We start from the raw sequence: 144,179 nt of genomic DNA, 5'->3' as shown, positions 1-144,179 counted from the left end.
ACACCGATCATAGAATGGTACGGGCTATAATGGCAGGCACATATCCCAAGAAAACAAGGCAATTTCATAATAAATATGCAGTTGTTCAGTATACTGGCGACACAGAATTATTGCTAAAAAATCTTAAAACATCATTACAGACAAAAGAACATTTACCTATAGAAGAAAAATATAACATGCTACTACACAAACTAAAAACTGTAACTAAGAAAACAAATACAAACACCAAGAAAGAAATCTCATTTGAAAGTAAGGCACTACTACAAAAACGCAAGGAACTACTACAAGATAGAAAAACAAAGGAAAACCGAAAAAAAATATCTGAATTAAGTAAAATGATAAATGAAAAATTACGCAAAGAAAGAAAGACAAAACGAACCAATACAATGAAGAATTTTATAGAAAAAACAGGAGGAATAAAAAAGGCAATAAAAGAACTAAATTGCAAAAAGGAATGGATAACAAGTATGAAAAAGAAAGACGGTAAAACTACAGAAAAGAGATCGGAGATACTAAAAGCTGCTACAGACTTTTACCAGAACCTATACCAAAGCCAAAAATATAGACAAAGTGTAAAAGAAAATGACACATTAACTGATGAAGAGGAAGTGCCTGAAATACTTACAGAAGAAACCATAAAATCGATACATACACAGAAAAACGATAAAGCTCCCGGATCAGATCTCGTTACAAATGAACTACTGAAAATAACATTACCAGTGATTGCTCCGAAGCTTACAGATATATTTAACGAAATTATCATAACAGAAAATATTCCCGAGGATTGGACAAAATCAACTATTATATTACTACACAAAAAGGGCGATAAAGGAGATATATCAAATTACAGGCCCGTTAGCTTAATGTCGAATGTCTATAAGGTTTTTTCAAAAATCATATTATCAAGAATTACAAACACCCTTGAAGAAAATCAGCCGAAAGAACAGGCTGGCTTTCGTCGAAATTTTTCCACTATAGACCACATTCACACCCTTAGACAAATATTGCAAAAATATAAAGAATATAACAAGACTTACTATCTAGGGTTTGTTGATTTTAATAAAGCATTTGACACGCTAGAACACGACTTTATATGGATGGCACTAAAAACGCAGGGCGTACAACCAAAATACTTACGAATTCTCCAAAACGTATACACCAAGAGCACAGCGCAAGTTAAGCTTGAAACTATTGGCCAAGAATTTCCCATCAGAAGAGGCGTACGCCAAGGAGACCCTATTTCTCCTAAATTATTCTCAGCAGTCTTAGAAACAATATTTAGGAAAATGGATTGGAAGAATCAAGGATTAAAAATAAACGGCGAATACCTGAGCCACTTACGTTTTGCAGATGACATAATTATTTTCTCGGAAAGCCCAAAGACATTACAAGCAATGCTGCAACAATTAGCTGAAGAAAGTGCAAAGGCAGGCCTAACGATGAATTTAATGAAAACTAAAATTATGTCAAATTCTACACAAAATGATACCATAACATTAGACGGAGTGGGAATAGAATATGTACATGAGTACGTTTACTTAGGACAACTAATATCTACCGAAGACTGCATGAAAAAGGAAATAGAAAGAAGAATAGCTAACACCTGGAAAAGATACTGGTCGCTAAGCGAAGTTATGAAGAACAAAGACATGCCAATGAAAGAAAAAAGAAAGGTATTTAATATGTGTATTTTACCATGTTTGCTATACGGGTGCCAAACATGGGCATTGACAGAACAACTGGCAAACAAAATAAAAGTTTGTCAAAATGGAATTGAGCGAAGTACAATAGGGGTTAAGAGAAAAGATCGAGAAAAACTAAAAGACATTAAAAGTAAAACTAAATTCAAGAATGCATATATAACATACAAACAACTAAAGTGGAGATGGACAGGCCATATGATAAGAGAGAAGAAGGATAAATGGACTAGGCAAATAACAGAATGGTACCCGATAGACTGCAAAAGGAACAGAGGAAGACAACTTACAAGGTGGGAAGATGGTATTCGAAAAATAGCAGGTCCAATGTGGACTCGAAAGGCTAGGGACAGAACAGAATGGCGATCTTTAGAGGAGGCCTTTGTCGGAAGACAAGTTGAGGAGTAACTACCGTTTGCCGAACTGAAATCACTTAAATATAAATTAAATTGTTGAGTTTATAAAGTATAATTAGTTAGTAAATGTTAGTAGTAATTAGTTCTGAGGCATACTTAGAAAAGTTCTGTAATTTAAATTAAGATCAACAATAAAGGCTTTTTATTTTATTTTTTTTTATTTATTTTATTTTATTTTATTTATAGGTACCTACTGTTGGTTATACTCTAGCAAGTAGCATACTTCTTGGAGTTTGGAACGTCAAATAAACTGAATTAATTTTTCACAAATGAAAACAGAAAACCGACAAAAAAGAGTGAATATCGTATCCTAAGTCAACATGTGACAAAATTAATCGAATTATAATAAAATAAAGTTACGAAAAAGTCACATTAAAAGCTCTTCAATCTTTCGAGTTTCTAGATAATTGCTCTAGTTTGATTCTGCGAAGACGGGACATTACTCAGACGCTTGTGTAAGAGTCGACCGCATTTCTTATTAAATCGAATAAATATTAAATGCTATGGATTCCGTTGAATGGAATGTATAATGAAATCAATATCATGCCATTTCTACACAGCAATGCATGATGAGATAAAATGAAATTAAAAATTAAAGGTTTGCATAAATAATAGTGAACGTGAATGTAGTAATCTGTTTTATCGTTATAGTAGTAGTTCTTTTAAAGCACTGCATTCATGCGAAACTATAAGAACATGTTATCAATACTTTCCTGTTATCTCTTCGTAGTAAAATATAAATAATAGGTTTTAATGCCTGAAATGAAAATATCAAACTGAACAATGATGCTCTCATATCCCGAGATAGATGGGGTGAAGTTTCCCCTTGGACTCTACATCATTTTGTAAGTGTTAGTAAATCGTTTTAAGTGTCTAAACTTTAAACACTTGTAAAAAAGTATGACACAAATTCGATCACTGAGGTGGGATCGTGACCTAGTTGACACAAATCTTGTAAAGATCTACAATTTTATCCTATTTTCGTATACTGTATTACTACTAGCGCTTCGAAACACGGATCAAGCTACGTAATTAGCCTGGCCAGCCGCCTGAACAAAGAAAGTATCTTATTTATCAGCATACCTCGTGCTGGAGCCGCAAACATCTCCTGTAATGATGTTTGCATTGTCTGTATCGCGGCTCGGCGTGTTTGCTCGACTCTTGCCAAAATGCATTTCACTTTACGTACAATAACACGAATTTTTACTGCATTGCAGAGACTTTCCCATAAATAACCACGGCGTCTTTGTTGTGGTGGTCGAGCTGGCTGCAGCTGAGTGGAAAAGGACGTTAAGAAAAGTTAATAAAAAGGATATGGATTCATTTCAAATATATGTTACTCTCAAAGACTAAAATCAACCGTACGAATCGACCTAGATGAGTTGTGGCAATTGAAAATTTCATGAGGCGTACTGAACAATAATTGGTTTACCATGATACGAAGGACAGGAATTTATTATGTGAACCAATTTTACAAAACACATCTTTGTAAATAGTAATAAGAAGAATAGGTATATTCATGGTATATAATGAAATAAAAATAATATGTTTTTATAGCTATCAAATACATTTAATTGAAACAAAATATATTAAGTTAAGCACTGTAGTTCTGAGTAATGTATATTGTATTTTCTAACCATTTAAACAAGTTACCAATCTAAACAATGCGTCGGGTGAAAATACGAAATAATGCATAGAGAATAAACTAGATGCAAATGTGTGGTTGTGTTCACAATAATGATATAAACAAAGAACACGGAAGCGGCCGCGCATTAATTCGCGACGCGCGATGGAGCCCCAGCCACCACAAATAACAGTTTTGTTGTTTATTTTAAATGCACTTTCAAATATATTCTGAGATAAAATGTTATGTTTATATAGAAGAGTGCGTTTTGTATGGTAGAGCCGATGTAAAATATTGTAGAGAAAGTCTTTCATGTGCTTCAATTATTATTATTTAGGATTCGTTAAGTTATTTGAATTAATTTTAAATTAATCAATTTTTATATAAGTTTAATAAGATGTTTACAATAATACAATTCTTATTAAGTGCACCATTAAAAAATGGTTGATCGACATAAAGTTTGAAACTTCTTTAAAGGAAAGATTACTTATAATATACAAAGTCATACGTTACGTGGTCATACGTTTTGCTACGTTCCATCAGAATGTTGGCATCTTGTTGGCATAATACACTCATTTATTCCCTAATGGGGTATTGAATGTTTGCATCCTCATCCGTTTTTTCGAATGAATCGATTTTAATTTAGAACAAGTAAGACCTATGTATATTCTTATTTCATGCAATTGTTATTTATTAAAGCTCTTAGAAGTTCACACATTCCCTAGCCAAACAAGAGGTGGTTTTAGTTACATGATCGGTAAATTAAACAAAGTTTATTCGTATTATGTTTGTAATATTAACACCAAGTACAAGATAATATCTACTTTGATACGACATAATGTTTTTTCGCCACCTTCCTCAAAAAAGATTACATTATCCTAAGAATAAACCACAAACGCGTAATCCATTTCTTTTATCACAAATTCAATAAAGACAACATGTACGTACTACACAGTACACACGTAAAGGAATACAAGCTCAAAGCGAATCCCTGCGGCATTAAACTCGAGTATTTTATTACACAAATTACTTTAACAAAAAACGAGCAAGTTTTTATTACAAATGCCGTTTAAATAAGATCCCCCATAATCGCATTTCTTGTGCTTTTGAACGCGAGGCGACGGACCGACAGACCGCTTTCATTAATACCTCCGCTCATTACTACGGGAATGTCCTTAGTTTGTTCGCACACGGTCCACTGCAAGCAACATTAAGTAACGCAAAGAAATAATATTGTTATTTAAACATAATTGTGCAGGCATGATTAAACCGATAAGTGTACTACAACAGTGATAGAATATACTTACCTCTGTTATATGCTTCAATTGGATTTATCTCGAATGAGGATTTGAGGTATTCATTTTTGTCAATTTTCTTCAAAATTCACTCAATGTGGTGTAGTGTTTAAACTAACCTTTCTTAGCAACAGTGCGTCAATGGCTCGTGTGTGAAGGGACTGAGGCTCGCAACTCAGTGAATATTTCAACATTATTTTATATTCAACGCGAATTTCTGATTCCCTTTGCTGTCTTTCTCGAAGCTGTATTTCATAATCAGCTTTTGCGTCTGCATGACTTGCCGTTCTGACCCCTGCGTGACGTCACTGATAGATTACGTGGCCATTTTATTGTTATGGAAATATACAATGATATATTATGTAACGTGAAAAATACGATATAGAATTGTTGTTAGAATGATTTTTCTTGGTAGAGACACTCTAGAGTCTAGATCTTGTCGGATATTGTCATCATATATTTTTAAAATCGAATTCTTTATCAATTTCTACAATTTCACAAACATAAATCTACCTTTTAAACTATAGATCGCAATGACTTCAATGATAATTATTTCTCTACATTAAAATATTAATGCTATTTTACATTGTGTAATATTTTTTATTTTCATTACATTATTATTTTTACCTATATCCACTGGCCTTAAAAATTCAACAAAACAAATGCGTGAACATTGAAATTGAAACTGAAACTAATTTATCGTGACGCCGACGCGTTCTTTCGCAATTTTCCTTATAAAATAATTTGGTCGAAGCAACAAAACGCCGAGCTCCGAGCGCGTGGGAAAATTTCATTTCATTTTGTTAGACTCACCTCCGACTGCCCGCTGCGGACTAGCATAGGCCTTTGAGACACCACGCGGTTTCTTTGCTGTTCATAATGTTCATAATGTTTGTTTCTTTGCTGTTATTATGTACAAGCTGAAAATACATATTAAAAGCTTATCAAATATTTCTACTTCATTTGAATATACTTTTATAAGATAACATACATAATATAATCTTTGGTAGAAGTGAATAGTGAAATTTTTGTATCTATTTTACAAAAAAGAAACTACACATGCACATGGGCTCTACTTTTAATCAAATTTGATATCTCATCTTACTTTAAGGTTGCAACGTTTAATGTAATAAGTTAAATAATTAATGATGAATTCATTTTATAAATGAATTCGATATCAAGTGCACCGACCAGACTTGAATGATAATTTATAACTAAAAAAGCGTTGCAAACATCTTCGTGTATAGACAACCTTATTTAAATCCAAACGAATTATTAAAACATTCCTCTGCCTCCCTCGCAGATAACTAAATTTCCTTTCGTAATCGAGTAAAAGATTGCAATCGGCCTGTTTAATAAACGTCAGCGAAAAAAATTAATAGTCTCAAGGGCGGTACTCTAGCAGTCATTACAGAGCACGCACAGCGCGGGGGGTGAGGTAAGGTGGCTCGAGGGGGCGGGGGAAGGGGAGCTCGTCAATCACAGCGGACGACTACAGGATAATGTGCATTGTACATACGAAGAATCTTCAATTGATGAGTCAGCTTAATCGGTGGCCAGTTGAAATCCTTGAGATGGAAATAATGATTATTAATGAAAACTGTCTGCTTTAGATTCGTTGCCGAGTAAGACGTTTTGTCTAGGTAATTAGCACGATTATGACCTATTTTTTCCAGTCTATAGGAAGGGGTGGAATAGACTTTTATATCAAACTATAAATCGGAATATTTTTTTAAAGTGAAACTTTTATTACATCGTCTCAAACTTTTTGGTCTGTGTAGCGCGTGTCGCGTGTATCGCGGCTGCCGAGTAGGTATACCTACTCGGCAGCCGACCGTCACGCGACATGCGCTACACAAAGCAGTGTTCGGAACCGTTCGAACAGTTTCACTTTTACCGTGGTTTCATAAAACCACACAACATTTTTTTTCTGTTATCATTCAAACAATTTGTATTCAGTAATCTATTTTTCAATCAATTTTTATATTTAGATGTGTAAACTTATCATATCGCATTATTTGTTATCACCGCATATAACAAAATATATCGCATGATTTCAAAGTGCACTAACCTATGTATATTATAATCAATGTGTTATGTGAGATTGTATCCTATTAGCAATTCGTATGCTTCGCAGAAGGCCTAAGTCGCTGCAGTGACCTTAATTGGCTGATGATGATGGATTATACTACAACTGGTTGCGCCCAGTTTCACTGGCATGCTTATTTGTGTCATATTAATTTGTTTAAGATAGATTAAAAATTACTATCACTATTGATATTCTATTCTGATACTATCTTTCAGCGTAAATTCCGTAGTCGATGTTTGCTTTATGGCATAAGCATACGAATGTAAAGTTTTATTTATTTTATTTTATATCGTTATAATATTATATGAATAGATAAATATATGAATACAATTCGTATATCATTGGATAGTTAAAAAATTCGCTCTAGTCTCTGTTGTATATTTGCTATAAACCGTCTCTCAGAAAACAATTAAAGGTGATACAGAGCGTATAACCGTGAGATAATACGGTGTGATATTGTGGCGGGATTGTATGTCGATAATCCCGGGACATTCCCCGTAGTGCCTGCATTTCTGCGACGGAAAAAATATCAAGAATTAAATATTATTTATCAAAATATCAAGTTTAAACTGACTAAACTATAATAAATAATGGATATAAAATGTATATTTGCTGGTATTTACAAGTGATTCGTTTTCCAAATGTAGCAGAAATTTAAGCAAAATGACACAAGGAATACTGTTAAGTGAAGTATTTTAGAAATTTCATACTAATGCTCCTATTACTTTGCCCTTAAGACCTCTTTACTTAGTTTTTCCCTCATTATATGCACAACTGCTCGCCCTTATGCCGGTACTAACCAGGTTCACTGCGAGAGAATATAAATACATATTTTTCCAATGAACGCGAAGGTCAAGCCCATTGCTCGCGCCGTGGGCACGGCGCTCACACGTACACCCGCGTAAGTAGCAATGTATTAAACGCCCTAGTTTTTTTTCGGGCCACTGCATTGCGGTGTTAATCATGAGAATACGCTCTCAATGCGATCATTTGTTTCGCCTTTTTTACAGTAACGGTAAGGTTATAAGCGCAGTGTATGAACGAGAAGATTTTGTACAAGGTACAGAGAAAAATATTTCACGTACTAGGCTTTATGAATCTTCTGACTGTCACAATTTTAATATCAACGTAGCAATTACCAGCCTTAGCAGACGCCGAAGCCAGCAGCAAATCGTAGCACAATATTAATCCGTAGCAGAGCGTAGCACTTCGTAGCACTACTATTTAGTAGCACGTGGTAGCAAGGCGTTGTATCTTCAATTGAAATTGTTATTTTGCGTCGAAAGTTAATCTACTAAGTCGAATTATTACACGAAATCCTTAAAGTAACAAGAATTAATATCGAAAACGCCGAAAATTCATTATATAAACAGGCCATAAAATTGTACGACACGCTGTTCATTATTTAATGCTGCATGCAGATTTTTATTTATCACCACAATAAAATAAACGTGCGAGCACTTTACAAACAGCGATAAATGTAATTTGAAACAAAGGCTCGTCCCCACTCTCGCCTAATTTATGTCCCTCGGTGCCTCCCGCCACATTAACGAGAATGTTGACACGCTCAACAACACGCCTATTGTGTAATAATACTCATACACCTTTATAACATACTTGGTAATATTATAATAAGACATCCAAGAACACTTCGCACAGCGCCATCTAGTTGCTACCTAAGTAAAGCTATAAGTACAGTAAACACAATTTTATAAAAATCTTAATTAACATACATATCGACGCTTAAACTCTGAAAATAATTTATATTGTTGTGTGTTAATATTCAACTAACTTTAAAAAAATCATATTTTAACAGATTTAATAGAAGAGTATAATACATTTGGCTTTGGTGATACTTGTACAATGTACATACCTTAAATATTGGAAAAGTCATTTACAAAGGAATTATTTTAGGAACCTACCTCAAATAGTCTATAACAAAAGGTTTAAGAGCTTCTTTAGTAATCCAACTCTGGTTTTCAGACACGCAAGAAGATTCGCCATATCCAAGGATTAAACTATTTTCTGCAATAAGCGGGAACAGTCGCGGGAAAAATGTATTCTATGGAGCACACGATTGTTTTAAGAGTGCTTTTTCATGTTTCACTTTATGACCATTTGAAGGAAGGATGAAGTAGTGTTATAAAATAGTTTTACGAGGAAAGTGCGTCAAGTGTTTCAGATGTGCCATTGTTTGGGCAACTTGCAAACAATTTTCAGGTTTAATGTTTAAATTATAAAATTATGTTATATTGCTTTGGGCTACAAAGTACCACCATACACTTTTATCTATAAAATAGGGGACTTATATGTTACAGTCGTTGGTTACAAACGTGTATATTTGGGAAAACAGAAAAATAAGTGAAAAGTAGAGCAATTTGGACCGATTAAGATCCAACCTTATAAGTAAAATAAGTGGTTGCATGTATGCGTTGTATGTGTATGCTATGTATAACCGTATTTTTCACAATAATAAAATATTGTAAACAAATAAACTCTACTTTAGTAAATGGTTAGGTAGGTATGTAACGACACATTTCTATCATTACAATTATAATACTCACTTTAAAATTTATAAGAATTTCATATAATATGCACGTTGTGCGTAAGATTTTAATACATTTCCAAATGAACGATTAACCATAACTCATGAGTAAATTAATAATAATAGCAACCTTACTCGCATTATAAAACCAATAACAATTTGATTAACATTCGCGTTAAAATTTCATCTGAGCGTTGAACTTGATAGGTGCGCCATTTTGGAATTTAATTCCAATGGTTATGGCCGTTATAATATTATCTCCACACGTTGGCTTTTAGCCGACTGGATCTAGGTAATTAAAGTTCTTATTGTTCTCTGAATTAGAACCACTCTGCTTAATGAATATTGTGGCTAATTATCTCGAATTCTGTGGAACTATGTAACTAGTTGGCTAAAGCAAAGTAAGGGTAATTAAAAATTCTTTTGTTGTTCTGGACCATATACCTTGACTACGTGATATAATAAATATGCATATTGTGAGCAATCTTACGTAAATTATGTTTTTTATGAGAGAAAGGATCAGAATCATGGTAGTGAAGGTCGTGGGTATTCATTGAATATTATGTTCTCTACAACTCTAGGAACTCTAGGAAATAATGTAAATAGTTCAAAGCAAAGAAAATCAATATTTTTGATTTGCCGTTATTTATATTTATCGTATTAACAAGCATTGTCGAATTTGCGAATGACCTGAAAACATGGCCTGCCTACATAACACAGATAACACCTCAAACACAAACTGGCTATTCACAAATCCCATCAAACGAAGTATTGAAAATTACAGAAAACGTGCAAAAGATTCACAGAACCATTGACGTGAACGATGTGCGATTTATCATAATCTGTCAAAACTTCGACTGGTACAGATTTATACAAGCAATAACGAGCCGAATGCGAAAAACCTCACACATTCGTCCAAGCTCGCAAATTGGAGGCCGTTTGTAACTGAGATTGTACCGCGAATTCCATGCACCTTCCTAATTTACTTTATACGCTTGTGATTTTAATTAAATTGCGATATTACCGCTCCTATTGATCCCCGCTGCATGTTTCCAATTGAATTTGTTCATTAATTTCTGATTGGATTAACGTTTGTTGAGTAATTTAATATTTTAATGGCGGTCGTAATTTGAATAGATATTCATTTTATCGATATTGAGAGTGTGTTCGAAATTACTGTTTGAATGATGTGGCAGTTATTGACGGGGCTTATGGTTATATTAACACATCAACCTTATTATTAAACTACATATTATTATACAATATATTTTATTGTATTCCTATTAACGAAGTGACGCAACATCATTTTAACGTATATACATATTATGTTTCTCAGACATAAAACACGATTAACCAAGTGATTTCATACAGTAATTTGCTTTATTAAACTTCGTTTGTTTACGGAATTACAGGGTATCGAATATTATATGGATATTGGATAATATGTTGTTGGATATATTGAGTTACTATGTACTACGTAGTACATACATAGTAACTCAATGATAAACCTTCTTTTTCATCCAATTTTCGTCTAACGAAACTGTTTTGCAGTTTCAAACATAATCGCAGTTTTAATACTTCGATACAAAACCGATAACACTTTATGTTAAAGAAGTTCTAAACGAAATTCCTCTCGACAGAATTCAAAAGGTCTTTTGATAAATATGAAATTATAATTGTAAAGCAATTTCAAACATTTCGCTTGCGAACGATGTGGGTTGGAATCCCGTCTTCCTCTTACCCTTTAAAATGAAGAAATACTAATTGCAGTTATAGCTATAAGATGCAAACAGACTTAATATTTAAATAATTTTTAATCTGTTAGTTAAGCAATATAAGTTAGACAATAGCAGTAGCCTTAATTATCATCGTAAACTGTTCATCTACAACAAATATGTGTGCAAATGTATAAATGATTCCGCGTTAATTACTAGTCAGTTTATTTAATCCACATTTAGACCGCTAGTGACGTACGGAATTAACAGTTATAACGATGTTATATAAAGGGATAGTTGTTTATTATTCTGAACATATAAATATTATTGAAGTGTCTATTGTTAAAATGAGAACTGTTTATTAAATGCATATGAAAGCATTTTATTATACTTTTATTTATTTATTTATTTTGATTTACCAACGTTTCTTTACATCACAGATAAAACATCAAAGTTAAAATACAATTTTATATGATCAATGTAAAAAAACACTTATAGGTAAACACAGCATGCATAAAGTAAGTTTAAAAGTATACAAATAATGAATTAACTACTGAGTATCTTAAACAATGAAAAAATTACAATATATATTATGCACTTATCTATTTTAATCGTTAAAAAGGGAATTAAAAATTTTGCGGAGTTTGTTGGGGGAATCTGTGAAAATATCAAACAACTCACTGTAGTCATTTACAGTTTTACAAATTCTCGCAATGGGTGAGTTTCGACCCGATACGGTTCTGCGTTGAGGAGGACACAGCGGCAACAAAACCTTACGAGGGTATCTAGAAGGCACCTTTAAATTTAATTTTTGAAGCAATTGGGGGCAATCAATTTTACTATTGAATAATTTCAAGGCAAAGAGTAAATCAAGAAGAACCCGACGATTATCAAGAGATGTAATTTTGAAGTGACATAGTTGCTTTTTATATGATGGTAACTGTTTCTTTGATTTTCCACTTGCATAAACAAGGTGCAAAAGAAATCTTCTCTGTATCCTTTCCAATCGTAAGGAATGGCACGCATAGTGAGGTCTCCAAACCACAGAACCGTATTCCAATATACTGCGCACCAGGCAGTTGTATAATGATATCTTCGCCTTGACATTATGTACATGTTTAACATTACGTATTAAAAATCCTAACATTTTAGCCGCCCGTGTAGCAACTTGATTTATGTGTGGCACAAAAGTCAATTTATTGTCAAAAACAATTCCCAAATCTTTAATATGATAGAGCTCTTTGATACTCTCGGAGTTTACATTGTAATTGTATTGTATCAAGTTTCCTTTGCGTGCGAACCTTACTAAAAAACACTTCTTAGGATTTAAATCCATTTGGTTAGAGTTGCACCAAGCAACAAGTTTATTTAGGTCACTTTGCAGCTTATGAGTATCGTCAATGTTGTTTATTGTACGACAGAACTTGAGATCATCAGCGTACATGTAACTCTGGGAGCAAGACAATAAATCAGGTATCTCATTAACGAATATATTAAATAATATAGGGCCTAAGTGAGAGCCCTGCGGGACGCCGGAAGTTATATTTTGCGTTTGAGAACGGAAACCATTTACAACAACATAAAAACTTCGTTTCGTTAAGTAAGAATCTATCCATTGCAAAAATTGATTTGAAATACCGTGCAAAAACAGCTTTTTAAGTAATATTTTATGTGAAACCTTGTCGAACGCTTTACTAAAATCCGTGTAAATAACATCAATCTGTTCATTGCGATCTAGGGAACTAGAAAGATTTTCGCAAAAATCTACCAAGTTAGTAGAAGTAGACCGAGATGGCATGAAACCATGTTGACTGATATTAAAAAACTGTTTAAAATGATAGTGTAATACTGGGCAAATTAAGGACTCCAACACTTTACCAAAGGACGACAGAACAGATATAGGTCTGTAATTATTAATGAATTCCTCATTACCGGTTTTATAAACGGGTACAACTTTAGCAATTTTCCAAACTAAACTACTACTAACTATACGTTACATAAAACAATAGAACAGTATTTAAAATCTGTCTGGTGATAATTTGCTTTTTGCTTGGTTGTCTACGAATGAAATGCTATGCACATCTTTTTTAACTTGGTGCTAGTTTAAAAAGTTACTATCACTCTATATAAAAAGTACGAGCTACAGAAAATATTCTGTTCTTAAACGTGAGATAACCAAGCGATGCGATTCTGACCCAATTCGGAACCATCGACGCCCACTATCAATGAACATAATGAGATATATAAGGGCTCTTGAGCACGTTTTGGAAAAATTCCATAAATATATTGGCGGCTTATAATTAGACCACGACAGTCTTGCGAGCCGCGGGTTGGGGCTCGAGGACGCTAAGCCCCTTAAGAAGCGACCCTTAAAAACCAATAAAGCCCTAATTAAATCTTCTATAATGATATACAAGAGTACAATGGTTCGTATCTTGTTTATTATTTCGTGATATTTTTACATTAAAAAGACGACTCCAGAAGAATGTCACAATATCTAAAATAGCTAACCGCATGTTGACTCTCTTTTATGTAACATGACTAAAAATCAATAGAATACGTATGACTTACTTCACTTCATGCCAATTTAACATACGCTATAGAATTCGTCGTAAATTTCTCTACAATTGAAATACAACACGCTCTACAATTGCCAAATATTCACAATGTCATGTCACATCTCTACATATTCTTAAGAACGAACGCAATAAACCGAGCCGGCTTGTTCTCGCGGAATTCTCATAAGCAAATATCAGCCTTCGAAACCTCCGCCTAACGAATCTGAGCACGCGAATTATAACTCTATTGTAAAGCGATAAAGACGTTAATTGTGTAGCGCAGCCTCCCCGATTGTACTTAAAGCGATCTCATCTGGTGTCACGGAATCAAGCTACTCGTGAATATGATTTCAGTTATAAGTTAAGCAGCTAAAGCATTTTATTTGTTACAGTCGAATTGTCTCTTTGGAATATTTATATTTTGGTTAACTATAGCAGGCTTACTTTTTGGTGGCTAGAATGTAATAGAATGAATTCACAGAAGTACCAACATATATACCTAAATATATTTTTTACCTTTCTATAAAATAACTATAATACTTCCTCTGACCTAGACCCAATTTTTTTAATCGATTTATTTCAAAAACTATTCATTGGTTAGTTACTATCATAGATAGTAAAAAAAGAAGAAAAAAAGTAGACATTTTGTATGTTAGTGAACTTAGCAGATCATTTTTAGCAGATCAAAAAAAAATGTGAGTTCTTATCGCGTGCAGTTGAGTTCTACAGTTCCTGATACTTTTTAGAAATAGTTCTGGCGTTTTTACCTTAAAAAACGACATTTGAAAAAATGATCTGCCAACTTCCCGTAGCAGATCATTTTTAGCAGATCAAAAAAAAAATGTGAGTTCTTATCGCGTGCAGTTGAGTTCTACAGTTCCTGATACTTTTTAGAAATAGTTCTGGCGTTTTTACCTTAACAAACGACATTTGAAAAAACCCAACCTGGACCCGGCTTGATGCTAAGACGTAATGCTACGACGTGATGCTACGACGTGATGCTACGACGTGATGCTACGGCGTGATGCTACGCTGTGATGCTACGGCGTGATGCTACGGCGTAATGCTACGGCATGTGTTACGGCGTGATGCTACGGCGTGATGCTACGGTGTGATGCTACGGTGTGATGCTACGGCATGATGCTACGGCATGATGCTACGGCGTGATGCTACGGCATGATGCTACGGTGTGATGCTACGGCATGATACTACGGTGTGATGCTACGGCGTGATGCTACGGCGCGATGCTACGGCATGATGCTACGGCATGATGCTACGGCATGATGCTACGGCATGATGCTACGGCATGATGCTACGGCATGAAGCTACGGCATGATGCTACGGCATGATACTACGGCGTGATGCTACGGCGTGATGAAATATGACATAAATAAATTTTCTAGTGTTTCATTTTACGCGAGTATTTCTAAAAAGTATCAGGAACTGTAGAACTCAACTGCACGCGATAAGAACTCACATTTTTTTTTGATCTGCTAAAAATGATCTGCTACGGGAAGTTGGCAGATTATTTTTTCAAATGTCGTTTTTTAAGGTAAAAACGCCAGAACTATTTCTAAAAAGTAGCAGGAACTGTAGAACTCAAGTCTCAACTGCACGCGATAAGAACTCACATTGTTTTTGATCTGCTAAAAATTATCTACTACGGGAAGTTGGCAGATCATTTTTTCAAATGTGGTTTTTTAAGGTAATAACGCCAGAACTATTTCTAAAAAGTATCAGGAACTGTAGAACTCAACTGCACGCGATAAGAACTCACATTTTTTTTTTTGATCTGCTAAAAATGATCTGCTACGGGAAGTTGGCAGATCATTTTTTCAAATGTCGTTTTTTAAGGTAAAAACGCCAGAACTATTTCTAAAAAGTATCAGGAACTGTAGAACTCAACTGCACGCGATAAGAACTCTCATTTTTTTTTTATCTGCTAAAAATGATCTGCTAAGTTCACTAACATACATTTTGTCCACAATTCTGCTAAACTATAGCCTACTTATTCAATACCTTTTTTACTCCAAACAGTTTTCAGTATTACCATAAAACCTTTACCTAAATGAATATAATAATGAACTAGAAGGCATAGACTAGCACAACGAGCTTATGAGCGCTAAATCTATGGTCGTCGCCTGCCAATATGCGAACATCCGCATTGCGTAACCATGTGATTCGCAAGTCATGTGCTGCGTGATTGCATTGCCTTATTCTTGGGATTATTAATGAATTATACTGGTAATAGGAGTTATGTATTCGTATTGAATTGATCTACGTAGAGATTTGGAACTCATATGCTCGCATATAAGTTGTACCGGTTATTCAATATTGGCTTATCTATAATAATTTTTGAAGCAGGCTTATAGTGGTCGACAGATTAATAGCAAAAGGTATGTAGACTACAAGGAATAGTTATCAATATACCTAACACCGCTTGAACTCTTGAGAAAATAAATTGTAAATGCGAATATCTTTATTTTAAAATCGTAAGTATCAATATCTTAAGCTATGGAAAAAGAGGATAATACCTTTATATATTAAAACTTAAAAGGATATAAAAACTAGTTTCAGTTACAAGGTTAGTGAGATTAGGCCCTGAGTATTGTCTTGAATACAAATGTAAAGAGGTAGAATAAAAGCATTACCTTTATTGTGAACTAAGCAGTTTCAATAATAATATTTTAGTCCTTTATACACGTTTCATATTATATTATAAGAATTAGTTCGTTCTTTTTAAGATTTACTAGTATATTAAAGAGAAAACGACAAAATAATTGCAATCATTAAATTTAATTTGTAAACAATGTAGTTATTTGATTTAAAGAACTTCATAGGTTATCACAACTTTATAGGATTTATGTGTAACAATAGTTTACTTTTAAAAGCAATCCCGAAAATGTAATAAGAAACACAATAGATATTGTGTTGATCCGAGCGATGTAACCGCAGAGCGTATCTGGTATCGCTAGACATGGCTTGTTCAAAGAGTTTCAATTGTTACTTTTCGGCTCCATTTTAAAATTCTCATTCCATTCTCTGTAGTTAAATTACATGAGAAAAATAAAAATTAATGAACAAAACTGACTGCCTCGTTAGTACAGTGGTTATTATGTTTCGTAGCGTTAGGATGGGAATTCAAAACGCATGTAGTTAAAAAGAATATTAGGAATATTACAAGAATGTTTGTACAAGAAATAGTTCCAATTTATACGTATTATAATAATTATTATGAGAATGGGTACCTATCTTATTTCGAAAATTGACTACCAAGTATAACGCAATTAGGTAAACGAAATGATTTTACAAACTGTAGGTACTTCTGCTTAGTTTATGTACCTACTGAAACTAATCCATCATTTAAGCTGAACATTTGTCCAGAAATATTCGAAACCAAATCGAGGCGCGGCCAGTAAATCCAACGATACATCATGTTTACGAGACACGCATAAAACAGAATGCGAATCAAGCATTAACCATTAATGGATGACGCTCACTTTATGGCTCACTAGTTTTACAAGCCATTTTTATCGTTCACACAGTACGAGGGTTTTGTTTAACAACCTTATAATAAAGTATCATTAGTATCAATGTTGGTTAAGGAAGAATTGGTAACGTAATAAACATGTAATGAAAGTTAATTTTCCGTTTTTCCTTGTGGTTGATAGAGCAATATGATAAAATTGGAATTTAACAGTTATCAATCTTCTTTGATCGATGGTTTAAAAAAGGCTAGGTGGCAATCTGCGTTAACGTGTCAACATTAATAAACATAATAATATTATTATGAAACATTGCTGTTAATTTTCTAGTCATACGAGCATCAAGAGATCTTAATTGTCAGAATTAGTATTCCATTAGGTATCAGTAATTAAGTTGTGAGGTTAGAGCTGGTCGGGATTGAGGAGTTAAATTGAGAGGCTCCAAAGTTTTAATGCGCAGAAAGAACTCTTTGATTGCTTTTAGCTGTCGATTCTGGGAAGCATCTGTGGTTACTAGTTACTAGCTATTGTTTTATACCTATCTGTAGTTTATGTTCTATAGATTGGTTTCTAATAATAAACATTCTGAGGTGCTCCTTGGGTGTCTATAAGAAATGTCTATGAAATGTGTATTGAATTAGGAAAGATTATAAATAGATGTTGGTTATAAATTGTTACAAATGAAAATAACATTTTCCATCAAGATGCTTTCAATCTCTTGAAGATACATTATATTAAAAGACAAAATTAGTTTAGGTAATTCAATTAAACAATAAACATAACAAACAATAAATATATTTTATTCATATAATATGAATGAAAGATTACCTAAGCGTGTCCAAATTATTAATTAACGAATTAATTTGAGCGCGTGTACCTACTACCTAATTATTAGGTATTATTGTACATTTTGTTGGCGCGGAATATTGAATATAGCAAGATTGCATTTTATTACGAAATATCGCTTAATTAAATGCGGGCTATGAACTTTATAAAGCTTCTGCTGTAGCTACAAGGTACTGATATTAAAACTCTGTTTCTTAATTTAGTTTATTTTGTTTACAGCTGTGCTAATCACAGTTTTTCTGAGAAATGAAGCTTAATATAAAAGATGATGAAATTAAAAAACCCTGTCTGATTATTAAATAATTGAAAATTACGACACGGCAATGCCTTCTTAAATACAATAGATATACTACGATTATATTATATGTTACCTATACGTATGTTGCATATAACAAACAGATTCGAGCACGGATAACCAACAGACTGAACTGAACGGAGAACTATGCAAGTTGTATGAAAGTTAGAACAACTCTGATGAAGCTTATACTCTATGTTATTCCTATAAATGCTAGTGCTTATTGTTGCTGTCCACAAAGCGCCGGGTCAAGCGGTAGCGATCGTTTTGCGTTAACATGGAAATATAAATAACAATGGAGAAACATTTTATGATAAATATGTTAAGTGCTTACTAAAGCTGGGTCCACATTTGTAGCATCTTGACGTATCACGATCAGTCGTATCGTATCGAGTATTTGTATCATAAATATGGACGCTCATTTGTCCATGACGTATTATAAAGGCGTATCTTGCAAAAAAACGCGTCCATACTTATCAAATGCTGTATCATGTCAGTGTATCGGTGGCAATGGACGCTCCAGTTTTCATCCGATCCTCATATCTTTTCCTGATACGCGTTTCTTTCAGTGTACCTTCCCCTCTCGTACGGTTCAGTAACTCTAAAACTGTAACTCTTCCTCCAGCTCGTCCCAAGCGTCTTTCTTAAACACTTTGTTGAAGTAATTCTTGTGCTTGGGATCCCATAACACTTCTTTTCTTTTATAGGCGTCGATTAGTTTTATAACACTTTCGTTATCCCAGCTCATCTTCAATGTTTACTCCTCTTTCACAAACCACGAAATGGCGGGAACACAGGCAATGATCGCGTATCAATTGCATTCACGTCCAAACTTGATCGATACGATGTGTATCCTCTTTGATGATTGCGGAAAAACCGACACACGATGGTTCGCGGTGTATCACGTATATCGTATCGTAATACAGTATCAAAATACGTCCATACCACCGATCGTGATACGCGTATCAGATACGAGGTGTATCATGATACACGGTTAGTGCGGATCGGGCCGTATCAGATACGGCGTGTATCATCAACGGGTATCATCTTGCGTCCTAACTAGCGATCATGATACGCACCGAGGCCACGCAATGGAGATACGATACACCGAAATGCTACAAATGTGGACCCAGCTTTACATTCATAAATACCGCATTTGCTCCTGAATATTGAACAATTCATTTAATATTATACCATTTGCTGACGAATAGAACGTAAAACTGAAATTTTTATCACTTCAAAACTCTTTGAACACCAAATTGATTAGCTTAAAGAGCTCAATAAGAATGAGGTCAAAACGAAATCTATAATTAAAGAAGATCTGTGGCCTGATTCGCGGCAAACATTAAAGGGGTCGGACTCAAACCGCTCGTATTTCTTAAATACACTTTGGTATACGAATTTGTGAAAGTGTTAATCCTACAGAGCTTAGTAGTTTATCCCTTTCGAAGCAATCTTTCTTTATTTATGTATTAAATGGACTTAAAAAGCGGTTGAATAAAGTAAGATTATCGATATAACAGCTGATGTAATGTGTTTTTTTTTTTCACTCAATGAATTTATAGGCAGGTTCATAAGGTATACTATAGCTGAAACAGTTCTTTATGAATGATAATTCCAATACCTACTTATATCAATAACTTAATTTATTAGTCATATTATGAAGTACTCACTCTTTTCAATATTAAAGGAAAAAATAATAAAAACATGAATTTCCAACACTCACAAGTCACAGCGGACCATAACCACAAACAACAAACAAAAACGAAATAGTGACAGCAAATGGGCTCGCATTATTCACGCCGGTTTGTGAGCAAAAGGTAAAAGGTTTCGTTCGTACACAAAGAAAATTACAAACAGTAAGTAATCGAAATACAAAGGCTGATAGAAAAGCGAAATGCCGATAGCAGATATTCTATGAATATCGATGTCCCACCGCGACCCGAAACTTTTTGATTGTATTATAAAAACCCATTTGGAACCCTTCACTGCGATAGGCCCGATTAAACTTTTACATACCGATTCAATTTCATCTCGCCGAGATTCATTAAGTTCCCGGCACTTTGACCCTCGTCGTTAATCATATTCCACTTTTTCACAGCCCTAGTAGAGCCCGGCTTTTTGGAGTGAAAACTTTAGACGTGTTGAGCGATATTTCGTGATAATATGATATGATCCACGTCATACTGTATAAGAATAGCAGGAAAAAGTAAAAAACGAAAATGTTAAATGAATGTATGTTAAAAATATCTACATCAATGCATGCCGTAGTTTCCCTCGCGCGTGCATGACCCAATTTACATCGAAAACTTCCATTTAAAAACACAAATTAGATTACTGGGTCATTAAAATCCGTAATAAGGCCTTTTCGATACTTGAAAAGAGCACTTTCAGTGTTGATACACCAACATTTAATTATTGAATATCGCTCAAGCAATATTCCTATTCGTCGCCCTTGTCAAGTTCAGTTTAACTTGTCATAACTTGTACAAAGTGGTGTTAGTTAAAGCAAGTTGCAGGCAACTTTAGCCTAACTAGGTACTAAGCTGGTCCTTGCGTACACTGCCGCAATGTTATCACGATTACAGCTGCGACCTCCGCTTTACGACTTTGTGAGGAACACGTTCAAACAATCTTAATATCTTCATTGAGCATATGTCTGGAATGTTACTTTTGATTTACCAGATGGTAATTTAACTTGGTTGGTTATGGTTATGTTCAGTTTATTGTATTCCCGATTGATATTTTTAATATGGTGGCTCTAGAAAATAGAGCTTTAGCAAAGCACAGAATAATAATCTTACTTACTTGCCCTTGCTCTACTTAAAAGTATGTACCATAAACTTATTCACCATTTTGTATGTTATTAAATTTAAATAGTAAATACTAAAAAAAGATAAATAGTACCAGCTATGTAACTAGTGCTGAGCTACAAAAATTTAAAAAAATAAACTACAAATTACTGCTGTATAAACCGAATAAACTACAGCTACGAAAAATGTAACGTTTATTAAAAATCTCCCATGAACCAGCCACAAATAGGTTTAAAGTTCATCGATCCCACGATCAATTTTGCTCATCCAACCAAATGTATCGTGAAATTGCAATCAATATCCGATGCGAATCAAATATCGTGACAGGGCGGAGCGCTGACCTGTAACAAATGCAGCTCTGCCCCGATGGTCCCCGTTTCTCTTTTATTTCACGTGTTAGAAATATTAAAATAACATTATATCACTGGATCTGGGTTAACTTCACCCCGTATCGGCGTAATCTGCGCGTTAGTCTTAGAAGAAATAGCTACACGTCGTAATTTAATCGAATCGAAGGTTATAGAACATTTATTAGAAGCTAGAATTATTTTTAATGTACAAATAATATGTAATAAAAAACTTTTTCTCAATTCCAATAAACACATTCCAATAAACTAAAGTGTATTGATAAATCCAATAAAAATCTGTGAGAGAAAAGTTCTCTATAAAGGTGGTAAATATTATGAAATACGAGATGTTAGCGCAAGTTTAGTTTCAAAGTACAAACACACTTTAGCCTCACAGAATCGATAATCCCGAATGCTGTTAAATAAATGGAGCGAACTCCATTGCCAGGTTTATTGCTACAAAAATTTGTAAACGGGTCAAAACTGCGTAGCAGGTAGTGAACAATCGAAGAAGCTTGGGTCCGCGCCAGCGGCCGTGACACCCCACGAATTAGGGGTAAGACTACACGTATATAGGTCAGGACGTATCAAGCCATGGTGAGCGACTTCATAAGCGAGCTCTTTGCAGCTTTGCCCCCTTATAACAACCTACATATACTTCCGGTCAAATGAACAGGAAAAGAATCTTTATTAGAGCGCCCAAAAAAGGAAACAAGTTTGATGATTTTTGAAATGAAAACTTCTTTAGCGGCGTTGGGTATAAAATCTTAAACTCGCGTCAGGACACGTGGCTTGATCGAAAAAGCGTAAGACGGATGTTTTTTTTTTTTTAGCCCTTATATTCCATGCGTAAGACGGATACCATTCCAAAATATCAAACAGTTTTCACTTCTGCCGGCACTCCCGGAGTGCAACCCGTCTTTTTTTTCAGATAGGTACTAGTAACTGTGATCCGGTATTTAAACGTTATAACCAGATACGGTTTGAAATAGATCCATCCTGCGGCAAAATAATAACGCTGCATTCAGAAAATTGACGTCAAATTGTGGTTAATGACAGCATTTTAACGCATTTCGAGCACGGAATAGGAAAACTGATACCCTTTTTTTTACCTTTTTGTTCTACTCTCATCTGCATAGATGCAAATTTATAGTGGTGCAGTTTTTAGGCTAAATTTTTTTTGTATATTTTAATGAACGCGTTGCTAGGTAGAAATGAAAAACAAGATTAGTGATATACCTAGATGAAACGGGTTTCCGAAAATTACTGTCGATTAAAATATTAATTAATTACCATTTCAAATATTATTAAAACTGTTCATTAAAAAAATCATATTGATTAATAACTTGTGTGTCGACAGGCAGGCTGCAGCACAAATAAATTAAACATGGATGGAATAATTGAATAAATTCCCAGCAAGGCGTAGCTACGTTTCAAAAATTAAAAGTTTCTTAATAAGCAAGTTACACACGCCCTTCGAAACTTTCCGTACGAAAGGTAACACGTTAAAGTTAATAAGAGTGGGTTCGTGATGAAAACGAATTAGGCGCTTTCTCGACTACTTTGACGTTTATTTACGTTACGACGTTACGAGGTGACGCTACGGCATTTTCCTCAAGTATTACGTTATGTAATATTGGCCTAAAGCCTACATACATACTCATTCGTTAATGGATGGAGCATGTATTGTATCGAGCACTTTTTATTATGAATTCTTTTATCAATTTTGTACAGCGTAAATATAAAATTGGACTCACAAGCTGGAGAGCTTTCATAGCATAGAGGTGTTCTAGCGAAATGTTTTTTTTTACAATAAAAAGAGACAAATTTAAGGTCCAATAAAATTGTAAGCCCAACTCATAGTAGACATATTATGTATTATATTCTATATTCCTAGCTTTTAATAAATCCATAGTTTATTTAATTGTATATAACAAGGTATTAATTTAAATTTATATCCACGAGTTATTGATAAACATTTCCCACGTCCCTATCATTACTTAATCCCTTTCCTATCACCTACAAGCAACACAAGCACACAAACCGAAGAATCAGTAGCCCATTATTGTCCATAAAAGTGTCATATAAAATATTCAGCACAAACGAGCGTAAAACTCCGACCCTTTCCGAACCCTTGGACGTGAAACGGCCACAATAGCGGTGGCCTTGGAGACGCTTCCCTATCGATTGGGTGCGTCCTGCGTAGAATATACTACCTACGTTAAGAAATCGTCACGTAGCGGCGAACGAATATTTTTATATAGATAGGTTGAGCTAATGCAAAAATAAAATAGCAGTAAGTTATTCGCATTTCTGTTACTTATTATGTGACAATAAGACAGTAACATTTAAAATAAATACTATTTCTAAGACAGTCCCTTGCTTGGACGTACAAAATACAAATGCACTGTTCAGAACTCCGATTGTGACTAGGTTGTATAGATTAGTAAATAGTATCTAAATAGGTCAGCAGTAGTAGGTACCTACTATTCACATTTTCACACACGTGAATAACACATAAAAATATGATTTACAATTATTTTGAAAGTATAAGCGTCGCGTCTTTCCAAACTATACAAGGCCAGTACGCAACGGTGTGAAACTAATCACGTATAGTTTGGAAATATCTTTTTTACAAAGTTCTTCCAATCTATACAACAGCAGTACGCAAATACTCGCATATGCTTTGTAGTGAAGTAAGTAAGAATAGCGTCCCAAAATATACAGCGCCAGTACGCATGCGGACTAATCGTGTATGTTTCGGAGTAAGCGCGGCGTCTTTCCATTGCTCGCGTTTATATTATTGTATTGCTGTTTTGAAATCTATTATTAAAATGCATGTGTATTGTATATTATGTAATGTTGCGTACTGATCGTATATTTTTTGTATCGAGGATGCTTGTTTCTTCGTTCCCGACTATACTACACGACTTACAATTGACAATAGTGCTAAAATGTAAAGTCCAGAAGAGGACGGTTGCGAGGCGACGGAGACCCGCTTCGCGGGGCTCCTATATTTGTGTAGTTAAAAAAACACGAACCTAACCTAACTCATAGGTAACCCTTATATCTGTTACCTATTTATTTTTCTAAGGTTACCTAATAATATTTTTATTCCATATTTTACTGAATCAATCAAGAAGAATAAAAGTAGATAGATATAGCTGTACAAGTATTTGATTGCCTATATATATTTATTATTTCGCTCACGCGTAAGTTTTGTAGTAGGTAGGTATATTTAGTTATATTTTGCGTACTGGTCGTGTATAGTTTGGAACGAAGAAGCAAGCAACCGCGTTACAAATTATACACGATCAGTACGCAAAATTCGTGTATATATTGTAATAACAAACTTAAAAACAGCATTACAAAGTATACACGAGCAGTTTCCTATGGTTGCGTTCTGGCTATGTATAGTTTGGAAATAATAATAACGCATAAGCGTCGAAATAACATCGTGACATCATAAAAAATAACTTCAGGCGATATCGCAAAGAACGCAACTTTCCGAGAAATTTGCAGCAATATACAGAGTTCAGAAGCGAGTTGCAATCATTATGAGAGCAACAACTTCATAATTATTTCTGGACTAGCTGCAGACGCGCTTATAAAAGTTGAGCACTCGCCGGCGGCGGCGCGGCGTGATGTAACTAGTTTTGAAACGCTGCTTTAATAACTTACAATATGCAATTAAAATACGGTTCGGATACGATCAAAGCGTCTCTCGAGAGTTCGAGAACAATTTTGTTTTGTAACATATTGGAATGCCTCGTTTAGTGTCAAGTTATTTGAAATTTATGGCTTCAGTAGGTAAATCCCTAAATAACGAATTAAAATCTATTTCATGCTCTAGGTATTTTGTGCTGCAACATAACCGAGTATACTAAATTCGTTATGGCATACAATAAAATTTTGTCTATACATAGGTCGACGTTCGACGTTCTACTTATCATGCAGAATTGCAGAGCTTGCAAATTTTAGGTAAATTTAAAGCACATTCAAAAGATAAAGTTTGTGGTAGAGAAACTTTAATAATTGTATAAAATTTAGAACATGCAAATTTTTGCTTCTCGACGTATTATTCATAGGAAATTAATATATAATTTTGGGATCGATTTAAGTTCATAAGATAATGTCTTTCAACATTACGCTACTTTTCTACATATCTGAGCAATAATTAGTTTGTCCATTGCTTTTCACTTTCATAACCAGTTCAAATAGGGAATTAAAATAATAAAACAAAAAATATACAAATAAAACACCATTTGCATTGATTTATTTATTGAATACAGATAATACAATAACTATTACAACTACACAGGTCACAGATCGACACAGAAACGCAGTTGAGATCCAAATTATCCTTATAAAAACTTACCCTATGACTAGTTATGTTCAGAAATACTGAAATCTACAAAATAGTAGTATAAATAGGTATACTGTAGCTCAGCTACGATCGGCTAGGTCTTCTGGACTTAGCCGAAGTATCGCCACGTAAATATAAATAGGAAATTTTTCAACGATCGAGATCGAGATCAATGTATAGACGGAGCCGGGGCTCCTCAAGAAATATTTTTTGACAAGAAATTACAAAATACTGCGATATTATCCTAACATTAACATTACATCTATCCGCTACTTGTGCAAGCCTAATCCGGTTTAACAGTCTTCACGTCATTCTTACGATTCTCGTTGGTTTTGGCGTCATTCGAGGCGAGCAGTTACGGCCATATCATAACGCCCACGGTTCTGGTAACAAAATTAAAATGGCGGGTTTTTCTTTATTTTTACATACTTTTTTTTCGCACCGATATTTAAAATTGGTTCCTTTCCCGTGGGTCTTTGTTATCGCTAAATATCCTTATAAAATAAATACTGAAATGCTGTCAACTGACAAAGACAAAACATAATATGTGCAAGAAATTAGTGTCGTGCAGAAACTTAAGTGAACTTAAATATGAAAGTAATTCTTTAAGCTATTGAGAGGTGAAAATAGGCTCGTAAAAGCTTATGCATACGCTTATAGAAAATACTCTTGTCCTGAGTAGGGTTGCCATTGAAAAAACGCCAATTTACTTACTTAACATTTTTTATCTTATTGGAATGTATAAAACCTCTCGAGACGCACGTTTAAACGATAATATTATAATTATTCATATTATTTAAAAAATAACTTCCTTTTCTTAAAAATACGGCAAATCTCTGCGCTACAGGAATGTCGAAACTGCACAAGTTGTGCATAAAATATTTTTCACCACCTCTCCTTTTATTAGAATCCACTCGTTTTAATTAATTAGTCCGCATAGAAGCACAGCACCGAAATACAACTAATCCGCATAGCTTAAAGCTCCATTCACAAATTCGCCGAACGTTAAACGAAAACAAAGAATTGGCAACACAAGCGCTCATGTCGCAGAAACTCATCGGGTGGCAACCCTATCGTTGACAGCTAGCAAGCGAGTCGCGAGTGAAGTTGTCGCGGGTGTGATCTAATGCGCGATGTTCTGGTTGATCCAGTCGATGTCCTCGTAGAAGCGCGGGTCCGACACCAGCAGGGACGCGCGCTTGTAGAAGAAGTAGTAGCCGGGGGCCACTGGAATTAGCGAAAGTGTACAATTATTCACACGAAAGGGGGTTCACTGTCACTATAAAATAAATACATATATCAATATAAAATTTATTTATTTTTATACCTACTTTTAATTAACTATGTAGACACAATAATGCCTTTGATTATTTTATACAATTTTTTTTTTTAATATATACTGAAGATAGGAGGTAGAGGACCTAGAGGGCTATCCGAATCACCCCAATGTATGTTATGCGATTTTTCGTATTTTCGGAGTTACGACGTTTTTTTTTTAATTTTCACCTCCGCGAGTACGATGAGATTTTATTTACGGTAACGTGACTTATAACGGATACTTGACTCTTTGTGTGCTAAGCTGAATAATAGGCCATTTCAGTATGGTAACATTCAATATTTATTTAGCCTCTGGCTCCAGACACAGTATTAAACTAGTTCGGGAGCCGAAGGATCCATTACTTTGACCTGTTAGTCCGGGATACATCGCCCATTTTTGCAAGTGATTACTATCAAGCTAATTTTTCGTGAGTAGCTTTATTTTGATGAGATGCCCAATAATTTCATGTATGAAACTCTCGATTGTGGTAGCTACCAGAGGAAACAAGGATAAAATATTTTGATTTGATGGTTCTCAAATATTAATTACTAACTGAATGTTTTTTTTTTGTTCAATCTCAAGATAATTATCTAAATTATTCGAAAAAATATTTGTCCTACAAAATCTATGGTTTGATCAAAGAGTCCCCCTTTCCAATGTGTATCGATAACGAAGTCATCATAAATGATTAGTAACCAGCTGATTTTTTTTATTTTCACTTATTTAATACTTAAATAATTCAACAGACATATTGTCCTACAAATTGCGTAATAAATATTTGAGAACCGTCAAATCAAAAAAATTTATCCTTGATACCTCTGTAAGCTACCACAATCGAGAGTTTCGTTCATGAAATTATTGGGCATCTCATCAAAATAAAGCTACTCACGAAAAATTAGCTTGATAGTAATCACTTGCAAAAATGGGCGATGTATCCCGGACTATGTGTAATTATGTCAATAAAGATTTTTATTATTTTATTTATTTATTTAATATCGTTAGATCTTTGAATGGAATAAAAAAAATCCAATGCCAAGAAAGACAAAATTACCCAGTTCACAACTTCAAGGGCCCGTAAAAAAAATAAAATCACATAAAAAAGATTTCCGTTTGGCTTTTAAAAACTTGCTCTATCTATCAGGTAGCTACCCTGAAAATTTCATTTTATTATTCAAAAGGCTTCAATCGAAAAAATTAAATCTAAATGTGGTAAGTGCAAAATTTTACTTTACATGATGATTAATTTAAACAAAGTAAAACCAATTACAAGGTGTTAAATAACAAGAAATATTTAAAATGGCCCCCTGTTGCCTAATGCAAGTGCGACATCACCGGAAAAAGTTATTTTTTTAAACGTCTGAATGCCTTCTATTATTAATGGTTTCTTCTGCTACTCTCAATTTCCGGGTTAATTCGTCCAAATTGCGGCATTATCTCTTACAATGTGCTTAAATTGATGTCTGAACTTTAATGGCGGACGGCAGTATTTTAATGTTTTATTTTTTGATATCTCAATAATCTTAATTCTGTAAATAAAACAAAGCAGGTATTTTTTATTCAATTTACATTTGTTTCCCCTAAAAACTCTTAATTCATCCACCGATTTATTGGTATAGTCGTAATGTCTATTGCAAGCATTGCAAGACGAATATTTACATCTTCCATAAAAACAATTAAAACTGTGTCTATGGAGCGGCAACGTCACGTCAGCCGGTTGACATTTGTGCGTCGTGTGGAGCGGCAACGTCTCATCAGCCGCTCGATATGCGGTGGTCGTGCGGCGCGGCACCGTCGCATCAGCGTCTCGTCCATGTAGTTGTGCGGCGCGACAACGTCGCAACACCCTCTCGCCCATGCGACTATCGAGCGGTGTGGCAACGTCACCTCAGCCTCTCACCCATGCTGTGCCCATGCGATTGCAGCACGAGCGACCCCACTACTCGACCGACTATAAAGATGCTACCTCGTTGAAAGAAACTAACACCCAGTTTCTGCCGCAGCTTCTTTGACCAATTTTCATGAAACAAGAAAACTCTCCACCAATTCAACACCTTTTGATCAAAAATTATGCATGGTGTGAGCATGCGTGCATGACGCACGCTCACACACCTTATATTCCACTTAACAAGATTTGAATTCAATAATATTTACAATATTATTAAATTCTGTATGAAGAAGGAAATCAGATGAGAAACTGTAATATTATTCCAAAAAAACAATAATTGAACGCAGTTCATTCATCAACAAACACCAATTACGCTATGTTTCCAAAGCTGAATTATGATTAAACATACAATTTTAACTGTGATCAATGTTTTTAACATCCATGGAAAACAGGCCTAACTTCAATTCAGCTTCTACCAGTAATAATATTTATTTTATTAAAAAAATACAAAATACAAATGCTACTCACTGCAGCGCTGCAATGTGAACAGCACCATCACGAGCGGCTTAGAGATGGACTCGGACTCCTCCCACTTCTCGATTATCCATGCTGACTGCAGCGCTATGGAGACCAGGAAGTATGCGAGCGTCACCGCGCCGGCCACGCGGAACTTGCGAATCAGCACTTCGATTAGACCAGCCTGCAATTGGAGAATAAGATTTGTATGTATTACCTGTGGCTTTGATATCATTTGAATTGCCAATACACCCGAAAACAAACAAAAATATAAAAAGATGTCATAATCAACTAGCATATTAAGCCATTAAAAATCTATATTCTCAATTAAATGGTGCTGTTTAATTAATTTTCTCAATTATATCCTGAATGTTCAATCAGTAAATGAACATTTCATAAACAACAAGGTAAATAATGAAAATCCCCTTGCCTAGACAAATCATTAAAATTTGCATGCTTTATGAGTCACAAGGTACCATATTGATATTTCAATTCATATAGTTTTCATTCAAATACAAATACCTTGTAGTTCCATAACTACCAACTATACAATATGCCATATCAAGCATATAATATTCATAGCAGATTGTATTGAGTTCCTTCCTAATATCTTTTCATACATCTAATAGGCCATCTACATGTCTGCCGAACAACATGACAAAAAACGAACACATAGGGACGGCGCTATATAGAGAAGCGAGAAGGAAATAAGTACATTTCTTTTCTTTGTATAGTGCTGTCCCTATGTGTTCGCTGTTTGTCACGTTCGGCAGACGTGTGGATGGCCTATAAAGTCTAAACATTCAAACTGTCACAATTAATATTAATTATATAGGAGTGTAGAGACAAATTCACAATCTATTTCATGTGTATAGAATACACAAAGAAGCAACATTTTAATAAAATGTTAGAGTGAACCTGCCCTGGCTACACATCCTGACCATGGGTGTAATGCTGTTCTTTACGAATAAAGCTTAACAATTTTTTTGTTTGAATAAATAACTTAATGTTATTATTAACTATGGGTCCAAATGCAAAACTTAGATAGCCCATTTATCGAGGAAGACAATATTGGGTTGAGAGTTGAGTTGGTCAAGTGGCTGGCCCGGATTGGCGTGAAAGGGTGTGGGTTTGAGTCCTGTCTCATGATCGATTTTTTACTATTCTCTATAAATTTATAAGAAAATCGTATATCATCACTAGGAGAGATGTGATGCAGGTAAAACCACAGTGCACAGCTAGTACTAAAAACATTATACTGAAGAGGAAGCCACTTTTTTTTAAACTATGTACTGAAGTATACTTTATGTACAGACTTTTTTCTCCCTTTCCCTCCATATTAGGAATGCTTTTAATGTTAATACACCATAGTTAAATTCATAACTATTTGATACAATCATTGAAATTTCAATCAATACAAAACAAATATCTTAGTAATTAGATTAATTAATTGAACTATACAGTTATGGACAGCTAACCTATTTATAATTGCAATGAAATGGGTAAGTACTTACTTGAAATAAATATGTTGAGAAGAAAGAGATGAGTATGGATATTATAGCCAACACGAGACAAAGGTCCTGAAAGCTACAAATAATTTATTAATACAATTTGTTTCCAGTATTAAATTAATAACATTTTAGAGCATAATCCGTCCAATGAGTTACATTAAAATTTGAAAGAATATTGTAAAATACTTACAAGAACAAAAGAAGCAATCCCCCTCGGCTCTTCGGGAACAGACTCCAACAGTTGAATAATAAATCGCAACACATAAATAGCATTTGAAACACAAGACATGTTGAATATCTCGGCACTGATACTTTCATTTTCACGCGTTTGCTGAAAACGTGTTTTATAGACGAAGTTTTCCTTATTTTAATTAAATTTATTTAAAAACAAAAATCTCGCAAAACAGTTTTGTTTCAAATGTGACAGTGACGTTTCAAGTACCAAGTATCGTCAGAAATCAATACCATGTATCTTCGCCTCAGAACAAAGAATCCTATGGAACTGCCGTAATTGTTCAATTTGACGCGGAAATAATAATGATATACCCATCTCTTTCTCACAACAGTGGTTTTACCTTAGAAAAAGCATCTACACTCTTTTTATTAGCGCCCTCTTCATTGGCATCGATGTACCTTTGCTGCCACGGACGCCATCTTAGTATACGGTTTTGTTTACATGTGAGAAGATGTCATTGTGAAATTTTTATGATTTTCCAGTGTTTTTCGACCATAATCGAGTGTAATAAGTATAATTGAAAATAATAATAGGTACCATGAAGTGTTATATAGTAGGTTGTGGCCTATGCCTAAGCAAAAACAGGCCGAATCTAACCTTTCAACGGTAAGTGGCTAACATTTTGTTAAATTGTTGCTTATATTTAAGTGTATTTATTATCAAGTGTATAGAAATCTTTTAATCATTTTACATTTAATCATCTTAGTTATTATGAGCTGTAGAAACCCGCAATATTCTCCTTATTTCATTTGCATCGAAAACATAAACATGAGTGCTAGTGTCGAACATCATCGCATAAACACCTTATCGATAAATTATTAATTTGTTTATTAATTACGTGCGAAGTTATTTATTGTTGTATATTTTCTCGTTTTAGTTTACCAAGTAACGAATCCCGGCGAAAGGCATGGTTGGAAAAGATTGGCATAGAAAATATCCGGCCAGGAACTAAAAACATTAATGTGTGCTCATTGCACTTTGAAGAGAGCGCATTTAATAAGACTTTAAACATTGTTTGATTGAGAGATGATGCTATCCCAACAGTATTTGCAAAGGTAAATAATTCATCAATCTTTTTATTAAACAACTAGCTGCTCCGCGCGGTTTCACCCCCGTGGCTCCAATACTGTTGGTCGAAGCGTGGTGATATATATTATATACCTTATAGCCTTCCTCGATGAATGAGCTATCTAACACCGAAAAAATATTTCAATTCGGACCAGTAGTTCCCTAGACTAGCGCGTTCAAACAAACAAACTCTTCAGCTTTATAATATTATAGTATAGATTTTATTTAGCTCATCCTGTTTGTTTTTTTAGGTACAAGGTAGTAATTGAAATTGTACCCCCTTACTGTTGACCGATTAATCTAATTGCTATATGCTTCACAATATCTTTTTTGACTTATATGCTCTAGAGACCTAGAGTGTCATGAGACAAGTGGTGTGATGACTGGTACTTAAAACCTACTGAGTTATTTTTTAGTTTTTAAGATATTACCTACATTATTAAAATCTTTTAAAGTGAAACTTTTATTACATCGTCTCAAACTTTTTCTATACTTAATATTGTAAAAAAGAAAGATTTGATTGTGTATGCACAAAAAGACCTCAAAACTACTGGTCCAATTTTTTTAATTCTTTCGTTGTTGGAAAGCTACACTTTCCATAAGTATATAATACACTATGTTTGTTCAATAAATTATTTTAATAAAAAAAAAAATACTAAAAGTTTTACAATTTACCAAACATTGAGTCCATGTTTCTGTAGCAATCTATTTATTATTACTTGGGACCATATCTAATGTAACATTTTTATCACTTTCAGGCATCCATCTCAATTTGCTTTAATTGACATATCAAATACTACTGATCAACCATCATGCTCAGGTTATCCACATCCACAAGATGCCAAGGATCTTGAATTGGTAAGAGCAGTTCTTGAATAGAAAACCTATATGAAATAATTCTTGTTTAAAAAAAGGGAACTTCAATACGTAAATTTTTCATAGTCTTAGTCATACATGCTGAGATTCATGTGTATAATAGGCATGACGAAAGATTTTGAAATCCTCTTCCATAATGTGTGTATACGTTTACTATACAAGAAAAACCCTATATTTCGGTAATATACTTAAATTTAACGAAGATAAAAGCCATTTTTCAAAAAATATTTATTAACTGTGCCAAAACAGCTCGCAGGTGTCATGGCGTAGGCGTGACGTCAAACTTTGGTAAATACGTAATTATTTGTACGCATTGCGAAGAAAATTAAAAAAGTCTTTATTTAATATGTGTTATAGAAACGAATTTCAAAGTTTATGAGTGGTGTGCAGTATTGCAGTATGAATCCACATAAAAATAATGCACAAAAATGTGTTAGTAATTATTTCAAGCGAGAAATAATAAGAAATGATTGTATAAAGTTGGTGCGGAGAACCCCGAACCACGTGAATTCGCAATTGTATTTCTGTTCTGAGTCGATAAAGCATACGTGAAACAATAGAAAATAAATAAAAATGCGTATTCTCAACATATTCATAATAACAAAACACATCTGACGCGAGTTGTTTACTTAAGCGTGACGTCACGCGTGTTTTAGTCAAAATGGCTAACTGCAGAATTTCAATGTTTTATTTTATTGATAATCTCATTAATCTTAATGGTTTTAAGATTTCTAAGTCACTATATTGAATTTATTTATTGTACATTTTCCCTTAAAAACACTAATACGATCATTTATGGATACTGTCGTCATGCCTATTATGAGAACTGTTATCAATAATTAAAATTTATTTAATGTTTTAGGCTTCAGCACTCGAAGAATTAAAAAAAATAGAAGAAAAAGTGGAGAAACAGAAAAAGAAAATGAAATATTTAAATGAAGTGGTCCGTCAACAAATTTCCACACTGTATATGGCCAAGCTCATTTGCCGCATCTGTGACTACTGTCGCATGTACCTAAACCTTAGATCATTAAGTAATGGATAACACACGCAGGCGTTTCCCCTTTTGCCGAGGTATAAGATTATTCGAATCGAAAAATCTTATGCTTTCATAAAAACTACTTGCGTAATCGATTACGAACACTCTGCGTATTCGTAAAACATCGAAAGGACGTCTGCGAGTGCTCCGCTAAAAATGCCGTTTTGCACTGTCAAGTCTTGCAGAAGCAATTCAAACATGTCGAATATTAAAAAAGATGGAATAACCTTTCATTTGTGTATATTTTTTTATTTTTTTAACGTACATTTCGAATTAAATGCAATTTCTAATAATCGTCGATGTATCGTTTAGCGATATGATCAAGACAAATAATCGAGTCATGTGTGTACTCGATCATTGATGCGGCCTCACGAGACTATCATGGAAAGAAAATATACAAATTTAATCTTTATGAACTAAGCGATAAAGTTGAATTTAGAACGCGATATTGAACCGCACTCCCCACGAGACTATAAAGTGATGTAGCGAGACTATCTTGAAGAGAAAATATACAAATTTAATCTTTATGAACTAAGCGATAAAGTTGAATTTAGAACGCGATATTGAACCGCACTCCCCACGAGACTATAAAGTGATGTAGCGAGACTATCTTGAAGAGAAATTCAAATTTAATCTTTATGAACTTAGTGATAGAGTTGAATTTAAAAACTCGTCGCTTAAAAGGTCGTTAATTTTTACGACTTTCTTAGTGACGGACTGCTTTTAACTTGAACGTCGATAAAAAAATATTTTTCTAAGTATAATTTGAAATGAGATGAGAATTAATCTTTATTATATTAAAATTTTACACAACTGCATAAAAAGGAGTATAATGTTTATTTTGTAAGTCTTGTATATATTTATTAAAATTTACGCTCGGTTACTTTTAACTGGCAGAACATTTTAAATTTTAATGGTACGGAACCCTTCGTGCGCGAGTCCGACTCGCATTTAGCCGTTTTTTTTGTAATGTTAATCTTGTAACCTTTCTATTATGTAATCTATACTAATATTATAAAGCTGAAGAGTTTGTTTGTTTGTTTGTTTGAACGCGCTATTCTCGGGAACTACTGGTCCGATTTGAAAAATTCTTTCGGTGTTAGATAGCCCATTTATCGAGGAAGGTATATATCATCACGCTACGACCAACAGGAGTGGAGCCACGGGGGTGAAACCGCGCGGAGCAGCTACTTTATTTATATGTATGTACGAATATTGCGTATATTTCAGATTTACAAAAAATCCTGCTTTAAGGCTAAGGTGGATTGAATGCTGTGGGAGAAAATCAGAATGGACACCTCGGTACAGAAATAATAAAAATTTCTGGAACGATATTTATTTTATTGAATATAATATGTGATGTGTTGAATAAATACATATTCAAATACAAATAAAATGGCGTTTTATTGTTTTTTCGTATGCATATAATAATGATGAAAACGTTACAAATGACCTGTGTAGTTTTTTTTATGAATACAATATTAATGTTATTTCTAATTTCAACAAAATTATTATTTTTGTAATATCGATATGGTTACATCCCTTTAGAGCGATTGTATTATTACGTATATGTATAGAGATTTTTCTGTGTAATCGATGTATGTGTGCAAAAACATGCTAGTCTGTCCATTTTGTAATAGTTTGAGTTTGTAAAGACACAAATTATTTTTGTGAATGTGTGATTGTGTTTCAAAGTGTGAGTTACCCTCCCCGCACCAAAACCGGCAGAAAGTTTAGTTAGAACATTTGCCAGCGTGCTCCATCCATTACTTAATGATCTAAGACCTAAACATATATAGTAACCACTATAACTTAAATAAATTATTTTATGAAAAAATTGTGTTTGTTATTTAACTATACTTGCCCTTGAACATCTGCTTGAGTCACTCACATGTATTTTAGCCAGTGGCTCTGCTCTTTTTTATTTTCGTACATGCGAACGAAGTCGCGGGTAAAGAATGCTCTTATGATCGAATGGGTTGCTTGGAAGAAATTGCTTGGATCAATAAAGCCGCCTTTTGACTAAATATGTCCCATTAAGTAAAATTTGTATTTTCTGTTTGTGTGCAATAAAGCTTATAAATAAATAAATAAAGTACCCTATGGATGGCTCCAAATAAATAAAGTACCCTATGGATGGCTCCATGGTCAAATAAAATCCGATGTTAAATTTCATCAAAATTGGCCTATCCGTTTTAGCGTGAAAACGGAATATACATACATACACACTTTCGCATTTATAATATTATAAAACCTATCTTATGTGTTAATTCAAGTTACCCTCAATATGTGTGCTAAATTTCATTGTGATCGGTTCAGTAGTATTTGCGTGAAAGAGTAACAAACTTACACATCCATCTTCACAAACTTTCGCATTTATAATATTAGTAGGAAGTATGATAGGATAGGATTAGTGAGGATACATAGGTATATAAAGAAAACCCTGTCAATCGCGAAAAAAATCAGCTGTTTCATATAAAACTGCAGAACGAAAATATCAAAATGTATTGATTACACACTACAGCTATCCCTAGTAGGTAGGTACAATTGCAAAATGGTTAATCCGAATCACGAATTACCGAGTAACGATTGCCCGATAGAAGTAGTTATCTTTTTTTATTTTGTTGAAAGAAGTACCTCTTACTAGGTAAGCACCTACTGCATACTTATCATTCAAAAAGACAAAATTCTTATTACCTGAATTACCCATTCTTAACTCTATCATCAATCGATACAATATTATCGACTAGACGAACAAGTGAACGTCCCTAGCCCGCCATGTTTGTTCCCCGATTTGTTTACTTAGGTATGCAGGAAAAGTACATGCATATGGCAGTTCCATATGATCGTTGTTCAGAGATCTTCGCTGTGTGGCTGTAATCAATACAAAACACCGTAGATTACAGAGAAGCCTTCAGGATGCCCTTGGCCCTTGGCCTTCGTGGAAAATTTCTTGAAATTATTTATAAAGTCTTTATAAAGTCCATAATGGCCTTTAAAGACGAAGGGTGCAATTTTGTAAATTGTATGTTTATTTTTCTGTAAGTATATATCGAATCAAGATTCTTTAATCTTTTCAATTAAATAATTTTGCCATACTTTAGGAACAAAAGAATTGTATATATTAAGTATAAACGAAGTTACTTATTATTACTCACGTAATAAGTTAATATAAAATATTATATAAAGAAAATAATTTATATGCGTGTAAAAGGAAAGTAGCTTTAATTTATGATTAAAAATGAATAAAATACAAATATATTATGTTTTCATTGAACCCATTTAACTGTAAATAAAATAATTTTCACACTTCCCTGTTCTGAAAAGCAAAACAGCATAAAATTTAATGAAAATTAATGTTTAACTTATTCTAAAAAATGACGTTTATTTTCGCGGCATAATGTTGAAGTCGATACTCGATAAACGACCTATCACTAAAATGTATAAAATATGTTGACATTTTCCTCTGGTGTGTAATATCATTTTAATACAAAGCTATAATGTGTTTATAAGCTCGGAATATTTTTGTAATTATTAAAAGTAAGTTTAATGCTCGCATCATTAAAAAAGAAAACCATTTCTTACTAATAAAATAACTTCCGTCGACATTACGACAGGAAAAGGAAGTATCTCATATTGAAAGTGCTTGGCGCTCGCTCTGATTTATCCATATCCTGTTATAAGTATGAAATAGAAAAGCAAGATATTTTTATTATTTCGTACAAAATGTTTATTCTACAGAAAGGGCAAATTATGATTAGAACAATATTGTCTAAATACTTCACGGTGACAATGGATATAACATGATTGTGGTTATAAATATAATTTGTATTTAGTTTTTGTTTACACGATTTTAAAACTTGGAATTTTAATGAAGTTTAATTCAATAATTAATTTCAGAAGAAGTGAAAGGTCAAGATGACCTCAGAGTTTTGTGCGGACGATGTTTTGGTTCAATTAACATCACCACCAGTTTTTGTAAGTACTTACATTTTATTTTATTTTTCATTATATTCTTGTGGGTAGGTTAGCAAGTCCTTATTAATGTTTTATAGCACATGCAATTATCTGGTATAAAGGCTGCTACATATTATTAGATTTTATTTTAAACATTAAGAAGATACAGTTGGATAGCCTTCAATTAATACAATATTATATTGTATAGAATCTATAGTAACAGATGTTTATCTTTTACATCTCAATGTCTTTTACTCATTTTGTTAATGTGTTTTAAAATTGTGTTTAAAATATTCTAATGTTTTAAAATTGTGTTTAAAATATTTTATTCAATGGTTGTCATTTATTTACTATCAAAACTGGATGTTATATTAAGCCTTGCTGTTATGGACATCTTCTATTATGTAGGTGCTTGAATAAGAACATGTAAAACTACATTAATTATGAAAATAAGATTTTTATTTAATGTTTCTAGCGCTTATATAGATCTACCATATTTGTGCCACATAACATCAACGCTATGCAACATTAGCTAACAAAATTGTTATCGTATTTGACTTATAATGTATTTAATACACTTTAGTCAATAAAAATCATGGATAGCAATCATATTGTTGTTGCATATAAATGTTTTTATTAACTGATAGTTACATGTGACATATAGATTACCGTCTAAGAGAAATTGAACAAACTTTAATTCAATTTCACAGTATACATATACAATATACAATTACTTAACCAATGCAAACTATTTCTATTTTTATGAAAACAACATATTTATTTTATGTTTTTTAGCAGCATAAAATCCAAAATATCAAATTACAATTTCAGTCGGAAGCAACATGCAGCACAAGTGCAACACCAACAACAACAAGGGTACAGACTTCTTCAGTAGCGGTGGAGCTTGGTCGGAGGCTGTTACTGGCCGCTCGAGCTGGCGACACCGCTGAAGTACTAGAATTGATGGCTAAGGGCGCTCCCTTCACAACCGACTGGCTTGGCACCTCGCCCTTACACTTGGCTGCCGCTAACAAACATGTGGAAACTTGTGCAGTGTTATTACGTGCTGGTGTGAGTAGGGACGCTCGAACTAAAGTGGAAAGGACCCCATTGCACATGGCCGCTCATGCTGGCAATGCATCGGTGATCACTCTGCTGATTAATCATGGAGCTAGTATTGACTGCCGGTGAGTGTTGTTTTGTTATAGATATTTAAAGTTTAAATTGAAAATATCTTAGAAAATGTTAAAATATAACTTTATACATTTTATTTGTATTCCGTGTGTATTCCTATGTATAAAATGTATGTACAAGATAGTTCATTCTGCTTGTCAATTCAAATAATAATTTGACAAATAAAAAAAAATCAAATAATCACATTTCATCAAATAATAATTTTAATATTTTATTAAGAAATTATTTCAGTAATACATACTATAAATTAGTATGATCAACAAAATTTGTATTAAAATTAAAATATAATAGGAATAGTGAATTGAAACAATATACATAATATTTTCATTAACAGTGTATATTATGTTTTACATCATGATGTCTAGTTGTAGTGAATAAATTGGGTACTTTGGTTTTGTGCGATATCTCAGTGCATCTGTACTGGTATCTGCTGCCATTAGATCACGCCATGAATCTGATGGCTGGAGATACAATATTATAAAGACTAGATACCTATAATACTGAATACAGCATAAATAACATTTAACGACCAGCGATAAAAACAAAGTTGTGAATGGGCCTTTATCTCATTGTTATGAGGTTGATTTTAGTTTGTGTATATTGATCATCTCACTTTGGCTGTTAAAATCCATTTCTATCCATTGAGATACTATTACTACGTATGAAGAAGACACCGCTTAAATCACATAGGTTTCGCTCAACAGAGGTCAACCGGCCACACTGCACTTAGTGATTAGTCGCTTTAGCACGAAATTAGATTAGTTTGTTTTAAAGCAAAAAACCATGAAACTCATCAAATATGCCCTTGAGTGTGTTACGATATTGCACTTATAATTCAAGTAATGCGGCAAAGTGCAAAGAAATAACTTTTCATCGGTAATTAACTAGATAATCATTTTTAAACTTTGTTCGAGCAAAATTTTTGGCGGGCGCTATTTTGCGTCATTTGTTATAGACTAAAAATTTAATAAATGGTATTGGGTATGAACTCTAATAGACTGGGGTAGAAGCCTTTAAAAATAATGAAAAGATAAAAAAAATCGCAGTCGGATAAAACCCATTAGAAAAGGAGGGGAATATGATGAAAATAAAAGGAAAAATAAATTACGGTCAATCCGAGTTCGGGAAGTGGGAGGGGGGAGCTTTTAAGAGAAAAAAATGGTTTCTCTCGATTTCCGACAAAACTACAAGTCCTACAGAAAAAAGTTCAATTTCAAAGTTGTAGGTAATTAAAAGTTCTACAACTTTTGTATTCACAATTTTTTCACGTAACCTGAAAATTCAAAAAACCAAGTTTTTGGTCTTTAATTTTTATCTACTTCAAAATTTATTGTTTTTCTACGAAATTTGGTGGAAACTTACTTTATTATGTCCCAAATACACTGTAATTTATTTGATTGAAAATATTTATTTTTTCGCCTTATTTTGAATTAATACCAAAAAAACAACCTAATTTTCAATCGAAAAGTCACCCGTCAAAATATCAGCTTTTTTCAAAAACTGGGGGTGCCTTTTATTCATAATTGAAATCTCTACTTTCATATGGTGTAAAAAAAAATAAACACCACTATAGTAAATGTTCTCAGGAAATGCATACAAACAGTGTGATAATGAGCTTTTACTAAATCAGGCACACTTCTCGAACTCTATATCTTCTCTTGTATCGGCTTTTCGGTAATATTTCAAAAGAAAAATAATTATCTGTTCTAAGTTTAATATTTTACAGCATATTCAAAAGCAAAATGATGTCGATAAAAACATTTCAGGTAGTTCGAGAAGTGCAGGCACACTTCTTTAGTAAAAGCTAATTTTCACACTGTATGCATTTCCTGAGAACATTTACTATGGTGGTGTTTATTTTTTTTACTCCATATGAAAGTAGAGATTTCAATGAATAAAAGGCACCCCAAGTTTTTGAAAAAAGCTGATATTTTGACGGGTGACTTTTCGATTGAAAATTAGGTTGTTTTTTTGGTATTAATTCAAAATAAGGCGAAAAAATAAATATTTTCAATCAAATAAATTACAGTGTATTTGGGACATAATAAAGTAAGTTTTCACCAAATTTCGTAGAAAAACAATAAATTTTGAAGTAGATAAAAATAAAAAACCAAAAACTTGGTTTTTTGAATTTTTCACCTAAATTTTGAGGTTATGTGAAAAAATTGTTAATACAAAAGTTGTAGATCCTTTTATTACCTCCAACTTTGCCATTGAACTTTTTTCCGTAGGACTTGTAGTTTTGTCGGCAATAGAGAGAGACCACTTTTTTCCACTCGCTCTTTTTTTCTCGAGATAAACGTTTGGTTTTGTCACGATAAAAGTGGTTTATCGCAGATAAAACCAAAACTAAAAATAATTACACAAAATGCTCTGACAAATATCTTGCAAATGTTTTAATATAATTGTTAATGAAAAAAAAATCATAATAAGTATTACCATGTCAAGTAGAAAACGTAAAAGTGTGAAAATTAGAGCTAACTTGGTGATTTTTTTTTTATCGAGTCAATTTTAATATTTTATGTTTTTGATTGAACAGAATCGTTGAACATATCATCTAGTTTGATATATATTTTATTTTTTAGATTTGGTCTTGAATATTACACGTATCATCTAATAGAAGATTGGTAATTTTGCTTTATACGCACCCCTATGACTCACTAGCCGCCCCGCGCCGCGGCCGCCGCGCTTGTAGTACAGATTTGTTCGTGGTGTCTTCTCTATATGTAGTAATAATAGCTCAATGTTTCTATCATTATTTTTTGAGAAAGAACCTTAAGTTGACGCTTATAAGCTTACTAGCAATGCCCTGCGGTTTCACCCGCATAGATGATATCGTTACAGTGAAAAGTCTACTATAGGTCGGACTATAGGTTTAATTTTTAATCACATGAAAATCACCTTTACCCCGGTCCGCACTACGGCCTTTTTTTTTTGTTTTAGTGGGGAAATCTTTCATAGATACCCACGGCCTCCGGGGGAGGGGCCGTGGGTTATGTCGGATTCCTACCGACCAAAACCCCACTGTGTTCCGTCAAGACGTATATTGGTAGAATTCCTCCGTGACCTCCGCACTACGGCCTGCTCGAACAGTATACCTACTATTTTCTGTAGATTGACACTTTTAAAAATTCGTTATATCTTTTGAATGGAATATCCAATTCTTTTCATTTAAAAAGTATTTTGCTGGTATTGAAACAGTCTATAATAAAACATCATTTAATGGGATAAGGATTAATATATGTATGTGTATGGATAACATGGTTTGATTACTGTCGGCACTTCTATTTACTTTGAAAACGTAAAAAAGTTGTTGTAGTAACATAACTACTGAAGATGGACATATGGTATCGCGGACTTTCTTGTAGATATTGATCCATTCTATAATACCGTAGAACATTTTTTTGTTCTATCTTCAATAGATTCCGCAGCGCACGCGATGACAGAAGTTTTATTGAGGATTTTTTTACACCTTGGGTTACATTACATTATTGCATTTTTGGTAAGGATCTCTAATTTTTTTGAAAATGCATTATACCTAGCCTATGTTGCTCAGTAAAGATGCAGCTTTCTAATGGTGAAAGAATTTTTGAAATCGGTCCAGTAGTTTATGCGTGAAAACCTGGGTTCGATTCCCGGTGGAGACGAAGACAAATGTCTCGGTCTGGCAGGACACAGAAGGCTGATCACCACCTTGTCTCTAAAGAAATTCGATCAGTGAAACAGATGTACAATGCATCTGCCCCTACGGACACGGGACACGGGACTTCACTTCACTTATTGATCAAAGTTTGTGTATGATTTGTTACGGTGTAGTGACATGCTGCAAATGACGCCGCTGCACTGGGCGGCAGCGCGCGGGCACCTCGCGGCCGCGCGCGAGCTGCTGCGGGCGGGCGCCGACCCGAGCGCGCGCTGCAAGTTCCGCAAGACGCCGCGCGACCTCGCCGCACGCAACCGACACGCGGACGTCGTGCGCCTGCTCGACCGACACAAGGGTGAGTTCCACCCACCCCCACCCAGCGCACACAACCGACCTTTTGTGAACGACCAATATGTCACAAATCAATCGATCGAATCGAAACCGAGATCACAGAATACTTAATAGTAGCTAACGCTACAAAACGGAGTCCTAATGTATAATTTTTGATTTAATAGTGTCACTTACTTTCAGAACAGACATCTGAAGAACCGGTTAAGGAGCAGCAAAATGAATTCGCCGTATTACAAAGTAATTTCGTTTAATTATAAGTATTTTATACATTTAAATCTGTGATAATTTTAATGAATGAGATGGTCTTATTTTTAGAAATTGCTGAAACGAAAACAACACCAAAAAAACAGCAACAGGAAAAAATGATAGAAGTAGAAATCAAGCCTGAGGTGAGAATATTTTTTATATGAATCTAAAATTTATGTGATTTAAATAATGGGCCCAAAATAGTACATCTGTGGAACACCAAGGTGTATTATTGACCTAGATAATTTTTGATGATGCTTCAGACTTTAAAAATTTATCAAATACTTTTATTTCCTAAATAACTAACGGTATTGCATATTATACAGACGAAAATTTTCACATTACACATGACCAAGTTTTGTATATGTCACTCAGTCAGAAGCTTTAGTTAAGTTGACACGAGAAAGTGTTGTAGAGTTTAATATAATATACTCATGTGTAAAATCAATATTGTTACAATATTTAGGGTTTTCACGTGTTTATCTTTCTATTGCAGAAAGTTTGAGGTTTTTACATTTAGAAATTATTTAGAAATTATAAACATATTCCTAATTTGAAATATTGCCAAAAAATTAACAAGCTTTTGTATCACAGTTTTGTATCTTATGAAATAAAAACGAGCGATATCGTTCAGTCACTGAAAATTTCATGAGATTTGCTCCAGCCGTTTCGGAGGAGTACGGTAACTAACATACGAGAATTTTATATATTTATGTTTATATCATTTAAACAATTTATTTATTCATCAGCATCACGGTGTGGTTACAAGATTTGGAAGGTTAAAAATCTGTAGTACGATAGTAATATATAGAGATAACAAATCATATTTCTTTCTAATACTAATAAATATACGGATGAAAATGTGATTTAAATTAAATAATATATAAATTTTACCTTAAAATAAAATTTGTATTATGTTTCCTAAGACGTCCGTAGTCCATTATGAGAGAGTACATCGCCTTTTTCCCCGTGAAGTCGCTAGATGGTGCTAGTTTTAAGCCCGTCACGTGGTACCGCCGCCAGCGCCGCGAGTGGTGGGGGACAAAACTCACCACAGTCCCAGCAAGCCACCAGAAATATTCTCATTGTTCGTCTCATAAATGATACGGAATGAATGGTGCAAAAATAACACCAGGAAGACCTTATCTGGACTACGGACGTCTTAGGAAACATAATACAAATTTTATTTTAAGGTAAAATTTATATATTATGTGTTCCGTTTGACGTCCGTAGTCCATTATGAGAGAGTTGTTTGATATCTCCTGGTGGCTTGATAAATAAGATGCAACAATGTGATAGAGTAATGCCCCAAAAAGCTTATATACATCCTATAAACAAAGTATATAATGTATAAAATCATGACTTTGATAATTATTGAAAATTTGTCTCAATACCATGCATAAAATACATCCATAAATATACTACAAGTATATCTTGTCAACATTTTAATCAGTATAATATGCACATAAACCTGAGTAGGCTGAAAAATCTCGATTGTGATTACTAATGACTTCTATTTTGATTAGTATTAGATACACTACGACAATAATATAATAATAATTCCACCCTGTGGCGGAAAGACGGGGGTTAGAATCCCACCTTGTGATCGAATTTATTATATTCTTTAAAAATTTGTAAGTAAATAATAATGTTTATAAACCTATCTAGATATAACTAGATATTTCTCCAAACAGATTGATGATGCTACTATAACTATGTAACATTACCCAGATTTCAAACTTGACTCTAAAAGAGCTCACTTTACCCTGCCACCTATGATAGCCGCTGTAGCTGGTCTCACCGGATGCTGTGTAGTAATAAACAGATTAGTCAGAGAACCTCTTATGGATTGGAAAATGCGCTTGAAACTGGATTCATATTTACATAATATGTGACAATAATTTAGCTAACTTGCGGAATGCGAGGTAAACGCGTCTTCACTCTCGACCCATTGTTTCGAATTGCAATGTAAACAGGAATAAATAGAGAACACGTCCAAAAGCTAATAACAGTATAGTAGCGGCGCGTTAATAAATGCAAACAATTTTTTATTAATTTTATAAATCACAAAGTTAAATAATTATTTTTTTATTATGCTGATTTATTTTAAAAATATCTCGATAAGAGTTTTTGAATAACCTTCCTTGCCTTCCGGATTTGTAATTTTGAAAGATTTGTTCTAGCTAAGGAAATACCCTAAGGTAATGTTTGCTTAAATGATCAGATGAAATTTTAATATAATTTTATTTTAATACAAACCGACTGATTTTATGTATAAGAATAGTGTACTAAACCGTCAGTTATACATAATTTAGCTAAGTATTTAGCATCCTTTTATAGCCTGGTCAGTGGCCACCAGCAGTCTATGTATGTTTATTTTTTTAAGCTGTCCATCAAGGTGTACAACAGGTTGACCTATTCAAAATGAGTCATACTTTCAGCTGTAGGTTCTGTATTTGCGTTGGAGCTGAACCTGTGCGTGTTTGTCAGTGAACGATTAAGAGGACTTATCCTGATAGTAGCACGCCTCTTGGGGTCTGGGTGCAAAGAGGGTTTCTTCCACTTGGGTACTATTATAATGAACTCGAGGCAATAGAGCCGGTTGTTTAAGACTGTCTTACTTGAAATAACGTAAGCTGTTTGAGCTGTGATTAAAATTTATTTGTAGAATTCCCCTCTGAATGGAAATGTTTGTGTCGACTGTTCGAGCACGTTGTAGTAGGAGCCGGTGCAATTGCGCGAGAATTCGGCTTCCTAGCTGTACAGCCCTAGAAGGTTGTGAAGTGTTCAAACGTTCAAACTAATAACTCTTGTCAAAGAGATTTCGTTCTGCCTTTGAATGAAATTTTTTACTACCTCGACAGTCAAGATTAGGAAAGCTATTACTGCAAACATTTCAATGGCACTGGGTCCAAGGTCCTTTCATTCACTGCCAAGACTATCCTGTGAATTAGGTACGGCTGGTAGATATTATACTTGTTTTTTTCACTTACTTGCTTTTAAAAGATGTTTTTGAACTAGATCTTTAACAAGAGCGGCAGTTCATTCTTCCCCGGAGGGAGACAAAGGTTTCAAAGTTGATTAGCCCAAAGAGGCGTTCCTGTAGCGCTGTGGCGTGTGTCAGTACATCCTTCCCCGGAGGGTAATAAAACTTGCAACGATGTCAAACCTTGATAGGCGTTCCTGTGGCGCTGCAGCGTGCGTAAGTGCTTCCATCCCCGGAGGGTGATGAAGGTTTCAAAATAAAAGGCCTGAGAGGCGTTCCTGTACCGCTGCAGCGTGCTGCGCCACTGCATCCATCCCCGGAGGGTGATGGAGGTTGCAAAAATAATAATAAGCCCGTGGGGCGTTCCTGTAGCGCTGCAGCGTGTTCCAGTGCATCCTTACCCGGAGGGTGATAGAGGTTGCAAAAGTGATAAGCCTGTGAGGCGTTTCTGTAGCGCTGCAGCGTGCGCCAGTGCATCCTTCCCCGGAGGGTGATGAAGGTTGCAAAGGTAATAAGCCCCGAGAGGCGTTCCCTTGGCGCTATAGCATGCGGCACTGCATCCTTCCCCGGAGGGTGATGAAGGTTGCAAAGTTGAGAAACCCTAAGAGGTGGTATGCCTGCTTGAGGGACCAACTGCCTGCTATTAAGCCTGTTTTTAGGCACTGACACTTTCAATTTAATTTCCATCGCCAATTTCAAATTTGCTTCCGTGCTCCAAACCATTCGTAGAAAATCTTAGCAACGCTCGGGTGTCAGAATAGATTCTATCGGATTGATATTCCAAAGTAGGTTAGAGACGAACTTTATTTCGAATTGAATTGAGTTGAATTGCAATTCCAAAGTCTCTGCAAGCCAATCAATTGACGAATTGTGCGGAATAATGAAACAATATAACATATGTAAATTTTTCACATTTCTTGCAAAATAAATCATTTCATTTCATTTCATTTCGTTTCAATGTGGTGTACATGCTGTTCTGGTGAACGCAAATCATTGCCCATGTAAATCACCAAGTAAAGGCCACAGTCCCTTGGTTCTTCAGCAGTCCAGTTTGTGACTGTTGCAAACATTCTTTGAGCTGACGCTAGCCCGAAGGGCTGATACGTTATCTTAAGTAATTGACCTTCGTTTATGATGTATTTATAGTAATTATAATATCGATATGGTATACAATAGTGATACAAGGATATAGGAGGCGTCGATACGTACGGGTAGTCGATAGCCTCGCAAATACAAAATTTTTTGTTGAGTATGTCATGTCACAGTTAACAGTGGGTGTGAAATTGAAAATTACTCTGTATTTGCAGAACTTGCTTTTCTTAATTATGAAAAGGGGTGATTAACAATAGTCATGGTGTTCGTTTGACGAACCCCTGATTTTCAATAGTGACTTGAATCTTCAAAGACATAAAGTATGATGTGAGAGTTAAAGAATAAATAAGTATTATTACTTCTTAAGTGAAAACTATGGCTGGTTTTCGAATTACATGGTAATTGAGGGTGACGAGATTAATTTGAGCTTTTATTTGTTGAAAATCTCCCCCCCCCCCTTTTTTTATTCTTTTGGTGTTTCCTTTTGTATTCATGAAATGATTTGAAACGATTTAAAAAGTCGATCTTAACGGTTATTGAATGTACTGGTAAAAACTGATTGTGACGAGTTTTAAACCAACTTATCAAATCTGCCTATCTGCATATGCTACTAATCATGTTAGTAAGTTAAAAATTCTTTCCACAGCGGGAGGAATTTTATATGACTTTAAACTTATCAATAATCCCCTTCAAAGCATCTCTATTAATTCTTAAGTTTATTTGTATAGAGAATAGAAGTCGCATTTAAATTTAGCAGTAATTAGGCACAGAGTCGCGGACTAATTTAATGCGTCAGGCAAAAATTATTAATAAATTTGTAAGAATTCGTAATAATTTACCTATTTCTATTGTGCTTACAAGATATAGGCTACTACATTCTACTTGATTCGACTCGTATCGGATGAATTTTCTAATCCAACGAGATTAAGAATTCGTTTTTGATATTTACCCTCAATTCGGAAAAGGAAGGCACAATTCACATACATTTAGAATGTCCGCGTAGCGAATACGATTCAAGGAGGAATAAAATCAAAAGATCGAAACACGTTTCGAATCTGCTTTCGGCAATTAATATACTATCTTAAAACCGATATTTGTGAAAATAGGTTATCTAACGCGTAACATCCAGTAATAACCATGAACGTTGAAAGATTTTTATTGAAATCATCGTAAATCACGTATAATGTATTAATAACATGACTCACCGTGTTGAGACAAAATCTCAAACCTGCACACGAGCGGCTGAACGCGCGCTGGCGGCGCCATACACGCTGCGGCGGCTCCTCGTCGTCGCTGGACCCCGAACAAGAAGAACTCAGCTCGAAACACGTAGAAAACGCGCTGTTAAGACGCTCGACACGATTCAGTAGGCCCTTGGCCTGCGCTATAGACTTATGGTCGCGATGCCACGCTCGTGGTTGCAGATTTATACTTCAAATAAATCCGATTTTCGTTATTCGTTTGAAATAACGATAACGCAGGTAACACTTGAATATTCATTTCACTATGAAACGTAACGGACTTAAATAAAAACTATTTAAAAAGAAAAAACTGAACTTTCTACTTCAATCTCGAAAGTTCGTATAAAATTATTATTTAAATTTAAATTATGTATATATGTAATTTAAAATACAGTATTTTAAAATTACATATAATCTAACGACTTGCGTACGGTTTGAAAAACGACGCAACAATGAGAATATTTCTGGTGGCTTGCTGGGACTGTGGTGAGTTTTGTCCCCCACCACTCGCGGCGCTGGCGGCGGTACCACGTGACGGGCTTAAAACTAGCACCATCTAGCGACTTCACGGGGAAAAAGGCGATGTACTCTCTCATAATGGACTACGGACGTCAAACGGAACACATAATAATGAATTGCAGCCGCCCCAACAAGCAAGACAAAGCAGTGAAACAGAAGCGAGTGACGCAGCACAACTACTAAAACGTCACGGCATCACCTTACTGCCGGCCGACCCGGGCGGGACTGTGCTCACTGCGCTGCAGAGCGGACGGACTGTTGTGCTCTCTGGTGAGTGCAGTTACACAACTACTAAAGCGGCACGGCATCACCTTACTGCCGGCCGACCCGGGCGGGACTGTGCTCACTGCGCTGCAGAGCGGACGGACTGTTGTGCTCTCTGGTGAGTGCAGTTACACAACTACTAAAGCGGCACGGCATCACCTTACTGCCGGCCGACCCGGGCGGGACTGTGCTCACTGCGCTGCAGAGCGGACGGACTGTTGTGCTCTCTGGTGAGTGCAGTTACACAACTACTAAAGCGGCACGGCATCACCTTACTGCCGGCCGACCCGGGCGGGACTGTGCTCACTGCGCTGCAGAGCGGACGGACTGTTGTGCTCTCTGGTGAGATGCTTTTAGCTGCGAAATGTACTATTGAGATGTTATTAGCTGGGAAATTAACTATTGAGATGTTATTAGCTGCGAAATTTACTATTGAGATGTTATTAGCTGGGAAATTAACTATTGAGATGTTATTAGCTGGGAAATTAACTATTGAGAAGTTATTAGCTGGGAAATTAACTATTGAGAAGTTATTAGCTGGGAAATTAACTATTGAGATGTTATTAGCTGCGAAATTTACTATTGAGATGTTATTAGCTGGGAAATTAACTATTGAGATGTTATTAGCTGGGAAATTAACTATTGAGAAGTTATTAGCTGGGAAATTAACTATTGAGAAGTTATCAGCTGGGAAATTAACTATTGAGATGTTATTAGCTGGGAAATTAACTATTGAGATGTTATTAGCTGGGAAATTAACTATTGAGAAGTTATTAGCTGGGAAATTAACTATTGAGAAGTTATTAGCTGGGAAATTAACTATTGAGATGTTATTAGCTGGGAAATTAACTATTGAGATGTTATTAGCTGGGAAATTAACTATTGAGATGTTATTAGCTGGGAAATTAACTATTGAGATGTTATTAGCTGGGAAATTAACTATTTTAATCGAATGTTCTATTAGAGAGTTCTAAACGCGATTTAGTCGTTACTAAATTGCGTTTAAAATCCGTTAAAAATCTTTAATTTCTAAATTTACTTATCCCCCAGACGCAGGCAAGCTAATGCTAAAGGAGAGCACTACGCCCCCCTCCCCCTCCCCCTCCCCCCGTCCCCGCGCTCCCCCCCCACCGCCACGCACACTCAAGGTGCTAACACTCAACAATAAGGTGCTAGCTGTTAACGACAGAAACCCGCAGCAATATCAGGTATTTGTTTGTTTACTAGCTTTACATGTTTATTGCATAATGCGAAACATTACAATGGCCGTACACGGACTGCTCGAGCAGTTAACGGCTGTACGACGTACACGGACTGCTCGAGCAGTTAACGGCTGTACCACGTACACGGACTGCTCGAGCAGTTAACGGTGTATGACGTACACGGACTGCTCGAGCAGTTAACGGTGTATGACGTACACGGACTGCTCGAGCAGTTAACGGTGTATGACGTACACGGACTGCTCGAGCAGTTAACGGTGTATGACGTACACGGACTGCTCGAGCAGTTAACGGTGTATGACGTACACGGACTGCTCGAGCAGTTAACGGTGTATGACGTACACGGACTGCTCGAGCGGTCGGTGTCGCTACAAACCGCGCAGTTGACGGCTTGAAGCGGTTTCGACTGCTCGAGCAGTCCGCGTAAGGCAGTGAATGAATGTCCATAGTTGACCGCGCGGTCGCGGCTTCAAGCCGTGGGTCTCGACTGCTTGAAGCAGTCCGTGTACGGCCGCCCGTAGAGAGTGCTGTGCGATCGAAAAATTTGTTGTGTCGTGGTTTTGCAACTATTAAATGTAAATTAATACCGTGACTGGTAAAAATTGATTCAAGAAAATTAAATTGAAAAGAAATTTAGAAATATAAGTAAACGAGAAAATTCCCGTCAATCAACACTAATTTTCGGTTGAAACCCGGTGTTTAGCTTGATAGCTCGGTAAAACTTAATTAATTTAATCGCATTATTTTTTTAGTAAATGGCTATATTTAAATTTTATCATATGTTTATATTAATACTAACTTTGCGCCTGTGGCTTCGCCTGCTTAGTCAAAGATAAACCCGCATAGTCGCGTTTCCATAGGTCATGTCCTCTCTCAAATCTCAAGCTAAGTATCTCTGTACCAATTTTTAACCAAATCGGTCCAGTGTTTAAGGCACGAAGAGGAGACAGGACACATTTACTTTTGCAATAATAATATTAATTTGGATTATTTATCTTAATATATATAAATCTCGTGTCACAATGTTTGTCCTCAATGGACTCCTAAACCACTTAACCGATTATAATAAAATTCGCACACCATGTGCAGTTCGATCCAACTTGAGAGATAGGATAGTTTAAACATGTAGGTACCACGGGCGAAGCCGGAACGGACCGCTAGTATTACTTTATGCTAGTATTAAATTGATATTGCAGCAGGTAAAACTAGTCCAGCTGAGCGACAGCAAGGTGCCCACGAAGTTAGTGACGGGGAAGAAACCGGTCAAGATTGTGTTGAATAAAGAGCACTTTCAGAAGCTCGTCACTGTGTCCAAGCCGAGCAATGGAGCTGCGGTAACATAATATAATCGTATAGGAGCTAGCAACGTTGACAAGAAAGACTTTTAGTATTGTAGTTGGTTCTTTGATATACTGTTTCTCTTCCTATTTCGGTTAGTCCGGGCTGTCTGGCTGGTCGCTGTGGTTGCGTTTATTAGTGCGCATCTTATCTGCACAGGAAAATTAAATTAAATTAAATTCACTTATTTCGATGACATTTTAATTATTTTGAAATAAAAAATTGCGTATGGCACCTATTTAACAACGAAAGAAACGTCTTGCAATTAAAAATTTATGACTGACTAGATTTCCGCCCGCGGCTTCGCCCGCGTTTGCAAAGGAAAACCCGCATAGTTCCCGTTCCCGTGGGATTTTCGGGATAAAAACTATCCTATGTGTTAATCCAAGTTACCCTCTATATGTGTGCTAAATTTCATTGTAATCGGTTCAGTAGTTTTTACGTGAAAGAGTAACAAACATCCATACATCCTTACAAACTTTCGCCTTTATAATATATATTAGATATTAGATATTAGATGGATCTATCTAAAGGCAAAATTTTAAAAATTACGCGTTAATAAATGACTTTAAAGTTAAGTATATTTTCCTGTGCGCACTAATAAACGCAACCACTGCGGCCAGCCAGACAGCGCGGACTCTAACCGAAATAGCAAGGGAAACAGTATATCAAAAACCCAACTATACTAAAATAACTTTTTTTAAAACGTTACTAGCTCCTGTACCATAAGACGATATTAAATCTGAGATTTTTTACTAGAGGTACATAATGAGGTATTAAATGGACCAACTTCATTCAAACTTTCATGATGTCATTAATGTACACAATACAACGATTTCTTGAGTTTTTTATTTTTTATTAATTATCTAATTTGCAGGCCAGTACGAGTCTCCCGAAGGTAACAGTGAAAACGGAACACACGGAGGCAGTGGAGAGAGAGACAGAGACAGACGCACCGGCGGCGGGCGCGAGTGAGCGAGACGGGTGTATGTCGTGTGTTCAGCTGCGGAGCGAGCTGCGAGCTGCACGGGCACAGGTCGCCGTGCTACGGGAACAACTGGACAGAGTTGGTCGGTAGAGACGGGGTATATCGTATATAGTGTGGTGCATTAGGGGAATTCCAATTATCTAAATATATCTATAAAATTATACTGATAAAAATAATGTTTTCTGATTAGAATATACTACGATTAGAAGCTCTATAATTTCATACAACTCAAAAATGTATATTGTATTTGTCTGTAATTGGATCTACATCTTGCTATGCATGCTAATTATGTCACATTGTCAAAATATATTATAAATATAAGATGTACATCTGTTGGCAAATCAAATAAATAAATATATACTAATATTATAAAGCTGAAGAATTAGTTTGTTTGAACGCGCTAATCTCAAGAACTACTGGTCCGATTTGGAAAAATTATTTCGGCGTTAGATAGGAAGGCTATAGGATAAATATCATCACGCTAAGACCAACAGGAGCGGAGCCACGCGGGTGAAACCGCAGCTAGCTGTTGTGAATACCATTTCAGAACATCGTTTTATTGGGAGTATCGTGAAGGTATCGCATGAAAATGAAAAGGTTTTGACATAACAATTTTTGTTATAACAATAGCATTCATATTTGTTTAATCAGTCACTATAGTTACATCGTAATATAACATTATTGCATATTTTATCCCGTAATCCCTAATGCACCATCTAAAATAAACAGTCAAATGTAGATAATATACCGTTAAATTAGGGTGATAGACAAAAAAAATAAATATATGAGAGAGATGTAAATAAAAAGTATAGTGTGTGTTCAAGCTGTTTTAAACGCACACTCTGGTTTTAGGGTTCCTCAAGGAAAAAACGGAACTCTTATAAGATCACATGGTTGTCGGTCTGTCTGTCTAAACCATTTTTATCATGAACGCGTTGAGGTTTCAAGCTGTAAACGGTTTTATATGAAACCCTCGGTGCACGAGTCCGACTCGCGCTTAGACGGTTTCATTTTATTTATATCTTCAAATATTTGGTATTTATTTCACGAAGTAAAAACTTCAATAGCCACAGTGACGTCACTCCGCCGAGGAAATAGCGTATATGCTGACATTTTTCATCGTAAAATATTGTAAAAAAACAAAACGGAAGAACTTTATAATATAGCTAATTTTATTAAGTCTGGTCACACGCTCGTGTACCTATGTAAATAAAGTAATATATAACTAAGTTTATAATAATAATTAATAAAGTTTATTATAATAATAATATCATTAAGATGTAAATAAACATTAAGTTAGGTGCTCTGTGATTTAACAACGAATAGTTGCTTTTGTTGGATATTTTATACTTTTATATTACTAATAGGTATCTATCCGCAGCTTAGCTCGTGTATTTCAATTTAACATCGCTATGTAACTAATTTTCTTCAACGATTTAACTCCTTTAGGGTTAATTGAAAAAGTTACCCATTATTTAATTTGGTTCCTTAAAATTTCATAACAAAAGCTAGCTAGCAAATTAACGAAACAAATACGTGAAAAATAGATTTATGTGAGTGCGAATAACATTTGCAAATATATTTTAAGACCAATTTTTTTATAACAAAGTAAAAAAATTGGTTCTGTCAGCCAAGTCCCACTGTCAGCCAATATTATCAACGTAAATAAAAGGAAGTTATAAATAATGATTGGGAAATCAGCTCAATAGTTAATCAACCTTATAAAATAAGTACAAAGTCTATTTTTTTCATAGAACAGAAAAATATGATATTTTCTTCTAACAATTACTGTTACGATTGTATAATTTGAGTTTTTAATATTTCGTGTGTAAAACAAAACGATTACCATTGTTGTTTAAGTGTGAAGTTGTTATAAATAAAACTATTTTTCCAAATTATCTTTTATTTATTTCGTATTTACATATTTCTTACAATACTTTATACAAAAAAAAATCAACTCATACTGCGTATTACACTATGTCTATTGCCTATAATCAAAACAATTAAAAATAAACTGTTTTATACTTGTACAGAACAATACACTATTCTGAGACGATTCAATGTGTATTTATGTAAAGGGATGTGTAATATATGCATTTAAATTTATATCATACAATATTCATGTATATCAAAATATCATTTGATAGGATTTATCCCTGTCCCAATATTGTATATTCAAGTAATTATTGTACTTCACTTTAAATAATTGTTTTAAAAACGATTGATATTTTGTATTGCTTATTGTTTATTAAAATAAAACTACCCATTCTCTACACTTAAAACACTTTTATTATTTATTTAAAGTCATTTGCACTTTACAAGTCACAATCAGAGGCGGCTCGCCCTAAGGAGCGCTGGTGCAGTGAACTCCCATAAATAATTATAATAAAATCATACTCCTTAATTTAATTATTAACATTAATTATTACTATTTAAAATCAATCGTAATCTTTAAAACTACTGTTAATACCAATGAATATATCCATCATTCCATCATCCCATACACCTGTATAATACCTCTACTGTAGGTATTTTGTAACGCGCGAAGCGGAGCGCTCACGATTGCGCTCCAATGAAAAAAGATTTAGTACATTTCCTAATACGAAATCCAATAGGAGTGAAAGAGAGGGTTTTGCCAGAGCCCTGCGCGTGAAACAAAAGATTTTCTATGGAAAAGTAGCAAAATTCGGAGCGCCGTACCCGCAAACGGTTGCCGGTTCGTTTTTACCGCCCGGCAGGACAGCGATTGCGCGCGACCGCGACGTTGCCATTTGCCACTTCTATAATATTATAAACAAACACTCGAGTCAACTTCAATGCACGCGCGCGATTCATGCAATTTTCTAATTAAAATTATAAAATACGTGTTGAAATAGCCTGTAGTTATCAGTATTACTTGTGAGTGTTAAAATGAACAATAATTATAATGTGGCGTTCATTAAAAAGTGTGATAAAACGTTACAAATTCGGCTTGAATGTAAAGCTATGGGACCGCCACGGCCTGAACTTGATCTTACGCAAAAATGTACGACAAAAACGAAAACATATACGCGTGTGTTTAAATCTGAACAATATGTGAAAACACCGTGGTTGTGTGGTTGTGATGAAAGCAACAAACTATTTTGTTTTCCGTGTCTTTTATTTAAAGCGGGCGCGGCCGGCGGAGGTGAGAGTGCTTGGACTGAAACGGGCGTTGACGACATAGCTCATCTTTCAATCAAGATGAAAAAACATTCACAATCTCGGTACTATTTGTTGAATAAACTGCAATTGGCGTCTATCGGCTTTAAGTTATAGATATTTTTGCACACCAAAAAGAAAGACGTATCACGTATGCATCTCCTTTATAAGTAATTTTTTTGATAAATTGTACTGCTTTACACCATGTATTTTCAGTGTTTTATTTCAAGTGAACACCCATAAAATTTTGTCACGAGCCGCCTCTGGTCACAATTCATTCATACTATTTAATTGTTAACCAGATGCAATGTGTTGGTGAGTCTTGTTGCAGTCTAGTCCTGTTAGCGTATTATCTAATATATTTCACCAGACTATTCTGCCAGGCATATACATGATTAATGAGTATGTCTTAGGGCGGCCGTACACGGACCGCTTCAAGCAGTTGAGACCGACGGCTTGAAGCGGCGACCGCGCGGTGAACTATAGACCGCCCTTATGTTGTTGGAGAAATAGTTTTGCAGGTAGGTCCTTAGCAGGTAAGTTCCATCTACCATTGACAGGTTACTCTCATTAACAGGTAAGTCCTGTTAGCTGGCTGCTTATATTAGCAGCTAAGTCCCACAAACACCAAAGTCCCACTGTCAGCCAAGTCCCAAGTCCCAGTCCCACTGTCAGCCAAGTCCCAAGTCCCAGTCCCACTGCCAGCCCAGTCCCAGCCCCACTAGTGCTGCTGCCTGGCCTGGAGCACGTCGCGGAACTGCGCGAGGATGGCGTTCTCCCGCTTGGAGCGCTCCTCCTTGCTGAAGGCAGCGAGCGCTCGCTTCTCGTCGGCCGAGTAGATCTGGTTCTCCTTGCGTATGCGCACAGCTTCCATGCGACGGTGTCTGCAATACAGTTATTTTTATATTTAACAGATCAATTGAGTAAAGTTTGGCTATACAGGAAACTGCAAAAATTTAAGCAAAAAAAAATTGGTTGCCTGTAAAGTCGGTATACGGGCGAAAGTTTTACGTGACAACGACTTTTTATGTCTGTCTCTCTCGCTCTTAGGCGGGCTAACCATGCCCGCGTGCCTCTCACTCGCTCTCATTGTGAGTGCATAACGTGAGCGGAGCTTCTTGAAGTGTCACCCGGCAAACCAATTTATAAGACGTTGTCACGTCAATAATACATAAACAAAACCCACCTGCTTCCACTCATGACATATCCGACAGACTCATAGGACGCGATCTCGTCCGAGGTGAGTCCAATCTCTCCCCTCCGTGGGATCCTCTTGCCCTCCGCGACGTAGGCCGCCATCGCAGCCCCCTCGCCGGGCAGCAGAGCCCTACCGAAGTCCTTGTGCCCGAGAGCGGGACCCACTCGAGGGGCTGGGCCTATAACTTCATCGGCTAATTCCTCTGTCTTGCTTTTGCACGGCTTAGCCACTTCTATCTCGTGTTCTTCTGCAATTTAGGTGTTATATAATATTTAGAAATTAAAAGACTTAACAGATTTTAAACGCAAATAATTAATTATATTATTAACCCAATGTTTCACACACTTCACAGCGAGCATGGTCAGCAGGAGATGACTTTCTAGCTATTCTCTTGAATAAATTGCATTAAAATCTTTAAAAAGTCTAAAGTAGTTAATTGTTGTAAAATAAATTGATTATATTATGTGTACATTCTTAAGAATGTTTGTTATAATTAAATTCTGAATTCTGATTAAATGTAGACCAATCTTTTTTTATGATTTTTTCAGATATCAAAAAACTGTACACTCACTTCCTTTTTCCACCCACACCTCCTCCTCGCTGCTGCTGCTGGAATCATCGCTCGAGCTTTTAGACTTTTTCTTGGCTTTCTTGCGAGCTTTCTTTATCTTTTTCAGTTTTTTCTTTAATTTTTTCAACTTCTCTTTTGTGCCTGCTTTTGATTTTTTGCTCTTTTTCTTATCTTTGCCCTTTTCTGATGTATTTGATTCTAACTCTTCTTCAGAACTGTATAAATGTGAATAATTTGCTTTAGAAATATGTTAACTTAAACAATTAGCCCATTAATTATGTATAATAATATAAGCTAATTTTTAGTTTTAAAATATGTATAAGACTGCCATTAATTTACTTATTAAAAACATATTATTTGCTTGCTTAACCAAAATAGTTTATAGTGAAAAATATATATTTAGGTAGATTTTATGTGTATAGTTAAACTTTAGTTAAATATTAAAAAATAAGCAGCTCATATCCTTACTCTGGTCTCAATGGTGACTTGCCCCAAACTGAAGAAACACCAATTTCACCAATTCTCTCCCGTTGTTCTCGGCGAGCATCTAGAAACTCTTCCTCTTGTGGCTTATAGCGCCCTCTTGGGGCTGAACTTGTACTGCCACTGCCAAGGCCTTCAATATTTATAAATAGGCGATTATTTTAGCTATATTACAGTCTACATTAACAACAGAAAATATATATGGAAATTGGAAACTATTGTGTTTGAAACATTAATAATAATTATGTTATGTATGAAGTAGGTATACTTTATTTAATAAAATTCTAGAATAAAAGCTATGTAATAATATCCTTAAAATTTAATTTAGTTTGCTACTACTGTTTATAATACTATTAAGTCACAAAAACTGTTGTTAATATTTGTACAATGTGTTAATAAATGATTGATAGTTAAATAGTTGTTTTATTTCATAACGTATGACATATCTTACCACCACCAAGTCCCCCGCCATTAAATTGTCGAAAAGAACTCCGTCCTCTGTCCCCGCCTCTCTCTGAGCGCTCTCTGCTGCGGCTTCGGTCGCGATTCCTTTTCTCTTCCTTGTGGCGGCTCCTATCTGTATATCTGTCCCTGCTACTGGCACGATGCCTTTCTGTGCTACGATCTCTCTTCTCTCTTTCACGACTTCTATGTCGATCCCGACTACGACTACGACTTCTATCTTTACTTCGATATCGATTACGATCTCCACCCATTTAGAAGATAAATAATGCTATAGAAAATAATTTATAAAATTATCTTTTTTGGATCATTTGTATCACAACTTTATGTTTACAAATTACAACATTTTTGACATTTGTCAGCTTGACAGTTGACACCATTTTCATACAAAACGTGTGCATGACGCATTTAACTTTTGACATTTCTGACCACAGAGCTTCGACTCGAAGGTGCACAGATAAAGAAAAAATAAATCTCTGATTTCTATATAGTGTCCCAAAAAAAATAATTTATCCCCGTTTTCCAATTACAGCACTAGAGCGCATTATGCGGCATAATCAAGAAGCTTATATCGAATACACTGGAGATTGCACTATGACCATTAACTTGTCACAAGAAAATATAACCTTGAATGACGTCAGTGTTGTTTTTTGTCTCTTTCTGTGGGTGACCACACTGGTTTGTATATTCAGGATTTTACGAAATAAAAAAAACTAATAATCATGGTCTATAAATAATAACGACATATATTTTTAACAGTATTTATATTATAATATTACTGGTAAACTTACATGAATAATTATCATCTTTATAGGTACATACCATTTTAATTGGTAGAGAATGATAGTCTGTTTTAAATAACGCTTGATAACTTTTGATCTCATACTACGATTTTTTAATTAAAATGAGTGCTACATACATTAAAACATCGTTTTGGTTACTCAAGCTTCAGTCTAAAACTTTTCAATATTCCAAAGGGAGAGTTGCATCGCTAGTGTTGATGTGTGGTAACGATATTACAGTTCTCAGAAATTCATATGTCTTTCAGGAGCTGTACTTACGGTTACTAATGGTTTCATGGTGGTTAATTATAATATACATAATTAAAATGACTTTATCCACAGTTGAGACGCAGTAACAAGAATGTGGTAAATAAAAAGGTATAGCACTTTTCAAAAGGTATTTTTTTTCTGGACCGTAATCCTCAGGCTTAAAATGCAAACTGCATATTCTGGCATGTTGATAAATTTTACCCTTGATAGGCACAATGGACAGCCATTTATTTCTTTTTATTTCATTTTTGGAAAGCTGAAATCAGTAAAACAAAAAAAATTGGTAAGTTAAAAGAACTATTAATTTCTATGTTAAAGAAGAACAAACATAAAACCACATGTGAGTGCAATATCGATGTCGTGCGTTGTTTCATTACTAGTATAAAAATCTTTGAAATGGTGTTCTAAATGTTCATCATAATTTTGTTAACTATTACAATATTTTCTCTTCGCTATCCGTAAAAACTCGTCATCATGGTTACCTTACTTGTTAAATTGGTTTATTGAAAAATGATGAAATTATTAGGAAAAGAAGATAGATAGAAGATATTTAGCATGATTGATTACTAAAATGATAAAATTGACGATTTTTGCCATGAAAATGATTCTAAACAGGTAAATGCATGAGTATTGAGGAATATTGTAAATAGCGTAAATATACACTTACCTGTGAAATTTTGTGCCAGAATTTGGTGTCCAAAAACTTCTGCAATTTTTCACAATGCAATACATTATTTATATTCGGAAAATATTTATTAAATACGCAACAATATTAACTTAAATATTCGAAGCGACGCAATTTTTTTGACACTTATGCCATATTGTCAAAGTGAGAGTTGCTACAATTTTATTATGGTAACTACCCGTAATCAGGGAGTATCGCTTTTTAATAATTGGTTCAGATACTTATTTTATTTAGCATAAATAATAATTGTCTCATCCAACAATGCTTCTGAATGACGTTGTTGGCAATTTATCAACAAACTCATGTACAAAAACTAACCTTTTGCACAGAATATTACAGCATACATAGTAGCCTTGGGAAAACTTCGTATTAACAGTGGCAATACCAAGTTAGGTGTGAAAGTGATAAAAAACAACAATTTTCTTGTTACACGTCAAATGTTCATACCGAAATCTCCAGTGTATAAGATATAAGCTTCTTGGGCATAATGCTTAACGTTGAATGTTCCAACTACAGCAACGCTTCGCACAATCGAGCACTAGAAAAAGTAATGCGCGTGAATTGATACGTGCAATCGATTTATCGTTAGTAATTATTAATTGTTGGAAAAAATTTTAAAGCTTTCGTTTCATTGTAGTTTTTTTGAAATAAACAAAGTTAATTCAAATTGTGTTAAAAAAATAAATATGAGCATGGATGAAGATACAAACATTGAAAAAAATGTTAATGAAATAATCAAAATCCAAATTACTTAAAATAACCATTAATATTTTTCAACCAATTATTATGACCACTAAACGCACCCATTGTGCGGCACTGAGTCGCATTATGCTCTGTAATTGGAAAACAGCCTATTATTCAGGTTTATAATCAGTTTATTATATTTTATTACTCTGTGGTCACTGGTCACTGGTCAATTCATTATTTCTGTCAACTGTCAGCATCCATGTGAATTGTGAAATTTAAATAATGATCTCGTTAGTGATTAATTATTTGTGAACAATAATTTGTGAATGTCGAATGACGGAAAAGCACATGCTGTGGCACATCACAGTGCAAAGAGAATACAATTTGCACAGTGGCACATTGGCAAAGTTGTGGTAACGCAGCACTACTGTACCATTCCTAAAATAAAATTGAATTTAATTGAAAAAGTTTAAATTTGAAAACAAACAGAAACAGGGAAGCTGGAAAGCGTATCTTTGCATTTTATAAGCTTAAGGAATCAAATAATTCACAGTTTAAAGTAAACACATATTACGAATGAATTGTATTGAATCCAATTGTAGACATAATAAAAATGGATTTGTCCATATTTAATAATATTGAAATCTCAGATCCCACAAGCAAGGATCAGATTTCAATACTTTTGGAAGACTTACGAACAGAAGAGGAAGATTTTATTGAGGTATGGAATGACACTAGACTACTAATTACTTATTTATTTGATTTTTATATATAGTAATGATAATGAAATTGTTATCTTATTTTTCTATTAAAAGACAAGAAGGTTATATTGTTTCTTTTTTACCTTTTTGTGTTATAATAAGATAACAATTTCATTATCATTACTAATATTATAAAAATACGAAACTGTTAGTTAAATTAAAAGACAATGTAGAAACTTGTAGATAAACTAGACTCCATGATTATAACGTGGGAGCAGCCATGGTATCAGAAAACTGGATGGTTAACAAGAAGGCTAAAACAATCAAGTGATGATGAGAAATTTTGTGAAGATAAAATGAGTAAAGCTGAGTGTGATCGAATACACAAAAATTGGAAAAAGTTTGTAAAGGTAATAACAAAACTTTCAATGAAATTTAAATATATTTAGTCACTACTAACACTATTGTTACTACACTTAGTAGGGGTAGTTAAATTAACCTAATTAGGTAGTTGAGTTTTATTTTTTGCATCTTTTTTTTTCAGCACTTCAACCTGCCAAATAAACCAATGTGTCTTGCAAGATGGCGCAATAAAGATAGAAACAAAAGAGGCCAGGAAGAGAAAGTAAGGCGATTTGTCATTTCATTCTTAGCACAAAAACTTGAAAGAAATCTCTATCAGGTCTTCCACTACTTTGTGGCAAAATATGCTAGTCCCAACAGAGGCAAATATACTGAGCTTGAATTAAAAATCATTAAAATGTGTATGTATCATTTTCCAAAAAATGGCATTCAATATGCCTCCAGAATACTTTGTAGAGAACCTAGAGGTATATATAAAAGGCTAGCTCAAGACTGTAAAGGTAAAATAAATGCTCATTTAATAGTTTAATTTATTTTTTATTAGTTTACTTTAGAATCATTATATTGTAGTCATCACAAATAACAGTTTAATAATATATTGTAGAAAGAATATTGTACATATATTTAAACTTTTTGATGCAATCATATTATGATTATGATTCTTGTGCCTTTTTTCAGAGCATTTATTGCACAGAAACAAAGAGAAATGGTCTTTGCCATTGGCAACAAAATTTTTGAAACACCTTATGGATTACTCTGGTTATTCACTGGAAGAGTTAAAATATAAAAGATTTGATACATCAATTTGGAAGAAGCTTGAAATGGACATGGACAAGTATTATCTGACTTTACAAAAGTTTTGGTACTACTACCTGCATGTACAACTGTTTGTTAAACGAGATGTAAAGATAAGAAAGCTGAGGAAAAAGATACTACTATTGTAAGTTAGAGAAGAGGTTCTATAAAAGTAGCTTGTGTTTTGTTACGGGCCTTTTTATTCCAAATTTCATCTAAATTGGTGGTGCATGCTTTTGTTTGCCTGATGCAAAACAGTAATCATTGAAAAAAAATATTAATTAGTTTACATATTTTATCTATCAAAGGTCAAATAGCTCAATATTATTTTTATTATATTTTTAGGTTGAGGAAATATCCATATCAAGTTTGGACAGACATTCGATGGAAAGAAATACAGAAACATTTCCCTGATGGAATGACAAATAACTTTTTATATGATACTACAACTAGGGCCATTAGCAAATATGAAAATTATTTAACAAGCCCCATTGAAAATATTATAGAATATGGCCTAGTGAGGATAAAGCAAGATAGTAACAAGAGATTGAAGACTCTAATTTTAAACAGTGAAGGCATGTTAGAAGTCATTAATTATAAAAAAAAGTAATAACAATTTTACTTCTCAAAATGAGAATTAACTTGGTGCTGTTTGCCTATAAATTGATTTGTAATAATTTTTATTGAATAAAAAAGCTTTTGGCTGCAACTTTTTAAACTTGTAGTTTTCCTTAACATGCCTAAATTTTTCCCATAAAATCATTTTGTCTGAATTCAAACTGCATATTATAATTTTATATTACTCGTTCGGGCGTTCATGAACAATATCATCATAATTAATCATTTTTATTGAAAATAATCTTATATATAAAAATAAATCGCAAAATGTGTTGGTAAGCGCATAACTCGAGAACGGCTGAACCGATTTCGATAATTCTTTTTATTATATTCCTTGAAGTACGAGGATGGTTCTTATGTAGAGAAAACGTAAATATTACGTACCACGGGCGAAGCCGGGGCGGACCGCTAGTATTCATATATTTTTCTTTCATGATTTCAAAATATGTATCTCCATACCAAATTTCATGCAAATTGGTTCAGTAGTTTAGGCGTGATTGAGTAACAGACAGACAGACAGAGTTACTTTGACATTTATAATATTAGTATGGATAAAATCTATGCGACTATTAAATATTATTTTAACTACATATCAGAAAAAGATTCAAATAGGTACATGCTTGAGATTTAGGCTGGATTGCACCAAGTTAAGGCCGCTGCATACGTGACGGGAAACTCGGACGGGACGTGAGCGGGACGGGCACGTGATTGCCTCGTTCACAACGGGAACGTGGTGCAAACGCATACGCACCGTGGCGTGATTCGGATCTAACGTGCTAGTGTTGTGGACAACGAAAGATGGATTTATAATAGTTTAATTAATAATATATATATACTTAAGATTATTTATAATATTTAAGTAAATTTATAATAGCTGTTATAATTTTGTAATGGTTTTTGTAATTATTTATTGTAATTTACAATATATTTGCATGCTCAATTACGAGCCAGAATGTTTAAGAGTCTATGTAATATGTACCTGCCTAACATCTTTGTAATCTACATTCTGCAAATAAAATTATTTTGGCATTTTAAACATAAAATACGTAATTCAGAACACGATGAAGTGTCACAGGAATCATCATAGGTGAAAAGGACTATAGTTAGGAATACCACAATATATTCATTAAAATAACACTAACCGTTTTCACTGAATGATAATTCCACAGCAACTTTACGCCATAAATAATTTTTATATTTTGTGTCTAAATATTGTGGGTTCGCTAAATTATACAAAGCTGGATATGAGCGTACACATTCGATCAGTTTTTCATCGTCCATTTTCGATAGGAGTTGGAAGGCGTCACTATTATCTCTCCGGCACGAACGGAGCGACTGTGCATACGTAGCGAAATCACGGGCGGGACGGGGCACGCATGGGGCGGGACGGGACGGGGACGTGCTAAACATCGTCGGTGACGATATTTTTCCCGGCCCGTCGATGTTCCCGTGACATATACGTGTTTGGATACATTTTGTATGCAACGATGTTTCCAAAACTCACGTCCCGTCCGGAAAAAATCCCGTCACGTATGCAGCGGCCTTTACTTAGCAACAATAATAAATCTTTAATAAATAAACATGTTAAGTAGAAAAACGGTTAAGTTACGATGATAACACCATGTTACATCAACAATAAGAAGAAACACATTAGACTTTTCATTGATAAGTAAATTCTATGCTAAAAAAATATGCTGGTGCAACCCATTTCGCTATCTCTGTAAAAATTACCGTCTGTTTGACAATTGACATAAGTCATAAACCTTATCTATAATAGTTAACAAAGTCTCAAGTCAAATGACATCTCATTTGTATTTGACAAGTTTTTGACAGTTATTTAACGTTAACAATAGCTATAGCCAAATGACCAAAAGTGTTAATAATTGTAAAAATTGCATGAAGAGCTTTACTAGTAAATCTACAGAGGATAATATTTATTCTTACATGCGCCAAAGAGAATATAAACTTTAAAAAAATAGTAATTTAATTTATCCAAGTTCCAAACTTCTAGTGTTGTACAGGGAAGCAAGTTGTTTAATACATAATTATTTAAACGATAACTGTATCCAAAACAAAATTGGGGCAAATTTAAGAGAAAAAATTCAAGATTTGGAGTTTTCCTGGTTAGGGTGTCAGAAAACACACAATATGTGTTTAAAAAAAATGTTTTTAACATATATTGTTAGGCTTCATGTCCATAACTGGAGCAATATTATAAATAAAATTTTAAAGGGAGCTATAGAGGAGATATATGTGCAAAAAATGGCAGGAATCCATAAAATTGCTTTAATGAAATATAAAACAAATAAATTAAGAAAAAGAGCATTAAATAAATAAACATTGAAAACGAAATCTGTTTTATTTTTAATACCTATTCGCAATAATAACGCTTGGAACTTACTTAATATCTAGTACTTAGTCTGTGCTAGTACGTAGTATTTTTATCGATACAATGGGCACCTCACTAAAGTATCGATAGTCAGATATAGATATCGAACTGGTAGGCAACACTACTTTTTACTGTCAAAATTGATAAGGCTACAGCAGCGCCACAACTGGCCAACTGAAACTATGGAAAACATTACTGTCGCATCTGTTACGTAGTAACTAATACTTAATCTGTGGCTATAGCCGGTGAAACACGAGCTGTTATTGTAAGTGTTAAAATAATGACGTCCTCTATAAAATTTTGTCTATATTTTCCCTAACCGCTACTTTAACATGTTTATTATTGCTAAAGTAACATGATGCAATCTAGCCTTGCTGGTCCATTGATTGATTCTGATCATTAAATTCCTTAAGATCTTTCATTCATTACATCATAATATAAGCCTTTTTTATGATAAACCAACGTTTTAAAAAAACGACGGTTAATTAAGTTTATATTAGCAGATAGATATGACATAGGATAAATAAAACGAAGCTTTTTAAAAACATGATTTATTATAATAATATCAGAGTTTAACAGTTAGAAATTTGCAATCTGTACAAGATATTTCAATAATTATTGCTAAATAAATCCGAGAATACACGTAGTCAACAATGTGAATATAAAACTTGTATTTCTAGACAATGCTAGCGAGTATATTACCTAATAAACTCATAACATGAACATGTAAAATCTGAGAAAATAACACAAAAATTACATTTAATTTACTACATAATTACACTATTTTCGAAGTGAAACTTCTTAAGGCGCGTTGAGAGTAAAATTTCAAGTTCGCGTTATGGCATTAACGTCCCGTCATGGAGTAAGGCGATAGTTTTAGTATTTTTGAATATTGCCAAAGAAGTTTCACTTCTGACACGTGTGCTCGGCACACACGCTCTTTTTTTGTACAGTATATTTGTGAACTAATATGATGACGTCATCCCTCTTCGTCGGAGCCGGGCAGCTCGTGCAGCGAGTACTAGAACACGGTGCGGCACAGCGGACAGTTCGACTTCTTGCTCGTCTGGAACCATTTGCGCTGCAAATTGAGAAATAACACGTTATTATCTTTAAACACTTAGAAGTTCATAATACATACATCGAATTGACAAAACATGTACTGTCACTGCCGATGTACCACCACGCAACCAGCTGCAGATGTAGTTGTAACGTTACGTTGGTGCTTTTACAAGTCAGGCAGCTTTTACAGGAGCTTTAACAGGTCAGGAAGCTTTGACAGGTCAGGGAGCTTTTACAAGGGCTTTAACAGGTCAAGAAAGCTGTGACAGGTGCATTAACAGGTCAGGAAGCTGTAACAGGTGCTTTTACAGGTCAGGGAATTTATACATGTGCTTTATCAGGTCAGGCAGCTGTGACAGGTGTTTTTACAGGTCAGGAAGCTGAGACAGGTGCTTTAACAGGTCAGGGAGCTTTAACACGTGCTTTAACAGGTCAGAAAGCTTTAACACGTGCTTTAACAGGTCAGGAAGCTTCAACAGGTGCTTTAACAGGTCAGGGAGCTTTAACACGTGCTTTAACAGGTCAGGGAGCTTTTACAGGAGCTTTAACAGGTCAGGGAGCTGTAACAGATAATTTAACAGGTCAGGGAGCTGTAACAGGTGCTTAAACATGTCAGGGAGCTTTAACATGTGCTTTAACAGGTCAGGGAGCTGTTACAGGAGCTTTAACAGGTCAGGGAGCTTTAACACGTGCTTTAACAGGTCAGGGAGCTGTAACAGATAATTTTACTGGTCAGTGAGCTTTAACAGGTGCTTAAACAGGTCAGGGAGCTTTAACAGGTGCTTCAACAGGTCAGGGAGCTTTAACAGGTGCTTCAACAGGTCAGGGAGCTTTTACAGGAGCTAAAACAGGTCAGGGAGCTGTAACAGGTGCTTAAACATGTCAGGGAGCTTTTACAGGAGCTTTAACACGTCAGGGAGCTTTTACAGAAGCTTTAACAGGTCAGGGAGCTGTAACAGTTGATTTAACAGGTCAGGGAGCTTTAACAGGTGCTTCAACAGGTCAGGGAGCTTTAACAGGTGCTTCAACAGGTCAGGGAGCTTTAACAGGTCAGGGAGCTGTAACAGGTGCTTAAACATGTCAGGGAGATTTTACAGGAGCTTTAACACGTCAGGGAGCTTTTACGGGAGCTTTAACAGGTCAGGGAGCTGTAACAGGTGATTTAACAGGTCAGGGAGCTGTAACAGGTGGTTTAACAGGTCAGGGAGCTGTAACAGATGATTTAACAGGTCAGGGAGCTTTTACAGGAGCTTTTACAGGTCAGGGAGCTTTTACAGGTGCTCAAACAGGTCAGGGAGCTTTAACAGGAGCTTTAACAGGTCAGGGAGCTGTAACAGATGATTTAACAGGTCAGGGAGCTTTTACAGAAGCTTTAACAGGTCAGGGAGCTGTAACAGGTGCTTAAACAGGTCAGGGAGCTTTAACACGTGCTCTAACAGGTAAGAAAGCTTTAACACGTGCTTTAACAGGTCAGGAAGCTTCAACAGGTGCTTTAACAGGTCAGGGAGCTTAAACACGTGCTTAAACAGGTCAGGGAGCTGTAACAGATAATTTTACAAGTCAGGGAGCTTTAACAGATGATTTAACAGGTCAGGGAGCTTTAACACCTGCTTTAACAGGTCAGGGAGCTTTAACACGTGCTTTAACAGGTCAAGGAGATGTAACAGATAATTTTACAGGTCAGTGAGCTTTTACAGGTGCTTAAACATGTCAGGGAGCTTTTACAGGAACTTTAACAGGTCAGGGAGCTTTTACAGGAGCTTTAACAGGTCAGGAAGCTGTGACAGGTGCTTAAACAGGTCAGGGAGCTGTAACAGATGATTTAACAGGACAGAGAGCTTTAACAGGTGCTTAAACAGGTCAGAGAGCTTTAACAGGTGCTTCAATAGGTCAGGGAGCTTTTACAGGAGCTTTAACAGGTCAGGGAGCTGTAACAGATAATTTAACAGGTCAGGGAGCTGTAACAGGTGCTTAAACATGTCAGGGAGCTTTAACATGTGCTTTAACATGTGCTTTAACAGGTCAGGGAGCTGTTACAGGAGCTTTAACAGGTCAGGGAGCTTTAACACGTGCTTTAACAGGTCAGGGAGCTGTAACAGATAATTTTACTGGTCAGTGAGCTTTAACAGGTGCTTAAACAGGTCAGGGAGCTTTAACAGGTGCTTCAACAGGTCAGGGAGCTTTAACAGGTGCTTCAACAGGTCAGGGAGCTTTTACAGGAGCTAAAACAGGTCAGGGAGCTGTAACAGGTGCTTAAACATGTCAGGGAGCTTTTACAGGAGCTTTAACACGTCAGGGAGCTTTTACAGAAGCTTTAACAGGTCAGGGAGCTGTAACAGTTGATTTAACAGGTCAGGGAGCTTTAACAGGTGCTTCAACAGGTCAGGGAGCTTTAACAGGTGCTTCAACAGGTCAGGGAGCTTTAACAGGTCAGGGAGCTGTAACAGGTGCTTAAACATGTCAGGGAGATTTTACAGGAGCTTTAACACGTCAGGGAGCATTTACGGGAGCTTTAACAGGTCAGGGAGCTGTAACAGGTGATTTAACAGGTCAGGGAGCTGTAACAGGTGGTTTAACAGGTCAGGGAGCTGTAACAGATGATTTAACAGGTCAGGGAGCTTTTACAGGAGCTTTTACAGGTCAGGGAGCTTTTACAGGTGCTCAAACAGGTCAGGGAGCTTTAACAGGAGCTTTAACAGGTCAGGGAGCTGTAACAGATGATTTAACAGGTCAGGGAGCTTTTACAGAAGCTTTAACAGGTCAGGGAGCTGTAACAGGTGCTTAAACAGGTCAGGGAGCTTTAACACGTGCTCTAACAGGTAAGAAAGCTTTAACACGTGCTTTAACAGGTCAGGAAGCTTCAACAGGTGCTTTAACAGGTCAGGGAGCTTTAACACGTGCTTTAAAAGATCAGAAAGCTTTAACAGATGATTTAACAGGTCGGAGAGCTTTAACACCTGCTTTAACAGGTCAGGGAGCTGTAACAGATGATTTTACAGGTCAGGGAGCTTAAACACGTGCTTTAACAGGTCAGGGAGCTTTAACACGTGCTTTAATAGGTCAGGGAGCTGTAACAGATAATTTTACAGGTCAGTGAGCTTTTACAGGTGCTTAAACAGGTCAGGGAGCTTTTACAGGAGCTTTAACAGGTCAGGGAGCTGTAACAGATGATTTTACAGGTCAGGGAGCTTAAACACGTGCTTTAACAGGTCAGGGAGCTTTAACACGTGCTTTAATAGGTCAGGGAGCTGTAACAGATAATTTTACAGGTCAGTGAGCTTTTACAGGTGCTTAAACAGGTCAGGGAGCTTTTACAGGAGCTTTAACAGGTCAGGGAGCTTTAACACGTGCTTTAATAGGTCAGGGAGCTGTAACAGATAATTTTACAGGTCAGTGAGCTTTTACAGGTGCTAAAACATGTCATTGAGCTTTTACAGGAGCTTTAACAGGTCAGGGAGCTGTAACAGATAATTTTACAAGTCAGGGAGCTTTAACAGATGATTTAACAGGTCAGGGAGCTTTAACACCTGCTATAATAGGTAAGGGAGCTTTAAAACGTGCTTTCACAGGTCAAGGAGCTGTAACAGATAATTTTACAGGTCAGGGAGCTTTAGCACGTGCTTTAACAGGTCAGGGAGCTGTAACAGGTGCTTAAACATGTCAGGGAGCTTTTACAGGAGCTTTAACACGTCAGGGAGCTTTTACGGGAGCTTTAACAGGTCAGGGAGCTTTAACAGGTCAGGGAGCTGTAACAGGTGATTTAACAGGTCAGGAAGCTTCAACAGGTGCTTTAACAGGTCAGGGAGCTTTAACACGTGCTTCAACAGGTGCTTTAACAGGTCAGGGAGCTTTAACACGTGCTTTAATAGGTCAGGGAGCTGTAACAGATAATTTTACAGGTCAGTGAGCTTTTACAGGTGCTTAAACAGGTCAGGGAGCTTTTACAGGAGCTTTAACAGGTCAGGGAGCTGTAACAGATGATTTTACAGGTCAGGGAGCTAAAACACGTGCTTTAACAGGTCAGGGAGCTTTAAAACGTGCTTTAATAGGTCAGGGAGCTGTAACAGATAATTTTACAGGTCAGTGAGCTTTTACAGGTGCTTAAACAGGTCAGGGAGCTTTTACAGGAGCTTTAACAGGTCAGGGAGCTTTAACACGTGCTTTAATAGGTCAGGGAGCTGTAATAGATAATTTTACAGGTCAGTGAGCTTTTACAGGTGCTTAAACATGTCATTGAGCTTTTACAGGAGCTTTAACAGGTCAGGGAGCTGTAACAGATAATTTTACAAGTCAGGGAGCTTTAACAGATGATTTAACAGGTCAGGGAGCTTTAACACCTGCTTTAATAGGTAAGGGAGCTTTAAAACGTGCTTTCACAGGTCAAGGAGCTTTAACAGATAATTTTACAGGTCAGGGAGCTTTAACACGTGCTTTAACAGGTCAGGGAGCTTTAACACCTGCTTTATAAGGTCAGGGAGCTGTAACAGGTGCTTAAACATGTCAGGGAGCTTTTACAGGTCAGGGAGCTTTTACAGAAGCTTTAACAGGTCAGGGAGCTGTAACAGATAATTTTACAGGTCAGTGAGCTTTTATAGGTGCTTAAACAGGTCAGGGAGCTTTAACAGGTGCTTCAACAGGTCAGGGAGCTATAACAGATGATTTAACAGGTCAGACAGCTTTAACACGTGCTTTAACAGGTCAGGGAGCTGTAACAGATAATTTTACAGGTCAGTGAGCTTTTACAGGTGCTTAAACAGGTCAGGGAGCTTTAACAGGTGCTTCAACAGGTCAGGGAGCTTTTACAGAAGCTTTAACAGGTCAGGGAGCTGTAACAGGTGCTTAAACATGTCAGGAAGCTTTAACATGTGCTTTTACAGGTCAGGGAGCTTTAACACCTGCTTTAACAGGTCAGGGAGCTTTAACACGTGCTTTAACAGGTCAGGGAGCTGTAACAGATAATTTTACAGGTCAGTGAGCTTTAACATGTGCTTTAACAGGTCAGGGAGCTTTAACACCTGCTTTAACAGGTCAGGGAGCTTTAACACGTGCTTTAACAGGTCAGGGAGCTGTAACAGATAATTTTACAGGTCAGTGAGCTTTTACAGGTGCTTAAACAGGTCAGGGAGCTTTAACAGGTGCTTCAACAGGTCAGGGAGCTTTTACAGGAGCTTTAACAGGTCAGGGAGCTGTAACAGGTGCTTAAACATGTCAGGAAGCTTTAACATGTGCTTTAACAGGTCAGGGAGCTTTAACACCTGCTTTAACAGGTCAGGGAGCTTTAACACGTGCTTTAACAGGTCAGGGAGCTGTAACAGATAATTTTACAAGTCAGGGAGCTTTAACAGATGATTTAACAGGTCAGGGAGCTTTAACACCTGCTTTAACAGGTAAGGGAGCTTTAAAACGTGCTTTCACAGGTCAAGGAGCTGTAACAGATAATTTTACAGGTCAGGGAGCTTTAACACGTGCTTTAACAGGTCAGGGAGCTTTAACACCTGCTTTATAAGGTCAGGGAGCTGTAACAGGTTCTTAAACATGTCAGGGAGCTTTTACAGGAGCTTTTACAGGTCAGGGAGCTTTTACAGAAGCTTTAACAGGTCAGGGAGCTGTAACAGATAATTTTACAGGTCAGTGAGCTTTTACAGGTGCTAAAACAGGTCAGGGAGCTTTAACAGGTGCTTCAACAGGTCAGGGAGCTGTAACAGATGATTTAACAGGTCAGACAGCTTTAACACGTGCTTTAACAGGTCAGGGAGCTGTAACAGATAATTTTACAGGTCAGTGAGCTTTTACAGGTGCTTAAACAGGTCAGGGAGCTTTAACAGGTGCTTCAACAGGTCAGGGAGCTTTAACAGGAGCTTTAACAGGTAAGGGAGCTGTAACAGGTGCTTAAACATGTCAGGAAGCTTTAACATGTGCTTTAACAGGTCAGGGAGCTTTAACACCTGCTTTAACAGGTCAGGGAGCTTTAACACGTGCTTTAACAGGTCAGGGAGCTGTAACAGATAATTTTACAGGTCAGTGAGCTTTAACATGTGCTTTAACAGGTCAGGGAGCTTTAACACCTGCTTTAACAGGTCAGGAAGCTTTAACACGTGCTTTAACAGGTCAGGGAGCTGTAACAGATAATTTTACAGGTCAGTGAGCTTTTACAGGTGCTTAAACAGGTCAGGGAGCTTTAACAGGTGCTTCAACAGGTCAGGGAGCTTTTACAGGAGCTTTAACAGGTCAGGGAGCTGTAACAGGTGCTTAACATGTCAGGAAGCTTTAACATGTGCTTTAACAGGTCAGGGAGCTTTAACACCTGCTTTAACAGGTCAGGGAGCTTTAACACGTGCTTTAACAGGTCAGGGAGCTGTAACAGATAATTTTACAGGTCAGTGAGCTTTAACATCTGTAACAGATAATTTTACAGGTCAGTGAGCTTTTACAGGTGCTTAAACAGGTCAGGGAGCTTTTACAGGAGCTTTAACAGGTCAGGGAGCTGTAACAGGTGCTTAAACATGTCAGGAAGCTTTAACATGTGCTTTAACAGGTCAGGGAGCTTTAACAGGTCAGGGAGCTTTAACACCTGCTTTAACAGGTCAGACAGCTTTAACACGTGCTTTAACAGGTCAGGGAGCTGTAACAGATAATTTTACAGGTCAGTGAGCTTTTACAGGTGCTTAAACAGGTCAGGGAGCTTTAACAGGTGCTTCAACAGGTCAGGGAGCTTTTACAGGAGCTTTAACAGGTCAGGGAGCTGTAACAGGTGCTTAAACATGTCAGGAAGCTTTAACATGTGCTTTAACAGGTCAGGGAGCTTTAACACCTGCTTTAACAGGTCAGGGAGCTTTAACACGTGCTTTAACAGGTCAGGGAGCTTTTACAGGTGCTTTAACAGGTCAGGGAGCTGTAACAGATAATTTTACAGGTCAGTGAGCTTTAACAGCTGTAACAGATAATTTTACAGGTCAGTGAGCTTTTACAGGTGCTTAAACAGGTCAGGGAGCTTTTACAGGAGCTTTAACAGGTCAGGGAGCTGTAACAGGTGCTTAAACATGTCAGGAAGCTTTAACATGTGCTTTAACAGGTCAGTGAGCTTTTACAGGTGCTTAAACAGGTCAGGGAGCTTTAACAGGTGCTTCAACAGGTCAGGGAGCTTTTACAGGAGCTTTAACAGGTCAGGGAGCTTTAACAGGTCAGGGAGCTGTAACAGGTGCTTAAACATGTCAGGAAGCTTAAACATGTGCTTTAACAGGTCAGGGAGCTTTAACACCTGCTTTAACAGGTCAGACAGCTTTAACACGTGCTTTAACAGGTCAGGGAGCTGTAACAGATAATTTTACAGGTCAGTGAGCTTTTACAGGTGCTTAAACAGGTCAGGGAGCTTTAACAGGTGCTTCAACAGGTCAGGGAGCTTTTACAGGAGCTTTAACAGGTCAGGGAGCTGTAACAGGTGCTTAAACATGTCAGGAAGCTTTAACATGTGCTTTAACAGGTCAGGGAGCTTTAACACCTGCTTTAACAGGTCAGGGAGCTTTAACACGTGCTTTAACAGGTCAGGGAGCTGTAACAGATAATTTTACAGGTCAGTAAGCTTTTACAGGTGCCTAAACAGGTCAGGCAGCTTTAACAGGTGCTTCAACAGGTCAGGGAGCTGTAACAGGTGCTTAAACATGTCAGGGAGCTTTTACAGGAACTTAAACAGGTCAGGGAGCTTTTACAGGAGCTTTAACAGGTCAGAAAGCTGTAACAGGTGCTTAAACAGGTCAGGGAGCTGTAACAGATAATTTTACAGGTCAGGGAGCTTTAACACGTGCTTCAATAGGTCAGGGAGCTTTAACACCTGCTTTAACAGGTCAGGGAGCTTTAACACCTGCTTTAACAGGTCAGGAAGCTGTAACAGGTGCTTAAACAGGTCAGGGAGCTGTAACAGATGATTTAACAGGTCAGAGAGCTTTAACACGTGCTTTAACAGGTCAGGGAGCTGTAACAGATAATTTTAAAGGTCAGTGAGCTTTTACAGGTGCTTAAACAGGTCAGGGAGCTTTAACAGGTGCTTCAACAGGTCAGGGAGCTGTAACAGGTGCTTAAACAGGTCAGGGAGCTTTAACACGTGCTCTAACAGGTAAGAAAGCTTTAACACGTGCTTTAACAGGTCAGGAAGCTTCAACAGGTGCTTTAACAGGTCAGGGAGCTTTTACAGAAGCTTTAACAGGTCAGGGAGTTGTAACAGGTGATTTAACAGGTCAGGGAGCTGTAACAGGTGGTTTAACAGGTCAGGGAGCTTTTACAGGTGCTTTAACAGGTCAGGGAGCTGTAACAGTTGTCAGGGAGCTGTAACAGATAATTTTACAGGTCAGTGAGCTTTTACAGGAGCTTTAACAGGTCAAGGAGCTGTAATAGTTAATTTAACAGGTCAGGGAGCTGTAACAGATGATTGAACAGGTCAGGGATCTGTAACAGATGATTTAACAGGTCAGGGAGCTTTTACAGGAGCTTTAACAGGTCAGGGAGCTTTTACAGGTGCTTAAACAGGTCAGGATGCTGTAACAGGTGTTTTAAGAGGTCAGGGCCCTTATACAAAGCAGCAGATGCAGATGTAACGTTACCAGCAGCAGGTGTACTATCGGCTACTCACGAGGCACTGCGAGTGGAAGCGGTTGTTGCAGGTGTAGCACAGCACGTTGGGCAGCTTGCCGCTGGCGGGGTGCAGCCGGCAGTAGCAGATGTAACACTGCGGCGACGCCTGCACGCGACTGCGCAGCATCTCCATCCACATCTTCAGCGCCGTCACCACCCAGCCGTTCTGTTGTTATAAATACATAATAAGAAAATAACAATTTGAAGTTATTCAGAAATTTACCGAAAAGCTTTCGACTACGTGTTACATTGAGTTTTTTAGTTATTAAAAAAAAAATTTAGTAAATGACATTAAAGGAGTGTTTTATTTCAAAAATCAATCGTTTAAAGTTATGTAATGTATATTATATAGCGTTTATGTTGTGTAGCGCCAATAGCGCGCGCCGATAGAGTCGGGTGTCCCCCAGGGTTCAGTTATAGGTTCACTATATCTATCAGGTTTTTTATTGAACGTAGAGCGTACTGTACACATTTACGCACCCGTACGAAGTAATCAGTATCAGTATGTCTGTGTCTATGCGCACGTGCGTGTGTTTGTGTTAGTGTGCGCGCGCGTATGTGTGCGTGCATTATTAAATATTCAGCATCTGGCATCAGTGAGGCAACAGGGCACTGCTGAGGTCTGTGTGTGTGTGTGTGTGTACAGCACCTGATATGCGAGGTAGAGCCGCAGGTAGTGCGAGTGGTGCGCGAGCGGCAGCGCGGGCGGGTGCGCCAGCGGCGGGGCCAGCGGGTGCGCCGCGCTCAGGTCTATGCGCAGCTCTATGGTGCGCTCCTCTACGTGCGCGTTGCAGATTATGTTCGCCCCGCCGCCTGCTGGACGCACTACTGATATCTGGAAAGCGGATCAAAATGAATTAGATTGAGAAAAATTGAGAAAAAAATAACAAAATTCTATCAAAGGCGAAAAGACTACACTTCAAAAACAAAAAATCGGTAAAGCGTTAATCGGTTTTGTGACACTACGTAAAAATTATTAGTGAAAAAACCCTTTTTCACATATATTTTTTAAATCCAAATTGTCGTGCCAATCGTATAAATCGTTACTTAACCTCAATTTTTGTTCCCGATAGCGAGTACAAAACTACAATATCATCTCTGAAAAATAACAAAGCAAAATAACAGTTTCTTGTTTTACCCTTTGCACACTAAACCCTACAAATTCAACTCACATCAGCGTCCTCCAGCTGATCCATATGCTCCTTCAGATGCGCGAGCTGCTCCTCCAGCATGCCGGGCGCCACAGCCCGCTCCACGAGCCGCTGTAACGCGTTGGCAGCCCGCGCCCCGCGCGCGCTCCAGTGCGCTCGGACCGCGCCCGCGGAGCTGCGGGTGCACTGGTACAGTGTGCGGGACGAGATACAGCGCAGTGTGTGCTCTATTGATGGCTCTACACAAGATAAATAAATAAATAAAATAAAAAATTGGTTGTTTGTAAAATAGGTTTACGATCGAGATGTTTACGTGATAACGTCTTATTGGTGGCAGCGCTCGAGATGAGACGGGAGATCGGTCCGTCTCTCTCTCGTTATACCTGCGATCGCGCTCGTGAGGTTTTGGTGTGATACAAGTTTCTGAACATGTCACCCGACTAAAACGATTTTAAAAACGTTATCACGTTAAAAAAAATCTTTATTGACAACAGTTTTACATTTTCAAATACTGAAGTCTCCGACTCCCAAACTAGGTAAAAACTTGTATGTCAGGAGTCAGTCACATGCGATATAGTGGTCAGTGTGCTGTAATTCTAAAGCCTGTAACACAGTTCTGAACTAGCACAGGCTTTAATTTCCCCAAATTGTAACTGTATTATTTTAAAACTTTTTCAATAAAGATTTTTTCTATTTCTATTTTTCTATTTCAAAAGCTAAATTGTGTGCTACGTTGCTAACGCTTGCTTGCTTGCGTATAGAACGCAGATGTATGCAAAATTAGATGCAGTATTCGAGTGCACCCTATTTTACATGATTCCGCCCGCGGCTTCGCCCGCGTTTTCAAAGAAAAACCCACATAGTTCCCGTTCCCATGAGTTTTTCGGGATAAAACCTATCCTGTGTGTTAATCCAACTTAGCCTCTATATTTGTGCTAAATTTCATTGTAATCGGTTCAGTAGTATTTGCGTGGAAGAGTAACACACATACACATCCTCACAAACTTTCGCATTTGCATTTATAATATTAGTAGAATAAGATGCTATATGCGCCCTCACACTATCATCAATTTGTGAATTTGATTTATGGTATGTTTAATTTTGCCTTATGAATATATAATGTGTACCTTTTATGATGTGACAATGAAATAATGTACTTTCAATATTAAATAATGTTGCGGAGCCATTTATGGCTAACTAGCTTTTCGCCCGCGTTTACAAAGAAAAACCCGCACAGTTCTCGTTCCCGTGGCATTTCCGGGATAAAACCTATCCTATGTGTTAATCCAAGTTACCCTCTACTTCATTGTAATCGGTTCAGTAGTATTTGCGTGTAACAAACACACACATACACACCTCACAAACTTTCGCATTTATAATATTAGTAGGATAGGATGTGTTGATTTGAATTGTAATGTAATTTTATTATCTTTGTACAGACATTATGCAAATAAAACATTTATTTATTACTAATTCTGTACATAGTAAATAGTAATACACGAAGTAATATCGCACTCTTATAGTGAAAGTGGACGTTGACGTTCTGTTTGCACTCTACCACCAGCTCTATAATGAGCATAGCACAATATATATGTACTAGCTTTCCGCCCGAGGCTTCGCCCGCGTTTTCAGAGAAAACCTCGCATAGTTCCCTGTCCCGTGGGATTTCCGTGGTAAAACCTATCCTATCTCTCAAGTTGGATCGAACTACACATGGTGTGCGAATTTTATTATAATCGGTCAAGTGGTAAAGGAGTCCATTGAGGACAAACATTGTGACACGAGATTTATATATACAAAGATGAAAGATGTGTATGTATTAAGATTATACAATATGTATTAAGTATACAAAATAAAACATAACTCTACAGTACATAGAGCACGCAGCTCTACCACTCTACACTCACCCGTGAGCGCTAACACCGGCTCAGCAGTGAACAGCGCCAGTTCGTGTGCGGGCGGCTCCACACCCTCCGCTAACAGCGAGCTCGACACGTAGCGAAGCGTTGTGTCTATCACTGGCGATACTATACCACTTTCACTGATAAACACATATATAAAAACGAATATTAAATAGCTAAACCGTATCGAGATGGTCAAAACTGCACAAAATATAAATAGGACGAACGGCAGACACTATTTTACAATAAAAGAATCATCAATATCGCTTCGCCCAGTCGAAAGTTATGAAGAAGCAAACCCAAAAATAAAACAGCCACGTAGAAAACCTCCTCCTTTTTCGTAATCGGTCGAAAAAAGTCAATAATTTATTTATTTTATCAAATAAACTACTATTTTCCACAGCTTCGGTAATAATCAGTTTCTACGAAAAAAATAAATTTAAAAAAATCTTCTTTTCGGATTTTGTTAAAGCTTTCGATAAAGTTGATCATAAAAAGTTATTTATTTTTCTTTGTCAATTTAGTATAAATCACGATATACCTACGTTGAAATAAATCATGAGTAGAAATGTTTTATTAGAGCTACGGATCTATCAGGTTTTCGTGTGTCAAAATAAAGTTATAACTACGGGAGTTCCACAGGGTTCTCACTTGGGCCCAGTCTGAATACTGTAGGTGATTTATATCTAACATTTATAGTTTACAGTGTGAGTAGTATTTTATATGATTGTTATGCATTGTTGTCTGTTTAAGAAATAGGAGCGAAAGCAATACAATAGAATTCTACATGCTATAATTTACTTTTCAATAGAGATTCGTGTGAAACACGGTCAAATGCTTTAGTCGGTATATGTTCAATTATGGATTCGAAGTCTTTTATTTTAGGCTAAAATTTATCGAGTATTAAACTGCATTATGATGGATTTTTTAAAATACATATTGATAAAATTTAATAATGGTGATTGAAACAATTACCTGAGCGAGTTGATGTAATGATGTACAAGATCGCCTCTGGCCAGCAAGCTCTGACTGAACACCGCTAGACTTTGCAGCAGGTAACCGAACGCGCGGGATATGTGCAGCCTGTAAGGGAAATATTATATGATTACTATAATGTATCATTTTTGAGATTTAATAAAGAATTATAGGATTAGAATTTACGATTTCAAATGCAACGAAAGTAAAACTAGATTTCCAGTACGCAAGTTGCAACTCAATACAAGATATTATATGTATCGCAACAAAAAATACACTACATAGTACAAAATAAAGTATTTCCATTGTCTGTCTGTCTGTCCCTATGTAGGGTACGCTATATCAATAATTGATAATAATTGATGCGATATTTTAAAATAGATAGTCTGGTTTTTGATGGTACAAATTGTTCGAGTATAGAAATTGTTAAGATTTACTCAACGCGCGAGAAGCTAGTTTTAAATAAGTGTGTTATAGAGTTGCTATGCACAATAATTTCCAACAAATACGTCACCTATCGTCCCCGAGCGGCTCGTCGAGCATGCTCGTGTCGCGCAGCGCGTCGTAGTACTGTGCGAGCGAGAGGGAAATAGTCTCTTCGTCGTCGTCTCCCTCCCTCTCACGCCGCTCGCAAAGTTGGCTCAGTTTTTCAACTAGATATAAGATTGTTTTATTAAGTGATGGCAAAAGAACGTAAAGTAGACAACAATGTAGAAATTTTTTTTACATACATAATAGACGTGCGTGCACTTTTAATGGGCACGCACGTCTATTAGTTTAAACTTAAAAACTCTTTTATTCATGTAAACTTTTAAAAGCAAAGTATTTTTTTTAAATACCACTGATTCAGAAACTCTATAGTTATTTTTGCTATTTGTGTTTATTTTACTTTGTAGCATGAAATTCTTTTGATCGTTATTGTAAATACTAATTACCTATGAATAAAATATCATCCAACCAACCAACTCAACCTTAAATTCAAAAAACTCACCATCATCCAACACCATAGGTTTAGCGATAACTTTCAACACGCTATACGCTACAAACTGGTACGCATAGTGCGTGTCCTGCGCGAGCACGCGGAACGCGAGCGACGCCAGGTTGTTTAGCGAGTATGTGCTGAGTTTCAGCGGGTTGGGGAGTTGGTCCCAGTTTAGTATGGGAGTAGCAGCTAGGAGTGATTCTAGTATTGCCACGTGGTTTATGGTTAGGTGGTAGTTTGGAGATGATTCTGGAAAAAATTGATTGTTTTAATTTAATATGGGAACAATACTAAAGAAGAAATGTTTAAAAAATTGAATTCATTTATTTATTTATTATTTATTTATTATATAAAACCATTCCTACCATTACAGTTTACCCAATGCGATAGGGAGGTCAAATTTACAATACAATTTATTCATTAATACAAAAAAAAAATTACATTAATTAAGATTATAAAATACAACCGCTACAATTATGTTTGATACTCTAGTCAAATATTATAATGATTAATACATATATAAAGCTGAATAATACATATTTTTTAATAATGTCAAATTTAAAACATTTTAAATTAAAAGTTAAAAACTAAATTTAATTAAAAAACGCAATATTAGTATAATATAACAGTATCACTACATTGATTTAAATACACTTAATACAGTTTTAGATAATGTCCAATAATTGAAAACATAATATTACATTAATAGTCAGAAAATAAAATTCATTTTCACATCCAATATTAAAATAATAAAACAATAAAAATACATCAATTTAAATAAAGCCACTCATTTCTCGACAATTTAAAAAAGTTGTAATATCTTACACTGATATGTTAGATTTTAGGACTAGGAGTAAGCAATAAAATTTAAAATAATCTTTGTCAATTCACTCAAATTATTTGAAAAAATGTCAGACTTATTGTGCACCTCATTGACAACATGGATAGCCTTTGTCAAAGGGGCTCTAGACAGTAAATTAGTTCTGGCCTGGGGAACAAGTAAAAGTGGCGGGCTTCGACGTTTCCATACATATGCGTCCGGTACACAGAAACTAATGCTTCGTAAAACTTGCGGGTTCTGGTCTTTGCCCCGTAGTATACGTATCAGTATCAGTGCAAGTTGGCACTCCCTTCGCACTTTTAAATCGTAATATCCTACCATTCCGAGAACAAAAAGAGTAGGATACTGCAAAGGATAATATGGGTACACTGCGTAAAGTTTCATGTATAAATATCTTAAAAATTTATTTTGAATTCGCTCCAACATATACGAATATTTTTGTTCATACGGAGCCCATACAACTGAACCATATTCAAGATGGCTTCTTACCAGTGCATTATATAGTGATTTGATAGTTCCGATATCGGTAAATTCCCGTGATTGTCGCAATATAAAACCTAGGTTCCTATAAGCCTTTTTGCAAATGTTTACAATATGATCAGAGAATGTTAAATCAGAGTTGAAGTATATGCCTAGATCACGTATTTGAGAGACTCGCTCTATGCAATTCGACTCAATATTACATTGATGAAGTATCGGTGTTCGAGTGCGAGTGAAACTCATTACATAGCATTTAGTTGTATTGAAATAAAGTTTATTGCTCTGACCCCATTGAACAATTCTATTAATGTCATTCTGTAAAAGTTTACAATCCATAAAGTTTTTCACATTCATGAATAATTTTAAGTCATCCGCAAATAGTAAGCAGGTCCCGTGTTTAATCACTTCCGGTAAATCATTGATCATTAATAAGAATCCAAGAGGTCCTAAATTACTTCCCTGGCTCACGCCTGACCTAGTGTAATATGGTTCTGATAGAAAGCCTTTGTAATCTACATATTGTTGGCGATCTCTCATATAACTCACAAAGAATTCTAATAACTTAGGGGTGTACCCAACTTCAGCAAATTTTCATGTCTCTTGTTAAATTAAATTATGGTTCATTTAGAGAATCATTAATGTATTTTGTTGACTTTAATGTGTTTATAACTTAGGTTTTATTATAGGAATCCCTTACTTTTTTTTACTAGGTTTAACCAATGTGATACTTTTACAATATTTAAGTTAGATCTGTCGTTATACATGTAATATATCTGAATGAATAAGTGGAAAAACAAAATCTGTCATATTACCACCATAAAATGACAAGCCACATCCGCAATTTCCTAGTTCCATGTTCCCCGTACCCACAAACTCACCCAGAACATGGAGCAACAAAGCGGTGACATTGGAGAAGGCATCCGGCGCGAAGATGTCGCGCCACTCGTTCGGCAACTCCGCCACGTGTGCGGTCGGCTGCCGCTTCTCACATTCCTGCCGAATGCTGGACACGAAGCGTGCTACTGATGTTAGTAGTAGCAGGGTTGGACGGGCTATGGTCGCGAACTGGACGAAAAATATTAAAAAAAATAATAAAGTAGTAAATTTCAGGTTAAGAATAGGTCTTATCGTTGTTATTCATGTCAGGACAGTGTCAGTTTGAGAAGGGAATTCGTAGGGGCTTAATACGTAACTTATCACGTAAAAAATATTTAAACAACAAAACGACGTCAATTTTTAGATTATTTTTACTAAAAATTTCCTTAAATTCGATGTTTTCATTCCTAGCTTCGCACAGCCAGCATATACCGCTCCGCAAATGTGGTCATTTTGACCAAAAAACTAAATTTTAAACATAAGTGTTTCTAAATAAATGAACTCCAATACCTTAGTGCAATCGAAGCGTGGTGTCTTCGCAAGCGAGTTGAGTATAGAACACAGGACAATATTGATAAAGTCCCACTCGTGCGCAGACAGATCCCACGCGGAGTTCTGTACCAATGTGTTGAGCAGGTGCAGTAGGGACGCCTGGCTTGATACCACACTCCAGGGCTCTTTGGAGTAGTTCCTGTGATAAATATGTTGAGTAAAGGTGTATAGGAATATAAATATTGGAATTAGAGTTTAGCATACAAATCCAACTTTCCGAAATGGTTGGCAAAAATTGCGCGTAACGAGCTCGGGACTCGAACCCGCATTCTTTAACGCCAATCCCGGACGGACGCTTGACCAACTCGGCCACCCGTGACAAGCTAAAGCGATCGAATTTATTATATTATCTATAAATTTATCTCATAAAGCATTTGAATGCCATAAAACCAAATATTATATCAAATTCAACAAAAAAAGTCGTGTACCATCGTTTCAATATAATTGTATTCACTAAAATTTTTTCGTATTGGTTGAGATGGTTGTTAATTACCTTAATAGAGGGTGTGTCCCTTAAGACACATAAAACTGAAAGAATAGAATAAATTCGATCCCATGTACCCATCGAAAATAATATCTATTAAATACGTTACCTCTCATTAAACATCTTCTCATCGTATTTATAGTAATCATCCATGACAGGGTCAAGACAGTGTCGGGCGAGTGAATTGGCCACTTGTCTGGCAAAGTGTTGCGAGCGAGTGGGGTCACTTGTACCCTGGTATAGATACCAGCAGCGGACTGTACTTAGGTATTGAGCGCGGATAACGTCGTGGGGGGTTGTTTTTGCCTAAAAATAAAGTTGAAACGTAGCTAATAGTAGAAAAAAGAATAGGGATAAAATGAATAGGGAAAGCAGTATTGTAAAAGAATCACTGGAAAAAATATGTACAGTAAAAGTTAAAATTAAACTGAGGGGATTAACTAAGGGCTGATTTTTCAATCCTTGGTTAAAACTTATTCGTCGATAATGTATAAAACTACCATTTAAAAAACGTATTCTAATTGCCAGTATTTGACAGCTTACGTGACATTTTTTTTTTTTATATAAGAGGAGGCAACAGAGCAGACGCGTCACCTGATGTTAAGTGCACCGCGTCGCCCATAGGCACCAGCAATGCCGGGGACATTGTCAGTGCGTTGCCGGCCTTTAAGGTAGGAGTACGCTCTTTTCTTGAAGGTCCCTAAGTCGTAACCGTTTGGAAACACCGCATGAGGAAGTTCGTTCCATAAATTCGTTGTGCGCGGAAAGAAGCTTCTTTTGAAGCGCGTGGCTGAAATAAACTCAGCGGCAGGTATTGTTCCAAACAGCTCCTCAGAGCACTCCCCATTGTAGATGCTATAGAAAACACACAGTGAAGCGACGTCTCTTCGCAGCGCCAAAGTATCAAGCCGATCGGTAAGACTTGGCTCGTTAACGAGTCGTACTGCTCTCCTTTGAATACGGTCAAATGGAAGGAGGTGTTGTTGAGGTGCCCCGGCCCAGATGTGGGAGCAGTATTCCATGTGCGGCCTAACTTGCGCCTTATAAAGCATAAGGCGGTGGTGCGACGTGAAATACTGCCCCGCTCGACAGAGCACACCAAGTTTCTGTGAAGCCAATTTGGCTTTTCCTTCCAGATGACAGGAGAACTGTACGCTACTCGAGATTTCGAGACCAAGAATACCGATGCTAGCTGTGGCAGAGAGAGGAATACCCTGAAAACGAGGAGTTACGACAAAGGGAAGCTTTTTTGCGGTGAACGCGCAAACCTTTTAATATTATCGTGTTATACTTTATTGGACGGATAAGTTTTATCCAAGCATTGAAAAATCGGCCCTAAGTTGATTATAATATCCGCTTAGTCCACAATTCTTTCCCGGTTAAGTCAAAATTTGATATAAGTTTCGTGCATTTTTCTACTTCTTTTGAATTTTATACAATTCAATACAAATAGATTGTTATTTTACATGACATTGTTATGATTTACACGTAGTATTAAGTGTTATTCTAATTAGTGAAACTAACCTGTAAGCTATGGAAGAATCCATTTCTGCCCACAATTTTGTCCAACATTAACGTATCCACTTCTGACACTGGTCCACTCACGTTAGATTCTCTTTGTTTGTCTGTCTCATTACCAGAACTGCTCGACTCATTTTCTTTTATAACTTCATCAGATTTTTCACTTGACTCGGTAATTTGAGCAATTTTACTTTCATACATTGCATTCGTGAATGCCCAGTAGTAACCAGTTTTGAAGGATCTTTGTGTTAAAACATTTTTGATGTGATTGTTATTTTCTTCTGAAATGCTCGTTATTATTTCTTGCGTAACGCAATCGAGATAGTCGTTTGCCTGTTTGAGAACTGTGTAGAAAGGCATCTGAAAAATAAAGTGAATAGTAACATGCCAGCATGAGCTAAACATTAATATTTTTATCTGTATTAAAATATTCAAATAATCACGTCAAAGAAGGGAAATTTAGATGTTGAACATTACTGCCAGTAATTATGTAACTGAAGCAGAACAAATTTGACGCCATTCGATACTATATCTATGACGTCATTAAACACAATTTTGTGAATTTCTGTTGACCCTGTATTTGCCATTACAAATGGAGTGTATCCATATTAAAATTGTCAGATCTTCGCACTGTATGAGAATATTCAAGATTGACCTGTTGAGTTAATTGTAAAAATAATACCTAACAACTAATTTATAATGAACTAAATTTCCGCTTGCGGCTTCGCCCGCGTTTTCAAAGGAAAACCCGCATAGTTCCCATTCCCGTGGGATTTCCGGGATAAAACCTATCCCATGTGTTAATCCAAGTTACCCTCTATATGTGTGCTAAATTTCATTGTAATCGGTTCAGTAGTTTATGCGTGAAAACCATACATACATACATACAAACCTTTCCTCTTTATAATATTAGTTTATAATGAATATACTTACAAAAGCGTAAACTTCACACAGTGAGCTCACAACCACAAAATCGTACAGAACATCAACAAACAGCAACCTAAAGAACTCATCGTTAAACAAACTCCCATTAAGCTCCTTACTCCTCGTTACAATTTCCTTCAAGTACGCCGCTTGAAAAACGACCTTATTCACATAAGCCACAACGTCGCTTGTCGCTAAATCCTTCGTGGAGTTAGTATTAGCTATTTGTAGAACTTTCTTCATAATATCTCCGTCGTCTATTGGACAGGTCAATTTGCCATAGACAATGTCTTTCCTCAGAGCATAGACTAATACCGCAGTCTCTGAGTGTGTTATGTCTATGTTTAGTAATTGTTTTGTTATCTGTATTATTTCAGAATTGTCTATGGTCACGTTATCGAAGTCTACAAGGTAAGGGCATATAGACACTATGTGTTCTATAATTGGTATGTCGAGCGCGTCGTGGCTGAAATAAACAATTATTTTGGTTTATCTTAAAGATATAAATAATTAAGATAATTCGCGCGGATTCTGACAGTGACGTATACTTAAATGAATTTAAAAGCTACTACAAAATGAAAAACAAAGGTTAAAATATTATTTTCATACAAAATAACTTATTTTGACAGACCCGTCATCATAGAAAAGAAATGCATGCAAAAAAATTGAAAAAAAAGGGGTCCGCATCTATCGAGTGACTTTTCAACACGAGTAACTAAAGCTATTTATACCTATTGAGGCAAAAAAAAATATTCTGCTTAAAATGTCAATACATCACAATATATGTACATGATGAGATATCTAAAGAGACAGTACACAAAATGAAAACACTAACTTATCCCTCAGTTTGCCCTGTATCTCCTTCACAGCTGTGTCCACTAGCGGCAGTCTATCTACTGGCGCCAGTGCACACACCGCTTGGTGCCAGGCGTGCAGTAACTCGCGCCAGCTACTCGCGCTAATGGAAGCTACTGGAATAGCCTCGTCGGTTTCTTCCTCGCCTTCTTCGGTATCTGGCTCTTTTGGCTAGATAGTGAGGAAGAAATATAGTCCAAAGTAGCGTAAGTAAGGAAGGTAAGTATAGTACTAATTTAAAAACAACTTGAACTTAAGTGGTCTGGAATGGAAAATTCTGTTATTAAAAATTAATTTATGGAAAACTGAAACTGGTATATTTATTTAGTTAATTTTATTGTTTTAACATGATGAAAATGATAGACATTCGCAAATGCGCACTTTATGCAATTGATATTTTTTTGATAATATTGCCTTACATATTGCACGTAAAATAATAATTATAGCTTACCGTTATTATTTCCTTTTTTGTCTACGCAATGAAATAAATATAAAATTTACATTATTATTAAGTGGTAGCTTATCAAATAATTAAATTGACAATGAAAATAGGTGATTTCATAGAATTTTGTGAGTTTTTTTTTTAAATTTCAAGTTTTTTTCCGTCTGCTTCAACAATATAGAAGAAATATTAAAATCTTTTTCGAGTAATTTAACAATTAAAATATCAATCGAGTCAAAGCAAAATATTGAACATTTCTTACAAGTAAAAATTTAAAAAGACCACCTCAAAAGTTATAAAATCACCAATTATCAAATACCCGAAAAAATTTCTACGATAACTCATTTTTTCAGAACAATAATAACATAACAAACACTTCGATTGACAACTGAATTTTTGAAGTGAAAACTTCTTTAGCGGCGTTGAGCACTTTTTCTGTAATGGGTATAAAATCTTAAACTCGCGTCAGGACACGTGACCTGATCGAAAAAGCGTAAGACGGATGGATATCAAACATGCTCAACGTTAATAATCAAGTTTTCACTTCTGCCGGCACTCTCGGAGTGCAACCCGTCTTTTTTTTATTTCTGCACCACATATACTCACCAAGAGAGTCAAGTTGAGCAGGAACAATGTAACCAATAAATCATGTGCGTGTGCACTGGCCCCTAGCGCTCGGCACAGCGCAGCTCCGAACTGTGCTCTAGTCGCTAGCTCACTGCCACTTGTATGGGATAGTGAGCGCGACACGTGGGTTACTATCACTCGTATCGTGTGGGGGGGGATCGTGGAGCCTGTTTTATTGATTAAAAACATTCATTAAATAAGACCAGATGGATATAAACAGAACATAAATGTAAACTGACATATTTTTTGCAGTGACTACACCATTGTATGCTACTTTTTCATAAAATATAAAATAAAATAATGTAAATAATTCTAGTTAAAAATTTTTTAAATGTGATAATCTCATGAAGAAAGGGTATTATCACCGTTCCCTGATAAATGTAAAAAGCTTGAATTAAATCTATCCGTTTAAAGTGCATCATCAAGTACAAAGTTACATACAAACAAACAAGTGAAAGTTATAAAAACGTGTTAAAAAAAGGTGTACCTCCATTATCCTGCGCTAAACAAGTTAGCAACAATCTATTAGCTTCATCATCGCCTCGCTTGCACAGGGCCACCAGCGCTTGCTGCACGACGTCACTACGCAGCCATCTCGCTCCCGCAGTACGTGTGCGGTGTGGGAGCGAGAGGGACAGCGATATACACCACTCCACCGCTACCGGGGAGAGCTGGAGATCAATGGAGTTTGTAAGTTTATCGTATAACGTAATTTCTTTGAAAAAAAATTAGTGTGATAAATAATTATTTTTAAGGTTATTATTTCATAATTGGTTGTTGAGATATTTTTTGTAAAATAATGCCACAGATTTTTGAGATAAATTATAAATTAATTATTTATATATACAAAAAAAAGGTAACACTCAATTTTTGTATAGGACAATGATTGCTGGCAAGAAATACCAACGGAAACAGTGATAATTGAACTTAAAAGTTGTAATAAAAAAAATAAAAATTGGATAGAAATTCAGGAACACAATAAACTTACATGTTGAAACGAATTGTACATGGCCTCTAATTCTTCGTCATTTAAGTACTTCGATATCATGAAAACGATCTCCGCAAGCGCTTTACATCTCATAGTGTCGCTCGCCAGCCAACCCCTTAACACCTTATCGTAGAACAAACACAACGTATTTGTATTGTAACTCCTTGCTATTCCCAGGAATAAACTTTCACTTTCAAAGCTGATAATAATGCTCAATAAAGGCGGGAATACTGATCTCGACATTTGCTTTTTGTCAGCGTATTCGAAGTATGCACTACACGCCTTGCTAACGCATTCATTCAAGCTATGTTCGAATGCTTCTAGAACATTCTTATCATATTCTACAGCTTCTTGAATTGGTTCAGTCTCATTTGTGACGTCACCTTCGAAGCGTATGGACTTTTTGGCTTCGCTTTTAGCTTTTAGCGCTTTAAATAATAACGTATGCATGTGTATAAGTTTTGAAATGTCTTCGTCCTCTACTGGGACGTTTTCTATTTGAGTGACAACAATAACACCAAAGTTTTGCCAGAAGTTTCTGACCAATTTGTCGTACACATCGTCCGTCGATTCTGTCGTCTGTTTGATCCAATATTTGATCATAGCCGCCATTTTGTGCGCGGATATTTTCATCAAGTGATCTTTGGTTGTATCGTCTGGAATGGCAAATATTTTCTCGAGCCACGCCCTGTGTACATGAGCCACAATTTCTATGACAAAGTCGTGTTTTTGTATCGAGAAGTAACGCAAGCATTCCGCTAAGTTCGTTATCCATGATTGACGTTCGCTTTTTGAGTTCAGTATTGTTTTTATTTGTAAGCTGAAATAAAACGACAAAAATTAATTCCCCATTAACATCTTAAAATTTTTATATATATTGTTTATAAAAATTATTATATATATTGTCAAGAAAAAATGCAATAAATTCGAGGAGTTTAAATTCAGGAAAATGTTTCAACTAAACGTTATTTTGTTTAAGTTCTCTCAAACTAAACATTCTAGTTTATTTATTGAAGTGAAACTTCTTTATCGGGGGTGGACAAAAATTTTGTGAGACATTTTTTGCGTTACGCCGCGCGCGTTACATTTTTTGCGTTACGCCGCGCGCGTTACATTTTTGCGTTACGCCGTACTCGTGACATTTTTTTTCTTATCCCTACCACGCGTGATTCGACGTATACTTTCTCCAGCGGAGTAGGGATATCGTATCGTTTTAACGTACGTCCTACCACTTTACTTGACCGTTTTTCTATTGCACTCGTATTTATTTCCAACGCTCTATGGTGACGTGATAATATTATATTAAAGTGATCAGCACAATCAAAGTGTTTATTTTAATTATTCTAATTCCAGTGAATTTAAAAAAAAGTAAGTAATTACATATCTTTTTCTAATACTTAGGTGTAATTATGGTATTTATTTTTCTAAGTTATTTAAAATTAACCTCACTTTTTGATTGTATTTTTCAATTTTTTCAATTTTATTATAATATGTATAGATAATATGTATAGATACACTAGCACGTGGGTGGAATTATGTATAAATTTTTTCTAATACTTGAATGTTATTGTGGTACATATTTATTATATTATATATATACGTTTTAATATAGAATATTTAATTTTATGCTTTTTTTACTATAATTAATTAGTTAATTTTCTTTCATTTGTTCATTTAATTTTACAAATTTTATTTACACACTATTTTATTTTGCACCAAATTTCGTAACAGTCACAAATTAATGACGCACATATTATATATACGTTTAAGGGCTTGGTCTAGTAGTGCAAACAAATGCATCCTGTCATCCTATATGTAAATAATACAAATGTACTAAGGGAAAGTTGCTCCACTTAATTTTTAAAAATTAAATCATTCGTATGCATAATTTAATATTCGTAATAAGTACCAAAAATGACAATTTGAAACAATTTTCGTGAAAATTACACCGGGTGATTTTTTTTTTATCAGTACACAAAATTTGCGAATACTTTCTATTGATATCTTCATCTTCATGTTTATATAACTGATCAACTTTTACAAAGAAATTTGGACGAAATATAAAAAAAAATAAGCTTTCCATACAAAATGCATAACTCTATACATTTTTTTCGACCTAAGTTTCTTAGTGAAAGTTGTTCAGTTTAACTAATAAAACGGATAAACAAATTTTGTATATAATAAAAAAAATGTAATGTTTGTGTTAAAAAATTATTAAATAGAAAAATACACAAATGAAAACAAAAGATATTTATTTCCGACTAGCTTCCGCCCGCGACTCCGTCCGCGCGGATGTCAGTCTTCGCGTCTTCTACAGATTTATTATATTATGTGTAATATATAGATTTATATTGATAAACCTAATAAATCTTTTGCTAGCATTCTGATGCTTTATCGGTTGCACTGGATTTATCTCTTTTTTTTCAATCGCTTGAATGATAATATAGGATGGGTCCTTGATGGACATCGAATGCTGAAGTCTCGAATCAATCAATTCTGACAGTAGGCAATTTATGTAAAATCTTGTTAATGGTCCATCATTTTATTTTGCCTAAACGTTACATACTTTTTTATATATTCTATTTTTAACGAATGATTCACTCCAGTCCAAACAGCAAATAAGCAGACTTCTGCTTCTGCAACGTTTAGTTGTCCCTGAATTTGGAAAAAATAGTCATGATTCTTATCTATGACAAAAGTGTTATTTTTTGCATTGTATTTAAATTATTAATTTTTTTTTAACCGCATCTTCCGCATTCATGTCTTTTGCCGGAATTAGACATTTAACTTCTACTAGTCCCATTTTCCCTTTTTGATATGGGAGTGTATAAAGTAAATTTTTTAGATATTTCTCGTTATACTTTTAAAAAGTTATTATTGTCATTTTGCTCATTAGGTAAAGTAATTTCGATATCAGTTTTAAGTTTTTTGATACCTGCAATAATAACGTCATAATCGCCTTATCGATTACACCCTGTATACAATCCACCATCCACATTCATAATGTTTTCCTGTCCTCCTCTCCTTTACGCTGTTCACCGATACATTTTAAATGAGTAAATCTGCTACCACTGAAGGATGTTTCATTGTGATCAGCAAATTTTCACCACTGTTGTCGATTATTTGTTTTTCATTTTTAATCAGCAATTGGGAATCATCAGTTTTGTTTTTTGCAGATTGGTGATGTACCCTAACAATACGTCGAAAAGGGAAAGCATCAACGAATTATCGTTTTCGTCCTCTTTTTTTATTTTTCGCGTCTCTGTTACTTCTGTTTGTTTAGTTCTCAACACCCACTGAATTTTCTATGTTATTGTGATCTTCCATTACGTCTGAGTTTTGATGATGTGATGATAATCCATTCGTTTTAATATTGGTACTTAGAGTTGGTAGACTAAACTAGAAATGGCGGACTAAATTTGTCAGCGCGTCTGTAAGATCAGAATATAAAACCAACATCCTGTATTTAAGTTACAAAATTAATAATCAAACAAAATGCCGCTACGTAGAACTAGAACTAGAAGAAAAAATTAAAACACCTCGGATCAATTTTGGAGTAATCAAATCATTTTCCCCGTATGGGGATTTCCCCGGATGAACTTGGGAAGTTCAAGTTCTCAATACAAGTTTATATTATATTTCGTATTTCTCAAACGAAAAATAAACATTTTTGGAACTTCAAAAAAATTATATTATAAGAAAATTTATGAGCTTACTTTAGTTTTAAAGAAATATACATCCCTTTACTGACACCCCGTAAAATAAAGAAATTGTTGCCAATCACCTTTGCAATCTATTTCTATCTATTATCTATTTCATTAACTTTATGTTCGAAGATAATTTTTTTTCTAGTAGTTACACGCGTATTTTTTTCGTTTATTTTCCATATCGAAATCAAATGTTTAAAAATACGAATATTTGCACAAAACTAAGATAAAAATAATCAATTAACAAAAATATTAAATTTAATGAAGTAGAGCAACTTTCACTTCGGTATGAAGGAAAATCGAGCGTAGAGCACACGTCAGAACGCTCCGGCCCAAGGAGCGCGACTAAAGAAATTCGCTAGGATTTTTCCTAATTATTTTAAATATTTTTTTAATATTTAAAGAATTATCAAAATTCAAAAAAAAATTTTTTTAAAGGATTAATACTCATTGGTCTTCAACCAACTCAAATAAATTAATGGAAAAAATAACTTTTAGCAGTATTTATCAATAGATTTTGTAAGGCAAAAAATGGGAAATTTAATGAATTTATAACGTTCTAATTAAGAAAATCATAAGTTTTTCGGCAATTGTATTCAGCAGTTTTTAATAACGACTATATAAGGATAATAATGCGCTGATCAGATTGTGTAAATTGTAATCGCTTGCAACGTAGTGAGTGCACAAAGTTAGCTCGAAATGTCTTTGGGGGAAAGAGACTTATCTTGAAGGCCTGATTAAGGTAAAATAAAGTAACTTTATAAATGTGAAAAAATTCACGCGCATTGCGTATATAACACTTATTGATAAACAAGAAAAAAAAATTCAGTTTATCATTTCATTAGCCGGGAAAAAATTGTCAAATAACTTGTTGAAAACGCAATTTTGCTAGACTGCAGCCTTAATATAGAATATTTTATTTTATGGTTTTTTTACTATAATTAATTAATTTTCTTTCATTTGTTCATTTAATTTTACAAATTTTATTTACACACTATTTTTTATTTTGCACCAAATCTCGAAACAGTTAGAAATTAATGACGCACATATTTTATATATGGTAGAACCCCGTTGAGTCGAACCTCGATAAGTCAAAAACCTCCAAATCTCGAAAAAATGTTTTGTTCCCTTCCCTTCAAACACCAAAACCTCCATTACTTGAAATCTCTACCCTCTGTTTGTCGAAATAATCACCGAGTCCCTCCAAGCCATTTTGGTAAATATTTTCACTCTATGACTCGAAAAATTAAATTTGAGCTCTGTATGTCGAACATAGCAACGTTTTATTGTACAACCTTTACAACTTAATCATTAGGAATTTATTACCTCTATTGTTCGAACAAAAATAAGTTACCGACTTTAAGAACGTGCCGACAATGAAAGTACACTATTGTTTCTTAGAAAACATCTATTGTTCGAACAAAAATAAGTTACCGACTTTAAGAACGTGCCGACAATGAAAGTACACTATTGTTTCTTAGAAAACATTTTAGGAGTATACGATAATAAATCTATGACTCACGTAAACACGTGTTTGCTTGATTGGTGTCAGGTGTTCAATTATAATTTTATGAATTCAAAATTTATAAGAATAAACCTCAAACTCTCTGTCCAATCAAAATCCGCCTAAGTCGAAATCCTTTATAAGCTGAAAACGGCAGTGGCCGGCGTAAATATTCAAATCAAATAGGTAGCGAGGAGCGAAGCGACGAGCATCTTAGGTTAAATTTTGAACTACCGCACGAGCCGAGCGAGCGAAGCGAGCGAGTTGCATCATCGGCCGGTGTAAATATTTAAATAGGTAGCGAGGAGCGAAGCGACGAGCATCTTAGGTTAACTTTTGAACTACCGCACGAGCCGAGCGAGCGAAGCGAGCGAGTTGCATCATCGGCCGGTGTAAATATTTAAATAGGTAGCGAGGAGCGAAGCGACGAGCATCTTAGGTTAACTTTTGAACTACCGCACGAGCCGAGCGAGCGAAGCGAGCGAGTTGCATCATCGGCCGGTGTAAATATTTAAATAGGTAGCGAGGAGCGAAGCGACGAGCATCTTAGGTTAACTTTTGAACTACCGCACGAGCCGAGCGAGCGAAGCGAGCGAGTTGCAGCAGCGGCCGGTGTAATTATTTAAGTAGGTAGCGACGAGCGTGTGACTAACGTATTTCTTTAATATTGTATATAGTAAATTATTTTTTGAAAAATAAGGATATAAAGAAGTTTCACTTCTTACGTGTGTACTCTAGTACACGCACACATTTTTTTTTTTAAATTGTCATTTAAAAGTCTACTAAATAACTAATAACTTACCCGTCTAAATAACTAGTAACTACCCGTCTAATAATAACTTACCCAGTAAAGAAGGCATTAAAGAAGGTAAGATAGAACTGTTTAGTGAGCAGTTCGTCCGGCAACTTGGATAACAGCGGCAGCAGCACATTGCTGAGCAGACTCGCGTCACCACAACCTCCTGCCAATGTTTTTATTGCATAAATATAAGATAACTAGCTGTGATCCGCGGATTCACTCTCATTGCTTCGCTCTTGTTGGTCTTAGCGTAATGATGCATAGCCTATGGCCTTCCTCCATAAATGGGCTATCTAACACCGAAATTATTTTTCAAATCGGACCAGTAGTTCCAGAGATTAGCGCGTTCAAACAAACAAACTCTTCAGCATTATAATATTAGTATAGATCTAGATTATTTTATCTACGTGGCGTATATCACGCGATCTTAACTTAAGCTATTTCAAAAACAAACTGGTGTAATATATCTAGAAACCGTTAATCTAAGCAATATTATGTGACTAAAAAAAAAATAAAATAATAAAATCTTAGAAATTATATGTGTTAGTGTACATACCATTTTCCAAAGTATCAATAAGTCTCTTCACAAGGAGATCCTTATTCTTGAGCCAGACGTGCCAATCCTGTAAAATAAGTTTCAGTTAGAAGTATATTACACAAGTTTAAAATAAAGCGGTTAGTACTGTGTTCAATATTTTGTGTGTATGAAATGTGTGCTATAGGCACAGTGTATTGTACGCACTGTATGCTGATTAATTATTGTAACCATGGACGTATAAAAAAAGACGGACGGTATATCGTCTAAACATTGAGTGAAGCCTAGTAATGGCGGCGAAACATCCATGTGTGTGTGCCATGTTGCCATGGCAACAGCTGTGAAATAACTTGCTTCCCTGTGGAATGTAATCCCTTGTGTTTTGTTATTTAAAATTGTACTGTTGTTAAATGGTGTCGCATTTAACCACGCAAGACGGCATTTTAAATATTTTTTGTGAAACAGTGACGCAGTTAATCAGTCGGTAGTTCACGACGTAATGGCGGCCGACTAGCTTACTATGGTGAGAGTGTGTGCGTGTTTATTGTCTTTACACGATCGCTAGCTTACTATGGTGGCTTCACGTTGTTTGTTCGTAATACGGCGTCCGTCTTTTTTTATACGTCCATGATTGTAACATAAAGTTTATAGTACGAACACGATTAAAAAACAGATTACAATGGAACACATCATATTTATAAAATTGAAGTACATATATTGTGTGCGACAGAGAAAATTATAAATGACGACATGGCCACCTGAATGTTGAATCAGGTTCATTACGGTGTGTACTATGGTATAATAGTGTTACAACTTGACGTTAAATCCCACGTATTTGTGTGTACTGAGCGTGCAGAATGTATGTATACAGGGTGTCCCAAAAAGTAGTGATATACTGAAGCTAGGAGGTAGAGGATCTAGAGGGCTATCCGAATCTATGCTATCCATGTATGTTATACGATTTTTCTTATTTTCGGAGTTATGACTTTGTTTTCAATTTTTCACCTATCGCTGAGTACGATGGGATTTTTATTTATGGTGACGTGAATTATTGCGGTAAATGCTTGATTTTTTTTTGTGTGCTTACCTGTATATCTGAGTGTATGCGCGTGCAATATAAACGTGTAATGTTTATGTATGTATGTATGTGCATACTCACGGGCACTTTATACAGCAGCAGCAGCAGCGCGGCCCAGCGCGGGGCCGCGGCTCGAGCCCTAGCGTCCGGTGCGGCGAGTAGCGAGCGAGCCAGTGGGCCCAGCGCTGGGCCCAGGGAACCGCCCAACCGGTCCACTAGACGACCCATTGCGGTGAACCATGCCGCTCTATACACGTGTATTTATTAAAAAAATACCACCCGAATTGAGAACCTCCTCCTTTTATTTGAAGTCGGTTAAAAAAGCGTGTGTGCCGAGCAGCACACGTGTCAGAAGTGGAACTTATTGGCAAGATTCTAAGATACAAAAATCGTCGCCTTACTCAATGACGAGATTGTATTGCCATGGCACATTGCAAATTTTCAAATATTCTTTCATTTGCAAATTTTTTAAACGCGCCTAAAGAAGTTTCGCTTTAAGAAACAAAATTTATTTAGAACATTATAACATACTATACAAACAGTTTATCAACAATGGCACCCAGCAAAGCTAAAATAAGCTATGGCACAAGTGCCACCCCACATATTACTTGACTAGAATTTACTAATTTCAAAGACAAGCTTTTGCATCTAACTTTGAATCTATTTAAATTATAATATTATGTCAAGTTAGTCATATTATTTACAAAACACTGGCCCAAAATGCGGTCCCTGGGAAACACCAGTTAGAATTTAATTAGATTTTGTAACAATCTGATAATAATTTAACAATTTTTAACTTTGGTAATAAATTGGAGATAAAACACGCATTATCTTTAAATTGGAACATGAATTCCTATTTCAGTTTGACAATTCTAAACCACATCACATGGTGCAATGAATCAAACGCATTGCTGAAATCATTTCATTGTATAAGTCGAATCTAATCGAAGTTAATCTTATACACACATTTAATACACCATTTTTTTCTACCAAACTTTAAACAATGACTTGTACTAAACGTAATTATTTACTAAACACACACCGACAAGCCATTCTCATTAATATATAGTTCAAATACCCTACCTCACATGATGCGACTCATGGTTAGCGATCTTCCAGAAGCTGTTACTAAACAGCGCTTGCAATTGTTCCAGAAGCCACTCGTCATGTTCTGGAGCCAGGCGGAATACGAACATGTCTAAAGCGCGTAAACTACTCGATATCACACGTGATACTTGTAACTTTCGCTCTTCAGGGTCGTCTATTCTGCAAAATTATTGCGTATTATGTTACATGGCATATTAGTTCATAATATGACAAACACAGTATAAATTATATATAACTAGCGGTCCGCCCCGGCTTCACCCGTGGTACATATTTACGTTTTCTCTACATAAAAACCATCCTCGTACTTCAAGGAATATAATAAAAAAAGAATTATCGAAATCGGTTCAGCCGTTCTCGAGTTATGCGCTTACCAACATATTTTGCGATTCATTTTTATATATAAGAAGAAGATATGTTCTGAAATAAATAAATTTAAGCTGAATTTGTAAATTAATGTAAATCTTGTATTGTCTTGTCTTGTCTTGTTTTATTTGATTAAAACTTAAATTTAAGAAGACTAATGAGTGCTAAATTGCATTAAGTTATAAATACACACAGTATTTCATCACATTTATGTCAAGGAGAAAATAATAACACCAAGATACACATAAAATATGCAAATAAGATTCTGGTTTGTGCTTACTTCTTATTCAATATAGCTTCAGCATTCCCTGTGAGGTTGTCAGTGATAAGAGCCATTATTTCTGATTTGCAAAATGTTATCGCATCGCCTAATTTATGATCGGGAAATGTAGCCTGAAATAGAAAACAGATGGAATATATGAATTTTCTGAAATTACCAACAATTAATTTATGTAGAAATTAATAAATTATACATATGAAAAAACATGTTGTTCTTTCACCTATAATTATAATACTCAATTTGCTGAAATTTACATTCACTTTGAGCGGCGTTGTATGAAACATTTATTGAAACATTTTATTTCGTGGCAATACTCTTTGAAGTTTATTTCGAGAAAACTCTGTCTCTTCTAGCCACGTGCAGGCAGAGTTTTATTACGAACAGTTTTTGAGGTGATTTAAGTCTTATATTTTCTACAAGCGGTCCGCCCCGGCTTCGCCCGTGGTACCTACATGTTTATCTATCTCTCAAGTTGGATGGAACTGCACATGGTGTGCGAATTTTATTATAATCGGTTAAGTGGTTTAGGAGTCCATTGAGGACAAACATTGTGACACGAGATTTATATATGTGACGGAAGAAGGGCCCAAAGGCTATTTTTAAAAAGAGTGACGTCAGCGATTCTGACGTCACCATCATCAGAGCAGGCGCTCATACTCGAAGAAGAACGCCCGTGGGTATTTTTCTGCCCTTTTAATCTACGTGGAAATTATAGAGAGAGCTCCGAACGCTCCGACGGCCGGCGAGTGAATGTGCTCTGTGCCGTCGGGCGCTCGTATTTAAAGCGAACCATGACTCACAAGAATTAGTTTGAGTGTTGCCACTCGAATTTTTACAATGAATTTTCATCAGTTTTAACAAACATTAATTATTTCGTTAATTTAATTGTTTCATTAGTGGTTGATTAATGAATCAACCACTTATTTAAAAAGATCAAAGTAAACTTTAGCTAGTTATAATTATTTAGTAGTTTGAGGGTAGTCGTTTATCGTCGTTGCGCCGACATATATGTAATAAGATTTTATGTCATGTTTATAAAAATAAAGCAAAGCCGCTGTCTGTCTGTCCTTATGTATATTTAGATATTTAAATTTATGCACATATTTTGAAGAATTTTTTTTTTAGATCGTGGTTAAAAATACTATAACTGACAAAAACCTCATATCCACAAGTACCCCCATACTCACATGAAGGTGCTGGTTGGCGAGCGCCTGCGCGGGCGCGTACTCGTCGTGCTGAGCGAGCAGCCACGCGGGCAGCAGGCGCCGCACGTGCGGGCCCGCGCGCCGGCCGCACCGCGACACTATCAGCCCGTGACACGCCTGTACACGATACGTTCAATAAAATATTTATTTTTGCTTTAAACATGGTATCTACACTAATATTATAAAGAGGAAAACTTTGTTTGTTTGATTGTAATGAATAGGCTCATAAACTACTGGACCGATTTTCAAAATTCTTTCACCATTCGAAAGCTACATTATCCACGAGTAATATAAGGCTAGGTTTTATCCAGGAAATCCCACAGGAACGGGAACTATGCGGGTTTTTCTTTGCAAACGCGGGCGAAGCCGCAGGCGGAAAGCTAGTTAAAAAATATGGTGATACAATAATATTAAAAAAGTACAAACATGTTCAGCCAATACAATAAAGAATGCAAAATAATTGCAATAAAGATAGTCCGTGAACTTTCCATGAACTCCTTTATGGTATAGAATTTTTTTTCGTTAAGCCAATTATGAAGATGTTTTTTTTAATTTATAATTTACATGACGTCTTTAAATTATTTTTGGCTGACCGATTGGCATAGTTGGTTAGTGGACGTGGGTTCGATTCCCACCCAGGGCAAATATTTGTGTGATGAACATTGATATTTGCTCTGTATCTGGGTATTAATTATTATCTATATAAGTATTTATTTAAAACTAGCGGTCCGCCCCGGCTTCGCCCGTGGTACATATTTACGTTTTCTCTACATAAAAACCATCCTCGTACTTCAAGGAATATAATAAAAAAAGAATTATCGAAATCGGTTCAGCCGTTCTCGAGTTATGCGCTCACCAACACATTTTGCGATTCATCTTAATCTTAATCTATACTAATATTATAAAGAGGAAAAGTTTGTAAGTATGTATGTATGTATGTATGTATGTATGTATGGTTTTCACGCATAAACTACTGGACCGATTTCAAAAATTCTTTCACCATTAGAAAGCTGCATCTTTACTGAGCAACATAGGCTATATTGCATCTTCAAAAAAATTAGAGATCCATACCAAAAATGCAATAATGTAACCCAAGGTGTAAAAAAATCCTCAATAAAACTTCTGTCATCGCGTGCGCTGCGGAATCTATTGAAGATAGAACAAAAAAATGTTCTACGGTATTATAGAATGGATCAATATCTACAAGAAAGTCCGCGATACCATATGTCCATCTTCAGTATTTATGTTACTACAACAACTTTTTTACGTTTTCAAAGTAAATAGAAGTGCCGACAGTAATCAAACCATGTTATCCATACACATTTATTAATCCTTATCCCATTAAATGATGTTTTATTATAGACTGTTTCAATACCAGCAAAATACTTTTTAAATGAAAAGAATTGGATATTCCATTCAAAAGATATAACGAATTTTTAAGTGTCAATCTACAGAAAATAGTAGGTATACTGTTCGAGCAGGCCGTAGTGCGGGGGTCACGGAGGAATTCTACCAATATGCGTCTTGACGGAACACAGTGAGGTTTAGTCGGTAGGAATCCGACATAACCCACGGCCCCTCCCCCGGAGGCCGTGGGTATCTATGAAAGATTTCCCCACTAAAACAAAAAAAAAGGCCGTAGTGCGGGACGGGGTAAAGGTGATTTTCATGTGATTAAAAATTAAACCTATAGTCCGACCTATAGTAGACCGCTATCTATGCGGGTGAAACCGCAGGGCATTGCTAGTACTATTATAAAGGCGAAAGTTTGTAAGGATGTATGGATGTATGGATGTATGGATGTATGGATGTATGGATGTTTGTTACTCTTTCACGTAAAAACTACTGAACCGATTACAATGAAATTTAGCACACATATAGAGGGTAACTTGGATTAACACATAGGATAGTTTTTATCCCGAAAATCCCACGGGAACGGGAACTATGCGGGTTTTCCTTTGCAAACGCGGGCGAAGCCGCGGGCGGAAATCTAGTTTTTATATATAAGATTATATATATGTATGTTTATCAGCCATTTTGGTTACCATAACACAAGTGAAAGCAAGCGACTGTGTTGTGTGTGAAAACTGAAAAATGTCCTGAAATATATATTTATTAATAAATTAGTTTAGAAAAATTGCATACTTACTTGTGTAGCCTCCCGAACCTTCCTCTCGCTATCGATGGTGAGCATTAAGTAGAAGTGCGCCCAGTTGGGCAGCGCGGCCACTACATCCTCTATGTCACTGTTTTTTACCAACTCTAGTAGTTCGTGTAATGCCTATAATTTATATGAAAAAAAATTTACATTAATATATGTATAGCATGGGTGTAATAAAACAATTGTCTAGTAAATGCAATTTTTTTTTAATAAACAATAATTTGTTGTGTAAAAAAATATTGTAGCAATTTTTTCCTGTTGTTTTGATGCAAATAAGAACTTTGAATATGAAAGAATGTACAAATAATTAACTTTTGATAATAAAATATGTATTGGTAAAAACCATAATACATTTTCCATTTTCTGAAAGAAGGACTTATGAATTAAACTCATACTATTTTACCTTATAATATATTGAATCTTTATTGCTCCTACATAAATACCTTGGTCCGTGTTATAGGGTCCTTTTTGTTCAATTTCTTGAAAGCCAATGTATATTCATTAGACGCAAGCTGATCGAGAGGTCCAGCAGCCATAGTGGGGAACAGGCCAGTGAGGCCTTTCCCAGGGCTGAGACTCCCAAACACATTGTCAGTTTTTATCACATTGTTCAGCAATTCTGCACTGCGGCCACTACTGGAAGGCTGAAGGAATTTTTTTTAAATAATTTGTTGATCCATACTAAGTAATATTATAAAGCTGAAGCGTTTGTTTGTTTGAACTAACTACTTATCCGATGTGAAAAATTGTTAGATAGCCCATTTATCGAGGAAGGTTAGGCTATAAATATCATCACGCAAAGACCAACAGGAGCGGAGCAATGCGGGTGAAACCGCGGAGCACAGCTAGTTATGTATATTTGTATTAATGTTTATTACACATATATTCTCTCTTTTATTTGGTAGTAGATCATAAAACGATTAAAGAATTTAGATAGTATGTAATGAGAATAATGTTGATGTAAATAAGGAATGGTAAAAAACTGTAGTGAGAAACAAAATTGTCTACATAAACTATTGAGGACAATGAAGTTAATATTATCTAGAAAATTTAAATTTGATTAGCCATTTAGAAATAAGAATAATTGCAGTAAAATACTCACTCTAACATTATTTTTGGTTCTTTGGCTTTGCTTTGCTTTCCCTCCCATTTTATAAAAATGAGATTATGACAATTAATTTATACACTCTAAATTTAACATGGAAGTATTCGGCTTTTAATTAAGTATTTTGTAGTAATTATAAGTAAATTACGAGGTAAATTATTAAGCAAAACAACACATTGCAGATGCAGATTACACCACCATGAATCGTGTCAATGTCAACTGTCAAAATTATGTCATAGTCATATTATGACCTAAAAAGTTACCTTTGTAAGTGACGTTAAAGATACAAGGTATTTAGGCAGTATCATTTTGCCTAGTTTGGATCTGCTGTTATCAGTAATAATGTAATGTTTTAATTTTTTTTCGTAAATAAAGAGATATATAAATAGTAAGAATACTTGTTGCGTCCATTTGTTTCCCAAAGCTTTGTAGAGTTAGTTTGTCGAAATGTGGGTACTATTTGTAGAAAGTAGATGACGTAAGAAGTAATTGTAAAAACTACTAAGTACCTAGTTACTTGCATGGAGAGTAATTCTATTAATTAGTGTTTTGAGCATAGCACAGGTTTCGAGTAATTAGAGGTGTTATCACAGACTAGGTAAATATATAATAGTTACTAATGTAATAAAATTATGTTACGTCCTGTTTCCGTAACTATTATTACACGTCATCTAATAAGATATCATTTCTGGTAAGTAAAATTTTTTAAAGAAACTGAACTGCCATAAACTTGTCACGCATCTTGTTTGAAATTATTATTATTAATAATTTATAAAAAGCTGGGCCATTAATTTAGGTTACTACATTGTGTAAAGTGCAATTTGTATTCTCTTTGGTAAAGTGTTCTTTTTTGTAGCCACGTAGGCCACGTAGAGTAAACAAAAAAAATATGTAGAAAAAAAAATAACTGAACTTTAAAATTAGAAAAGAAAATTTGAATAAATTCGATTGCTCATGGGTGGCCGAGAGGTCAGGCGTTGCATCGGAATGGCGGAAGACGCGGGTTCGAATCCCACCTCGTGATCGAGTTTTTTGTTTTTATAAATTTGTATTATGTAAGTATTAAACAATTAATATAAAGCATTTGAATGCATAAAACACTAATTAATTAATTATTCAATTCATGTACCCATTCTTGTTCCCACAAGACTGATATCTTTGTGTTTTGCTGTGGTAATATTTTGGGAAAAACGATGAAATTTTCAGGATTTTGCAAATAATAAAAATACGTTCGCATTGAATTGTCAATATATATATATTTTTAATATTCATAAATTCAATATACATTATAATATCAAGTAAAATGAATTACTATAATTTATATAGGCAATATTTTAACACATGTTAATCTATGGGTAAGTTTAACAATCTAGTTCTTAGCTTACAACAAATGTCGGCACACGCACACACGCACGTCCGCACGCACACAAACACATTATGGCAATAGGAATTCACATTTTAACTGTTTAGCGCTTAAACTATACAAAAGAAATACTTCTCTGCAATATTATATTGCACAAGAATATAACTAATCTTTGCCATAGTACATAATGCCTCATAAAAATAAAATATTTATTATATAAAATTTATTCAATCGTAGAAACTAAATTAAAACTAACGATGACGGTATTATATACAAGTGTCCGTATCGTTTATTTAATTATTCTTTGGTTTATCTAGCCCACCGGTCAATTTTGAAATCACTTACATTAATTAATAATAAAATATGAATCATTTAAAACATGTTCGCTTAACTATTAAATTATACAGCTTTGATTTCACCTGAAGCGAATAAATACTGATTGTATCAAAACGTCACAATTACGTGCTAAAGATCACAGTTCCGAAGCTAAAAACTCAAAATATTAAATAACAATAATAATTAATCCGTGTTTGTAAAAAAATAAAAATATAAAACTCATTTTTAAACGTATTTTGTTCTTTTTTTTACAAAATGTAACCGCGACGTTTTGATGTATTTACATTCCGCTGTGGATGTGCTTTCAATACTGTATTTTTGTATGTACACTATTATCACTACTTTAGATAATCCAAAATTAACAGAATTGAACCATTATTATTTTATGACGTCATGTCTACAACTGATTATTTAAAATGATAAAGCTTCGATTAAATTTTATGTGGGTATCTAAATCTCATCAATTTATAGCATGAAAAATTTTTAATAAGAAAAAAAAAACGTATTTTGACATATAAATGGTGGATTATCGAAAGCAGTTTATTACTTCTAAAATATAATTGTACACAATATTATCATATTGCTGGAATTTTTACATAATTCGTTGCATAGAAACCTTTCAAGAAAACAACTTACCTACCGTTTTAGGAACTTTCTGTTCTAATATACTGGTGAAATTATAAACGGATTGAGCCTTGAAATACTTCATACCTACGTAAGTGCTTTACATATCTAATATTTTATAAGTAAAGTATGTACAATGTAAGTACATCGGTTCGTGAACGATAATTTGGCAATTTTTTTTATATGAAATGGATCTGTGTCACGAGAAGCGTTGAGTTTTAAAATTTATCTATAAAGTGCGTTTTCATTTTATACTTTACAGTAAGTTTTAACGAATATCTAATGATTGCGAAGGAAAAAAACATGCGATGAATTTGAAATTTTAATTGAAAATTTAAGCTTTATGCCAAATTCTCTCATCGCTTCCCGTTGAACGATACAATTTTCCTTCACACTACAACTCATGTTAAGCTTCCGTTAAATATTAACAAAGTCTATATTAATATTAAATTTAAATATATTTTTTATCCTATTGCATTCAATAAACAGATGTTGATTATTGTCCTCATATTCATTGTATCGTAGCGGTAGTCGCATCACGCGTAGCGCCTACTAGATGTAAACCATCATTATGTACATATAACCCTATATTATTTACAATAATTTTATATCTATTTACATTAAACATACGCTAAATTTTGGACTAAGAAGGAGTTTTTTAAACACAGTAGAGATCCCATAGGAGTATTATGGAATGCTTTTAACTTAATTAAGATAGAAACTAGCTAAATATTTTATATTATTAGAAGTTAACAGAATATAGAAATTTAGACGCTGATGGTGACAATACTGATGAACGTGAAATTTATGTACGTAACGTTATTACATGAATTTATTGAAAAGTGCATGTTATTATGAATTCGGTTATTTGTAGCTTTTGAAAGAATAAGGGTTGATTCATTATTATAAATTATAATTAAGCGTTCGTAAATCTTTGAAAAATAATGGAAAAAATATTATGATTTAGGAGTAGGTATATCTAACAGTCTAACTACGACTATTGCAAACTAAATACGTATTATGGCTTGGTTTTAAAAAATGAGTATTATGCTACAGGTACTGTTTTTAAATCAGTACAACTACTTAAAATATAATTTTTGGTAAACATGGCACATCTTTGGTACATTTGGCACATTACAAATAAAATACACATTAAAAAAATATTATGACGTTGAGCAATGTGTAAAATTACATCCGAATATATAAATACCGAGCGACAAATACTTCATTATCTTTTTATTATCTACACCAGTAACTTAAATCTTAAAAAACTACATCGATTGTCTATGGCACTTCTTTTCTCTTTGGTTTGCGATCGACATCTTTGGTAGCGACTACGTAGTCAACTTTTAGCTAACAATCATCGGAATGTGTCACTAAAATGGGATTTAATTAATAAACATTTATATTGTCAAGAGTGAATAACTAGCTAAGATAATGACTATTTAACATTTTTGTTCGTAGCAATTGTTTTATAACATTCCAAGGCTATACTAGCAGTGAAAGTTGGGTTTTTAGTCCCTGTAAGGCTTGCAAATAGCAAATCTGTGGTTCATGTGTTGGCTGTAGGATCCGGAGTGCGAGAACTTCTTGAGACACTTGCAGCATTGGAAGGGCTTCTCTCCGGTGTGGAGTCGCTTGTGTTCCGTCAGATGGTGCTTGTGCTTGAACGCCTTGGGGCACTCCAAGCATTTGTAGGGTCGTTGACCTGGTGGACAAAATAATTTCCTTGTTTATCGTTTACAGTTAGAGGGGCGTGTGGTGATTATTAAAATTAAAATATTTACATCAAAATGAACGAATTGTGACTAAAGAAAGTAATTCTGATGATCTAATGAATAATGCTGATAATTAATCACTGTAGCAATTTTATTCAAATGTATTTATTTATTTATCTATGAAACTTGATATAAAACACAAGACATAGTTATAATATTTACCTGAATGTTCATATTTATGCCTCGCTAGGGAGCTTTGTTTCACAAAAGTCTTGTCACATTGGTCGCATACAAACTGTCCCTCGCCTTCCTTAATATCGTTTCCTTTCAACTTGCTCTTCTTAAGTACAGTTGCGTCGTCATCGTATTCGGGTTGGTGTTTAACTTCATCGCTCCAAACAGAGCGATCGTAGAGAGGGCTAGATGCTTGCCTGCTATCTGGCGTGTGCATATTCAGTAACCCATTGGCTAAGTCATTGTATTGCAGTAGCTTATCCATAGGTATTAACGGATTAACTGCCATCTTAGCAAGAGTCCGTTTCTGAGTCTCACCGGGAGATGGCGATAGGCGAAAGTCGGTGAGGGAAGAAGAAGAGCAATTGGAATGTGGATAAGTGTTCACGTAGTTCTTGCGGTACGGTGTCGTACTTCGCGAAGATTTTTGACTTAAATTCACCGCTTCTTCGGAATCGGAATGTGTCACTGAAATGCTGCAAGGAGAAGGCGATGGACTAGATGTCACTGAGACGTTTGACTTTTTTGTAGACAAGTCGAGCGGTTGGTCCGACACGGTTATCGCATTTGACATACGCCGTACTCGCGCACGGTTGTTTTGAAACCATACTTGAACAACCCTGTTATCGAGACCAATTTGCTGAGCGATTTTCTTAAACTCTTCCCTGTTTGGCCGGGGATTGTAAGCATAGTGTTTCTTCAACACAGCCTGTTGTTCTTCAGTCAAAGCAGTTCGCACTCTGATTTTTCTATCGTTATCGTGTAGAGATTTATCGTCACGATCTTCTTTTCCAAAGTCTTCATCTTCGCTAGCACTAACACCGCTCTGTATGGACGCTCGCATTTCAGCTTCTAGCCTATTCAATGCTACTGTCTCTGCAACCTGTGCGGCTAAGCTCTCATGTTTGCGGAACACACTTCCACACAGTAATTTTTCGTGTTCCAATAAGTCATTTTTGGTATTAAATGTCAAATTGCACTTCACACACCTGTGAGTATCTTCAGGTTCATTCTTTATGATCACATGAGGCGTTGGTGGTGATTCTATACTTGGACAGGTATTCCCGGTAACGGGTGATAATTTTTTCATACTAGTTCTGAAAAAATGTTTGCTAACAGAAGCACTCACTGATTCTAATATAGAATTAAAACCTGCATGATTATTGTCGACATCAGGGCCGTTGTTATTTAATGGGACGGATTCGTAATCATGGGAAGGTGGTCTTAAATCATTATCTAAAGTTTGTTCTTTTTTAACGGATACAGATTCTTCATCCTCTATATCCATAACGAGTTCTGCACTACCTTCTGATCTTTTATCATCTTCTTCGGTTACTTCTTCGATTAAATCCTCAGGATCACCGTGGGATTGATTCATTTGTTTAAGATTAGGACTCTCTATCTTCCTTTGTTGATATTGCTGAGAAGCTAGTTGATGGAATAACTGACTTAAGGAAGCGGGGAAACTATATGGAGCTATGCCACTCTCTGGGCTCATGGGCATTCCAGGAGGCATATAGAAAGGATTAAGTCCCGGTTGTCCTAAAGGTGGGCGGTGATAGTTTGCCTCTTGTGAGGACATCGACGCAAAGAATGCAGCGGCCTCATTGTATTTCGGTAATATCGGTAAAAATGAATTACCGTTCGGTGTAAGGTTATTATTTAGTTGAGAAGCGACCATCGCATTCGCTCGCTTTCTCGAAGGACTTCGGTCGGGGTTGAGGGCAGGATTGGTCGGTTTAATTCTGCCCATCTTAAGATTCATTACGAGACACTTCTTAGAGGTCATATGCGAAGAATAAGACCCTGAGTGGGAGAACTTCTTTCCGCAGTTCGCACATTCGAAGGGTTTTTCTCCGCTGTGTATCCTTAAATGTTCTTTAAGGTGATGTTTAAATTTAAATGCTTTATCGCAGTCGTTGCACTTGTATTTCCGCAGGCTGGCGCTCTCGTCGTGACTTATCATATGCCTCTGTAGTCGGTACACATTCGCAAAGCTCTTGTGGCATATCTTGCAAGTCTGCAAACAAGAAAAAAATTGTTATATTATAACCTGATTATATGTATTTAAAATTGGTTTACAAAAAGAATTCATAAATGCAATAAATAATCTTCTTAAATAAATAGTTCAACTATTGACAATTCATTATTACAGCTTTGTACAGTATATATTATAAGTTAAGCCAACACAACACAATAACCACGGCTTATGGGTTTCCAATTTAAATTTAGGCTCATATTAAAAAACTAGATAATACCTACAGTTATTTAACTTAATGCAAAATTGTCTAACAACCTATCGCTTTACATTCTTAGTGAAACAATGTACACTGACATATTGGACGGTATCCACCTGAGTGCTCGGGGAGTGCAGCGTCTCATGCTTCTCGAGCTGCTCCCGCGTGGGGTAGGCGCCGCGGCACTGGCTGCAGCTGAACGGGCCGCCGGGGCCCAGCGGGGAGGAGCCCCGGTCGTCTTCCTCCTCCGGCTTGCCGTCCGAACCCCCACTCGCCAGTGGACGGACTGGAATAAATGGAGCTGCTGTAGAATTGAATTGTGTGTACCTAACTAGCTATTGGGAGGTGGATCAGTGTCAAATATTGTTGCACTGCCCATTTCGGTGATAGATAAGGATTATTTGTAGAGATCTGTTCTCTCAAAAATTGGCTATAATTGCTTCATGGACGTCTGTGCTTACCATCACTTGTCTATTTTTGTGAAACTTATCATGCATGTACATAATATTTCAATTAGTTCACTATTTAATTAGGTGAAAATGATATGTTGTCTTTGCTTATAACTTATAAGGTTAATAGAACTGCTTGAAATTATACCCATGGTTTCTGTCAACTCTGGTTTAAAATAGGTTATTCTTCAAAAAATTAAGGTAGGTATACCATAGAGTTGTAAAATTTACACACAAGTTCTAATCCCTAAAGGTTAAAACTTAAAAACAACAGGTTACACAGAAAAAAAACATGTTTAATTATACAAAAGTATTTTTCCTTATACATAAATGGTACAAAGTTGCATAGGTACGTTGGCGGTTATTCGGTATCGAGAGCATAAAACATATTTTATATTAATTATTATTCATACAGTATAATATAATAACGATGTGCTAATTAGCGTGGCAAATGTATAGGTGTTTATGGCGTTAATTAACCGCACTAGGTAAATTGTTTATAATATACCTAATATAGAAATACATACTTAAGTCCTAATCTAAATATATATATAACAAGAAGGTGACTGACTGACATAGTGAATTAGTGATCTATCAACTCACAGCCCAAACCACTGAACGGATCGGGTTGAAATTTGGCATGCAGGCAGATGTTAGAACGTAGGCATCCGCTAAGAAAGGATTTAGATAAATTCCACGGGTAAAACAGGGGATTAAAGTTTGTATTGATTGATAACTGCTAGTTTTATTTATAAAAAAGTTCATGTTGTTAAAGGTTCAATATTTTTCGTATTTCTAACTCATACCTAAACCAGTAGGTATAAGGAATACATTTATTACCATGACGAATACCTAATATACGAGGAAATTAGGTAACCAAGCTAGATTAATTTGAGACATAAATTAATTTATCTTGTCTTTTAATTGTTATAATATCTAATCCATACTAATATTATAAATGCGAAAGTAACTCTGTCTGTCTGTCTGTTACTCAATCACGCCTTAACTACTAAACCAATTTGCATGAAATTTGGTATAGAGATATTTTGATACCCGAGAAAGGACATAGGCCACTTTTTATTGCGAAATATATGTACAATAATATCAAGTAGTAGTTAATAATAATATCAAATCTTTTTTATTTCTTACTTTTCCGTTTTTGAAGTCGGTTGTTTTTAACGCAGTTTTTTTTTATTTATTAGATACTTTTTAGTGTATTTTTCAACACGAATCAAACGAGCCCAAACTCGATAAAGTTTAGTCAATATATTACTGAGTTCCTATGGCCACCTTCCGATTCCATCATCAAATCAGCTTCATGTCATGATAATGTTTCATCGCTATCAAATTTACATACGTATACAAAATTTCAGCTCAATCGGTTACCGGGAAGTGAATCAAAGTTACTTGCTACATATCAACTTAGTCATCGAGTACAGACAAAAATGGTCATAAAATAAAAACTACTGGGCCTATCCGAAAAAAATTATGGGACCAATTCGACACCATCCCGCATCGAACAAAAAAAGAATCACGTAAATCGGTTCAGAAACCTCGGAGTAATCGGTGTACATACATAAAAAAATATACCAGCCGAATTGATAACCGCATAAAATCGCATGGAGAGCTTAATTTTCATTAAAGGCTCTAATCGCACGGAAAGCTAAATTTTCACAAAAAAGCTCTAATCGCACGGAGAGCTTAATTTTCACAAAAAACTCTCATCGCACCGAGAGCTTAATTTTCACAAAAAGCTTTAATCGCACGGAAAGCTTAATTTTCACAAAAAGCTCTAATCGCACGGAGAGCTTAATTTTCGCAAAAAGCTCTAATCGCACAGAAAGCTTAATTTTCATAAAAAGCTCTAATCGCACGGAAAGCTTAATATTCACTAAAAACTAATCGCATGGAGAGCTTAATTTTCATTAAAGGCTCTAATCGCTCGGAGTTTAATTTTCACAAAAAGCTCTAATCGCACGGAGAGCTTAATTTTCACAAAAAGCTCTAATCGCATGGAGAGCTTAATTTTCACAAAAAGCTCATATCGCACGGAAAGCTTAATTTGCACAAAAAGCTCTAATCGCACGGAGAGCTTAATTTTCACAAAAAGCTCTAATCCCATGGAGAGCTTAATTTTCACAAAAAGCTCTATTCGCACGGAAAGCTTAATTTTCACAAAAAAGCTCTAATCGCACGGAGAGCTTAATTTTCACAAAAAACTAATCGCACGAAAAGCTTAATTTTCACAAAAAGCTCTAATCGCAAGGAAAGCTTAATTTTCACAAAAAGCTTTAATCGCATGGAGAGCTTAATTTTCACAAAAAGCTCTCATCGCACGTAGAGCTTAATTTTCACAAAAAACTAATCGCACGGAAAGCTTAATTTTCACAAAAAACTAATCGCACGGAAAGCTTAATTTTCACAAAAAGCTCTAATCGCAAGGAGAGCTTAATTTTCACAAAAAGCTCTAATCGCATGGAGAGCTTAATTTTCACAAAAAGCTCTATTCGCACGGAAAGCTAAATTTTCACAAAAAAGCTTTAATCGCACGGAGAGCTTAATTTTCACAAAAAGCTCTAATCGTACGGAGAGTTTAATTTTCACAGAAAGCTCTAATCGCACGGAGAGCTTAATTTTCACAAAAAGCTCTAATCGCATGGAGAGCTTAATTTTCACAAAAAGCTCTAATCGCACGGAGGCTTAATTTTCAAAAAAGCTATAATCGCACGGAGAGCTTAATTTTCATTAAAAGCTCTAATCGAACGGAAAGCTTAATTTTCACAAAAAGCTCTAATTGCACGGAGAGCTTAATTTTCACAAAAATCTCTAATCGCACGGAGAGCTTAATTTTCATAAAAAGCTCTAATCGCACTGAAAGCTTAATATTCACTTATAAAAATAACTAGATACGTTAAAAACAACCGACTTCAAAAACGGAAAAGTAAGAAATAAAAAAGATTTGACATTATTATTTACTACATATTATTTATATGTGCTATTTATTAAAAAGGTTTGATGTCGGTGCACGGGCTTAATACTAAGTGCTTAATGTTCGGCACCAACTTCAAATCTATCTAATAAATAGCACATCCATACTAATATTATAAATGCGAAAGTAACTCTGTCTGTCTGTTACTCAATCACGCCTTAACTACTGAACCAATTTGCATGAAATTTGGTATAGAGATATTTTGATACCCGAGAATGGACATAGGCCACTTTTTATTGCGAAATATGTACCACGGGCGAAGCCGGGGCGGACCGCTAGTACATATTATAATGTTAAATTTTCTCTACCTACATGGCTATTGGCTAATGGCTATATATCTATTTAATTCCTAAAATATTGGTTTTAAGATAGGTAGATATTATCGAGGAACTACGCGTAATGGTGAATTTAGTATGAACTCCTGTAGTAGTAATGTAGAGAAAAATTAATGTAAAACCTGTGTTTCTTCAAGGTGATAAATGTAAAAATAAAAAAGACGTGTGTCACTCGGGTACTGCCGCGGTAAAGCTATTGCATGCTATGCCTTCAAGCCACACCTCCGTGCCCGTCGGAGTGGGGAGCGTGAGGTTTTTCGTTACGGAATTTCTGGATTCGGTCCCCGCGCTCAAGGCCCGCGATAGAAGCTATGCAATAGCTTAACAAGAGTAAAAAATGCGTAAAATATTTTCAATTTACAGTTTTCAGTTTTTACTAAAAAAGTAAAATACCTACTACCTACGTAGATAACACACGCAATGTGCAGCGTCCCTTACAGCAGGTTTTGTAGCAACACCACACGCGGTATTGAATTTTAGAAATTACGGCCTCGTAAACCGTGCACCGGCCATTCTGCCGGTAACTAAGCCCTTGTTATCCAATACCGTCCAATTTACTGCTATAATAATTATCCCGGCGTGTTTGTCTGCTCGTTATTACCTCAAAACGATTGTATTATCGACGCTCGGTTCAAGCGTTGTATGGTGCTGTGAGTGTGAGTGTGTTGTTTTGGAGTTTTATTGGACTGTATATTTTTATAAATAATAACTGAAATTTTTACGGAAAATCAAGATTTCATAGCAAAATAGACGATAAGAATACTGAATTATATTAAAATTTATTTAACAACATCCATTCGGCAATAAAATAAACAGAATATTTTTTTTTCAATATTATACCAAAATATTTTTTGTTTTAAACTAAACATTTTTCAATTAGTTAATCCAAAAAAATATTTCAATACACATTAAAAGGTACCGTTAATGAGGTACATTAATAAAATTATTTAGTTCCACTACTCGCCAACAGATGGCGCTAGCTGTGCGGCGCGAGTTAAACACCGAGACGCGGAGATATTGCGCTGTTTGTTAAAACGAACACTGGAGTCATTCATTCTTGTGTAATTAAATCGTTACACGATACATTGTTGGTACGTGTGTTGTACAAAATATTGATTATGGTTGTAAATGAATTTTGAACTTCATATTATAGTAGGTGTAGGTAATAAAGTGTGATATTAATTCGTGGGTACAATGTGGGATAAGTTTCTTAAAGTACGTATACCGTTAAAATTGCCAAATAATAAATACAAAGTGATTGTACAGATGGTTCTTGAACGAAACGCATTATTCATACAACGCCTCCACAGTCAGAGCAACATACTTGTTATCAGCTACCTATCTGTAGGTGGAAACGAGCACGAGCCTCGTATCTGCTGTATAACCGTTGATAACACACACAAGCGACACACGCTTCCTATTGAACTACAAAAAAAATGCACAGCACACAATACCGGTGCAGATAACGAGTTGTAACCGAAGTCGGAATACCGCGCGCTGATTGGTCGCACCTGTGCGCTACGGGAGGGCACACGAAACTCCTGCGCCGTCTCAATTGTGACTACGCGTTGAAAGAATTATTCCTAAATTGATTCGTTCAATTGAAATGCGGCCGAGTCGTTGTCTATCCACTTTCGTTTAACTTATTTTCCTTGTTTCGCATACCTTGTGCGGTCAAGTGTATTTTTATACGTGATTCACATGTTTATGTAGGTAATAAAACTATTAAACTAAATGTATATTATTGCATTGCGCGGCGAAGTTATATTCGTTATTATTTAAAGGAAATCGTCAAGGTGGTCTGGCTTGTAATTTGTTGTTCTGTCAATATCTCGCATTCGATTTATCTTTGGATATAATTTATCCAAACGAAAATGTCAAATTTTGGTTGGAAAATAATAACATAATCACTTTTAATTCTGTCAAATTTGGAGATTGCTAAATTTAAGTAAGTAATTAATTGCTAAAACTTATTTTCATGTTTTCATGAAACTACGATCTTACCTACTCCTATATTTTATTTCGCATCAATATCAGTAGGAACTTTATTATTATTACCTAGTATTGTACGTGTATAATAAAATAATATCAATATCATCGTATAATTAATAATGACAGAATATGTTTGGATGTAAGAAGAAAAAGCTTTCTAAAGGATTCAAATCTCTACATCACTTATTGCATGTTCAATTTAAAGAAAATTCATGAAGTTTTTCAATCATAGAAAAACTAAGTGTTAGCAACCCTTAGACATAAAGGTATCAGTCGCATAACTTATGCACTCATTAACATACATTTTATACCAAATTAATTATATTTATTTTATTATTAAATATATTTAATCATCTCATACAAAGAATGGATAACTACATGTAATGATATTTACCTACTTTCGGTGTTCCTAATCTATAGATATAGGTATGTACCTAATATTAATAATAAGTAGGTACAAACATATTGCAATTGTTTAAAATAATATTTTAAATTTCCTCCTATTTCATGATAAAAGTTAAATGTTAACAATAATTAAAATAAGGACTACAAAAGTCAATACACCAATACTATAAAGTATAAACGTAGATAAATATTTTCATAATAGAAATTGATTTTAAAATTTAGACAAAACAAATACACGCTACGTGATATACAAGTTACACAACAAATTAAAATATGAAATCCGTGAATCACGAACTGAAGGGAGGCAATATGAAAGTGAGTCACACGATTGAGATCGGCAGTTATCCCAAAGATTGTTTACACGCGATAATCACTCGTTAATGAGCCTGTTCATTTGTGTCTCTTCAAACAAGTGATTAGACATAGGAATCTGTTATTTGCACTAGATACAGGAATATCAATAATACTAATATATTCAGGTAAATGACGTGTTTATCTATGTTAAAACTTGAGTCCGGTAATGCGACTTTGATATGTGTTTGGGTCAATGGTATTTATATGTGTAATTATCTATCTGTGATACACAATGTAATTGAATAAAGTATGCCGAAATCAACACCAATTGAACATTGTTAGTGCTAAGTTTGTCACGTATACAAAATAATGTTTGTCTCAAACCTAATCTACATAAATAATGAGATGCCTCTATCTATGTCTTGCGAGCTTTTAAAGCTCACAAGAGTTTAATATTTACATTTACACTGAGAAATATGAATAAACTAAAATTATAATCTGTTTCACTATTCACGTCACGACTCTATTTTCTTTTTATTCACAATGTTTTAATTCGTCTTTGAATTATTAGAGTCATATTTATCTTCTTATTTTATAAAAGGAAAACATAACAAATATGTAGGTAACATCCTCATTAATTTAACGAAATGTGCACTCTGTTTCTCAGTAGGTAATACGAGCAGATAAAAAATAGAGTTTGGTTTTTCAGGCAAACATAATTTTTAGGAAGCTACTAACGAAATTTTCATAAATTCATAATATTACCTACATTAGATCAAACAACTGTAATCGTATCGACACTATTCATAAAAAGAACAATAGCAAAGATATTTTCGGAACACAACCATTAAATTATATTCAGACGACGATCACTAATTTATTCCCAGAGAAGTTTGGTAAAACATATCAAACGTCCCTATTTCATCCACTCAGACAGGCGGCGGAAGAATACAGTGAAAGTAAAAGAAAAAAGCAAATGAATTAAAACAACATAATCATTTACGATTTAAGACGTTGAAAGAGAGCGGGGTTCCCCTCGGCAAACGAAACTTTCTTTTAAGTCTGTGTATACCTGTTCCCGATTCTCAAGTGGATAAATTATATCCCAAGGGAGCGAGGGAACACGGTTATTTCTAATGAACACGTTTCAAGTTTTATTTTTAATGCCACTGAGGTGATATCATTTTCACCTGTTTCGCTCTCATTGTTTTAGACGAAACTTTATGTGTATTTTGGGATTTTATGGTTTAGTCAGTTTCAATTAAATAATTGTAATGGACTCGACTAGCGCTCTCGCAAAAATTAAAGAGTTTAATTAAACATTTTCAAAGAAATGTAAAAATGATATTATTTACTATTTGCCGGGGTAATGATAAAATAAATAGAAATCAAGTAAAATAATAAAATTGGGATGAAAATGAACAAAATTCCAACGATAACAAAAAATAATAATAAAAAAGTTGCAAACAAAAATAAAAGGAAAAGAAGCTTACTTAAGGCAGCAAGCCGCCTGGCCGATGTAGTGGAAGTCGGGACCTGCTTACTCCTCATGTCCGCAAGCCAACCGGCCGCAAAGCATTCGTACCAACCGCCAACTCCCATATACGGGCTATGCACTTTCATCTAGCACGTTTCACCACACTCGCGGGCTAATTACTCACAGCGGCAGCCCCAAACGTTGGCCAGGCTCCACAGGCGATACGAGTAGCTGTCACCATAGCAGCCGAACATCTCATCGGTTCTCGCGACCATGGCCCCGCGCGCTACACGTGTGGCCGGCGTCGCGGCGCGCGGCGGAATGAGCCGGCCCGCCTCCGGCCCGCCCTGCCCGCCGCCCCGCGACCCCCACCCCCACTTAATTAGTGCCCGTGATGACCGCTTCACCGTCACCTCCTCTCGACACGTACTATCGCGGTTTTTACACTTTTTAGCCACGGTTAAGGAAAATACAATGATACCTAATGAGGTTTTGCTGTGTTTGTCTCACCTATTATTTATAGGAAATTTAAATCGATTCGCAGTGTTCGATGTATTTATAAATAAGTTTTGATTTTGCTTACTTTTTCTATTTTTCATCGCGTTGAACTAATTCCCGTTCAAATATTCGCGAACGTAAGAATCTCCCACACATTGACAAAAGCTGTTTTATCAAGGTGTTACTTTACGACGCTCCACCTTATTCTACCTGTCTTTTTCTAACGCGTTGACTGCGATTACAAGTGTTTTTATAACTTGTTATACATGCATTATTTATTTTCTAATAAAATGTTATTGCGTTTTATGGCATTAAGAGACTCTACATAGAGTTTAGAATTTTTAATGTTTATATTTTCCACGATTAACAAAAACATATGTGTATTGCGTAGCTATGTAAATTTCTGAATAATATTTACATGTATTCCGATAAGAGCTTTTTATAGCCGTGTGTTGCAATTGCGTCGCAGTAGGGAGGTGGCGCGTAGATGTTTAGTTCCGCTTTCTGCCACTGGATGGCGCTAGCTGTACTGAGAGCTTTCTTATCGGAATGCTTTACGTATAATTCAGTTTATTTGATGAAAATATGGTTTGTTATTTGTTTATGTTTTATCAAAAAAATACTATGAGTACTTAGGTACTATTATTTTGTGTGAGTATTGTCATATAGATTGAGAGATAGATAAAAATGATAATCTAATAGATAAGTGGTTATTGTATTTTAAATTGATATCGTATCTATTTATTTATCATTTACATTGTTTATTGAAATACTACAATGAAAACATATGAATAGCATAGTAGATACAAATTATAAATAGATTGTTAAAATTTTTTGAAATTCTTTCTTTTACTACATAATTATCTACCTATACCTTTTTCATCGTACCTACATCGAATGAGTTTTACTACTCTTTCAAGGAGGTAAACTGATAAAAAATATCTTTAATCGTTTTTAATAGCTTAAGTATAATAATATGTCTTTAAAAGCCTTCAAAGCACCTGTAACACCATAAATATAACAGACGCAGACAGCGGTAACCTAACATCTGGCTTGAAATTCATACCTTTTTGGGACGTCGGTTAAAATAAAGACAATACTGAAAATATTGTAAAGATGGTTAGTTTGCACGTGTAAGGCACGTGTTGAGAAGTTATTGTTTAGCCGTTTAAGAGATCCTGTATCAAAGACATTGTTTTAAATACTTGTAAATCTTGCAATTTGTTTTTGGACATTGGTTTTGATGAAATCATAAAATATTAAAGGTAAGTTTTAGGACAATAGTGTTATAAATTGTATCACTGCATATTATATTAAAATTTTTAGTTCAAAAGTGTTATTTTTAATTATTTCTGTGGATATTACCTATATTGTTTGAAGCGATGCATATTCAAATAGGAAGCATAAACTGTAGTTGGTATAATTATTTTAAAGTTTTACATTAAGGTGACCATTTTTGTAATTACTGAGCATTGATATACCTACCTACATATTTGGAAATGAGCTTCTCTAAATACCTGTTCACTTAAAATTAATGTAGTTTTAATAAGTTTCTGGTACTTACTTCTTCATAATAAGAAAAGAAAGGTCATTTCCAACCGAGTGACCGCTATAATATCACGGGAGGTAAATCATCCTACTAAATCACTTCTTTTTAAAATGTCCTGAGGCTTTTTCCCTAACGTAACACATGTCACCTTATATAACAAAAGTATTTAAATTGTATAGCTTTCACGGGGACAAGTAAAACAATAAGGTCATAAATTACCTTCAGCTATACACTGCAGCGCTTCAAGTGCTTTAAAGCTGATTTGTAAGCGCTTGCAGCGGATATAATTACAATATTGTGTTAGAAAGTTATGCGTTTTGCATACATTGCCTGTTAAGGTTGAGATGTAGGTACTTCTGTGTCTTAATGTTATGCATGTACATAGTAGATACGTAATGTATTTCAAAACTTTTGACGTGTTTTTTCAGGGAAAAATATTTAAGGTATGATAGTCCACTGGAAGATTGAAACAATTTCTATAAATATGTCTTACCTTATATTAATTTTGTGTAATTATATCTAATTATTATAATATTATTAGTGAAGTGAATATAGAGTGAATTATATCTTCTTATATATAAAAATGAATCGCAAAATGTGTTGGTAAGCGCATAACTCGAGAACGGCTGAACCGATTTCGATAATTCTTTTGTTATTATATTCCTTGAAGTACGAGGATGGTTCTTATGTAGAGAAAACGTAAATATGTACCACGGGCGAAGCCGGGGCGGACCGCTAGTGTTAAATAATTATTAATTATAATAATATCAAACTTTAATTAATTTCGAGCTTTTTCAAATACTGTATGAAATAATCTCCAAAAGTAGTATTCATCGACCTAATTATTCCATGCCCCACAATTCAAATGTAACATTTCAACATTCATTCAGATCTGTATAAATCAGAATTTAACTTGGCATGATCATTGGCGGGTTAAAACAACATTTGAGGGTAGATTGTAAAAACAAGGGATGCCACACGCAGAGCATGTGTTATTTCGTATATTTTAATAATAATACCTCTTTAGAGGTTTAATGTAGAGCTTTTAAGGTGACGTCGGCCTTGTTGATGATTCTATTGAAAGAATAATTACAAAATGTATGCAATTATTTTTGCTGATTTCGTAAACTGTTTTGGAAAAAATATTTGAACTTTCGTATTGGTTGAATAGAAATATCACTATTACAAAATAAATGATTAAAAGATACGTCTGTTATTTATAATTTTCTGTAAAGTGTTAGAGAAAAAAGCAATTAATGTGCTTAAATCGTAAATTATTAGGTAGGTACCTACCTAACTACATCAAAAGAGATTTACCTATTAATTCTTGTAAGTAACCCAATCTTAATTTTAAACATATATTTTTTTATCTCTACACATTTTAAGTTATTTATTAATATTTTTAATAAGAATAAAACAATAAAGGTACAATTTATCGGGAGACAGTAAATGTTACCTGCTTTTTGTTTTAATGGCTGACTCTACCAGATGTGTTCGTGAGAAACTTGCTGGAAACAAAACAAAACATTAACAAAATGAATAGGTATTGATACAAGTTATTATGTACAAATAAATATCTACACATCTATAAATTAAAGATAGTATTATTTAAATTAAAGAACAGGCTTTTTTTCAAATTAGAAACAGTATTTTATAGGTTTTAATGGAACTTTACGAATGTCATTTTTGGATCCATTTCAATGTTTAACCTTAAAGAGCAAAATTATATATTTTGGTAAGTACCTACATTACATGTCTGAAGCCCCTATACGAAAACTTTTGGCTACTATACAATAAATAATCGTTTATTTGATTTCAAATACCTAACACAAAACATACACATGAAATCTATTGTATTGTTGCTCTCTTTTCATTACCTGCATGTTTTACAATTAAAAGCAATACTAATTGTGTCCCCTTGTAAATCGATATCGATCGATACTTACCCGCATATTATGCACTTCTTTAGGAATCCGGTAATAATGAGAAAAAATTGATTGATCCTTTCAATATCAAGGTATACGGGTATAGATGTAATTGACGCGCGGACCGCCCGGGCTCTGAGGGGAACCTAGGTTCCTATAGTGTTAAGATAATATATTATATAAGGTATGCATGGTAAGGAAACACTGAAAATGCATTTAAACCTTGAATTGATGTAAATAATTTACTATAGTTAAAGTTTTTGAAATGAATTGAAAAGCTATTTTTTAACATTTAGCTTTAGCTGATAGTATAACCTTTTTTCAATACCATAGGTACCTATTATATAGTATACTTTCCTAAATCACGGTTCATTTCAAAAGTAGGTACATATTATTAATTAACTATGTAATAATATGTAGGTACCTATTTAGCACGTTTAATATCACAACTCTCCATTGTTTATTATTTTACTAGGAATCTGGTATTTATTGCGAAAACATAATTATATTGATTATTGACATAGTAACTTTAAACTCGCGATCGTTATAACTACATAGCCACTTATATACCCCGAATGAATATTTAAACACAACGATTATGAAATAAACAAACTACCGTGAAACGTAAAACGCAGATAGTGACGAAATAAAAAGTTATCAGCAAGGGAAGCTGATAAGGGTAAAAACACAGCAATCAGCCCTTCGGGTTATCAGCGGGACTCAGCATCACTGCTGATAACGAATATCTAACACGGTTAAAACTATCGCCTGTCAAAAAGTCACACGAAAATGGATATTAATCGTTCTGTTTGAACTTTGTATTGCTGTTAATAATAGCCATCTATTATTTATATAAGTTTACAAGTGAATAAGGATTATAATATCTAATAATAAGCATTACTGATGATGTGTTTGTTTATTTGTGTAATCGCCAAATTAGTCATAATGTTCATTATCCCTAGGCATAGTATTTTTTTCATTATTTCCATATGACTCTGCCTAGTCAGATATGGATCTCCTACTAGTACGTAGTAGTAAGATTTTTCTCGTATTATGTTAACAATTATTATGTAGTTATAACTACATACTTACTACAGCAGTAGAAAAAGACAAAACTTTTAGATTTAAATACAATTTTTTATGGACTGTTTAAATTTATTATATGGCATGTTAGCTTCGACAGTTATTTTAATTTTAATTTAAACGACAGATGAACCTTGCAAATTCACACCAAAAAACGCTGCACAATAGAGATAATGCAATTACATCTGTAAAGCTCAAAGATAACCACGATAGTGTTTGTGAAAAACAACTTAATTATTTAAAAGCCGTGACTTCCTGCACATGTAACACCTAGCCATTGTTAGCGAACAAGGGATTGTCGCTTTGACATCTCCTGCAGACCAGATGGCACCCGAACAGCCAGGTGATAACCAACTCTATTACAAAGCAATAAGGTACAGGTAGATATAATGTTTAAGACAATTAGCATTTGTACCACGGCTGGCCGCCACATGGCAGAAACAAAGACACTTGTGGCGATGAGATTTTGATATTTTGTTCAGATGTCAATGTACGAATCAATATACCTTCGTTAGTGTAGAGAATTAGTTGGTTTGTCAACAGATTACGTGTTTACAATAGATAATGTGATTTGTGTTGTTAATTATGCACAAATAATACAAATATAATTTGTGGATTTAAAGTAAAAAAAAAAAAACGTTAATTATTTATTTTTTTGTATAATTTTATTGATGTGGTTCTACATGCTAGACTTTAGAGCATTATATTTAATTGTTTATTGCATTCTTACTAAAAACTTACTTCTTCGTGCTTTTCCTCGTGTGTACCATACACCTATACTATAATTACCATTTAAAAAAGTTTACACGTTTATACCATAGACCCGTTCTATGTACTTTAATCATCATCGTCCTCTCACATAAGGATGATTTTCATAAACAAACTTCTAGCTATGAAGGTGTTCGTAACTTGGCATAATGCACAAATACATTGAAATTCGTCACGTCATCCTAGGGACGCCACTCAAGTATAATTAATAGCAAATAATAACAATAGTGGGGTGTTTTTATTGCCTGAAACAATACAAAGTTTCAAATGGCATGAATTAACGCAAAAATTCAAATTTCATTACATGTTATTTCAGTAGGATAGGCAAATTAGTCATGATGAGAGTTGAAATAGTAGAATTAATATAAGCAGTCCGAATGAATCTTGTTTTAATCCTGAATTTCATGCGTTCGCCTTTTAAATTGTTTGTAACTCTAGATCGATTTTCAATATTTCATTGTTACTGAAGCGTTATTTTTTTTTCATTTATAAAGCTTTTCTAAAGTATGGCGTAGGTATTTTGTTTACATAGAAATATTATCAAGCTTATGGCTAAAAACGGTGCCCGAGCTTAGTACCTACCTACTTATACCTACTAAAAATTTCACTGAAAATAAAAAATATCACTATTTTATGAAACATTGAATATGAATCCTTATTTTTTAAGCGGCGGTTATATTTATTGTGAAAAATAGTATATTAGAGCTTGCGTCATGTTGTTGACAATATTTTCCCGGAGCACGGCAGGTAGGAGTGAGGTCGCGGTTTGCGGTTGCAGTTATTTTAACACTTGTATTATTTACTTGTTAATTAACTGCCTTTTGTAGGTAATGTGTGATAGTTGCTGCTTGTTTTGTTGCCATTTCGGATAATAATTTGCTGTGAATATGAAGATTCGGGGAAAGACATGACATTAAACCTTAATATTAAGTTCTTGATTGAGGGAATACTTTTAGTTAAACTATTAGTTTTATATTTAGTATCATAATCATGATGCGACTACAAATAGTTACAAATTAATATACCTATCTTATTTTATGTTTCTTTAACACAAATTTCAAAAGATGATACATATTACATATCAATAAAAGTTATATATTTCAAAAGAGATAAGTTATAAGCCTTAACCGTTCACCTGGTTGCACACTTGGCTGTGTTCCAACTGATCTTCTAACCCATATCGATACTTCTTTTGTCGCCATTTTTTATCCAATAAACCAACTATGAAACTTGGAACATTTGGCAATAGGTATAGGTGATTTAAGATGCTTTTAAATTTTCGTTTTCCATTGTTAACACAATGTTCTAATTTATTAATTTAATGCTGTCATTTAGCAATATAGACACGGAACGTGTACCTATATTGAATTTAATAATAAAACAAATATCTTAATGGTTGCGTGTTAATCATATTCTAATGAAAACATTAGTCAAATCAAAGTTAAATATTTAATAGATAGTTATGTTATCTTAAGGTAAAACCTACCGCCGTATTCTTATCTCTACAAAAGCGTTTGAACTTTGAAGTTTTCCTCAATAATTACTACGATTTCTATGAAATAAAAGATGCAAACAATGAATAGAATAAGTGCGTTAACCATTTGTTTATTTTTAATGTAGCAACGAGAGAATACTCTTAATCTTGAGGATTTGAGCCAAATTGTCCAACATTCATTGTCAGGGACCGGAAGAAGCAGAGTCAAGAAATATGCAAGGTTCCACTGCAGCTAAGATGGCGACAGCACTGTCAAGAATAACATAATGTTGTTGTTTAATGGGAAAAATAAACTTCATGTTATTTGGAATAAGATATATTTTGAGCTGTTTAATAAGTTGTTTAATGAACAAAGGCTTATTATAGGTTGTTGACAGTGTTAACGTTTTACTGGGGCGTTTTAAAACGTTACCATTGATTCGAATCAGTTCTCAGTTGCAGAAGTCATACCTTGGGATATTAGACGGCAATTTATTAGTCGTATAGAAGTCTTACGCTTATTATTATGCTTATTATCATTATAACAAGTAAGTGTTATGAAATCTTTGTCATCATCTGCTTATTAAAATTTAAGTTATAAGAAAAGTTACCTAATATTATTTCGCGAGCAATATCGGGACACTTTTGTGAAATCTGTGTGTAAACTTTGTTATGTGTGGAATATATCAATTTGTTTTAAAATAACATTAACTACATGCAAATTAGCAGATTAAAATTTCGGACACAGGCCTTGTCCTAGATAGCAGACATGCTATCTGCGAAGTGACCTTGAAGTAATTAATTATGTAAATCTACACGAGGTCATTGACAATCCTGATTTTAAGATGAATTTGACAAGCGTAATTAAAAGAACTAACTTTATCCCGTGGCTTTGCTCGCGTGTGAGATATTATAGAATATCACCTGTTCGTACAAAATGTCCCGTTTTTTAACGTGTCATAAAATAACTTCCTATTTCCTTTATTCCTTTTCAATATTCCATCTTATAAATCTTAATGTTAATGTAGTAGTAAAATGCTTTATCTAAGAGCAGAACGATTACTAACTTTAGTAATGAAAAATAGTTTGGAAAATCCAAAAGTGCACGCCTCATATTTTTTTTTTAATAATTATTTATTAATTATTATTTTTGTTTATTTAATAACAATTAAACCACATCGAATTAGACTCTGAAAAATGAAAGGGTTCTATTCCTGAGCATACTCAAGCGTAAGAGAAAAAAAAAGACTCGATTAGTAAAGTATTTCGGTCGCTATCGTGTTAACAAGAAAATCCTCCGCACATACAGACACACGGACGTCCAAGACAGAACTTTTTTAAACTGTTTTTTAACTAGTTTAAATAACAAAAATGACATCAAAAATATCATGAATGTTAAAAATAGTGTTTTTTCTTAATATGTGTGTGTATGTATTATCTTACAAGTGCAATGTATGATACATAAAGACATTTTAAGTTTGAAAAATCAGATGTTTAGCGCGAAGTGACAGTAGTACCCACCTCAACGCTTCGCTTATGAGGCGTGCAAAAATGAACAATCCGTATCAAATAGTACTACTACTTAGTAGTACTATTTGATACGGATTGTTCATTTTTAGATGATAAAAGAAATAATAATATGACTAAATAACAGTTTTGTTGTTGACCAACCACCGCATACATACTTCCTAACAGATTTACCCAGGAAATAAAAAGGAAAATAATCTTATTTTGCAGTTATGTAAAGTTGACATCGCTGGCAAGTGTCGGGCGTCATTAACATCTTCAAGCGGAAGTCAGGCTGTGGAGGTTCGCGACGCATTTTTTAAATTTTAATGTGAACCGGAAGTTGCGTCGCGCCAACAACCTTCAACTTAGTTATGACGCTAAATAGCCTCTTTTGACATTCAAATCCAATTTTTTCTTGGTTTCCAATTTATGTTTTTTTGGGTGTTAGCAATTGTGATATTTTAAACTTTAAGTTTTTGCAAGTAAGTATATTTTTTACTGTCTGCATGAGAATGCAATTTTTTTTTCATAAAATGGTTTAAACAATTAATAAAATGTATGCAACATATCGTTTCATTTTCCCCGACATGTTCTTGTTTTGAATGTTGTTTATTATAATCAATTGATGTTTTCCTTATCATCATTATACGTAAAAGCGTGTTTTGACCACATGCGTCCAAACGTGACTGTTTTAAGGTTCACACTTGTGTCGATGTGTCCAAAGTGACGTAGGTACTTTGTAGGTTGTGGCTAAAAACAAGATAAGATTATTTAACAATTTGGTTAAGAAGCAATGTTTATTTCACACTAAGTTATTACTTATTGTTTATGATACAAGTTTTTCATTCATTAATTAAGTTTTATCTACGAAGAAACTTATCGCTAATATAAAAACGAATCATAATGATACCTATAAATATATTGACAATATCGCTTGTGCAGCTTATGCATATCTACATGCTTACGGTCATGTAAGGAGCATGACGTAACAAAACCTATTTTTTTCATAAACCGTTCTTACAAACACAGCTATTATTAAGCATCAAAAAGCAAAACAGACCATCTCTCTAACCTAACCTAACTCACATTCTATCACTTTCTTTCCAATTAGTTTATGTTTTTAACTAATAATTCGCAGGTAGTAATCAACAAAGAGCTATCAATCAGACTTCCCAGAAGACACGTGAGACGATCCTTCACCTATGGCCCGAGATAGTGCGCAAATAGCTATTGACGTCAGAAGTGTAGGCTGTCGTGTAAGGGACAGTTTTATTAGGAAAATATAAAAATAAAACATTTTTGTAGATTGCAATATGAATTTTGTTGACAATGAATATAATTATAGATGATAAAAATAGGATCGAATTCAGGCAACGCTTCTTTGTTGTCGGATTTCTTGCAGGAGTTTTAGTATAATATTATGTAGTCATATTATGTTGCTTCCTACATTAAAAAAATATGTGTGGCACTCGAGGACTGCCGCGGTAAAGCTATTGCATAGGCATCGCATTGCTGTGCCGGTTGGAGTGGGGGGTGTTAGGTTTTTTCGTTACGGAATTTTTACATCTCCGATTTACGCTCAAAGTCTGAGATAAAGGCTATGCAATAGCTTAATAACTAATGTTCAACCTCATTTCACATTGTGCAGCTTAGTATGGATATCATCGTCATAAAATCGGGACCCAAGCGAAATTGTGAGAAACCTACGGACTAGCCTTGTAATATTATAAGGTATTATTATTGTAGGAACGCAAGAAATGACTATTATTAGAAGCCTTTGTTCAGAGAATGTTTGCCTAAAGGTTGATTGTGGAATAAAGGTTAAGGGTCAGATCAATTATTTTCTAGCTACTTCTTTTGTAGTCTGCATGAAATAATTTGTTTGAAAAATTATTCATTATATTTCTACTTCAGTTTAAAAATATTTCTTAAACAATTATTTATGCTATAGTTAATTTGTATGTGAACTTACTTTATTTGGCACTTACTTAATTACTTAAAATAAATGTCACAGCTTCCAAATTTCAAATTAACTATCATAGAATAAATAACTTATTTTGAAGATAGACACAGATGGAACAGGAGAAAGTTTTATCACCTATAATGATGAGAAAGAACTCATTTCTCTCAGTAAAAAAACAAGTAAAGCTTTAAATTTGCTGCGATGTATGCTTCCTTTTGATCTATGCTTGATGTATATTTGGATTTCGGATTTAATATTCTATTCAAGCTAGCGACGAAACATTCACCTGTTGTTTATGTACACCCTATATACTTTGCTTTCCTACAAAGATTTTCATAGAACCTTTCACAATATAAAATTGCTAACGCATTAACCACCAGGTATTCTAGGACACTTGAAGCCTCGTGACAACCGCTCATGTATTCCGCGCCTATAATCTCCAATTCCCTTGTTTGATAAGGCTAGGTGCGCTCAGCCCCGGCCCCATTCCGAACCGACGCAGTTCTGAAGACAATAACCCAATAGCTTTTATCAATATCAAAGGTCACTTATGCGAAATTCATTGACGCATCAGCGAGTGGGAGTCCAAAGGTCGTGGGAGGAGTTTAGCGCTTAATTATCGGCTTCTTATTGGAACTTCATAATATTACGGTGTACAATCTCTTCGAGGTTAGGATTATTTGTTATTATTAGACAGGCTTATCTAAGAACGGACACGACAGCTAAGAGCCATTGCTTCTGCATCTATAAGACGCGCTCCGAGGTTTCACCCGCGTAGTGAGCCACGCGGGTGAAACCTCGGAGTGAAACCTTTTGTTGGTCTTAGCCTTTAGCCTTCCTCCATGAATGGGCTATCTAACACCGAAAGAATTTTTCAAATCGGACTAGTACCTAGTTCCTGAGATTAGCGCGTTCAAACAAACAAACAAACTCATCAGCTTTATAATATTAAGTATAGATTTGTGATATGCTTGTTATGTATTCAATGTGTGAAGACAACGTGTTTGTTAATGCTTCGTGTTTACCCCCAAGTGGTAAGCATTTGCGACCAAAACAGTTTGATAAACTAGGTAAATGTGAAGTCACGGTGACGTCACAAGTATTGGCCTCTCGCTGTTATTTATGTATATCACTGGGACATGAAGCAATAGGTACGCATATTTTTGACGAAAAGGGCATGTATGTTATCAGTATTTGTTTTGTAGTATTTATTTCTATATAACGATAGCTTGGTAGTAGGTATATATATCTCTTACCTAGTTGTGATTGCTGATGTTGTTTGATGATGATTTGCCTGATGTTTTGGTTTGGTAGATTCAATCTTTTAAAATATGGTAAAAAAAAATCGCAAATAAAAAATAACTCGCCCGAGGTCAATGATCTTTAGTTTAGAAAACCATAAATATTATGTTTATGCTTGGTGTAGTAAAAACCTAATCGTATCTAGGTATGTTTGTTTGAAAAATTACCTCTGTAGGTGCAACTAATTTGAAGTCAAGACGGATCACTAGTAAATTAAATGTATAAGTCGTCTGAAAATAAACGTATACATAATATAATGGTTGAATAGTGTTGAGTGTAAAGACGCGAGTAATTAGCGCATGTGCGCCGGCGCCGCCTGCGTCTTGCCAAATTGATCTGGTCTAATAATAAGGCTAGGCAGGGAGATGACGAGAAATGTATTTAAGTAATGTGAACAGGTAAAAATAAAAAAATGTTCTAATATAAATTAATTTAATTTAATTTTAAACTCTACTTTTCGTTATTTTTTTATTATGTTGATGATAATATCATATTCTTGTTTGTGCAAAGTTAATGCCCAGAAATTAATGTCTCATGATTTTGTGCTTAATTTTTGAGGAAATGAGTCTTCTTAGGCGAATATTAGTCTTTGTTTGTGAGTATTTTAAGTGGGTGTAAAATTATCCAATAATATCAATAACAGTTTGGCGAAAATTGGAATTGTTCCAATATTTTTTTTATAAAACAAATGCCAAATATCTCTGCAAGTAGGTACTTTTCAGTTCATATAAATTATGATTATACTATGTTGAATAGAACATAAATATCATTGCTTTAATTGATTAACATAAATGCCGTAAAATATTAGGTAATGTAGTAAAGGTAACATCCGCCTCCCTGCCTATTCCTATACGTTGAAATGAAATACTCAGCTCTGCTAACCCAGTATCAGCTAGTAACTAAATGTTCGAGCTACAGGACATTTAGATTTTTATCTTTTATATAATAGCTTTTTAAATGGCACAATGAATTATTAGATTTAATGCGATTTGTGTGAAGTAAGGCATGGGGTACATTTGTTAATCTTTAGGTTACATCTATGATTGTTATCAAACGTTTTTAAAGATTTTTTAAAGCTTTCATAATAGAGTAAGTTATTTAGTTTAGCCTATTTTACTGAAACTGAAGGTAGTTATGTTTATATGGGTCTTTAACTCTAGGTATAGATTTTGAGCATTAACCAAAAGATTATTAGCATTCAGTAAATAGATATACAAAGCATGATTATTGTAAGTATATTGCCCTTTGATATTAATATAATTCATGAGTGTAATGAGTATAAGTTCGCCGACATCTGGAAATTTTATGTTATAAATAGGAAAAAAACTGTATTGAATATGTTTGCTAAGTCCAGTACAATTTGCTCAATTCAAGTGTGGTCTATTTAATCTTTGTAACCCGCTCTTATTAACTACCTGCAATCTGCATGTTGATATTAACCCACTTAGTTATATCCCGGACATCCCACGGGAACGGGAACTATGCGGGTTTTTCTTTGAAAACGCGGGCGAACCCGCGGGCGGAGAGGTAGTTGTTCATAAATGTTATAGTCGTATAATATTAAAGTTTTTTGTTAGTTTGCTAGTTGTCTGAGTAATTCTAATCATTAAATTATGTAGAGCATTGTACCTACGTCCCACCTACGCTCGGATGTTGATAACGAGTGAATTTAAAAGTTATTACTGACAAAAATGAACCAATTTTTACGTTTGTAAAATATTATCATTAAGTAGTTCAAAGTTAGTTAAAGATTGTCTTCGAAAAATAATAAAATTCTATTTTGTATAGATAATATAGAAATATAAAGACTGTTAATAATTTCGTGTTAAAAATATAAAATTAATCGTAATAGTTATAGTTAATCGTAATTTACATATTACCGAAATTGTATTAAGGCAATAGTTAAGGAGCCAACAAGTATATATGTATTTGTTTACTTTCCTATGAATCAAAAGCTAATTATTAAAGTTGAAAGATTAACAGCATTAATTTCACCGTTGTTCATGCGTAATTTTTTATCAGTTTTATTTTAGGCTAAATAATGATGAGTTGCAGATTATTGATTAAGTTAAACTATGTTATGTTTTAAAAAGAAAATAATTTGATTCGTAACAGTAGCAAGATAAATGTTGTTTTGTAACAGCATATTATCTCACTTTTCGACTAGATTTTATATAAAAGTAATTTTTTAACATTTCCTGCAATCTCAATAAAGAACGTATAGCACAGACAAATGCGCGTTGAATATCAGTTTATAAATAAATGGTACTTACTATAAAAATGCTAAATTATTGAACTCAGCGTGACGAAATAAAAACAGTTATATTGACTCCATTTAAAGATGGCGGCCACGGCGGTGAATGGCGATAAAGTGCGTGTGTGTGCGTGAGATAACACTTACCTTGTAATAACATCACTACGGAAATTATTCCAGTGTTGATATGATATTTTAATTTATGTTTTTTAACTCAGGGTCTCGTATTATGCATCTTTTTTATCATCTTATAGGTAGTATAATATTTTGTACTTTTTAATTATTGCTTAGTCACAACATAAAATATCTCTCTCTGCCGTTCACAACTTGCCGTTCGTGTGTTAGAACTCTAACGTGGACTTTCCAACAGTCACCTTTTTGTGAGGATAATTTTCAAATTGTGTAGTTTGTAAATGTACATAATTCATGTATTTTTGCTTATTTATGGTGAAATACATAAATTATTTTCTATGCATGATGAAATTATTTGATTAGCTCGATCACAAAGTATATTCTCTACATACATTATAATATAGAAACTCTATCTACCTCGATCACTACCTGTGATCTATTGTTGAGTATAAAAAAAATGTACATTTAATTAATCCTACTTATATTATAAATGCGAAAGTTCGTGAGGATACACATCCGTGAAAGAGTAACAAACACACACATTTGTGTTTGTTACTCTTTTACGCAAATACTACTGAACCGATTACAATGAAATTTAGCACACATATAGAGGGTAACTTGCATTAACACATAGGATATTTTATCCCAGAAATCCCCCGGGAACGGGAACTATGCGGGTTTTCCTTTGAAAACGAAGCCGCGGGCGGAAAGCTAGCATTATAATATAATATACTAGCGACCCGCCCCGGCTTCGCACGGGTGCAATGCTGATACTAAATACACTACAGAAAAACTGTGAACGTTGTACCTAAAAACATAGCGGCCCGGCCGGCCGGTACCGCAGCAAACGCTACGTCCCGCAATTTTTAAATCTGTAATATCTTTGAAAATATTCACTTAAATCATACGGTGTAAAGGGCCATATAGTTCTATATTAAATGAACAATGTATTCAAGGTATTTAATTGGTTAAAGATTTATTCTGTATTGGTGAAAATCGCTTCGAAAATTAGCTATTATTTGTCGTAAAAAGTAAATGACAAAAAAATGTTATTGTGGGTTATCCATAAGAGATAGACATATACCATCGCGGACTTTTCTGTAGACCTTTTCAATGTGTATAATACTTAGTACATTATTTTGATAAAACTCGTAGGGTTCAGCCTGCGTTTGCAATATAAGCGGAAAAAATGTAATTTTTTACGACATCACTTTAGAAACCTCAAAAATAACAGTACTTCTCTACTATTTAATGGATGTTATTATACATATAAACCTTCCTCTTGAATCACTCTATCTATTAAAAAAAACCGCATCAAAATCCGTTGCGTAGTTTCAAAGATTTAAGCGTACAAAGGGACATAGGGACATAGGGACATAGGGACAGGGAAAGCGACTTTGTTTTATACTATGTAGTGATGATATAGAAACTCTATCTACCTCGATCTACCTGTGATCTATTGTTGGTTTTTGTTTTGCAAGAGATCGCGTTTTTAAATTGTGTATTAATCAGAATGTGAAATAAAATATTATATGGTAGGTATGATGCTTTGATTGTAAAATGTAAAAGAATAACTATTTCTTTTAACATAATTTTATATGTTGATTGATCATAACGCAGTAAAAAAAGTAAAAAAGGGAAAAAAATATAACCAATCCGAAAGAATATGTAATTTTACATAGAAATTCTCTCTCTTCTAATGAAGATATATTATTTAACATACATAACGTAGGATTAAAAAAAATGCATTTTTTACATTGGTTTTTGTAATAATATAAGCTGCTTGTTCTAATTAACAGCCCTGGCGGCAAATGTCCTCAAAGCAGTGAAGAGAATGACGTATAGACAGATAAGGTACAAACGCACTGAGCGAGCCAAGGGTCAAGGAGTACCTTAGCCTCATGTGATAGCTTATCTGTACACGTTTCACCTCGCGTTATAAAACGACCATTATGAGTTCTTTGTGCAGGTATTGGAGGAAAAATTATAAATGGCACTAGTATAAAAGATATTATTATCGTAGTCACATAAGGGGACTTGAAAATGCCGCTCAAAGGTCGAAAAAATTTTGCAACTTTTTATAAATTCTTAGGATGGTTCTCATCAATGTTTGTCAAATGTAAAATAGTTATTATCGACGATGTTACTTAACTTTTTAATCTTTGATATGCTTGACTTAGTTACTTTTATGGGAAAATAATCTTCTTTCAAAGTCGGTTAAAAGTAACACGTACTTGTACTTAAATATGACGTAAAATCTGTTATTTCCGTATGTTACGTATACGTGCGTTCTAGTTAAGCGGCCGATATCGCAGGTTCAGAGGTTACAATAACTCGCTGTTTACCTACCTTGTATATAGTATTTGTGAAATACATACTAATACGACGTTTTTGCTTATTATAATTGTGAGATTTAGAGGGAAATAATTCGTGGGTAAATGTTTTTCCTTGATGCTTCTATTCAATGAAATAGAAATAAATAGAATTGTTTTATGAACCAGTGTAATATATGAATTGAGCTAAGCTAAACATAAGATCGTAATGATTATAATATGATAGGTACTCTAGAATGAATCAAAAGTTAAATACAATTGATCATACGTTCATTATAGTACTATTGAGATATTATTGCTTATAGCTAATGTTGTTACGAACAGATTATGCCTTAAAACTTCCTTAAAATCTAAACATAAAATCAAACAACAAGCAAAAAGTAAAAACGGTACAAGTAGTAAGTTGTAAGTAAAATGTAAAAGAATGACGTATCGGTTCCGTCCTCAATGGGCGCACAGTAATGATGTTGAGCTGATTGCACTCAATCACTATCGCTCGCTGCCTGTACACGGACCACACGGGGGGATTTGTTGTTGGTTATTTTATTTGTGTATGTATAAAAATTCATTGAAAGTAAAATGTTCAAAATAAATAATTTAAAAGATTTGATAATGATGTATCTGTTGAATTGTATTGATCTTTAACATTTAGGAAAATATATTTACTGAAAATATTATATATGTACTTAGAACTTAAAGTATGGTAGACGAAATATCAAAATAGTAGTCCCACTCATGTCAAACTGTTACTATTAAAGTTAGAATGATACTAAAAATTTAAACAATTTGGATTATTTTATTTGCCTTTCTGAACTAGCATACTAATTACCTTGTAGTAAAGATTACAAAACCATCAAAATATGACCCACATATTAAATTAAAACTTCACAAAACCACCCCGTGTGACAACACAACAAAAGCGGCGTATTCTTCCAATCTGCGTAATGTCTGGTGATTCGCGTTCCACTTATTATCGTACGGCAGCATTTGCATAAGAATAACAAAGAGGATTATTGATGTATTCCCCCCTCCCCCCTCCCCCCGGTGCTTCTCTTTTGTGGCAGTGTGGCGTAAATACATCAATATTTAACATGAAAGATTAATGTTACAACCCTAATCATTAGGAATAGATATTGAATCTATTACGACTGACTGTGGTAGGTATTTTTATGGTAAGTAGTGTTTCGTTCTATATTTGATTGTAAGACGTAGCCGGTATGTTTTCTTACATAAATTTAGATCCATTGGTTCAAACTATGTAAATGACTACAAAGTCACAAGATTTGTATCTTTCAAATCTCGTGCTTGCTTCAGGTTACGATATTTTTTAATATTATAATAAATATCATATAAATATGTGTCTATCAATGATTATATCTATTAAACCATGCAACATTTTAATTTCTCACCGCTCCCGCTTCCACCTCTAAACGAAATTTGTAATTTGTCAGTGATGTTTGCTCAGCACACATTTTGTCTTATTTGAATAATTGAATGTACGATTGATGCCTGTAGGCCGTACACTTGTCTTTTTGCTAAAATGATTAAACAATGACTATCTGTAAATCTATTTAAATTAAACAGAACTGAAAATCAACGGTGATTGGCTGATTGCTGATTTTGTGATATATTTGTTAACGCCGTTAGTACACCGACGCATTCGCGTGCGGCAGCGAATCTCTGCGAAACTACTGCGTAGCGAAATATCTGCAGAACCTTAGTAAACAGCAATGTTTTCGCAACTTTTTCGCAATGCGTCTGTGTAATGGCCATTTCGCAGTTCCTTGCGAAACAATACTGACAAGGACGCAACTATTTCATCTATCTATGTGACATAGACATATCATATGCGAAAACCTGCCATACTACTGACAGATTTTTCGTTGTTTCGCTGCCGCACGCGAATGCGTCGGTGTACTAACGGCGTCATACTCAAAAACTGACATATTAGAATTGTAATATCCTTTTAAATAGTTAAATTTAAGTTGTCTTTTCACCTTTTCCTCAAAGAACCTTTTCAATTATCTATTAAGCTGTTAAAATTAATAAGGCAAATGAAAGTTCGAATTGCCATCAAATCCCAAATACTAAAAGCTTCGACGACAAAGTAATTAACAAAAATATTAAATTAATACAGATGAACAATTTGTGTAATGGAAATACGGAGGGTCAAGTTGTATCGAAGTTATCTAAGTGGGAAGTTACCGAGAAGTTAAGCACCTTTCGTCGGACGTGCTAACGCAATTAACAACCTTCGTAGCACGTGTCGTAGCTCGCCTACGCTGCAGATGCTACAAAGTGCTACGGGTTTTATTAAAAATTATATTTTTTATACAATGTACATACATACATATGGATTTTAGATATTTTATATGGTTTAATTATACTATATTCTTATTTAAGTAGGTTATGATTAGTTTTATTATAAATAAACTTATGTTATAAAGCGAAACTTTTAGACGATAATAATTGCAGACGGTTATCATCACATAACATTTAAAATAAACTGTTTTCTATTCTACTATCGAGTAAAATTAATAACAAATCCGAAATTAATTCAAAGTTGATCCAACATTGATATTTTGGAGAGCGATCGAATCAATTGACCGGTAACCAAAATTAACCTTAAATAAACCCGAACAGTTCTCGATTCCCACGATTAAAATTCCTAAATTGCGACCGTTTTTAGGGTTTTCACGGCGAGCACAAAGGCCGTGATTTAGGTGCAGCCCTTACTTAATTCAATCATGATAACTGCGGTCCCGGCCGGCGCAAGAAATAAATTGACCAATGACCGCCCTGGCCTGTGTTCAAGGTTGTGCAAAATTAGTTTCTACAATGTTTTGAAATGAAAATGTATCATGTATGTATCAAGATTGTAATTAAAAGAAGAAGAAGTCTTGCTGTGATAAATCAATGATAAATTTTTGACTATTTCAACAAGTAATAAATATTTAATTGCTTGTCATTTTGTCAATTCTTACGTCAAACAATCACAACATTCAATATTTGAGCTTCTTATTTTGTTTCAAATATTTACGTTGCTATTGAGGTAATAATTTCAGGGCTTTCCATTACTGAAACATGGGCTATTATAAAAACTAAATTTGTGTTAAACGATAAAGTAAAATAACAGGAATATTTACAATATCAATGGATTACTTTAAGTAGGTACACAATTGTGGACAATTTCATCTAGATAAAAACTTATATTTTGTTTTGCTTTGAAATCCTTATATAAAAAAATACAATATTTTCTTATTTCCATCAAGTGGCAACCCTACGTTAAAAGAAAGGGCAGTCTAGTACCTGGGCCATTCGACCTTGCAGCGACAGATAACAATTGAGAGTCGCTCGCCGCAAATTCAATATCCCGAGGTGTCCCCACCCCCAGGGGGGGCCACACCTTGTGTTTAGTGTCCATTCTACCCCTCTAAAGGGGATATAACCACTTAACGGCAAGTCCTATGTTCAATTCAATTTGTGTACCTCCTGTCGCCTCTAAATAATAATTGGATAGTCTGTGTATTTAGATAGAGAATGCATTGCACTTTTAAATGGTATAGGGATAATGTATGAATGATGGGTGAGTATAATTTATAATTCAGTTTTGGTCTGAAGCTATTTTAGCTTATGATTAAGTTTTTATGATCATATGCAACTTATGCTATTATTAAGAGGATGAATACTTTGGCTGATAATGAATGATTGCGTATTTTTTATTTATTTACCGACCGCTGTATATTTGGATATAATATTACAGACTACGACAGTTCACGATAGTAAAACGTTACAAGTAGATATGCATAAAGCTTGTATTTGAGCAATGAACAGCATATTACTTTCATAAGACGATGTTACAGGACTTCATTCATCATGTTATATTATAATAATCAAAAGGAGACCCTAATCTCTACATTTTACAAAACTTTCAAACTGTTTTGAATAGCCCACGTGATAATTAAATGTTTTCATCAGTCATTCTCTCAATTTTCATCTTTATTAATAGAAGTAGAAAGGCTCATTTACGTGTAAACGTCATTTATGAAAACCACATAAAATTGTGAAACTCGCATATCCGTCGCACAAGCGTCATAGCGTCACCTTATCTCGGTCCTAATTGTTGTTTACAACTTGTCAAGGTGATATTTCACCGTCCCACATTTAAATGTAAATGGGAAAACTTTCACTTTTGATCACTACCTACATAATAATTTCCGGAGGCCGCAATTTTAATCGGAAATTAGAATTACGCACAGAAATCGGAGCGGGTCAAGATAGGGCACACGGGGTCCATAAACAAGCGGCGACCGGCCCCAATTAATAAGCCTGAAGTAGTGCAATTAATTCAGTGCCTTCGGAGATTTTAATAGTTCACATAAATCAGGAGCCGGTGGGTTAATCACCGTTTAATATGCCGGACCCTATCGCCGAGACGAATATATCGTGATACGGCACGATACGTGATCCGGAAGGCTTCATTTCGAGGGATTTTTCTTATATCTTCCCTTTGTGTAATTCTCGCGTTGCCGTAATTTTGGCCAACGTGGGGCCAGTTTTATCTCACAGAGCTCACTTATCTCTCACTTTTCATAGTTTGCGCTGATTGCTTTTTGTTTTTGCGCTCCTTTTGTCCGTTTACGTGCTGAAGTTTTCAAATATGTTAGATAAAAACGACTTTTTCTCAAACATATTGTATGCATTTAAAAGCATGTGTAGAAAACATCAAGGATCACAATAAATGATCAAAGTGTTAAGATGAAGTGAAATTTATGATAAAAATTTTTAATAATAAAACTAAGACTATATTATAGGTATCTACTGGTGAAATTTAATTTCTGATATTGAAATAAAAGACGGCGTAATATTTCTACTACATGTTAGTGAACTAAGCAGATCATTTTTAGCAGATCAAAAAAAAAATGTGAGTTCTTATCGCGTGCAGTTGAGTTCTACAGTTCCTGACACTTTTTAGAAATAGTTCTGGCGTTTTTACCTTAAAAAACGACATTTGAAAAAATGATCTGCCAACTTCCCGTAGTAGATAATTTTTAGCAGATCAAAAAAAATGTGAGTTCTTATCGCGTGCAGTTGAGTTCTACAGTTCCTGATACTTTTTAGAAATAGTTCTGGCGTTTTTACCTTAAAAAACGACATTTGAAAAAATTTATCTGCCAACTTCCCGTAGTAGATCATTTTTAGCAGATCAAAAAAAAATGTGAGTTCTTATCGCGTGCAGTTGAGTTCTACAGTTCCTGATACTTTTTAGAAATAGTTCTGGCGTTTTTACCTTAAAAAACGACATTTGAAAAAATGATCTGCCAACTTCCCGTAGTAGATAATTTTTAGCAGATCAAAAAAAATGTGAGTTCTTATCGCGTGCAGTTGAGTTCTACAGTTCCTGATACTTTTTAGAAATAGTTCTGGCGTTTTTACCTTAAAAAACGACATTTGAAAAAATTTATCTGCCAACTTCCCGTAGTAGATCATTTTTAGCAGATCAAAAAAAAATGTGAGTTCTTATCGCGTGCAGTTGAGTTCTACAGTTCCTGATACTTTTTAGAAATACTCGCGTAAAATGAAACACTAGAAAATTTATTTATGTCATATTTCATCACGCCGTAGCACCATGCCGTAGCAGCATGCCATAGCATCACGCCGTAGTATCATGCCGTAGCATCATGCCGTAGCTTCATGCCGTAGCATCATGCCGTAGCATCATGCCGTAGCATCATGCCGTAGCATCACGCCGTAGCATCATGCCGTAGCATCATGCCGTAGCATCACGCCGTAGCATCATGCCGTAGCATCACATCGTAGCATCACACCGTAGCATCACGCCGTAGCATCACAGCGTAGCATCACGCCGTAACACATGCCGTAGCATTACGCCGTAGCATCACGCCGTAGCATCACAGCGTAGCATCACGCCGTAGCATCACGTCGTAGCATCACGTCCTAGCATCACGTTAAGCCGGGTCCAGGTCGGGTTTTTTCAAATGTCGTTTGTTTAGGTAAAAACGCCAGAACTATTTCTAAAAAGTATCAGGAACTGTAGAACTCAACTGCATGCGATAAGAACTCACATTTTTTTTTGATCTGCTAAAATGATCTGCTAAGTTCACTAACATTTCTACTACCTCATTATGTAGGTACCTACATCAAACGAGGTTAAGCAAATTTAAAAAAAAATTGGTTTCTGCATTATTTCCTATTCTCTTCTAATCTTTAACATACTCAAATCACACCGATCTATTCCAACATGTTTAACGTCTCAGTTATATCAAATACACGCATTTAATATATATAAGCATACTAATATTATCCCTACATATATATATAGCATACCTGTAATGTATTCGTGGTTACGAGCCCGCACCTGCGCCCGGTCTTGCCCTATCAACCCTGGCTATGATTTATACTGTGTTAAGTGTTCTAGTTTATTTTGTCCCTTCTTATATCAGGGTATGGAGAATCTGTTTTGGTTAGAGTTGTATGGAGTGGGTTACGAATATTTTGCTGCTTTACAATGTTCGTTTGATACAAAATAACATAAGCAGCAATGGCTGCTTTAGTTATTAGTTTAAGTTTAATTTTAATTCTCTTTTATTTAATTCAAATTCATAAGCGAGGAATAATTATTATTACAGAACACACCTATGACCATTGATCATGTTTATTTTACGTATCTATACTTATAATATTAAGGGCCTTATGTACGCTCCTAAAAGCATAAACCTGTACAAATTTGTCGAGTAAATCTGCTTGGAACTAGAAATTGGTTACCTAAAATACCTACAGTTCTATAGCAGAAATAAAGAATTGTACATATATTTTAACCTTCCTTCGTATGTTGGGTAAGAAGTAGTTTCTTGGTCGTCATACTCTCAAGATATCAGTAACATCTGAGTGTCGTTTTATTAAGGTCCTTTTATGATCTAGTCGGGAACTAAGGTAAGCTGCTGATAAGTTTTATTGTAAGGCGTATCTGTGTTCACTGTGATGGAGCTAGGTATGGTTATGGAGTCTTTGTAACTTTCTTTGTATTAGTTTAAAAATCTTGTTATTTATAGGTAAGTGTGTATGGTGTGTGCCTTGTTAAACTTAGTAAAACATAAAAAATAAATATTGCTATAAATGGTAGGAACACATAAAAATATGATTGGAAACATTTTCCAAAAGTACAAGTAACTTTTTTGTTTGAACCAGACTTTTACCCACGGCAGCACTCGCTAACACAACTAATAACTCGCTAACGCTAACATAAAATTAATCATTATTGATCCAGGTGTATTGCCTTAAACATAAACAAACATACGAACAAATTATAATTTATTATATAACCACGGATTATGTATATTTATACTTAATTTATACATAGTATATTTCGATAAATCAATGATAATTACAAAGCGATTAAACACTTAAATTCATACGTAGTGCTATGAATGGTTGATAATCTCACGGTGGGATCAGGGGTCTAAAAACATGTTTACTGATGCACAGCTTATTGAAAACATACGTAATTAGCTTATAAAAACATATTAATCACTAACCATTCATTATTTATGTAACGTACGCTTGTTTTGTGTTCGTTTTTATGTAGTTTATAATTAAATATCAATCGTGTCATAAATGGTATATAGAACAATGACTTCTCAATTTTAATTTTGGTAATCTCCAGTAATCTCCTTTGGAATTGTATTCGAATTTGGCTGGATGAATTGAATAATATCTTCTACATAAGTTTGATTTATGCTACAAAAATACAAGATGATTATTAGAAGTATAATTAATTAGGTACTGATAGAGAAGGCTCTAGATAGAGTTAAATTTTGAATTATAAATTGACAATATGAAAAACATAATGATTTAATAGTAAGTGATGATGTTAAACAGCAGTTGTGATACACTTACTTATTTATAATTTTTAAAACTACAAAAGAATGAAAATAAATGTAAAATACCATAATGCAGTCCTCAAATCTTATTATTTGCTTTTCCCCATTATTGATGAAGAAAAATAGATAGTATACGAAATTAAATATCTTTTATTTACCGAATGATGTTCTTGAATGCTGATTCGTAATAAAGAAAATATCGAACATTCAGTTCTCTTATTAAGTCCCTAAAAGGTTGTAAAATAAGTTTTTATAAGACGTTTTAGGGACGACATTCGGTGACGGTGGCCCCTGGGAAACAAAGATGGACGCCTTGGGCGCTACTTAGGTTGATAACATATCGTAGATTTTATAGGCTATACCTGACGGTTTATAACCTATGAGATTGTTCTAGTTAAAGATAATGTTTTAATAATATATCTAATAAAGTCAATAAGCGTACATACATACTGGAAGGGATTTTTTAAAAACTTATTCAAACAGGATAGATTAGGTATGTGATAACTTTTTTTGGACCATTTAAAAATAAATGTGCTAAAGTTATAACGGAATTACAATTAATAAATAAATTCTCAATTAAACCGAAGTGGCGGGCGTCACCAAGTTAAGGTTCTTTAAAGAAACATTTTTGAATTTTGGAAAAGCTCAAAAATTACTCGATCAATTTGCACATTCATCCACCTGTAAAAATGTACTTAGTGCCAGATACATCCTTTATCTTAATTCTTATGTTACATTACAGCGGGTGAACCCAGGCCAAATCTCTAGTCTTAAAAGCTTTCAAAAACTGAGTACACTTTTATCGTACCTTATGCATCAATTCGGAGCGGTCGCCGCGGGCGAAGCGTCGTCGATTCCGACAAATGGCGAGATAGGTGTCCTCCGGGATCGAGCATTCGGCTATTCCTTGCATTTTGTGGTATTACGATATTATCTGCTGATATTCGAGTAAACGGTTTTGGTTGAATGGTGCAATATGTGGATACGTGTTTGAAGAGGGTTTTTTAAATATTGTTTTTAAGGTAGGACCAAAAATTAAAATATATAAAACCTATTTACCTTTAAATGCTTTGTTCATCTTTTAAAATCAAATACATATAATGACTCATATTTAATTCGCATACTTAATTTTTGGGTAATAAA

The 144,179-nt window shown here is 35.0% G+C and overlaps 7 protein-coding genes across 10 annotated transcripts; 3 read left to right on the top strand and 4 right to left on the bottom strand.

Moving 5' to 3' along the window:
* Window positions 1-25,989: 25,989 nt before the first annotated feature.
* On the bottom strand, window positions 25,990-31,770 carry LOC149485512 (transmembrane protein 138). Its single transcript, XM_089700266.1, has 4 exons — window positions 31,512-31,770; window positions 31,325-31,397; window positions 29,823-29,994; window positions 25,990-27,318 (listed from the first exon to the last, which is right to left on the bottom strand). The coding sequence occupies exons 1-4, from the start codon at window positions 31,637-31,639 to the stop codon at window positions 27,215-27,217; spliced, it is 477 nt and encodes a 158-aa protein (XP_089556392.1). The 5' UTR covers window positions 31,640-31,770; the 3' UTR covers window positions 25,990-27,214.
* An 812-nt stretch (window positions 31,771-32,582) lies between these two features.
* Window positions 32,583-35,441, top strand: LOC149485511 (uncharacterized). The gene is made up of 3 exons (XM_089699669.1): window positions 32,583-32,611; window positions 33,383-33,482; window positions 34,363-35,441. The coding sequence occupies exons 1-3, from the start codon at window positions 32,583-32,585 to the stop codon at window positions 34,543-34,545; spliced, it is 312 nt and encodes a 103-aa protein (XP_089555795.1). The 3' UTR covers window positions 34,546-35,441.
* Window positions 35,442-37,940: 2,499 nt separating this feature from the next.
* Window positions 37,941-55,428, top strand: Atac3 (Ada2a-containing complex component 3). Its single transcript, XM_089699668.1, has 11 exons — window positions 37,941-38,079; window positions 38,440-38,517; window positions 39,328-39,683; window positions 43,507-43,688; window positions 43,865-43,921; window positions 44,000-44,073; window positions 49,891-50,150; window positions 50,181-50,374; window positions 51,083-51,240; window positions 52,449-52,586; window positions 53,468-55,428. Exons 2-11 carry the CDS (start codon window positions 38,458-38,460, stop codon window positions 53,666-53,668), a joined length of 1,680 nt encoding a protein of 559 aa, XP_089555794.1. The 5' UTR covers window positions 37,941-38,079; window positions 38,440-38,457; the 3' UTR covers window positions 53,669-55,428.
* Window positions 55,429-57,443: 2,015 nt separating this feature from the next.
* On the bottom strand, window positions 57,444-59,839 carry LOC149485509 (uncharacterized). The gene is made up of 5 exons (XM_089700265.1): window positions 59,462-59,839; window positions 58,996-59,143; window positions 58,528-58,742; window positions 57,945-58,203; window positions 57,444-57,642 (listed from the first exon to the last, which is right to left on the bottom strand). The coding sequence occupies exons 1-5, from the start codon at window positions 59,724-59,726 to the stop codon at window positions 57,480-57,482; spliced, it is 1,050 nt and encodes a 349-aa protein (XP_089556391.1). The 5' UTR covers window positions 59,727-59,839; the 3' UTR covers window positions 57,444-57,479.
* A 2,305-nt stretch (window positions 59,840-62,144) lies between these two features.
* Window positions 62,145-64,473, top strand: LOC149485508 (uncharacterized). Of its 2 annotated transcripts, none has more exons than XM_089700263.1 (5): window positions 62,145-62,617; window positions 62,831-63,007; window positions 63,142-63,460; window positions 63,639-63,900; window positions 64,101-64,473. In XM_089700263.1, the coding sequence occupies exons 1-5, from the start codon at window positions 62,510-62,512 to the stop codon at window positions 64,363-64,365; spliced, it is 1,131 nt and encodes a 376-aa protein (XP_089556389.1). In that variant the 5' UTR covers window positions 62,145-62,509; the 3' UTR covers window positions 64,366-64,473. The 2 variants fall into 2 exon arrangements, with proteins under 2 accessions (XP_089556389.1, XP_089556390.1); XM_089700264.1 differs by having other exon boundaries at window positions 62,497-62,617; window positions 62,841-63,007.
* Window positions 64,474-67,297: 2,824 nt separating this feature from the next.
* On the bottom strand, window positions 67,298-104,109 carry Ltn1 (E3 ubiquitin-protein ligase listerin). Its single transcript, XM_089700273.1, has 26 exons — window positions 103,890-104,109; window positions 103,231-103,431; window positions 102,776-102,907; window positions 100,609-100,743; window positions 99,422-99,534; window positions 98,755-98,937; window positions 97,753-97,918; window positions 96,615-96,681; window positions 96,104-96,221; window positions 90,049-90,868; window positions 89,548-89,731; window positions 89,040-89,227; window positions 87,972-88,162; window positions 87,146-87,602; window positions 86,216-86,572; window positions 84,801-84,997; window positions 84,166-84,346; window positions 83,658-83,844; window positions 81,468-81,707; window positions 80,991-81,129; window positions 80,477-80,584; window positions 79,508-79,641; window positions 77,622-77,839; window positions 77,099-77,284; window positions 76,448-76,615; window positions 67,298-67,843 (listed from the first exon to the last, which is right to left on the bottom strand). The coding sequence occupies exons 1-26, from the start codon at window positions 103,935-103,937 to the stop codon at window positions 67,784-67,786; spliced, it is 5,178 nt and encodes a 1,725-aa protein (XP_089556399.1). The 5' UTR covers window positions 103,938-104,109; the 3' UTR covers window positions 67,298-67,783.
* A 1,013-nt stretch (window positions 104,110-105,122) lies between these two features.
* Window positions 105,123-118,653, bottom strand: zfh1 (Zn finger homeodomain 1). 3 transcript variants are annotated; one of them, XM_089700262.1, is made up of 4 exons: window positions 118,530-118,653; window positions 110,503-110,690; window positions 108,156-110,187; window positions 105,123-107,923 (listed from the first exon to the last, which is right to left on the bottom strand). In XM_089700262.1, the coding sequence occupies exons 1-4, from the start codon at window positions 118,618-118,620 to the stop codon at window positions 107,730-107,732; spliced, it is 2,505 nt and encodes an 834-aa protein (XP_089556388.1). In that variant the 5' UTR covers window positions 118,621-118,653; the 3' UTR covers window positions 105,123-107,729. The 3 variants fall into 3 exon arrangements, with proteins under 3 accessions (XP_089556388.1, XP_089556387.1, XP_089556386.1); XM_089700261.1 differs by having other exon boundaries at window positions 118,362-118,650; XM_089700260.1 differs by lacking the exon at window positions 118,530-118,653 and adding an exon at window positions 118,362-118,506 and having other exon boundaries at window positions 110,521-110,690.
* Window positions 118,654-144,179: the final 25,526 nt, after the last annotated feature.

Source organism: Colias philodice, chromosome 10, assembly GCF_061535455.1.
Source record: "Colias philodice isolate Cphi_HAF_F1 chromosome 10, ilColPhil1 Martin Lab GWU primary, whole genome shotgun sequence".
Lineage (NCBI taxonomy): Eukaryota > Metazoa > Arthropoda > Insecta > Lepidoptera > Pieridae > Colias > Colias philodice.
This window is presented reverse-complemented; position numbering and strand designations above follow the sequence as displayed.

Excerpts from the sequence above, each read along its gene's own strand:
- Atac3 (XM_089699668.1), top strand. The coding sequence starts at position 38,458 with ATGACCTCAGAGTTTTGTGCGGACGATGTTTTGGTTCAATTAACATCA. Across the intron at positions 38,518-39,327 it reads TAACATCACCACCAGTTTTT|TCGGAAGCAACATGCAGCAC; the intron begins GTAAGTACTTAC and ends TTACAATTTCAG. Across the intron at positions 50,375-51,082 it reads ACGGACTGTTGTGCTCTCTG|ACGCAGGCAAGCTAATGCTA; the intron begins GTGAGATGCTTT and ends CTTATCCCCCAG.
- LOC149485509 (XM_089700265.1), bottom strand. The coding sequence starts at position 59,726 with ATGGGTGGAGATCGTAATCGATATCGAAGTAAAGATAGAAGTCGTAGT. Across the intron at positions 58,743-58,995 it reads AAGTCACCATTGAGACCAGA|TTCTGAAGAAGAGTTAGAAT; the intron begins GTAAGGATATGA and ends ACATTTATACAG. Across the intron at positions 58,204-58,527 it reads GGTGTGGGTGGAAAAAGGAA|AAGAACACGAGATAGAAGTG; the intron begins GTGAGTGTACAG and ends CCTAAATTGCAG.
- LOC149485508 (XM_089700263.1), top strand. The coding sequence starts at position 62,510 with ATGGATTTGTCCATATTTAATAATATTGAAATCTCAGATCCCACAAGC. Across the intron at positions 63,008-63,141 it reads ATTGGAAAAAGTTTGTAAAG|CACTTCAACCTGCCAAATAA; the intron begins GTAATAACAAAA and ends TTTTTTTTTCAG. Across the intron at positions 63,901-64,100 it reads AGGAAAAAGATACTACTATT|GTTGAGGAAATATCCATATC; the intron begins GTAAGTTAGAGA and ends TTATATTTTTAG.
- LOC149485512 (XM_089700266.1), bottom strand. The coding sequence starts at position 31,639 with ATGAAAGTATCAGTGCCGAGATATTCAACATGTCTTGTGTTTCAAATG. Across the intron at positions 31,398-31,511 it reads GGATTGCTTCTTTTGTTCTT|CTTTCAGGACCTTTGTCTCG; the intron begins GTAAGTATTTTA and ends AATTATTTGTAG. Across the intron at positions 27,319-29,822 it reads GTTCACATTGCAGCGCTGCA|TGGCCCCCGGCTACTACTTC; the intron begins GTGAGTAGCATT and ends CGCTAATTCCAG.
- LOC149485511 (XM_089699669.1), top strand. The coding sequence starts at position 32,583 with ATGATGCTATCCCAACAGTATTTGCAAAG. Across the intron at positions 32,612-33,382 it reads TCCCAACAGTATTTGCAAAG|GCATCCATCTCAATTTGCTT; the intron begins GTAAATAATTCA and ends TATCACTTTCAG. Across the intron at positions 33,483-34,362 it reads ATGCCAAGGATCTTGAATTG|GCTTCAGCACTCGAAGAATT; the intron begins GTAAGAGCAGTT and ends TTAATGTTTTAG.
- Ltn1 (XM_089700273.1), bottom strand. The coding sequence starts at position 103,937 with ATGGGAGGGAAAGCAAAGCAAAGCCAAAGAACCAAAAATAATGTTAGA. Across the intron at positions 100,744-102,775 it reads AGGTTCGGGAGGCTACACAA|GCGTGTCACGGGCTGATAGT; the intron begins GTAAGTATGCAA and ends TATCGTGTACAG. Across the intron at positions 99,535-100,608 it reads TCGCCAACCAGCACCTTCAT|GCTACATTTCCCGATCATAA; the intron begins GTGAGTATGGGG and ends TTTCTATTTCAG.
- zfh1 (XM_089700261.1), bottom strand. The coding sequence starts at position 118,491 with ATGAAAGTGCATAGCCCGTATATGGGAGTTGGCGGTTGGTACGAATGC. Across the intron at positions 110,691-118,361 it reads CAGGCGGCTTGCTGCCTTAA|TCCGTCCACTGGCGAGTGGG; the intron begins GTAAGCTTCTTT and ends CATTTATTCCAG. Across the intron at positions 110,188-110,502 it reads AGGTGGATACCGTCCAATAT|ACTTGCAAGATATGCCACAA; the intron begins GTCAGTGTACAT and ends TCTTGTTTGCAG.